At 44.7% G+C, this 123,455-nt stretch overlaps 3 protein-coding genes and 1 long non-coding RNA gene across 9 annotated transcripts; 3 read left to right on the top strand and 1 right to left on the bottom strand.

Annotated features, from left to right (window-relative positions):
* The first annotated feature begins 3,665 nt into the window (after window positions 1-3,665).
* Window positions 3,666-19,014, top strand: LOC116449032. The gene is made up of 5 exons (XR_004242204.1): window positions 3,666-3,866; window positions 6,922-7,166; window positions 8,162-8,284; window positions 17,782-17,958; window positions 18,258-19,014. It is a non-coding gene; the product is annotated as an uncharacterized LOC116449032 (long non-coding RNA).
* LOC116449031 (transcription cofactor HES-6-like) lies at window positions 7,833-11,777 on the bottom strand. 4 transcript variants are annotated; one of them, XM_032120164.1, is made up of 4 exons: window positions 10,193-11,777; window positions 9,699-9,794; window positions 9,475-9,553; window positions 7,833-9,067 (listed from the first exon to the last, which is right to left on the bottom strand). In XM_032120164.1, the coding sequence occupies exons 1-4, from the start codon at window positions 10,250-10,252 to the stop codon at window positions 8,622-8,624; spliced, it is 681 nt and encodes a 226-aa protein (XP_031976055.1). In that variant the 5' UTR covers window positions 10,253-11,777; the 3' UTR covers window positions 7,833-8,621. The 4 variants fall into 4 exon arrangements, with proteins under 4 accessions (XP_031976055.1, XP_031976056.1, XP_031976053.1 ...); XM_032120165.1 differs by having other exon boundaries at window positions 9,475-9,550; XM_032120162.1 differs by lacking the exon at window positions 10,193-11,777 and having other exon boundaries at window positions 9,699-10,177.
* Window positions 19,015-23,054: 4,040 nt separating the features above from the next.
* On the top strand, window positions 23,055-65,695 carry CAB39 (calcium binding protein 39). Of its 2 annotated transcripts, none has more exons than XM_032119674.1 (9): window positions 23,055-23,151; window positions 45,369-45,525; window positions 53,063-53,227; window positions 57,093-57,211; window positions 59,578-59,746; window positions 60,458-60,517; window positions 61,210-61,275; window positions 62,135-62,278; window positions 63,099-65,695. In XM_032119674.1, exons 2-9 carry the CDS (start codon window positions 45,412-45,414, stop codon window positions 63,285-63,287), a joined length of 1,026 nt encoding a protein of 341 aa, XP_031975565.1. In that variant the 5' UTR covers window positions 23,055-23,151; window positions 45,369-45,411; the 3' UTR covers window positions 63,288-65,695. The 2 variants fall into 2 exon arrangements, with proteins under 2 accessions (XP_031975565.1, XP_031975566.1); XM_032119675.1 differs by lacking the exon at window positions 23,055-23,151 and adding an exon at window positions 40,394-40,472.
* Window positions 65,696-87,005: 21,310 nt separating this feature from the next.
* Window positions 87,006-111,105, top strand: ITM2C (integral membrane protein 2C). 2 transcript variants are annotated; one of them, XM_032119429.1, is made up of 6 exons: window positions 87,006-87,200; window positions 101,351-101,488; window positions 103,427-103,615; window positions 103,914-104,024; window positions 107,380-107,530; window positions 108,770-111,105. In XM_032119429.1, exons 1-6 carry the CDS (start codon window positions 87,048-87,050, stop codon window positions 108,859-108,861), a joined length of 834 nt encoding a protein of 277 aa, XP_031975320.1. In that variant the 5' UTR covers window positions 87,006-87,047; the 3' UTR covers window positions 108,862-111,105. The 2 variants fall into 2 exon arrangements, with proteins under 2 accessions (XP_031975320.1, XP_031975321.1); XM_032119430.1 differs by having other exon boundaries at window positions 87,007-87,161.
* The last annotated feature ends 12,350 nt before the right edge of the window (window positions 111,106-123,455 follow it).

Here is a 123,455-nt window from a genome sequence, read left to right as displayed (position 1 = left end):
TTCGCATGTATTTGAAGGAATTTTAACAGATGGCAGCAGTGTAGCCATGGTGAGCACAGTCACCAGGTCAGTACCACGCAGTACTGCAGGTGTCTGGAACTCAGTGCAGCCACGGACATTTCATGGCTCTGAGGCAGCCAGGCTCCACTTCTCCTCAGCCTTTTACCTCCTTGCGAAGAGGTGACAAGATTGAAGAGAGTATTGTTGAAGCTATGAAGGACCTCTGGGACAAGGACATCTTGCCTTTGAGGAGGTGGTCATTGTCCACCTTGCTGTGGTTTCTGTCCCAGCTATGGGAGGACCTTTGGTTGGGAATGGCAGAGACACACTGGTGCTGGAGTGAACCTGCTCTTGTTCTAAAACACACAGCTTGTGTACCTGCTGTCCTGGTTGTTCATTTTACTCTCAGTATTTCCTCTTTGACTGATGAAAGCCACTAAAACCAGCATTTCCCACGTAAATGGAGAATTTTGTCCTCTCAAGCTGGCAGCAGTTGGTCTGTCTGAGGGGAAGCCCCTGGCCCATGTTGGCTCCTCTGCCACGGGAGTTTTCCTGATGTCTGCCTCAAGCTGCCCGTGCTCTCTCAGGCCGCACCCTGGCCACGCGAGCGGCTGTGGAGGTGTGCGGTGTGGAGCAGAAGCCCTGGTGGCGATGGGACCTGGCCAGCTGATGGCAGGTGGGCACTACCCAAAACCATCTCAAGATGGTTTTCCCAGTGGCCCTTCATGTGGAGGGGTGTGCCCCAGGCAGGCAGATCCCTTCCTGCTCAGACTTGCCTTCCAATCCTGAGGAATACTGCGGGCTGGCTCTCTGCACGCGGCTGGAGCGGTGCCCGCCCCGGGCTCAGGGAAGGAGAGCTGTCTGCACGCTGGGCGAGGCCCCTCTGATGTGCGTGCCAGGAGCTGGATACAGACACAGACAGCTGGATGAAAGGTGAAAGGTGTGTAAAATCCCCCCTGAGGGGCTAGGATTGAAGCTGTGAAACCAAAAGCTTATGGAAACACTTAAAGCTCCATCTGGGGTAGCCATATTTCCCTCCAAAACCAGTGGGAGCTGAGAGATCATAGGCTCTAACCCTACTGGTGTTTCATTTTGGAGTGGTCGTGTGGTTTTGAAGCAAATTTCCTAATTGTCCTCACTCTCTGTGAACTCTATGGGTTGGCAGTGCAGTTTTTTGCATACAAACTGGGTTCATTTTGGTGGAAACCAGATCAGAAGTTGTGCCTGAGCTTGCACCAGATGTTCTCCAGCTGTGGAGGAGGATGTGGTGGATGAAAGCAGCAACTGGTCCTCTGGGTGGCTGGGAATCACATGCATGTCTAGGGGCTTGGTCCAGGAGATTAAGCCTAGCTGGAAGTAACATCCTCAAGCAGCATGCGTGGTAGGTGTAGGAGCCTCAAAACCAACTGCTTCAGCCAACTGATGATCTCTATCACACACAATTATTTGCTCACGTAGGCACTGCCCTTGAGCTTATGTGACCTTGAGCCCTTGGTGAGTAGTGGCCTCAAGTGGCTGTTGAAGTTTAGCTCTCCAGGGACCACCCCTACAGCTGCAGTGTGGCCTGTGCTGAAGTGTTTGCAGGCTTTGCTCTGCCAGGGTGAGGGTCGAGTGTCCCCTCTCTGTGGCAGGGTCAGTGTGGGCCATCAGGAGAGCATTGGCTGCTGTTTTACACAGTGGTGTTTGAGAGAATAGCCAGAATGGTTTTCTTCCTCCACTTCTTTCTGAGACCTCCATCAGAGCAGATGCTGGGTATTCCCTGGGGTCCCTGTGATCTGGAAAGTAATTGCAGCCATCCTGGGACACCTTGGGAAGGCTTCTGCTGCCTTCTGCAGCTGTAAAAGCACCTCTGCTGGAGAAGATCGGAGTGTGGGAGGCAAAGGGCTGGTAGTTGGAGGTGTTTTGCTGGGAGGTGCAGAGCGGCAGCCACCTTGCTGCCAGCAGTACCGCTGGCTGCTGTGCCCTGGCTGTGCTGCAGCTGGGCTGAGCAGCCTGACCAGGAGCTGCACTGGGCCAGGGAAATACCCCCAGGAGCACTTCCAAGCTCACCACCTTCAGGCTCTGTCCTTCAGCTACCGCTGACCTGGGTACAGCAGCAGAACCACCTGGCGAGTGCTCAGAGCAGTGCCAGTTTCCCTGCAGCTGTCAGAGGAACAGCTGGAACAGAAAGCGGCTCTTTTCAGCCTCAATTCCAAAGTTTCCCGCTCCTTCTTGTCAGCCTGGGGTATATCTCAACCCACACGCTTCCTGCATGAATCACTGGTGCCTGGAGTGGCCAGGAACCGCCTCCAGCAGGAACAGGCAGAGCCTGCTACTCTGATAGGGACATCACCTCCCAGCCGGCTGATAAGGGGCCAGGATGGGAAAAAACTTCTCATGAAAGCAACAGAGGGTCACTTCTCAAAACAAGGCATCTCCCAGCCACAAACTAATCTTCCCAAGCACAGCTTCCTGCTTTGATGTTACCTTTGTGTTCGCTGTTGGAGGATAAGCAATGCCTGATCTGTGGGGCACATGCCCCTCATCGGTGGGGCGAGTTCAGAAAGGGCTGGTGCTGTGCACTGAGTGAGCTGGGCAGTTTGGGTCAGGTGGGAAGACCTGGGTTGACAGTACCATTGCCAACACAATGGCAGAATGGTAGGAGAGCAGTTGGGTGTCCCATGGCTGGTGGGGAATGTGACTTGGAGAAGGCTGAGAGCAGTGGGGAGGCTGGGCCAGGCACTGCCTGCCCTGGGGCAAAGGCTGCAGTGGTAGCAAGAGTACGTTTGCACGGAGGAACATGGCAGAGACAAGTGCTGGACTTGGGAAGGCAGTGGCACAGGGATTCATATGCCAGTTGGTTGGAGAGGTGCTTTTCAAGTCCTGCCTCATCTCTTTAATCTGTGTAATCCCTGGCATCTTGCTGGTGCTTTTCATCTGGAGATCTCCGAGATTAATACAATCATCACCCCCCAGCAGGAGACTGGAAAAATTCAGGTGCAGAGCAGGTGGAGGTGAGAGCTGGGACTAAAACAAGAGCATGCTTAGCATCTGCCCCACTCTGTGCTGCTGTAACTGCATCTGCTCTGGAGAACCACAGGGCTACTGACACCAGGTCCAAGGCTGTGGCTGAGGTCAACTGTGCTGGTAAACTCAGGGCTTTCCTCTGATGTCTTGGCTCTGTGGTGGAAAGTGCTCTCTGCTCATGGATTCTTATGGTTAAGGCAGGACAAAGCCCTGGACTCCTGCAGAGGTTTTCTAACAGGTGTGTTCATGAGGGCAGTGCCAAACCATGGGAAATGCCAGGAGCCACTGGTCTCCTTTTGCCCAGAGTATTTCAACAGCAACGTGTCTGGTTTGGAGAACCTGTCTGTCCAGATATTGCTTTCATTTTGTGTTCAGTGACCAGACTGTTCTTCTCTCACACCTATCTATCATAATATTATCTCAGCACTTTTGAGGAGTACATGAGGTGATGTGATTGCTATCCCATGTGGATTGCTTGTTCTCACAGCCTCTCCAGTGGGAAGGGTACTTATTTTAAAGTGCTTTGCTTTGTACTTTAATACCCACAATAGGCTAAGGAGGGTAGGGCAGGGGAAGGGCAGGGGACAGAGAGGTTTGAGGTTGTGTGGTTGCTCCTGAGTGGTTTCTTCCCACAGTCCCAGAGGGACCCAGGAAAGTCCCAGCTCCTACACAGGGTTACTCTGCCCTTGTTTTTGGAGCTGCTCTGTCCCAAGGAGCTCAGCCATGGCTCTCCTGCCTCATTTCACCATCCTGCCTAACATCTTCTCTTCTCACCTGTGTGGAAGAGAAACAGCTTGAGCAGTGGGAGATGGTGCGAACATGGGAAGATGCTTCTGGGGCTGCCAATTAGCCACTTTCAGGTTATGCCAATTTGAGTGAGAAGTTGTCCTACAGCAGACTCCTGCTGCTGTGAAGGAGGAGGAGGCTGGACAGGTGCAGCAGCAGAGAGGAGGGGGTTTGGAAGAACTCCTAGTAAAGGAAGGGCCAAATTGGTGTTGGTTTCTCCATCCTTCCTCTTGCTCCAGCAAGTCATTCCCTGCGGAGCAGCTTTCCAGTAGCCACTAAGCTTCTGTGCTGCCATTTCCCCATGCCTCCTTGGGAAGGGACCCTGGAGAGGTGGCATCATTCCTATTTCTCCTCAATGGCATTTTGCAGAGCAGAATGGACAGTCCTTCAGCCCTGAAGAAGAGCCCTTTGAGCTATTTCTAGAGGACCCAATCTCGTTGTGGCAGCAGGTGTGGGATTGATTGAAGAAGTCCATTTGCTTGGTGGACTTGTTGGAAACTTGTTCTAATATGCTTTTTAATTCCAAATATGTGGTAAGATTTATGCAATTTATGCTACCTAATGCAGGAGTCATAGGAGAGGCTCAGAGGAAAGCGTTCCCAGGTTCTGGTAGGTCCGTGGTGATGCCTCAAGCCACGTTCTCACCAGGACTTAGACTTATAGATGAAATATCTCAGCAGTGCAGAACAGATCCAGAGCTGACTTCAGCTTCTGCTGCATTATTCATGAGTATGTGAAAGCTGTGAAGAATGTGACAGACTTTGGGTTAGGTCCTTAGCACAGCTTTTCTTCTCATGAGATGAAATGTGAGCATGTCCCTCTTAAGGCAGGAATGCATACGCTGGAAGCTGTGGGATAATTGCATATATAAAGGGAAAGTGAAGTCTTTGGTGTTCTGCTGATGGTGGGTTTGTTTTCACTTTCCTCCCAAGAGGATCACTTCTGCCAGTGATCTGCAAGCACTCACAGCCATGGCAGTGTGGCTCGAATCAGTCTGAAAACAATGAATTGCTTTTGCATGGGGTTTTGCAAGGCCGCTTGCTTGGGAGTGCAGAGGATCAGGAGCCCCTCCAGGCCCACTGGAGAGGTCACCCTGGTGACACTGAATCTCCTTTTGGCCAAAGTGAGCACTCAGCAAAGAGGTCAACTGAAGATATAGCTCACGTTCCCTTTCAAGGTGCTGTGCTCAGCCCTCTCAAGTAGTGATGTGCAGGGGCTCAGCACCACTCCTAAATCCCTAAAGCATTTTGGCCTTGTTACTGAGAGTGGCTGTGGAACCCTCAGGGTGGGAGGAGGAGTAAGGGAAAAGGCAGAGATGCTCAGAGGCCCCAAGGGTTGTGCGTATCTGGGAGAAGACAGCATGGCAGGGCCCCAGGTTTTGTTACATACTGATGAAGCTCTCTACTTTCGTAGTGGGAAAGGATTTGGTCCTGTTTTCTGAGAAATAAGTGAGAGTTTTCCTCTTGGTTTCCATGAGAGCAGGTCTAGGAGTGAAGTTTATATAAAGGAAACTGTTGTGTATGTGGGTGTTTCATCCACCTGGGCTTCTATTGCTATAAAAATCAGTAATTGCTTTGTACTGAACGCATGTGAGGGTCCTGGGCCTCGGGTCCAGCCTTCCCCACATCTCTGTGTACACAGCAATTGATCTCTGCTTTTTAATTCTCCATTCACAAATACACGTCTGGAACAGCACTTTGGCAGGGGACAAAGCCCAGATCTGCTGCTGTCCCAGCCCTGCATGTGCTGGGGAGATGCGATGCATCTTGTGACCGCTTCCAGCAAACAGGTCTGTCTGGCCATGCCTGAGCCGAGGAATCTGGTCTGGGTGCTTGTGTTGGCTGTTTTCAGCCTGCACGTGAGGTGCAGCCTCCCTGCTGTCTGTGCCTCCAAACCCTGTCTGTGCCTTGGGAATGCAGTCCCAGCTGGGAATGGGGGTGCAGCCTGCAAGGTGCTCGTCTGGGTGCTGGGGGATCCATCCCCGAGCTGTGCTGTGGCACCTCTGGCAGTCCAGAGACACAGCCACTGGTGCTGTCTGCAGATGTGAAAGCAACATCTCTCTGGGCTCTGCTACTGTGTCCAGAGCCTGTGTGGGGGACAGCTTCATTCACCAGGTGATGAGGACTGTGCTCTCCACTCTGCATTGGCCAGCTGGCTGAGGGAGCTGCTCTATTCCTTTTCCTGGGGAGAAGATGGTAGCAGCTGGCAATGCTTTTTTGGGTTGTCAGTGGAGAGGTACTTATATTGAAGAGCAAAGTACTATTGCTCTTGTACAGTCCTGGCTTTGGTAAAACCAGATGGGTTTGAAATAAATATGGAGCTCCTTTGTCAAACATAATTAGAAGCTGAAATTCATGTGTTTGAAGTACTATGAGTAATCCTCTGCCTTTCTGCATAAACATTGGTTTTTTTACTGAAAACTAGTGACTTGCAATGGATTCCCACTGTACTGGTTGGATAAAGGACAAAGAGATCATAAAAAAAGTCACTCTTTGTTTGAAATGAAGGCAATGAAAAATGAGTGTCTTGTACTAAAACTGTTACTGGAGATTGTTGGCCAAGTATTGCAGTCTCACTTTCCTATTTTTAAAACTCTCTCACCAGCTGTGATGTGACCCTTCCCTCCACACCCACAACAGAAAAAAAGCCCTTACTGATTAGAAACAGGAAATTATAAAACTCACTAACGACAAAGTATTTTCAAAGACACAAAATAAACAAGCAGAGATAGTGGGAAATAGATCTTTCCTGCTGATCTCTTTTCAGCACAGTAACCATAGCTAATAATTACAGTCACTGGGGATTTACAGCTTTTAGAGGGAATGTATGTTTTTAAGATGATGCTGTCAAACTGTAGTAAAATATTTTCATCACAGTCTCTCCCAACATAACAGTAAGGTGGCCACGAGTGTCATGAGATGCATTACTGACACCATCTAGAAGTATAAGAACACTTCAGGCCCTATCTGGGGTAGGGAGCGGCTCTCCTTGCTGGTCACACTGGTGTGCAGTGGAGGTTCCTCTGGTGGGTGCAGCTGTGGGAGCTCATATGGGATGGGGTTTTTATTTGAACTCAGCAGTGTGTGTGATAGTAAACTGGGAAGATCTTTAATGTCTTTTCTCTCCCAGGATTTCGCAGTTTTCTTTGCCTGATTGGTTTCTCTATCCATGAGTTTTCTGTGTGCTTCACCGCCGTGGTTTTCTTGCGGTGGCCCCACTTCCCACCCTCCTCTGGATCTTTGCGGTGGGATGATGATGATGATGATGGTGATGATGATGATGTGTGTTTTCCACATTGGTGATCACTCCAAAGGGCCCCATCAGGAAAGTGGGAAGTCTTCATTTTCAAGCAGAAGGTGGAAACTGAGGTTGAGGTAAGATCTGTGGAATTCTGTCTTTACCTGACACCTGACCCCATGGCTGAAGAAACCTACCTTGCCTCCTTGCAGCCATGTGTAGGCCACTTGTTTCTCCTACCACCCCTATGCCACTGCTCCTAATGGCTATTCGAGAGGGCTGGATAAAAGGGAAAGCTTCACAGAAAAAGATGCTAAACCCAGAGGTGCTGGTTTTCACTCCTTCGGCACCTCGTCAAATAGATCTCGCTGCATAATGAGCCCCTCTGAACTGCGGGGCCATTCATTAGTATGCGTGGTGTTTGTTTAAGAGCTCCCTGCTCTTTTATTTCTGCTGTGAGGAACTTTTAACTGCCTTTGAGATGAAAAACGGGCACCAAATGTTGCCAGCAAGCGAGCAGATTTGTCTCAATCTCCTTGGTCCAATTTGCAGGGAATTTTACCTTCTGCCCTTTAGATGATCTTTGTGATTCAGTTATAAGTAAAAGCTAAAGCATCGACCCAGGCTGATAAACCCAACTCCCTGTTTCCTTCGTAACTTTTAAAGTGTTCCTGTGATCCAGGCAATGCTGTCTCTATGTGTGGTGCACACTGCTTTCCTACAAAGTGTCAGGGGCAAACCCCAAACCAGCTCTTTCAACTGCATTGAGGAAAAACTTTGTGAAAGAAGAAAACAAAAGCAGATGCTCAAACACTGTTTATTCAGAGCACATGGGACAAGGCTGGGAGAAATGTCAGTCGTTATCGTCAAAAGGTTTATTTAGAACTTTTAGTTGTGGAAACAAAAAAAGTCCCTAAATATAACTATATGTAACATACATATATATATATACACACACACACACACACACATACAAGTTTAAGAGCAATGTCAGGATATCTGGGAACAGCACAGCCAAAGTGGGCAACCCAGAGAGCATTTCTAAACAGCCTAAAAAGTCCAGACCAAGTCTCTCCCTTTCTCTCTCTCTCTCTTTTTTTTTTTTCTCCTAATCATTGCAGCATTTTTACAGGACTCAACACGGGAATCTCCTACACTGCACATGGATAATAATAAAAATAAAAAGCAGAAGAGACCAGTCGCTTACCCTTTTATCCAACAAAGGGATCTCAATGGCTTATGTGAGATCTGAAAGGTAAATTTGATGCCAGAGAGGGTTGCTGCTTGTTGTCTTGTATTTTTATTAATAGAAAGTTAATTATTTTAGAATGTAAGACAAGAAAACGATTTAATTATTATACACTAAAGAGCATGAGAAGATTCTATACAATAATTTAGATGTATTAAATAAATAAAAAATAATAGCAGCCTTCTACAATGCAGGCTACACATAGGTTTACTTCTGCTTGAAGTACCCTGGTCTTTAGTACACCTACAGGAACAGATTTGCTCCACAAGTGTTTTAAAGAAACATATCTATAAGATACATACTTAAGAGTGTCTAAGGTTAGGACAAAAATTGAAAACACACTTTACCATGGTCTCCACATATCTAATGACCCCATTCTAGGGTTGTTATGGGAAAAATTCGGCTGCAGAACCTGTCTGGGAGGTGCAGCATCAACCTGGTTGAAAACTGACAGCAAGGGCAGCTGGAAAGAATTTTTGGAAGCTTGCTTGTTCTCCGCAGGGTACAGGCGCTCCTGTGATGGGTTTGTCCCTCGAGTGCTGCCCTTAGGGCTCAGGGGACTTTTCTGTGTCAAGAGAGGCTGCTGAGCCGGGCTCAAAGACCTCAGTGCTGCTTTGCAGGTGTCTTCACCAGACCTGGGCAAGGATTTCAGCAGGTGGTTTAAGAGGCGTGCCCCGAGGGTCTTGTCCATCCACTCGCAGGTGAGCAGGAGGTTGTGCACCTCGTGCATGCACTGGATGTACCCAGTGCTGTACCTCTGCTGGGCTTCCAGACCCACTTTGGAGTCAGCTGCATAAGAGAGGAGACAAAGGGGAGCTGATGAGTGGATGAGAGCTGCCCGGGGTGTTCCTGCTGGGGGTCCCTGCTGAAGTCACTGGGCTTTACTAGAAGATGCTTCCTTTGCACGGGGAGGGTGAGCAGGGAGACCCCCTGCCCTACTGCCTGCCGCCGAGGCAAAACTGCACCATAAAGCAGAAATCGGCTCTGGAAAGAAAGAACACCTTCCGTGGATTAACCAGTGCCCAGCTCCATCTCCCCATCTAGTGGAGAAAGCCAAACCCCAGCAGCAGCCTGGGCCTCGGCCGGTTTGAAAGGTGCATGTGCCAGGCTGCCAGTGGAGCAAACCTGCTGGCACCGGCTAAGGGACTGGGAACAGGGTTAGGGACAGGGCACAGGGTACAGGAGCGGGCACTCACCCATCATCTTGCTGCTCTGGATGTTCTGGAGGTGCTTCACGGTCATTTCCAGGATGTCTGCTTTTTCCAGTTTAGACTGCTGATGAGGAAAGAGCACAGCAGCTAGAGGCAAAGACGGGTTTGCACCATGCCCAGTATCTCTAAAGATGAGGCATTTCCCTTTCCCCCGCAACCCAATTTCCCACCAGCAAAAGCACAAAAAGCCGCACAAAATGAGCACTTACATCCAGGTGAAATGCACCCACAACAGTCTCCTTTAGCTGGTCTAAGCAGTTATTAATCCTTTCCCTTCGCTTCCGCTCAATGAGGGGTTTCCTTAACTGGCAAAGAAAAGGAGCAGGAAAAATTGCAGTTGATGTTTTCATTTCCCTCATTTCCCTGCTGCAGTTCAGCAAGGCCAGAGACCCCTCCCCTGTGTGAAGCCAGGGCAGGGTGACACTGCTCAGCAGGGACAAGATGTGGTTGGAGTGTGTGCCAGCTCCAGCCACGGCCTGTCCCTGAGGTGGCATTACCTCTCTCCCACTTCCACTCCTTTCAAACAGAGTTCACCCCATCAAAACAGAGACAAGGCATAGAAAGGAAGCAGAAAAACACCTGCATGAGTTAAATTCAGAGAAAGCATCTTTCTAATATGAGAAAAAGCGTTGTCCCCTTTCTGTGTCCTGGAAGCAGTGGCCCGGCACCCCTCATTCACATGCCCAGGGCAGGGGACACCTACCTTCCTCTCCTCCTTGGTGCTGGCGACCTTGTGCGTGCCGGCGGTGGCCGCGGCCGTCATCCTAATGCAGGCAGCCGGCCCGGCTCCGGCAGGACAGGACGGGACGGGAAGGAGGCGCTCGGGCAGTGGCTCGCTCCCTTTCCAGATGGGCTCTTTGCTGCTCCGCTGCTCCTCGGCTGTATTTATAACCCCGAATTAGCATGTGAAAGGCAACTTTCCTTGGCGGGACTTCTTTTCCCACACGAGGGGTCGAGCCCGGAGGTTTGTGGCCATCAATCAAAGCTGACAGGTCACTGCTTCTTTTCAATGACCACGCCAGCCCCCCCAAACGGCGACAGATGTCCAGCCTCCGACGCTGGGCTTTGGAGGGATCTTTTGTTAGGGAAGAAGGGAAGGAAAATGGGCGCGCTCTGAGCAGCTTGCCCGGCTCCTCGTTCAATTTGCACAGATTCCCAGGGAGGGAGACAATAGCCGGGAAGCGGTTGAATTACACCTGGGAAAGTGCCTTCTACTCATCTTTTTCTCCTCTATCTCCTTGAAGTGATGCCTATTTCTACCTGCTAACCTGACCCCAGTCATTTCACATCATTGTAACAGCCTCTTAATTTAATAACCGAGTACTTCAGCTAGCTAGGACTTCCTGCTCCCAGGGATTATTTTACAAGGAAATGATGATCGATTAAAAACTGTTGACAGCAGACACCCGTAGGAAGGTTGTTTCCATCACAGAAATCCTCTAGGGAAAACATGGGAACTTTATTTACCTCGTGGGAACCTGAATTATCTGTTGCACCTGTGTGTATACAGGAAATATGTAACTCTTCTGGTTTTTGGCTGCTCTGTAGAATTTAATATTAAATTTACAGGGTATTGAAGGTGCAAACAAACCTAGAGGTGAGTTAGTCCTGTGGGAGCTTTACTTCTTTGATTTTTTCCCCCATGCTGAGAGCCTTGGGTGCCTTTGTGAGGAAGGGGGTTTGTCTGTTTGCTCCTCTGGAATGCTGGTGCAGGAGAAGAGGGGCCTTTTGAGGAGGCTTGGTGTGGGGTGAGAATGCACTTTTATACTTCCTCACTTCTGCCTGGTTTGGGGGAGAGTATGAAGGTGTTTTTCATGACCTTGCATTTGCTTTCTGACAGTTGCTTTGCTAATGAGCAGGATTTGGCAGTGTCCTGTTGAGTCGCACAGGTGAAGCCCTTTGGATTGGTGTCAAATGTGTCACCTTGCTGAAGTGGAGAGGAAGCAGCTGCAGCGGTTCAGAAGCACTGTAAGCCCTCCCAACGCACTGGTGGGATTTTCCATCTCCCGGGGTAGTGCCGTGGCTGCAGAGCCCTCTGCCCCTGCAGCTCTGGGTGAGGACGTACCCCAGCGATAACAGCGAAGACATCACTTTGTCCCTTGCTCAAGCACTATGTGGGTGTGAGTGTGTTTGCTTGTGTGTCAATGCAAACATACCTGAAGCATGTCTGCACGCCCTGCTGCCTGGGCTCATCACGAAAACATGTCCCCAGCCATGGGATCTGGCAGGCAGAGGCTGTTTGTCAGTCACATGCAGAGCTGGAGTGCACTCACTTGGTTTTATAAGTGCCCTACTTGGCAGTGGCCTGGGACGAGCTGGTGTGGTTGTGCTGGGAGAGGAGAGTTGGGAGGAGAAGGTTAATAACTTATCCTTTGTGCCAGGTTAAGGGATGGCATTCTTATCTCAGGTGTGTTGTCTTCAGAGCCAACAAAATGAGATCCCACCGCCCCATGCAAGAGGCCTTCACATCAGCCGGCCCGGGCTGCTCACCAGTGAAGACTCCTTTGGTTTTCTAAGCCTTTTCCAGTCCACCCAGGAAGTGGACTGTTGTTGGTATTGATAAAAGGTGTAGCTGAGGCTTCTGTATTGCCAAGTGATTCCAGCAGCTCGGCCTGGAGGAGGCAGTGGCTGGGCTGGGGCAGGGGGCACAGAGCACACCCCTGGCTCTGGGCAGTTTTCTGCCCAGGCTGGAAGTGCCTGCCCATCTTCCCCCACCAGCACCTTGTGCAGAGAGCGGCACCTTCCCAAGGGACTCATGGCAGCAGGGGCAAGCCTGAGATCACCTTAGCTCATGGCCCAGCTGAGCATGGCATGGGTGTCAGCACATTCAGAATTACCTAAAAACTCTGAGAAGCAAGTCCTGTGTCTGTTGGCACTGCTGCAGGGTGCAGTGTGTGCCCCCCATGTTAGTGGCCCTGAAGGCTGGCCAGCCCCCAGTGCCACCAGGAAAGGTCACTCAGGTATCTGTGATGGCAGCACCTCCTTCCTCACCCTCTCTCCCTTCCTTGACTTTCACTCGCGGCTTCTGCCTCACCCTCCCTACTGCCTCCTTTGTCCTGCGAGCCGCCACCGAGCTCCGGGGCGGCGGGGCTGTTCCACGAGACCGGGAAGCGAGGTGGTGGCAAGGCTGCGGGGCCCCGGGGACAGCCGGGTGCGAGGGGAGGCCAAGGGCAGCGTGGTGGCCCCGGGTGCCCAGCCACAGCCCGTGCCCAGCCCACGCCGGGCATCTGAGCCCCGGCCTCGGCAGGGCGAGCCCCCCGGCTTGCCCACGGGCATCTGCTCCGGGTGAGCTCATTTCAAGGTTCATTTGTAAGACAGCACCACAGTGAAAAAGAAGAGCAGCTTTTGCTGTAAACAGTTATTTTACACCTCTCAGTCACGGCAAAAGCCTTTATTTCGGAGGCGGGGGGTGCGGGCGGGAGAGCTGCCCTGGCTTTGGGGAAGGCTGACATCTGTGCCGGGGATTGTAGGAACCCAACAGCCCAATGCAAATGAGCATTACAGGAGCTTTCTGCAAATTCCCGCTTTCCTTTTGCGTTGCCACTGCCAGGTTTCACAGAAAAGGGGATTCTCCTTTGTAAACAAAGCCTCCCTTTTTTCCTGGTCTTTCCAAAAAAAAAAAAAAGGAAAGAGAAAGGAGTGAGCGCTGCTTAGAGTTTTCTTTTTTGCTATTTGTCTACATTTCACACCCCGGAGAAAGAAAACAACTTTTAACATCTGTTCCTGCAGTTTTTAAGAGGGAAAGAAAGGCTCTTGAAAAGGGGGAAAGTGTGGCAGATGTTGGCAGGTTCCCTCCGACGCAGATGTCTTGCTCCGAAGAAAACTTTCTTTGGGGACTGGCGGCCAGGGCTCCTCTCTGACTCGGGACACGCGACTGCCGAGCGAACGGGGGGACGTGGGAAAGCGCCGCCGAACAAAGGGGCTTATTCAAACAAACCTGAGAGCCGTGAACAATCTAATAACCAGCAGAGAAATGGTCAGCAGCCCCCGGCCCCACCAAGGAGGGCTTCGGGGCAGCCGGTGGCCACGGGACGAGGGAATTTGACCGTGTCCCCAGGGCTGCAAGCGGGAGTGTCCCTTCCTTGCCCCCTGCCTGCTCCCTCTGGGGCGTCCAACACGGTGCTTTGGCCGGGGACCATCCTTCTTGAGGTGCTGAGTGGTCTTGGCTGCTCTGCAGCCCTGGCTGTCCCACACAGCAGCACAGGAGATGGAAGGCAGGTACCTGCCGGGCAGCTGGGCTGGGCTGGGCTGGGCTGCGCTGTCCCACACACCGGACAAGGCAGCACCAGAGGAGGGACTGTGGAACAGCAGGGATATCTTTGATTAGGCTTTTAAAAGGAGCTTCTGTCAAGATAATAATAATTAAAAGCCTCCGTTCGTATTGATTACAACCAGTTGAAATAGCCTTGTGAAACTGACTTTAGTAGGAAAAAAAATTAATTTTAATGAAAGCAAAAAATTGTGAGAGAACCTTTCATTCCCCTTCTTTCTGGCTGATAAAATAATTAAAAATAAGATTTTGCCATGAAAGCTGGTAATGTTTCAGCTCAGGCACTTCATAGGAAGCAAGTGAGAAGCCCAGAGAAAAAGAAGCTGAGCCAAGAGAATTCACATAAGAAAGTAATTAATTCCAGTTAGATGTTAAAGCTGAGGAGCTCTGTGATTTTTTCTCTAATTCCTGCAATTTTCATCCTTCTTCATCTCTGTCCCAGTCCATTTTCTCTGAGTTCTGGGCAGGGCAGAACTGCTCCTGCCAGCAAGGCTGCCATGTGCCAGGACAGCTCTTCCACTTCCCTGCTCAGGGCTGGAGGGGAAAGCCAGGTGAGCTGAGCTGTGTTTCTTCTTTGGAGGCCAAGCACTGGGGAAAGGAGCCCAAAACCCTGCTGGGGGTGTCACCTGTGTTTCTCCTGACAGCAGAGCCCTTCCTGCGTGGCAGTTGGGAAGCAGGATGCATCTCAGCTGGACTGAGGAGCTCCACACTGCAGGAAGGATGCTGCGTGTCACCAGAGACCTGTGCACCCGCCCAGGCCGGTCCCTCCTGCCTCTTGCAGCTTGGGGTGATACTGTGGGCACCAACTCAGAACCTGCCAGGACTAACAAGGAGGCTACTTGTGCAGTACTGAGGCAGCCCCAGGTCCAACCTAGGCCCTGGCTGGTTAATGAATGGCCTCCCTAATGCAGCTCAGGCTTTTGCAGGCATGGATTTGCTGTAGGAGAGTGGGAGGAGAGCTGGGCAGGTGTTCCTGAGCACTGCTCAGTCTGCAGTGTGGGTCACAGAAGGAGTACTTGATCTGCCTTGTTTTCCAGACTGGGGCTCATCCAGGTTGGATTTGTCCCCAGTTAAGATTCTGCTTGCACCTGGTCTAAGGTATCCCTGCTGGCTGGACATGGGACTGGGGGTGCCTGGCCCCAGCAGAGATGGTGAGCGCTGTCAGAGGGAGGGAAAGGGGTCCAGCTCATCCATCACTCCCACATGTCTGTGGGTTTGCTGGGGCTGGTTTTATGACAGCAGCTCTGCCTTTGGCATGTGCAGTGACAGGGACTTTGGGAAGTGAGGACCAAAGCATAGGTCTGGCAGCGGGTAGGGTAATGTGGGGGCAGTGGCTGCTGCCAGCATGGGCAGTGGGTTGGCCACTGATGTGCAGCCATGGGGCACCCTCTGCACCCTGTGCTCCCTCCCTCGGGTTGGGCTCCAGGCCTGCCTTGCCATGAGCAAACACTCTCCAAGGAGAGGCTGTTTTACAGGGAATTTACTCACTCTGAATAAAGAGGGTTTGTCCAACTTTTTCAGAAGGTCGGTTCTGGCTCGAGGCTGAGGTTTTAAAATGCAGAGTAAAGCTCTCATTCAAAACATTTAAATCTGGATGTTTCTCAGCAACTATAAACCCCAAGCAGCCTGTCCTGAAGCCCTGCTTCACCAGGGCTGTTCTGCTGCTGAAATGTTACAGCAGGGGAGGAATGTGAGGAGCAGCAGGACGTGCCAGCGCGGTGACTGGACGCGCTGGGTCCGGAGGGTGCAGGCGGTGCCTGGGCAGGCAGGCTGGCTCCCGGTACACAGGCACCTCAACCACAGTCTCTCAGAGATTACTCACTGCTGGATGGCCCCGGGGGGACCAGGGCTATGTCTCCAGACCGGCCTCAGTTCAGGATGTTGTACCTGTCATGTCCCATCTCAGCCCAGTGCAGCAGTGTTTGCAGGAAGAACACATGTCCTGCAGCCTGTCCAGGACAGGATAGTGCTGAAAATGAGTTGGTCAGAAAAGCAAAGGATGATGTATCTGTTCTTGGGATGTGTGTGTGGGGGAAGCATTTGCAGTCATTTGCTGTGTTGAGGAGAATGGGCTGAGAGCACAGCCCCAGTGAGCAGACGCCACCCACAATGGGACATGGGCCCAAGAGCACCATCAGAGCTTGCAGTGAGGGAAGCCATGGCTGTGCTGGAGAAGGCTGCTCCAGACACCCTTTTTGTTGGAATCCTTGGGGATGGAGTGACACTGTGTGTACCAGGTCACCGTTTTTGGCAGAGGGCTGGGAGGCGATGGGGTTTGTGGCTGGGTGAGTATTGTGTGGCGAGTGGGGAAGAGTCACAGGGCATCTGGCAGATGAGTTTGATGTCTGTGGTGAGTGGTGGCCTATCAAAGCCTGTGAATTTACCATGATGTGGGCAGGATAGGAGTGCAGTTGGAAGTTCACCTGCTCCGCCTGCTACAGGTGGAGAGAAAGAGGTCATATACGGCATTGGACGGTGCCACATGAAGTATTTTCATCATAGAGAAAGTCCAGCTCCAAAAGTAGCCCTGAACATCTGGAAATTCTGTTGACATCCCTAAATCCATCTCCTGTACCGAGTGCACCAAACCTCTCTGGCCCCAGCTCAGCCTCTTGTGTACCAGCTGGCGCTACCATCTTTGGGAGTGAACTCCTGGGATAGGAAATAATTACAAGGCTGGTACCAGCTGAGTAATTCTCAGCTTTTCTTTCACACACCCCCATCCAGTCTTCATGTTAAGGATCAGCTGATGCTCTTGCCATTGCTCAAGCTGTCTCTTGCCTGGCAGGTTAGCAGCGCTCCAGGCCCCACAGGAAATCTTATCTGCTGCTTCTCAGCCCAAATGCTTGAAACACAGCTCCTGGGCCAAAAGCGCCTTATAGGAAGAAGAAAATCTGATAAGCTGTGTGGGTGGTGACAGGCTGTAAGGGTTAGCCCCTTGCCTGTGCTGAAGAGGTGGTACAAGGGAGAAGAGCCAAGCATCATGAGGAGAGCATAGGGGACTTTGAGGGACCATTCAAGGAGAATAGTTGAACTTTCTTTATGCAGCATGCTTTGAGTTATTTCATTCAGGAGGGCAGCGCTGGGTATTCTCACACTCTGTGTGTGTGAGATGTTACCAGATGCCACCTGATAACAAGCCCAATCTGTAATGTAGCAAGTGCTTGGTTTATTCAGTAAGCTTCACCTTCACAGCAACGTGGATGCCTGACTCCCCACACCTTGGAACCCCAGGCTCAGTACCCTGTACCCCAGCTCTGCACATCCCATATCGCAGTCCCTGCACTTCCTACACTGCCTGTTTCTTCTTAGCTGCTCGGTTCTTGAGACTGCAGAGTGATCTGGGTTAAGATTCATCTTTGTGAGAAAAATATCTCTTCTGTGAGTAAATGTGGCTTTTGTCCCAGCTTGGCCCCACACCAACGCTTGCTTTTTATAGTACGTGTGTATATGTGTACTGTCACCACATCCTGACCCCTTGACACAGAATACCTTGTCAGCATGAATGAAGCAACCAGGCCAGCCATGGGCCATGCTCTGCAGGAAGAGTGACCTGTGTGTTGTCCTGGGCCCCGGTGGTTGGGCTGCTGCAGGGGCAGCCAGACAGCCCACAGGGGTACTGGCCTTACCAGCAGCATTCCCAACCTGCTGCCCATTTCTGTTGCTGCAGGGCTGGGATTGCAGCACCTGAGGAAGTGGGGAAACACTCACTTGGGTGTTTTGCACTTTGTGGTTCTGTCTTGGCGCAGCCTGGCTGCTGCTGTGACAGTGGGAAACAGCAGGGTTTAGGAGGGGAAGGCATGAGCTGCAGGGTCTCTGGTCTGTGTGACCCAAGTCCGTCCTGGATTGTATATGAAATCTCAAAATGTTCTCTAAGTTTTTTTTTTTTAATCTGTATTTTTGTAACTAATTTTCTACCAATTAAATCAAAAGGCTTTATACTATTTTGTTTTTCTTTATGAATACTGTCTGGTTTAAACCAACTCTCCTCTTCAATTTCTTTACTTCTTTCCCCTCTTCAGGTGCATCTAGGAGACTGTCCTTTATGATAGGGATGAGCATTTCTTATTCCTGTGGAGGAACCAAAAGGGGTAGGAAGTCTTGCAAGCTCCTGGGGCACAGTCACTTTGGGGTAGGAAAACCATGGCCCTACATGGGGTAGGAAAACAAGATGAAGAGCAACCACGAGCTGTGAGAAGGTGGGTGATGCTCCATGGGCTGGTCTGGGAAGAAGAAAAGCAGAGTTTGTGCTTGTTTTGGCTTCTCCATAACGAGGCCATGTAAAATAATAACAAAACCCCCACTGTCACAGCCTTTTTTTTTTTCTTACTTGTTTATTTTAAACATGAGGAGCTGTGCTCTAGGTTTGCTCTGTCAAAAAGCAAGAGGCCACAAGACACATGAGTTCCCCGAGGAGTTTTCCAGAAGAATGCCTGTGATCAGCTGGGTGTCTTGTTGTGTTTCAAAAGTGATGTTTCATTCTGTCTCCCCATTCCAGATGTGTCCGTACAGACATGTGCCGACAGCGATGCACTCTCACACCTGCACACAGACAATTTTCAGAAGATACAATTTTGTAGCCCTTTTCCAAGGCAGTGCCTGACTTTGAAGGTTGGGACAGCAGAGGTCTGGAGTCCTCTCCTCATGGGGAGCCAGGGATCTCATCAGGAGAAGGAGGAGAGGCGCAGAAAAGCTTTAGGGAGTCTCAGGAAAGGTCCTATATGTATTTGCTGATGTTGTCAAACGATGTGACAAGGGCTCCTGTGCTACCTCAGCCCCCAGCAGCTGAGCCCGAATCCAGCTGAAGAGCAGCACTAAGCTGTGCCCGTCACAGGTTTCTGCTGTAAAAGCTAATTTATTAGTTTCTGCAAAGCCCTTTGAAGGGGTAAAGGGTTAAGCAAGTGCGTAGCAGCGTTATCCAGAGGCTGTGAGCTTCAGAGTTTAACAAGCACTATTCAAATATGAGCCGAGTCAGTAACCTTGTAATTTCTTTAAAATGTAAATGGACAGGGAAGCATCTAAAAAAAACCCCAAACCAACAGTCATTTTCAGCAGTGTTCACAGCCTTGTGTCCTTCTGCTTGATTTGGGATTCTTAGTGTACTTGCTTCCACTTCTACTGAATTAATGGATGTATTTGACTTTTTTTTTTTTTTTAGCTCAGGAAGTACATTCTATGACAGTGCTGTCTTGCTTTTTTTGTTTTTTGATTTCTGTTACTTCCTTTCATGTTTACCATGCTGATGGAAACCTGGTTTTGGCTTTAGTAGTAGATCCTTCCTGGAATGGATGCTGTGCTTTACAGATAACTTTCAATTGTTCCACAGTAATAAAAAGTTTATTAAAATGACTCGCTCTCCAGGAAAGGAATTTGCAACAGATTTTTTTCCTATGATTCTTCAGGTAATTGTTTTTTCTTTTCTGACAATATTTACATGCTAATCCTTAGTTCTTGTGATTTGCTATGATGTTTTTAAAATGTGTTCTCATTCTGGAATGGAACCTTGGATTAAAGATAAATCATGGAATCCCTATAAGGGAAAAAACCCCTAATTGATATGAAGGACAATTACATGTATTTGTGTTTTCTACCGTAATAGGGATTTGGGGGTCTGAGTCTGCTCATTATGTATTAATTGAATGAACTGAAAGGTAAAAAAATACTCATCCGCAGATGTTTCTTTGAGAAAAGCTTCAAGAGTCTGCAGTGAATGTCTCCAGGCAGTAACGGGTGAAATGCAGTTTTGGGAACTGTCACAGGCACTTGTGAAACCTGGTGATTAAATTCAGCCACTGCAGCTTGGTTCAAAGTCCATGGAAAGACTCAGGATTCTTCTTCTGCCAAACGTTAAACAGAAGAAATTCAGCATAACTGCAGCTGTCCCAACTTCTAATATTTCCTCCCCTTTACCCTGAAACACCTTGTCAGGAACCAGGCACACAGGCTCTGCTCTGTGAATCATACCAGTCCATGCCCATGCCCAGTTAAAACATTAAGTGGGTGTTGGTTGTGTTCTCCCCTCCTTGTGTGTTTGTCCAGACAGCTGGCAAGACGACCCAGAGCATTTCTTGAGGTGATCTGTGTCATGCCTATTCAGATGGCCATGGAGGTGGCAGAGCCCCTCCATCCCATCGCGTGGCAAGGGGTGACACAACTACAGCACGGGAGTTATTTCTGCACTCCCTGCCCTGCTCCTTCCACAGTTTGAGCTCTGTACAAATGGGGCTCCTGGTGGGGAGCTCTCACGTGTAACACTGCCAGTAAAACTTCGGGCTGTGGGCAGTGACATCCAAAAGTGCGTGGCCACCTGCAAGAGCTGGGGGGATGCTGTATGGGACATGATGAGAGGCACTTGGGGCCTGCTGCCACAGCAGGAGACTGGGGGAGGGGAGGAAGCACTCTACGAAGGGAAAGGGCACGTGTGTCCTGTGGAAAAGAAAGACAAAGCAGGCAATGGGTTACAGGGCCGTGTGGAGAACTGAAGGCGGGCAGCCCTGGAGAGCTGCCTTGGCATTCCAGGAGGACGCCTGCGTGAGGTAAGGTCTGAGGGAAGAAAAGAGGGGAGCAAAATGGAGCTGCTTGAAGGAGGATTAATTTTACAGGCTGACATACCGTTTTTCCCCAGTTTTGCTATTTTTCAATGTGGGATGGTGATGAGAGGCGTTAGAGCTGAGCTGTAGGCCTCCTGGGCCTCCCACCAGCAGCAGAAAGCCCCACGATCCCATTCAGCACTGTCCTTCCTAAGCAAAGCACCAGCATGCTTGCCTTTCTAAATACTTTTTTTCCCCCCAGTGAAGTAACTTGGATTTTTTTAATGTTTACTCACTTCCTAATTTGCAAGGATTAATTAATTCACAATGGATCTCTCAGTCATGGCTGTGAATTAGCGAATCATTAGTGTGCTAAGAGCTCTCTCACATGCTGTATTTAATCCCTGCTTCTAAGAGCTTAGAAAAATCATGCTCTCTCTGCTCAGGGATTTCTCTGCAATGTTCAGGGTTGGTGATTGCACTGAGCCCATTTCTGGCATGATCTCTTTTCCAGTGGTCATTTGTAAAGCAGTAGTGTCTATTCTCCAGGAGCTGGTATTGAATCCCTTTAACAGTGCTTGCCTTTAGCGCCATCTCCTCTCTTCTCAGTATCCTATTATTGTATGTTTAAACTTGAATGTTTTTAGCCTAAGTATGGGTTAACAATTAGAACTCAGACATACACATCCTTTCCATGTTGGCTTTGAAATCAACTATTCCCAGCTCACAAGTGGGATATACGAACTGCCAGCATTTTGCTGACTGCACGCCGTGGGTCCAGGTGACCATCGAGGTCCCGTCACCTTGCACAGGCACCATGACCCCACCTGCTTCAGGTCCAGTGCTGCTGCATCTCTTACATCTTTATATAACAGCAAGTATATATTTGAGGGATATTAGCAAGTATATATAAATCTATACTATGCATACACACACACACTTGTTTATCCCCCCACGTCCTGTCCCATGAGGTGCTGAGCATGGCAGGGTTGGCTGGGGTAGCCCCTCTGTGGTCCCAGCGTGTTGACAGGCTGGACCTGGAGCCCGTGGTACCTGTCCAGGGAAGTATCCCCATGGAACCAGTGCTGCTGCAGCTGCCCAGTCCCACTGCCCAGTGCCAGCCTCTCTGTGCTCCCGTGCTGTTGGATGCAGGGATGGCTGCAAGTGTGGTCAGGTTTGTTTTTCCATGTCTGAGCTGTAGCACACAGCTGATGAAGTAAATGGGTTAAGAAGACCCCCAAGAGGTCAAGAGGCAGCTCTGCCCACCGACGTGAAGTTCACCTGCAGGGAACTGTGACATGTGGAGTTCAGAGCAGCAACACGCTGCTGCAGGAAAACATTACAGCATCGAGAAGCCCAACCCAAACCGTCCCCAGCAATGAGATGAGGAAGTGCAGCAAGGGGATGTGGAGACATGTAATCAAAAAGAAGCTGAAGGTAGAAGCTGTCGGCTCACAAGAAGCTTACGGACATTTTGGGAAAGCATGGCTGCATATTGGTACTGCATCAGACCTCCTGGGGCAAGGTTTCACCTTGTGGCTTGTAAGAAATTCATGACTTGTTCCATTAAAAATGTATTTTCTGCTTTAAACATATTATACCACACTAATGGACAATATCAACTTGATCTATGCTGGGAGAGGTGTGGGCTTTTCTCCATCCAGGCTAATTTGCATTTATCATGGTGACAACAATAGATAAGTATTACTTACAGGGACAGAAAACCAGTCTGGAGTCTGTCCATGCCATGATGGAGACTGCAGAAAACCTCCAGACTGTAAATCACCAGCACCTGATGCATCAAGACAATCAGCCCATGTCCAAGGCATGATGCCAAGTTCCAACCCCACACTGAAGCCCTGAGGGTCACGGCATAGAAAAGTTTTGTGACACTACAGAGGGTGTAAAGGGTCTGCAGGAAGGCAGGGCAGAGGAGGGTAAAAATGATGAAAAGAATAGTAAGCACAAATAACAAACAAATAAATACCAATAAATAGAACTTAAATAATAATTACAAAGACTCTTAACTACTAATAAAGAATAAAGGAATAGGTTGCACCTCGAGTTCTGTGCACAGGTTTGGGCCCCTCACTTAAGAAAGGACATTGAGGTGCTGGAGTGTGTCCAGCAAAGGGCACCTAGAGTTGTGAGAGGCTTAGAAAACTTGTCTTACGAGGAGTGGCTGAGGGAACTGGGGTTGTTTAGTCTCCAGGAGCTCCGGAGGGACCTCCTTGCTCTGTACAACTCCCTGGCAGGAGGCTGTAGTGAGATGGGGCCAGCCTCTTCTGCCATGTCTGCAGTGAGAGGACCAGAGGAAATGGCTTTAAGCTGAGGCGGGAGATTCAGATTAAATATTAGAAACATATTTTTCCCTGCTTGGGAGGTCAGGCATCAGAACAGGTTGCCAGGGAGGTGGTGGAGTCCCCACTCCCGGAGGTGCTCAAGAGGCGTCTGGACCTGGTGCTGAGTGATGTGTTAGTGGCTCAGTGGTACAGTGGCAGTGCTGGGTGGATGGTTGGACCGGATGACCCGAAAGGTGTCTTCCACCCTTGGTGGCTCTGTGACTCTAATAATGATAAAAAGCACCGTGAACAATAAAACGAGGAAAGAACGAAAACGTGGGGAAGGCTCGGGGCCGCTAGGCGCGGGCGGCGCCCTTGGTCCTCCCCGCCGGCGGGGGGCGCTGTGGGGCAGGCGCGGGCGGAAGCGCGGGCGGGAGGGCCGGGCCGGGCCGGTGCGACGCCGCGGAGCGCGGGGCGGGGGGGACGGGCCGGGCGAGCCGGGGCCGCGCCGCCTCTGCCGCAGCCGCAGCGCCGGAGCTGAGAGCCGCCACCGGGCGGGCGGGGCCCGCCGGACGCACAGGTACTGGGGAGGCCGGGGTCGTGGGGGGCGAGAGCCGTGGGCATTGTCCGACGCGGGGCCGGGCCGTGCCCTGCGGGCCGCGGGTAGCGCGGCCCGGCCGGTGCCCGTCGCGCTCCGGGCCCGTTTCCCCGCTCGGCGCTGGCAGGGACCGGCCGAGTCCTGCCGGCCTGGGCAGAGGGCAGGTCCGGGGATCGCAGCCGCTGCTCCGGGGGTGCCGTGTGGCACGGCCGGGCAGCCCGAGGGGAAGGGCACGGCCAGGGCTGCGCTTCCCGTGCGGCAGCGCCCCGGTCCCCGAGCTCCTCAGACGCCGACCCCGGGGAACGATCAACGTAAAGCCGCGCACGGCTCGCCCCGGAGCGAACCGCAGCGTCCGGGCCGCTCCCGAGGAGGGCGGAGGGGCAGCGCCTGTCCCGGCAGAGCGGGGCAGGGCCGGGGGCGCTCCCGGCGACCACCGCTCTTTGTTACGGCCTTGGCTGCACGAAGTGGCCGGCGGTGTGGAGCCGGCACTGCCTTACGCGGCCTCTCGGGGTCCGGGTCTGAGGCCTCTTCCTACAATTGTTGTTCCTGGTGGTAGCCCCGATAGGCCTCCGCAGCAGTAGCTGTGCGTGAGGGCTGCTGAGAGCCTATTTTCTTTGCAGACTGCCCTACAGACAGCTAACAGAGCGTGATCTCTCTGTTCTATAGAGTAAGAAAAGTTTTGCCATTGTTTTTTTGCCTGCAAATCCGTGGAATGCTGCTGGTATTGAAACTAGGATGTATCCGGTTTGGTGTTTTTAAAATTTTTTAAATTTTAATTTTTGGTGAGGGATCATGTAGGTGCCGAGGATTTATTTAAAACCTATATGCTGTCTTGTGGGAATGGTGTGATTTAATTTGCATGATGAGTCAAAGATTAAATTACATGACCTAGGCTCTTCAGTTTCAGTGAGGCAAATAACAATGCGTGGAAGAACAGTTTCAGTGTAGGTCAGAAATGAAATTTAGTTAACATCAAAATGTTGTAAAGTTTTGCCTGCACGTGGGTTTTTTTTAAACTCACCTGTCAGAAACGGTTAATTCAAGACTCTTAGCAGTGTGGTTCATCAGGAAGTGTGTCTTCCTTTTTAACACCTACAGCTCATGTAGTCAGAGGAAATTTAACATCTTGAGCTTGCACCTTGGTATCAAAGCTTTTAAATAATAGATTTTTACTATTTGAAACACTGTGTACCTTTAATTAATAGCTATGACCTAACACCCGTTGATGTGGCACATGCCTTTAACTGCAGGGATAGAAAAAAGGCCAAGAAATATTTTGTGAAGTAGAATAAGCATGGTACCTGTTCTGGGCTCAGGAGTAACTTGATTTTTTGTTCTTTTCAGTTGTCCTGTAGAAATTGGCAGCTAATGTGATCTATAAGTGGCATGATGGTGTCTTGGTAGGTTTCTGTCTGCCATGGACTCGATGTTGTAAGAATATTGTATTTCACAGTTAGCTTCATGGTTTTCCTGTAGTGTGGGAAACTATTGGGTCAGCCAGCTAGGATGCACATGGCTTAAATTTATTTGTATTTAATGTGGATCTCATTTGTAGTGTAAAATACCTGTTGTTGGGGCTTTCATTGGTCACACAGAAGTACCTTGGGACAGGAGGGGATCGTGTCTGGTGGTGTTGGGACCAAGCAGCATAAAATCTTGGAATGTGAGTTTGTACATATGGACTAGCATGCTGCTGAATTTTTCTGAACACTGACAGCATTGATTTTTTTTCCCTTAAGTTTAATTACATTCTCTTCTTTATGTTGACACAGAGTTCTGAAATTTTGATGTGTTCTGTGTGCATTGAACGCATGGTTGTAGGTGGGGAATTACAAAACAGGATTAATACTTTTAAAAATATATGTATTTACAAATAAAGGAGACTAAATAAAAGCAGCAGTTGAGTAATACTTTGTGACAGTATGTCTTTGAGAGATAATTATGCTCTTTGGGTATTATCAAGCCCAGACAAATGTATATTCCCAGTGGGGTGTGATAATATTAAAACTGCACCTCTTGGAATTCCTTGATTGGTGTATTCAGGAGGGAATGGTATCTATTTTGCATTCTATCGTGGAAGCTAATGTAGCTCTTATTAATTAATGGCTGGTAGTTGAATGAGACTTGACTGTTACCCTGTACGTGCTACACTTGCTAAGGTTTTTTTATGGCATTTTGGTGAATATGAGGATTACTGGCCAGTGTCTTTCCTTCTGAATTATTTCTTTGTTGAGTTTTTGTGGATTTTTTACATGAATTTCTTGCAGCCTAATTTTTTGTGTAAAATATTTCTGAAAGCTGATAATCTCTGTACATGCTCTAGACGCTTGCTAAAATGATGGGTTTTTTTGGTAGAGTTTCAGAAAGGTACTCTAATAGCTGGTGCTGCTTTGAAGCAGGGGGCTTCTGGCCCTGCTTTTCTGTACTTGTGACGCTGTGTAATATGGTTTAATTACAAGAGCAGCTATTAAAGTATGATTATCTTTGTCTAATTGGAGGCATCTTGCAGTTACCTATCAAAAATAAGATTTGACTCATCTGTTCCTTCAAAATTAATAGTTCCACAACAGCCTGCAGCTATTTATGTAAATAATGTGCAAAGCAAAAATGTGAGTTGAATATTTTTCAAATACTATAATTTCTGCATTGTACAGTTGAAATTTTGTGTGTTTAGTTCTCTCTTTGCCCATGTTTTCTCTCAATACCATGCTTCTGGCACCACGAGGTGCAGAGGTGTGAGCCAAAAGGAAGCTGAATGTCTGCAGTGAGAAGGTGAAACTTTATGCTGAGATCCCTCCCCACCCCCCAAGTGCAAACACAAAGGTTAAATTAGAAGATGAGGCTGTCTTGAATTATTTTAAAGGACTTGAGCTGGGCTGTTAAATGCACGATCAGGAGTACCTAAGGCTTACACTGGTGTCATGTGAGTTTGGTCTTTCTTTAGCCTGAGCAGATTTATGTGCTTTCCTTATTGCACCTTGTGATAAAATAACACATTCATTTGCCCCTATTTAAATACTCCTTATAAAGGCTTGAATTCAGGATTGAACCAAACTAGAAGCAGACAAAATTCTGTGTGTTTACAGGAATAACTGCGGTCATTCCTCAACAGTCTTCATGGCCTCTTTTTTTCAGACAGTGTTAATTTAGGAAGTAAATTGCTTAGGTTTAAATAAACAACTGCAGTTTGCTTTCTAACTCCCGTGGTCTGAGTATTCTAGCTATGTTTGATATAATCAAAAGATCCTAAAAAAAGTTCCTGACTGTTGATTTCAAATTTGCTAAAAAAAAGCAAATATTAAGCCTATCCACAAGGGCATAAAATTCTGGGGGTATTACTGAATGTTGTAGCTAATCTTTCTGTTTATTGAAATTCTGCTACTTGTAGTTAAATTCCAAGATCCTTTCTAAAGATCCGTTTCCTCTGTAATCCTTCCCTCCCCTTCAAACACTCAGAGAATTCATCACCAAAAGGTTAAATATAGCAAGACAGTTCAAAAATTGGTGAGTTATAATTAGTAGAGAACTGTAGTATTAGTTTAAGATGTTTTTCTAGGTTCACAAACATCTTTAGATGAAGATATTTATGAGTTACTACTTAAATGTTAAAAACATTGGATGTTTTAAAACATTCAGGTATACTGCCAAGTGTGGGAAATGGCTGCATCAGTGAAAAATTGTTCTGCTGCTTTTGATCCTTGCCCTGTTGTGTATTTTTTTTTTTAGTCAGTATTGATAACAAATTGTTTTTTCTTACTAAGAGAATGTAACTATAAATTTAACTGGAAACCCTGCAAGATTTGAAACATGAAACTTAAAAATAGCTAAGATAGAACTTGGCTATAAATTAAATAGAATTAATTTGTCAGCTTTTCAGGGAGTTGAATGTGTGTGACTGTGAGAACAGTACTTATGTTCAGTCACTCGTATGAAATGCCTTATCTCCTGTGAAGTTTATCTGTGTTAAAACATAGAATGAAAAAAATGGGGAAGCATTTCCAGAAACGTGGAATGCGTGATCTTTTTCTGGCTGCTAGAGCTGCCCAGACAAAGAGCTTGACATCTGAAGAAATACCTTTCTGAAGAGTTTTCTTTGATTATTTACTGACTTTTGAGTAAAGCATGGCAGTGCATAGATTTGGGAGGAAAGGCACTTGCACAGAGAGTTGTAGAAGGTCCCTCTGACACCCCAGCCAGCTCTTGCAGCCAGTGTTGCTTCAACTGTGCAACTTTCTCTGTCATTTTCTCTTTACTTTCCTGGCCAAGAGTGCACCTGGGAAACTTCTCATGGATGGATATATTTTTCCAAATATTCATTCAGAGCCACAGCAGCTTCTCAGCTCATCTGCCGAGGAGCTTGCTTTGGGAAAAAGTCTGTAGACACTGAGTTATGAGTGATACCTTGTATGGAGTGGTAGATGTGTGTGCTGATCACACACATTCAGAGCATCCTGCTGCAGTGGAAGCTCTGAGCTCTTCCCCCGGGTAAGCAGTTTCAGGAGGTTTTGCTACACTTGTAGAAATGAGGCAAAAGTTATTTGTGTCATTATATTTTACTTTTGACTGTAACATGTGAAGTTACTGCTCTGGCAGATGATACTCCTTTTCATAGATGTCAGAAGATTTTTTTTTTCTTTGATGTATTGCAATCATTTATAAAATTACCACCACATAACATTATGACTTTATTGAATATCATGTATAGACAAAAAATAAGCAAAAGCAAAGTCTGTTCACAGAGGTGGAAAAATTTAGCAAAGAAAATGAGGGGGGTTTTATTGTAAAAGAGACCTTAGTGATGCAGACATGCACTGAGTGTAACACAGTGATGCCTGAGCAGTCTCTCCCACACAGTTTATGAATGTATGGTTCTTCTAACCCGTCACACCTGCTATTCAAGTCCTAAGTTTCTTCTGACTGGTGTTGGGTAGTGATAGAGAAACTTCTCAGGAGAATTTAAAGAGATATCTTGGAGGAGGTCACTTGAGGCACGATTCTTGATAAAGACTTTGTATATGCTTGGTGCTATATTAGACAAATGTTGAGAAAGCAAAGTTAATCTCTCAGAAATTAGCAAATATCCCAAACCTTGCTTCACTTATACTGATTTGGTACAAAAAGTTTATGCAATTGGTTCCAGGTTTGTTGAGCTCAGTGCACATACATCCTTTGAATGTACTTGTTTAGTTGCAGTGTATTTGGTCTTTTGCTTTACTGAGTAAAACTCAGTTCTCAGAAGACAGGAGGATCCAGGTCCTTGGGGGTTTTTCTTTGGTTCAGAGATACTAATGACAGTACATTTCACAGTGTTCTTCAGCAGCATGGTGCTTCTCCCCCCTTTTTTCAGGGAATGATGCTTAAGCACAGAGAATTTCCTCCTCTGAGTGTGTGATTGTTGTGTGTGTTGTCTGGTGGAGTACTTGAGAAACACGCACTTTCTAAACTTTTTTTCCAGTGACACTCATTTGTGATGTGAAATTCAGTTGCCTAAGCATAGATATCTAGTTTTATTTTAGATACTCCAAGGCACCTGCTCTAGAGGTTTGTGATTTTCCGAAAGGGCAGTTGGAGACCAGCTGTGCTGTTTTAGGGCATTCACAGTGGTGTTTGTCCATCAGGCACCTGAACTGCTGCTGTGATATTGGTTGTTAGTCTTGGAATCTCATTTTGGGCTTCCAGAAGAGGATGAACACTCAGCAGTGACCATGTTAGGCACCTGGGTTATGTGTTGCCTAATGAGAAAGGAAGATTTGGGATAGGATTCTGCTGCCTGAGGCAGTACTTGGGAGTCTTGTCTGAGGGACCTGGTTTTGCTGCCCTCTGCCTTGTTGCCTGCTTTCCAGCTTTTAAAAAAGGAAAAGTTCCTATGGAATTTTTCCTTTTTTGTAGTCTAGTATAGTTTGTCAGTGAAATGAATGAAGGCTTCTCTTAAAAAAATACAACTGGGGAAAACTCAAATAATTGAGATATTTGGAAAACCTTAAATCAAGTGTTGGCTGTTGGGTTTGAGGGTTCAAATATGAACTTGAGAAGTTCAGCTTTTCTTAAAATATGATCAAAAGCAAACACAAGCTCTACTCACCAGGGCAAATAGTCTTTTTCCATGAATTACAGAGGTAATGATTGACAGCAAAGACAGCTTCTTGAAAATAGTCTGTGTTGGCTAAACAAGTGCTGTTCTGGAGGTGATTATTTAGATTCGTAATCTCTAAGAAAAGCAGTAGATTGACTCATCAGAATTGACTAACATAGTTCCGTTTTATGTCTGTAATTGACATTGAGCAATATCCAAACTCTGCTAACTCTGTAATAGGGTGGAGCAGGAGTAAACAGTTTTTCACTTAGGAACTGCATCCATTCACAGAGCATTTTGGGCAGAGTCCTGGCATAGCTGTGCTGTCTGACTGGTGTTACCCTTAACTCATGAGTTGTGGTGATGGGTTTAACATCATTAGATCCAAAAGAGCCTCTTCATTACAGGGTTATGGAATATTTTCCCAAAAAGTCACAAAAACTTCAGGGCATTTGTGCATGCTGACAGACTTATGAGTGTATTTAAAGTTTTAAGTTCTGTGAGAGAATTGCATGTCTATTTTCTTCATTCTTTTAACCTGGAAAAACCAAACAGCCTGCAACTCCCCAACTTCTTAATTTGTGATCGTAGTTATTACTTCCTGCCATTATATACATTTTTTTTTTCCTCTCTGAAAGAGAAATAAACTCTGTTTAGTGAGTTTTCCTTCTTGTTTGGGAACTTATATGTGTGTGTAGATGTGTAAAAATAAAAAAATGTTAACAGCCATATGGGCCTGGATTTATAGTTTAGATCCAACAAAGATGGATTCGTATCTTGCTATGAGGCTGACCATGCAAGACTCTTTGCTTCCCTTAGGAACTGTATTGGGTAAGGTCTCAGAGTTGTTGGAGTGGAGTCTGAAGAGTAGTTCTGCTCTCCCTTTAGCACTGGCAGTCACTCCTCATGTTTATGCAGGTTGGGGACTTAACAGTATCAAATCTAGGAAGAAATGTCAAATCTGTGTTTCAGAAGTAGCTGTTCTTGAGCTCTTTAGTGAACAAGGAGAATGATTGTTGGCCAGAAATACAGAAGCTTTTCTCTCTAAATAGGCTATTTTTAACTTTCAGAATTACTAACAGGCATTGAGAAATGTTAGTAAGTACAGCAGAAGTTTCTACAGCTTGTCACTTGTATTCATTATGGTACTCTAACTTTCAGTGTTGTGGATTGATGCCTCTGAGATTTATACAAAACCTCAGAAAATCCAGATCTTGAGCAAGTCCCTAAATTAGATAGCCAAGCTAAACTAATTTCAAAATGACTGTGAAGGGAAAATTAAAATGTATATTTTAGGAGCTAAAAGGGATAGTTTGAAAATCCATAAATTACAGTGTCTCTCACATTGTTTATTTAAATCTTGTTTGGCTTAGTAGTGAAGAATTATTTTTACAGATTTCAAGACATCTGAATTCTGTGAAATCCCCTTATTTACCTCTGTTTCTAATGGATGGTTGGTCAGATGCCAAAATTGTCACTGCCTGCCTTTTTATTTTTGTAATTTTCAGGGAATGTAGAGGTTGCATTACAGTTTATGGGCTGCATCACAAGCAGTGAGGGCAGCAGGGCGAGGGAGGGGATTCTGCCCCTCTGCTCTCATGAGACCTCACCTGTAGCGCTGCATCCGGCTCTGAGGCCCCCAGTATAAGAAGGATGTGGACCTCCTGGAGAGTCCAGAGGAGGCCAGAGGATGGTCAGAGGGTGGAGCACCTCTGCAGTGGAGACAGGCTGAGAGAGCTGGGGATGTTCAGCTGTGGGTGCCCCGTCCCTGGTAGTGCTCAGGGCCAGGTTGGATGGGGCTCTGAGCAGCCTAGTCTAGTCCTTTCCAAGCCAAACCATTCTGTGATTCTTTTGTTATCTTAGAGTTCATAAGAGTCCATTTTGACTGCAGTCAAACCTTTAGCCTGTAGTTTTAAACCAGACTCTTAAAAGCATAACCTTACTTTCTTCTTAAATTTAGCATTTTCTTAATACATTGATTAGTTTTAGTGTTAAAAATGGAACTGCAATATAGACTTTTTTGGGAGAGTTATGGTTTCTTTTGACTCACCCTTGTAATTAGAAGAAGTCTTTCAGCGTAGAAAAGAGGTTTTTTTAAAAAAAACAGTTAAAGTTTTTTAATAACTGGAGTTTATTGAGGATGTGAATTTTGATTTCTTGACTGATTGTTTATAGAGCTCTTGTTTGATTGAAGCCTCTTAGTGATACAGAAACTGATGACATTGTACTGTTGTAAACTCCTATTTAAGTAATTTTTATAATCCCTAATTTAATAAAATTATGTGAATCTGTTGCACCAATTTATAATTTTGAGGGTTGTGGGGTGTTTGTTTTGTTCATCCACATAGCCCTAAGGATACTGACAGGATACTGACATAGCTGAAATAAGTAAAAATGCACAATGTTAGGAGTGTAGGTATCAGCTAAAATGCAAGTATTTCTACCTGAGCTTGGTGTCAGACCTTTAGAAGAATTACTGTCCTTCAGAATATTTTTTTCAGTCATTTCAGACATGATGTGTGATCATTCCTTGGGTAAACTTGTAGAGATGGAAACTTCTTTTGTAGTGTTCAAGTTTCTCTTGGTAGCATTGCACAGTAATTGCATTAGAGGAAAATTGGAAGCTCTTTATTTTAGTATTGTGAACCAATTTGATAGTTCCCTTTTCAGTCCAGCTCTTCTTAGCAGATTAATTAAGGGAACTGTCCCTCAGAGGTGCTTCCCACCATGTTAGTTGATCTAATATTAGTCACATTAGTCACTTCTTGTTCCAAACCTTGTTTTTCACTTGCTGTCTGTAGACAGGTAGCTCTCAGCCAGTTTTTCATTTGAGGGCCTGTCTGTGTGTTTCAGGAGAGGTGCTGACTCCTGTAATAGGGCATATCAACAGTGCTGGTTTCAGTTATATTTGTGAAGCCTCAGGGCTCTTCTGCCTTGGAGAGTCCTATCTACGGCAGCTACGGCGAGTTGCTTTGAAGTCAAATCAGTTGGGAAATCTTTCTTTTGGAAGGGTGTCCTTCTGCTGTGGTATTCCCTCCAGCCTCCTTTTTCTTTAAACGCAAACATGCTTTTTGAAACTTTTGGTCAAAAGCAAGCAGGAACCATAAGGTGTACTATCTTGTGAGTTTTGGCTGGAATAAATTTGAATGTTAAACTTTTTATGAAGACTTTCAGCCTGTGTTCCAAGGTGGTTACTTTCTTGTATTTGTTACTGTGATGGCAGCAGAGAAGTTTGCTTAGCGTAATATGGTCTACTTGGAAAGAGAACTCAAGTGTCCCCAAAAAGAGAAAGACAGATGAAAAGTAGTGTGTATCAGCATAGCTGATAGATCATCACAGACGTCTGACACATTGTTTATCTTCTGTTTTCATTAATATGCAATAACGTTGAGTAACTGAAACTCTCAGGTGGTGTCAGGAGGGGTAAGGATTTTGACCTGGGTTTTTCAGGAACAGCTGGATTTTCAGAGTGTGTATGCTGAAGTATCCTTCTGTAACATCAATCTTTGGACTGGTGTCTTGTGAGTCATCAGACGACTCTTAATTAGGTTGCCATGGCAAGAGCTTGAGCACATTTTGGGAGCAGTCTAGATCATTGCCCCTTTTTGATTCCTGTGCTGCCGAGCATTTCATAACATGGAGTTCATGGGTTAGCTGAAACTCTTCTCCCTCTACCTCAAAATCTACAAAAGGAAAATACAATGGCATCGTGTTAAATGTTATGACTCTCACTTCATCTCTCCTAAAGGTTTGTGACTTGCATAGTTCTCTTAATCCTGGGAGGCATCATCTCTGCTCTTAAAGGTATCTTTCTGTGCTCTGTGATCTGCCTTGCCCCAAAGGAACACACCTATCTTGGCAGTTGAGATGTGGTGTGGTTTATGTATCAGGAGTTGAATCCATTAGTTGACTTTGAAGATTTAGACCAAACATTTAAACCGGCAGAAGAAAGAGAGGTGCTTTAGGGGAACTGTGCAAAGTACACTTTTCTACCACCACTTAAGGTATATTGTGATGTTGAAATTATTTATGTGAAATTTCTGTATTGCAATGGCTGGCTCTTGGGAGAATGGAGTGAATTATCCTTTAAGGTCTAGTTTTTCTGCTTGCTTGTTTGTTATCTTGGCACAAAATCTGATCACCAATTCAGTAATGGTTTGTTGTTTAGTTGAAAAGGGACATAGTTTTATCATAGAATCATTGAATGGTTTGGATTGGGAAAGGACCGTAAAGACTGTCCAGCTCCAGCCCCCCTGCCTTGGGCAGGGACAGCTTTCACCAGACCAGATTGCTCAGAGCCCCATCCAGCCCGGCCTTGGACACTTGCAGGGATGGGGCATCCACAGCTTCCCTGGGCAACCTGTGCCAGGGCCTCAGCACCCTCACAGGGAAGAATTAATTCCTAATACCTAATCCAACCCTGACTACTTTCAGTTTGAAGCCATCCCCCCTTTTCAAAAGCCCTTCTGCAGCTCTCTTGTAGCCCCTTTGGGGACTGGAAGGTACTTTAAGGTCTCCCCAGAGCCTTCTCTTCTCCAGTCTGAACAACTGTGGCTCTCAGCCTGTCTCCACTGCAGAGTTGCTCCAGTCCTCTGATCATCTTTATGGCCTCCTCTGGACTCGCTTCAGCAGGTCCATGTTCCGTATAAGCTGGGGGCCTCAGAGCTGGGTGCAGCACTGCAGGTGGGGTCTCACCAGCATGGAGTAGAGGGACAGAATCCCCTCCCTTACCCTGCTGGCCACGTTGCTTGTGATGCAGCCCAGGACATGGATGGCTTTCTGGGCTACAGTGCACGTTGCCATGTCATGTTGAGCTTCTCATGAATCACCACCCCGAAGTCCTTCTGGGCAGGGATGCTCTCAATCCATTCTCTGCCCAGACTGTGTTTGTGCTCGGGATTGCCCTGTCCGACATACAGGATCTTGCAGTTGGCCTTGTTGAGCTTCATAAGGTTTGCATGAGCCCATGTCTCAAGCTTGTCCAGACCCTGTGGGTGGCATCCCTTCCCTCCAGCGTGCTGGCTGCACCACACAGCTTGATGTGATCAGCAACCCTTGCTGAGGGTGTGCTCAGTCCCACTGTCCATGTTGCTGACACACATCCGAACAGTGCCAGTCCAGTTGTGACCCCTGAGGAGCACCACTTCTTGTGGGGTATAATACATTATCAAAGTGTTATCTCTTTCCCGAACCCTGGATATCAGGCTGCATTTCAGCCAGCTGCTTCTCATGAGTTTATTTCTTGCAAACACTCTGGTGTCTTGATAGCGGTGAGATAGATGTGTGTCTGAATATCACTGATGTGCTGTGGCCTGTAATGCATTGAGTTGTTCTGTCTTTCAGGTGATGCCCAAAATTAATTCTTGGTCTTGAGTAGTTAGGGGAAAAATTTCTTCTGGCTACCCTCTGATTTTGCTGTTCTTAGTGATGTGTTCCCATTTGCCACATTGTCCTTGGTACAGCATACTTCAGAGGAAGCAGGGAATTTTGTCTGAGGATGAGCTGTGTGAGAGTTCTGTACTAAAAGGCACCTCCACACAGCTAACTTGGGAAAATTGGACACTTGATTGATGGTGTACTGATGCTGGCTGGCAGTGTGAAGGAAAGAGCACTCTTTATAAAAGTACTTAACCAGTAAAGCCCTAGCACAGTTGCAGTTATCATGGTCAGAGGTTGTGGTTTTTACTAATCTAAGCTGTATCTGCACTGGTAGGATTTGCCAGCAGAGCTGTGTCAGTAAACCCTTTGTATTGTCAGCAAAACTGTGTTTTAAGTGCTAGGGACCATGGCAAAAAAAAAAAAAAAAAAATAGTGTGACAGAAAGCAAATTTGTCAGATGGATAATGACCTGTGGATCAGCTCAGATACTGCCTGTACTTCAGCTCCTAGTGTAGTAGGTAAGAGATAATTTAAGGGAAAAAGCTGTGAACAACTATTTTCCTTTACTGAATGAGGATGTAATGAACTAGAGGGAAAAGAAACCCAGTAATGGTGGTGTCATGATTCTCAGTCGTTTATTGATTGCCCTCTCCTGCTTTCTCTGAGACTCAGTACGTAACTCCCATAGGTTATTTGTCAGGAACTCCCTTTTGTAGATAATGGTATACCCAATCTATCGTGTGTGTGCATTGCGGTGTGCATTTCGGATATTCCACCTGGATGTGGTGCACCTAAAGATCCTTGAAATAAATACCAAGGTAAAACCCCTTTTTCCCTTCTAACTGTGTTTCATTCTTGATTTTAAGACCAGGAAAAGGCATCATTGGATCATGCACCAAATTGTGCTGGTTTCATGTAGCGAGAGTCAGCTTGGATTAATGAGAATTGATCTCCCAATGATTTGCATTTTAATCTTTGTATCACACTACTGAGATCTCGCAGTAGAGGTAACAGTAGCAGAATTGAGGAGTCAGCTGTGGTCTCAGTCACCTCTGTGGAGTGTGACCAGGAGCGTGACCAGCTCTTTGCAGCACAGCTTGCTGTGCCTGTTGTGTTTCAGTTTCAGCCGTAGTTCTACCATGCTGATGCACAAAAGTGAACCCCGAGTAGTTGAGCTGTGCTTGATTGCGTGTCATCCCAGCTGATTTGTAAAGCCTAGGGAACTGAGGCGAACTCCACAGTAGTCTAACATAAAGAGTCTTTAATTGTGAACTCCCAAATGGATTATTTTGGAAGGGAAACCTTCACATGTAGAGTGTGTCAAAGCAGAGATGGATGGAGTTAATTCCATGCTGCCTATGGCAGGGGCCAGTAGTAATCACTATGGGAAGAGGGATACTCCTTTCTTCCCAGTTCCTAAGTCAATGTTTTTAGGATGTTCCTGAGCAATGTCAAGGTCACTGTTTTACTGCTCATAATCTTAATGCTTTAATATTGTTATTCTTTAAGTAATCTTACTCTTTTGTAGGTTATGTTTGTTAAAGATCTGTTGATCTTAAGGTAAATTAGATGAAGAGCTATGTTGTGTTGAACTTTGATAAACTTAGGTTGAGCATTAGCAATTTCTAGCAGGCCACAGAATATGGTCTCCAAAGAAAGTAAAGAAACCATGGGAAAAATATTGTTGAATTTCTTTAAAGTTAGTTTTAAAAGTGGCACACTTCTTACTGAAATTGTATTTGGCTAAATACTTTATTAATTTTGATTTTTTTTCCTAGCTTCATTATTTGTGCTACTAGAGAATGGCTTTACTGTGAGTGTAGGTTTTTGTTTGAGAGAATATTCTCTAAAGAAAATTGTGCCTTAGAGGATTGTGGCTGGAGCAGTCCCAGACCCGAGTATTCTTGCAGTTTTATTGTTCTCAACTTCTGTTCAAAACAAAATGCCCTGAAAGCGCACATGCACTTCCCTTGTGCTGGTACTTGGGATTCTCATCCTCCTTCCTTACATAACCAGCTTGCATTTGAAATGATCTGTTTTCCCCCTGCTCATTGCACCAGCTTTCTGGTTCAGGCTAAATGCTGATGTTCTGGTGCTGGTGGGGTTTCCTGTCCGTCACCTGGGTGGTTTCTCACACTCAGACAGCTGATTTGAGCTATTGGAATGTGTGAACTCTAGGCCATATTTCATGATGTGAAATAAATCAGAAATGTGTCCTTCTGCCTCCACTTTTGTCACTACTTCACTCTCAAAATTGACCCTTACATGTATATCAGAAATCTGGTACAGGGAGAACCTCTGGAAGGGAATGGGATTAATATATACAAAGAACTAGAAATAGTTACAAAGGAGACTCTTGCTTTGCATTTTTGCTTCCAGGGGTGGGTAGAATGGCACGTACAGAATTGCAGCATTTTTTGTCATGTAACAAGTATTCTGGGGTTTGTGATGATGCACTATGGGCAACTGAGCCAACAGGGGATTGACTGTAATACCAGGTTATGAGAAAATTATTTCGGCTTCTACCTGGGCAGAAGTGGGCATATTGTCTGACAACTTTTCTTGAAGCTTCAGGTAAGTTCTTTGGTTTTTGTGCACAGTGTGCTAGAGATAGTAGTTGCTTTTTGTGGTGAAATGTAATTAATTTTTAAATATGCTTACCAAGGAATGGGTGAGGCATTTACATGCCTGTCTGTATACTATATTGCAGTATAGCAGTAAGGTTTGTGGGGAAATGGATGGGTGGGGTAACTCTAAACAGTACACCAGGGAAAGAAGCTGAGTCATAAGATTTCCTTCAACATGGAGACAGGCTGGGATTTCAGATTCTAAGCATTAGTATTAACAAGCTTTTCTGCTTATGCTGGATCTCTGAAGCCCCTTAAAATCAGCAATACTATTTAAAAGCAGCTTCTACTTGATGTTTCTGTAGCTGTGTGTTAAACTGCAATGAATATAATAATGTACAAGTCAAAAAGTATAATGTAGTTTTAGGAGGCTGCAGTGAGCTAGTGGAGCCTAATGGCAGTAGCTGCCCTTGTCTTTGTCCAGCCTGGTGCAGGTGTCTGCTGGAGAAGTAGGCTCTTGAAGAGGCAGAAGGATCAGTGAATTAATTGAATGGCAGGAGAGAAGCCTGATTAATGAAAGGAATCAGTTGGCATTTGGTGCTAAAGAAACAAGCAGGGCTCTGAACTGCCAGGCATTTTTATTGCTTTGAAATTTTCAGAAAGTAAGAAGCTATGTCACATTATTAATTTCATTTCTATGTAGAAATTTGTTTTCCAATTTTACCCTTTTTTTCCCCTGAATCCATTGAATTAATTTTTTTTGTTCACTTCACGGTTCTTCTGTGTTACAGGAGGGAATTTTTTTCTTCATGATTTTCATTTTTCCCTGAATTAAGTTGCCATTTTTAAAGAGAGGAATTTTTTTCCATTTTAATCTTTAAGTGGGTCACACCACAAATAATTCTGTGATGCAGAGTTGTGAAACTGCTTTTGAGTCACATTAAAGCTTTTGTGTTCTGCAGACTTGATAGAACAAGTTAATAGTGAATTTTAAGAAAGATACTAGTGTTCAGTGGTGGGTGGGACATGCCAAGTATGAGGTGAACATGCCTGTCCTTCAAGAAAACTTGTATGTATGAATTATGTTCCTCACAAAATTATCACAACACATCCAAACAGATCATTGATTGCTTTAGCTATTCAGTTTGTCAGTAGTTTTACTTCTTACCTGAGAGACACTTGGTGTAATTCTTCTATTTGCATTTTAAAGTTACGTTGAAAGACATACTGAAAAGGTGTATGGAAGTATTTAGAGGATAGCAAAAATGCCTTAGACCTGGACTATACTCTTGAATTTTGCCAGTTGGTAGTGCCAGTAATTACCATTTACAACCACAGCCATTCTGGTAATGGCATGCTTTGCCATGGAAAGCCATGGTTATACTGAAGAGTTCATGCTGGGGCCCTGAAACACATTGAGGTGTGACTCCGGCTCTTTATTCATCTCATTTCCTTTGTGATAGGAAAGTTTTGCAGGTGAGCTTGTATTAATAAACTGTGCTACTTAAACACATATTTTGGATGAGAGGCTGTCGTGTTTCAATTTGTTTAACATATCAAAAAGAAAAGTAAAGAATTGCTTTGGTACAATACTGAAGCTCTGGAAATTTTTTTAATCTAGTGGGAAACCATATATCCAGAATGAGGATATTGAAAGATGTAGTAGAACACAGCATATGAAAAATGTGCAAGAATGTTTTAATGAGGAATGTGCGTACTCAATTTAAATAATACACTGAAGGAAATGATGGATGCTGCCCTCGGTCAACTACACTTGTGCAATTAGAAGTGGTAAGGCCTTTCAGGAAGCTGTGCTGTAGCCAGAAATTAGCAGTGATGAGCTGGCAGCAGTATTCCAGATGCTTCACAGTGGCACAGTGGCTGCTGTCCTGCCATGCTGCTGCTGTTGCACGTGTCTGGGGCAGGGCTGCTCTGCTCACAAACCGCACTTAGAAAAAGTACAGGCAGGAACTTAGGTCTGCCTAAATACTCTGATAAGTGGTGAAATTTCGTAATCTTGTACAAGAGGGTTGAATAGCTAATAAGGTGCCTGCTTCTGGCTTTGAAGTACTCAAATTTATTTATTTTTTCCCAAGGAGCATGGTAGCTTGCATAAAAATGGTTCGTGGATCAAAGGCATGGCTGTCAGTCTTCCTTTGGGATGCTGGGCATGTCTGAGAGTGAGACAGTGCTTTTAAAAATGCATAATTTCTCGATGTGTTTCTGGTTTTATCGCTCTAACCAGACTTCACAGTGGTGAATTCTAGCTGAGCTAACAGCTGCTTGTAGCAATTACACCTGAAGAAAACTGATTTATGTTATTGTTTTCTATACTGGTTTAATGATCCCTGTTAATCCAAGAAGCATACAGCAAAAGAGTGGGTTCTGAGGGAAATCAGGTCTATCAAGACAAACATGAACTCACTGCGTTGTATTTTTTTAATAATAACATGCCCCTTTTTAGCAAGATGCAGCATATTTTGTCAGTAATAGACTGATAAATTGTCAATTAAAAATCCACATACAGTGCAGCCCCGACTGTTTATTGTGAAACTAGGTATTTTGCCTTTGTAGACTCATTAGTTTATTTAAGTGTATTTGCTTAAGGCATTCTCCTGTGTGTTATTAGCACTGTGGAAGGTAATCGACACATGATATGGTTTCAGGATAGGGGTTGGCAGCTTCCCTCTACCTGGAGGAGGAGGCGAAGCGGGTGTGCCCTTCCCTCTTGACTGCCTCCGCCCTCTCCTCCTCCCTTCCGTGGGCTTGGTCTAGCTCACAGCTCAGGGTATTTTGTACTGGTTTGTCTTAAAAACTTTTCCGAAATTTTATTTTTATTTATTGTCTCTCGTGTTTGTTGGCTTTGTCTTCTGCCATTTTGGTTGGTTCAGTCAGCATACTGGGCACTCAGACAGATATTAGGCTCCTCAAAATAACTAATGGAAAAGCGACCTTGCCCCTCCAGTCTTGCTGTTGATTTGGCTCCAGCCTTACCATGAGGTGCTCTTATGGCAAGACTGGGAGATGAGGGAGCTGATTGACAACTACTTGGTGCTCAAAGGGGTGTTTTTTCTACATTCCCTACACTATTCATTGTTTATTTTCCTTTTACGTGTCAGTTTTCTGGTAGCTTCATGAGTGGCTCAGCTCATGGATGGGTCAGCTGGCCCCTGGCATAAAACAAGGGGAAGGAGTGTGGTGCTGGGAGCAGAGGGGGAATGGGACCTCCCCATCAGCAGTGGCCAGCTCCAGGGTTGACTCTTCTGCTGTGGAGAACCTTACTGGTAATTATTTGGCCTTACTAAAATTATGTTGGTTTTGTTTGATCTGTAGCAGTTTCTGTCTTATGTGCACATTAAATAGATGTTACATGGGCTTTCTCACTAGGCTTGGATTTTTTTAACATGTGCAGTTGCAGCCAGGAAATAGCTGAAGGGTTTTTTCCTTCTCTTTTCCTCATTAGGAGCTTGCAAAAGCAGTCATCTTAAACTCTTGGTGTGTAAACAAGGCAGCAAGATGCATCTGAGGACTTAATATAGTACAATTAAATGGTGAGGGCCATAATAGAATAAGGATTGAGTTCACTGCACCTGTTGTTTCACAAAATTGGGAAATGTAGCGGTTTTGTACATTAGTTAAGTAGCATTTTGCATGGGGATAGATGGTGGTTTTGCTTTCTGGAGCAGGAATATGTGTGAATACTTAAATGATGCTTTATTTATGGATTATACATAAATATATAGAGAAGAGAAAAAAAGTTTAAACTTCATGTTGTGGTAAATTCATGGTATGTCTAAAGTAGAAAGGTTTGAGTTCACCTTTGTGTCCTTGCTTATGCTGCTAGTATGCCTTTCAGTTCATTTAAATCTCTTTCCCTTCTTCCCTTTAAAAGTCTGTGCTGGTGAGACTGGTGCCAGTAATTCATTAGTCTGTGGAGTAACTCTACACGTGTTAGTACAGTCAGGAGTGTAATTGTATTATTTCTTGTACCAATATTGTTCTGAAAATAGCAATGCATACATCTCACACTAACAAACGCATACTTCCTACAACAGAAAAAAACACTTCTACTATTAAGTAATCAGGTTTTAAACAGTGGCACACACTTCTGTTATAGAGGTAGCATATTTTCTGACCCTTCAAATAAAAAAAGCTCAGCTACATGAGAGACCATAGTCTGGGCTAGTGTATCTATTCTTTAGAGAATGTAAATTAATTAAAGGAAAGGAATTTGTTTATCATGCTTCTGTATTCGTTCCTGTGGCTTTTTTTTTTTCTGCAGGAGGGTTGTCCTCACAGGGAAATGCTGTGTTTTTTTAACTCAGCAAACACTTTAAAATCTTACATATGGAATGCATTAGATTTCAATTGGACATTATTGGTTGTGTGGTCAATCCAGCAAATAAAAAAATACAAAGCCTTATAGATAAGGCAAACAGCATGGATGCATGGTGCATTGACAGAGCTGGAAGTTATATACTATCTGAAACAGTAGGGCTACTATCTCTGGTTATCACAAAAGCCCAAATGTCCCAGTGTGCCTGGTGTGTCAGTGGAACTTAAATCTCTGGGTGTTTGGCTGTGTGCCATATTGTTGTTTGATGGTCCATTGGGATTGATAACATTACTTCAGATTTCTAATTGTGGCTGTGACCCCAGTGCTTTGAGGGCCTTAAATTTTGTTACCTTTGGCATGCTGGAATACTGGTGAAATAAAATGCATGCCTGAGAAAGCCTGAGGTTTGTATAATACTGTTCATGGTCTCTTAACAAATGGATGAAGGTGAGGTCTCTGGGAAGGGAAGATAAAGCAAAGCAGCCCAGCAGAGCACAGAGCTGTCCATGTGCTTGTTGCAATTTAACTCTTCAGGAATCCTATGATCCTTTGTTTAGCCACAATCAATGTTTTATCCTGAATTTGCAAGGCAACCAGGTGCTAGTATTGTGAATCAGTTATCATTTGACATGACGTAAGGCCTATTCTTACTTGCAGAAAATGTCATTTGATGTTGTTCCCTTTTTTTTCTTGTGTTGCAGATGTGACTGGTGGCAGCTCTTTCCGATCCCACACAGATGTTGTCATTGTCTATTGTGCACAGAGGGCTGCTGGGGGTAGTTTTGCTGGGCTGAAAAAGGAACAGCCTATGTTCTCCTGCATGAAGTACAGCTTTGAGAGGCAAAGAACTGCTCCTGCCTTTTTTTTTTTTTTTTTTTTTTTTTTTTGGCAGGATGTGACACAGGTTTTTTAGTAACAGAATTTTGCTTCAGGGTTTGTGGGATCTTCAGTCTTGAGGCCCCAGATGATGTTCCCAGCAGTGCCATTGCATTCCTTCCAGTAATAAAACTGTAATGGCATAAATAGTGTATTTATTCCATTTTATATAATAAAAGAAGTACCTTGAAGCAAAATGTCACCTTCAGTAATCAAGGACGTAGATTTCCTTCTTAGTGGTGCTGACAGTCATTCCTGATTTTTCTAAATTGCTTTTGAGAGATTCATGCAGGAATTTACCTGGATTGGGAGAAAATGTTTAATATAAATGTATGGTAGTGAGCTGTTACTAATTGATTATTTTCTACTAGATGTGCTAGTACATAGAGTGAAGCTTGTGTATGACTTGAGTATGCGTGTATGTGGATCTGATTTACCTGGAAGGTCTCATGAATAAATCAAAGCTATAGACTATTGTTAATTTAAAAAAAAAATTGAGCACTGTTTAGAGGCAAATCAAGTTTTGCAAACCTAGATATTGGGCACACATGAGGACAGTGTTTATCATTATCCTGTGCTTCCATAGGTTGTGTGTTGTCCATGTAGTCTTTCAGACTTTAGCAGTAGCATAGTTCTGATCCAGAAAATGAGTGTGCAGAGCTGTTTTCTTTGGTTTGATTTATTTTCTTTGTATATTGCTGTCATACCAAATTTTGTGGTTCCATACATTTTTGTTCTCTTACCTGTTTTGATTCCTAGTGGATTTGCTTCTGTTTGAATGGATAATCCAAGGAATTAAGACTGGCAATTTCTTGAGCCAGCCCTTCTCTGTTATATGGGTGTAACAGTCTTCCAGAATGAATAGGCAGAGTAGTTGTTAAATACTATTATTATCAGTGATGATATGCAAACATGAAAGAATTCAGATTCGTTTTCAGGGCTCATCCTAATTTGGCAGAAGTAGTAATCAAAGGGAGAGATACAGAGAACATTTAAAATTGTTGCTGTGATGCTCGAGGTATGTCATGTATGTTGTGGGGAAATTGTGCTTATTTTCACACTGTCTAGGAAAAAAAATCCTGTGTGAAAATACCATAATTTCCCTTAAATATTGTTTTAAATGCCATTGTATTTTCATTAAATAACAGTAAGTACTGGTGCTTTTCTTAATTGTAGGTTTCTGTTCCATTAGATGTGATAAAGTTTGAGGCATAAAATTCTCCTGTCTAAGGAATGACCTGTGAGCACTTTTTGATCTCTTTTTATCTCCTGCATTTGTAATTTCAGTGTTACAGCCCCTTCTTTGTGCAGATTGTGAATGAGCAATTACTGTAATGACACATACTACAAAATAAATGCCACAGAAAGTCCTTGTGATCTGTTAAAGATTGGAAATGGCTAGTGGAAGGTCTTGTTTCAACCTTCCTGGTGATACTCTTATCTGAAAGGAATCTAATTAAAAACTACCTACCTTATGCTTTTTATCAGATGGGTTAAGTCAGTTGCAGGCATGAAACAGAGAACGTATGATTTCTGTAACTGATTACCTGAAATTTCTATTTATGGAAATTTACTTGGCTAAAAATCCAAGTTCTTCTGTTCTTACCCTCTAAATTGTTGCACTTGGGCCAGCCAAGCTTATTTGTTTTAAAAATAAAAATAACTCAAAAATAGCATTACATTGGGATTTTTAATCCCTGATTAAAACTCTATTGAATAAGATCAGGAGTAACGTTTTGGAGTTCCTGGTGGATGAGCTGGTATTTTAATCAAGGAGCAAAGTGCATCGTGTCAAATAAGAAACTTTAACGTACTGGTTATAGTTGACTTGTTACTAACTAGGCAGGCATTGCAGGGAGATAGAAATTCAACTTTCAGGGTAATACCCCTTCTTTGGAGTGACAGTGCAGGCTCTGCTCTGCTCTGCCAGCTTCAGCTGTCTTTTGTGTCTAGCAGCAGTAGCACTGTCAGCATTTTTAATGGAGGATTTCCTGTTCTTTTCTGTCTAGATTAGAGTTGTAGAAGTATGCTTTATGGAATTCACTTGTAAGAAGGTTTTATTATTGTTTAAATGTCAGTGTATGTGTTTAGTAACAAAAGCTTCAGTACACTCACTCATTCCATTAGTCCTTTTGTATTTTGTACACAGAAGAGAGTATATATCTGTGTATGTGTAAAAGTAAATACATGTAAATATACAGAAGAATAAATGTATTTGGATTCAAGAGACAGATTTAGGGAAGGGAAATTTTTCCTGTAAGACATGTTTTATCTTTTTAAGAAAGATACACATCAGGTGTTGGTTTTAATGCTTTCAAGTGCTGTGTATATCCCTGCTGGGTGACAAATTTTATTTCCCATAAAATGTGTGAGGGTGAGACTGTATTTCAGTATTACTACTGATGCAAAAATGCCAGGACATGCCAGGTGTTTTGACAGGAATAGGCTGCTGTCTGTAGCCTCGCCTGCTTCATGTTCGTAGTGCATGAAGGCGCAGACTTTGGGGTCTGCTTTGCATTTGCAAATTCATTATGGAATGAATCTGGGTAAAAGCACATACCTGGACAGTCTTTGCAGAGCCCCTGAGACATGAGGACCTGTGTGTCAAACACCTCATGTAAGACAGCATTTTGCTTGACAGTATTAATTGGAATAATTGATCCTTGTAAGTCTTGCCCATATGGGGCAAGTGTGCAGTATGTGGCTTTGGATGTAGTTAATGTACTCTTTAATTTGCTCCTGAAGCACAAGATGATGATCTTAATGTGAGTTCTTAGATTCTGTATCTTGTGTTTTAAAAGAATTAAAAATACAAGAATTTAAGTTTGTCATGGCAAGGTCTAGTTCAGCTGTCAAGGATCATTATTCCATGTATGAATACCTTTCCTGCTCTATCTTGATCTTTGTTTGTGGTGTTGTACAGAGCTCAAGTGTCTATTTTTGATGTACTTTCTTTCTTCTTTTCCAGGTGAAGCAGGAGCCATAGAAGGAATACCTTGTGGTTTGCAATCATGCCATTCCCCTTTGGCAAGTCCCACAAGTCTCCTGCAGACATAGTGAAAAACCTGAAGGAGAGCATGGCAGTTCTAGAAAAACAAGACATCTCTGACAAAAAGGCAGAAAAGGTACAGTTGTGATGTCCCAGTCGATAAACTGTATTTGAAAGTGGGGGGAAGGGGAATTTACAGCTGTTGAAACTGGATCAATTAGGAATTATTTTGGGGGTTTGTACCTTGATAAAGGGTAAGTTACGTACCTTTGAACAGCTGCGTGTCTTGTTGGTTGGTTGGCTTATGCCACTGGCAGCTGATAATGATATTTAAAATAATTTGATTTGGAACTGTAGGACATTGCATTCTTTTAATAGGCAGCTGTACAGTGTTCTGGTGCTTGTGACCACCACAGTGCCTTCACTACTGCACAAGTAGTTCTGTCTCTACTTGTCCATGCAAGTCTTTACAGAGCAGAGTGTCTCTTACTGAAGCTGGAGAACTTTGTGTCTTCATGGATGTCAGCAGAGAATATATTTTGGCTTTCTTGCGTCTTCCTCAGCCCACAGTAAGATGTGAAAAGTTCCTGTGCTAGTGCAGTTTCCTTTAGATGGATGTCTTGCTACTTCAGGATCTGTACCTGTCCGCAGTCATTGACTTCTCAACTGGCACTCTTGATTTTATAGCTTTACAGGAACTGACCTCAAAGTTCAGACTGTGTGCAGCTGCATCCCACCTAGTGAGTTGTGTGGCAGAGGTTTAGGTTAACACCCTCCTTGGAGCCTCTTCCGGCATTATTTAACTATTATTTATTTATTTATTTATTATTTATTTAACTAATATTTAACTATTTATTTAACTAATATTTATCTATTATTCTTGGCATCCACAGGATCCCATATGGGAGTTAGTCACAATCTTTTCATGATCACATATATTTTTAAGCAGAGTGGGGGCAGCTCCTCTACACTGTTTCACCTAGATTTGGCACTACTACTTCTAAGGGTCTTAATGAAATTGCCATCTTAGTTCTGATTTTCTTTAATAATTAGCATCTTCTACCCCATTGCCACCATGTGGTATGTTCCAGGTGTCTTGCAGAGTACCACAGTACTTTCCTCTGATGCTTTTTCTCTCCTACTGGAGAGAAAAATGTTACGGTCTTTTATGCAGGCTTGTGTGAAGGTTGGAAGGATTTTCATTTGCTGCTGCTTTTCTTCTTTCTCTAAAAGAGACTTCTGTCAGGAGAGGAGGGCTAGGTGCATTCTGTAGAGTCTCTGATGAGACTTGGCACTGCCTCCTTTATCTTGGCCTCATTATTAGTTCCTGGAAATGTGGCTTGATCTTAAAATCCGTGCTCTTTTGTGTCATCTCTTTTTGCTTAGACCCCAATGGGAACAGACCAGATCATCGCATTGTGTGTAGCTGTGTCCTGTAGCACATGCCTGTGTTCTTGATGCTGTAGCTGAAGGTTATGTACCATTTCTTCTTGCTGGCCTTCAGTCCCACACCTCCATCTTTTTGAAAGACCTCGTTTATGTGAGTCTGCTGCTCTGACAAGAAATAATATGCTAAGCCTGTGGAGTGGTTTTTCCTGTATCATACAGAAAGTAACACATTGGTGTTATGGTAGTGCTGTTCACTGTCATCCTTGCTGTTCACAGAGGCGACCAGCTGATGAATCTGAACATTCATAACACCAGTGTCCACAGCTCCATGCAGAGATTCATCCGGAATTGTTTGTTTCCATGGCAGGCCAAGACTTCAGGAAGGTGACTCCGGTTGTGACTGTTTAGCCCAGGTGGTTTGCTGGTTTGATAGAGAAAGGTCTTCAATATCTTATGGACCAGTCCATCAGATCTTTGAGGGCTCTGATTGGACACCCTGAATTCATGCCTTCTTCCTGTCCAGTCTGTAGAAATGACTGGAGTGAATTTGGAGTTAAAAGACAGCAGGGGTCTGAGCAGTAAGGGTCTTAGAAAAGAACAAACATTTCTTCATGCCCATATCTCAGTATTTAGGAATCTTTTACTCTTTCATTATCCCTTTTATTATGATGATCCTTTCTGCGGTGTAACTTTTCAGCGTACTTTGGAGAAGAATTCTGTGCTGGTGGCAGGGTGAGTTCTGTGGCTAGCAGTGGAACAGAAATAGAAAAACTCACTGTACATAAAGCACAAAAATTGCTGCCTGGTACTAAAAGGAGAGAAGGATGCAAAAGTTGTTCTTGTTTTCATTACTTGATTTTATTAGTGATTAGACTTGTATAATATGGTGTGTCTAATTTTGTCATTGTTGCTGTTTGATCCAGGGGTGTGCTTATGTAGCCTGTCACATATCTCAGTGCTTGGGCAGCATGCTACCTACTCAGTGTTGGTTACTGTTTGTGGTAAAGGTACCCATTGGGGTTAAGGGACTACCTACTTTTCTTACACTCTTGTTTCTTACAGTGCTGAGTTTGCTACTACATGGTGAATGCTCTTTAACAATTTTGTAGCACAGTTGGAAATACAGATTTATAAGAAAATTAGACAAGTTTTCCCTGGAAGTTATAAGTGTAATTAACTACCTTTGAACAGAATGCCTTTTTTTTTTTTTTTTTCAGTGCTTAAGCTGAAATTTAAAACTTTTAATGTTCTGTGAGAGGAAGCAAAAAATCAAAGGAGGTAATAAAGATTTTTAAATCTTGGACAGTGTGTGTTCCTGTCCATTCTTTATAATGAAAATGGAAGATATTCTTCAAAGTAAAAGATGTAAAACAATAGTAATGTCTTGTTCAATTATGAAACATTTTGTCCTGTCATACTGGAAAATTTGGTTTATAACCAAAAATCTGAAATTCAGGTGTATCCTAGTTACATGTTAATCTGCTTTTTGAGCTCTGTGATGAGTGGAGAAAAATTAACCAGGTAGTTCTCCAGGTCATTTGAAATGCCCTTTAAGCACGTGGTGCTTGTTTAGGAGCTGTGACCCAGAGCGGCTGTGGGAGCTGGGCTGTGGCTCATTGCTCCCATCTGCCTTATGTGCCACAGCTCTGGTGCTTGCTGGCTGCAGTGCTGTGCTTAGCACAGAGGTCCTGGCTTGCTGTCTGTCAGTATTTTGGAAGGGAAATGAGATGTCAAGTGCTTTGTAACTGAAAATGTGTTCATCATATATGCTGTTAGTTCTCCATTACTTGTGCTCTCTCAGAAAGGGGAGCTAAAGGGAAGGGGAAGGAAACCTCCTTTCCTGTAAGTGGGACCTACCCTTGATCCAGTCCATTAGTTAGTCTTTATTCACATCTCTTCCTCCTCTTTGGCTGATACCAGCGTTTTTTTCATACTACCAGTTCTCTTGGTGTGTGGCACACATTTATTGTCGTGCAGGTAAATATTTACTTGTGTAATCAAGTTGTTCTTTGCTACCCTCTGACCTTGGGTTAACCTGGTCACAGCAGCTCCCTTTGGGCTGTTGGGTGATTGTTGGAGCCCTGTTGTTATCCCAGGCAGATTGGCCCTTGCAGGTGTGGTTGGCCTCTCTCCTTTACATCACTGCTGCGTGTGATGGCAGCACACTGAGTAATGGGGCTGGACCATGAGCTGCTTTGGCTCAGTTGTCCCAGGGTGATGCTGTGCCATGTTGCCATAGGTCAGATTTCATTCAGGGAGTTAATGCTGTCATTTACAAAGCAGTAAAATCTTACATTTGTTATGCATGTGTGTACAATTAATCTGTGGTTGAAAGAAGGCTAAAGGTTAAGTAATCTGCCTGGCCTCCAGTGTGGGGCTGTTACTCAAGGGGTAAAGATGAGGCTTCTTCCAGAAGTAGCAGGTGAGAGGACATGCTGCTCCTCTAATTGAACTTGGCTCTTCTGTGCTGTCTCCATGCTAAATGTTTACTGGAAAATCATACAATCATTTTTGGCCTTTAAATGTACTACTGCACTGATGTAGTTACTAATACATTTATGGAATTGTCTGTTTTTGTAAGCATTTTGAAATCCGGCCAGTTTAAATAGTTATTAAAATGATGCTTTTTACTTGTGATAGATACTGCTCTGGACTAGTAAAATTATTCACCCAGTACAGGCTCAAAGCTATATCTGGTTTATCTTTTTGATGGATGTTTTCATTAATAGTGCAGTTTCTGTAATTGCATTATCCATGTGTAGAGAACCCTCAGCCATTGGAATTCCATAGGCCTGGAGACTGCCAAGCTCATTGGAAGTGTGTCAGGACTGGCCATGTGTTCTTTATCTTCTACTGTTCATAAACCCCAGATAATCCAGCTGTACAACTCTAGATAGAGTATTTGGGGTTTGCACTGCTTACCATTTAAGGAAATATTAAATTTTAGAGTATTTCACTGATATTTCCAGAGACTGGAATGAACCATAGCTGTAAAGATGTGCAGCTATTCTGGTGTAACAGTCATATGTGTGACTTCATGGTGTCTGCTTTTATTTTTAAATAGTATCTTCCTGTCTTTCATAAACATAGAGAAGTAAGTACTTTCTTTATTTTCCTTGCTTTACATTTAACTTTTATAGTGTGGCTTGTCCTCAGATGGTATTGATTTTCTGGCACCATTGAATTTCAAATATGACTTGCCATGAAATTTTTCTCTAAAATTCAGGTTGTTCCTTCTCAGTGTTGAGAGCATATAAATACAGATGTTAATACTTATAAATTTTAACATACAAAATATGTACCTAGAAACTATAAAACATAGAGAGAGTACAGACATTCTGTATATATAAAATACACCTTGGTCATATATTGTACTGGGCTGTATTGTATGTATGTATACATACGGTATCTGATTGTTCCACTTTTCATCATGGGTTTTTGGATGAACTTCACTGTGTATTTTGGTCTTTCTCTAGAGATTTTTTTCCCTTCCTAAAAGAAAGCAGTGCATTAGGCAATTATTTAGATTGCAGTATCCTAGAAAATCTTGCAAGTAATGCTATCCAACCTTCTCTTATCTTTCTTGATTTTATTTTTTTTTAGTAGCTTTTACTTGGCTCTTCACACCAATATTTAATGTAGCATTATATTTTTGAGGGTAACTATCTAAATCCCATTCTGCATCTGAAATGGCAAAAATAGGCCTGCACATCTTGTATTTGGAATATGTTTGAGAGTTCATGGAATATACAAGAGTAGGGAGGTTCTAGAAATTTGTAGAAGTTTGTTTCTAGTCCTTTTGACACTGAATTTTTGAGTAGAAGAAATACAAGGATGTTGTATTTCATGAAGGTGTGGTATATTGAAAGACCTTGGTTCTGATACAATAGTTGCAGAAAACCTCATACTTCTATTTACAGAAGATACCCAGAAATGGTAGCTGGAGTGATGCAAGGCAGACTCTTTGATGATACAGGTGGTCAGACACTGGTACAGGTTGCCTGGAGAGGTGGTGGAGTGTCCATCCATGGAACTGTTCGGAGCATGGCTGGCCATCAGCCTGGTCAGTTTGGCAAGACTGAGGCTGGCCCTGCCTCAAGCAGCTGGTTGCATCCTGATGGCCTCCTGAGGTACTAAGAAGCTGTTCTGCTTCTTAGGGATGTGGTTTAGTGGCAGACTTGAGCTTAAGGGTCTCTTCCAACCTCAATGATTCAGTGATTCCCACTGAAGCTTCATGCCATGCCAAGTTCCAGTGAAGCACATTCAGGTGGTCTTGCCAGTTTTGAAGAGCACTGAAGTCCTGCTGTCTGTTATTGAAGTTCCCGAGTTGTACGTTCATGTTGGGGTAGAAGGCTTTTTGGTTTTTTAAAGCCCTCAGTGTTTGGAAACACTGCATTGTTTTCTGCCTCATTTGCAAGCATTCCATTACTGGTTTGTGTCTTGGGCTGGTGGTGAGGGAGAGCCCTAAAGTGCAGTTATTAAAGTTTTGGGTTTAGGGGGCTCGTTCTGTTTCCTGGGGTTTTGGTATGAGAAATTCTCCACTCACATTTTTAATTACAGGCATGCCCTCGATACTGCCATCATTTTAGCTAAAATAGGCAGTTACTTAAACTTTTGCCTTTCTTCCTCTTTTCATCTTGCTTTCTACATTAGGGTGCAGGGACAGACTTTGCTTCCTCTTTCCTTGGTAGCCATGCATCAAACATATCTCTTCATATCTCCATGTCTGAGAGATGTTCCTGTTCTTCTCCTACTAAAGAGCTGTTTCTTCTGAATTTCAGAGAACAGTTGTGTGGTGTAATACTGCTCCAGTACGGTGAGCTGGTGTTCCCATTTCACGTTTTCAGGAGCTGGCGTGAATCTGAGTAGTCTTACTGAGCACCTGCTTCTTGCTGTCTTACTAACAGTGCACAGAAAATCCTTTGGAATTTCGATTGAGGAGGAGACAACTGGGACTAGGAACTGAAGTTAGCAGGAAGAGGGACGCAGCAGGGAGTGGAAAGTTGTGGAGGGGCTAAAAATGATATGGAGCCTCCTTAAAGGTCATGGAATTCTCCTTGCATACCTAGCAAAGCTGGAGTGGCTTTAGCTTGAATAGTGCATGGGTCATGCTGATCTTAAGCCTCTAGATAAAAAGCACAATGAGAAATCTTTTTGCATACCTTTTGTGAGACTGGCAATACCCAGAAAGAGATAATTTTTTCACTTTATTAATTTTCCGTGAGCTATCAATCATAAATACTTTGCATTAAAGTGTATGCATACTTTGTTGGCAGGTTCATCTAATTAGTAAAATCCAGTGCACTTACAAACCATTCAGACTTTTTAGGCATGTGAAGAACCATTATAATTAAACCAGCTATTTATGACGATCATTTTTAGCATTTTGCCCCCAAGCTCAGTAAACATATATATTGAAAGGAGTAGTTCTTTTTTTGGTCCAATACAACTATGTTTTAAGATTCAGAAGTGGGTGTTTAGAAGTATTCTTGTTGATTTATATTTTTTTAGTTTTACTTGTGAGATAACTGTGTTTCCACTGCTAAATGCTGCTCCAGCTCATCATGGCAACTTAGGAATTCCTCACAAGTAGACAAGTCAGACCTGTCTGTCTTCTGTAAGGTGGACTTCAAACAGGGAAGGATTTTAGATCTTTAGTAGTCTCCTGTGTCCTTTTGAGTGTACCTCTTTCTGGGTCTGTTGGCCAGGTTGTTCTTGTATACTGAGATAACCTGAAAAATGAAGTTGTTTCTCCTTGAGGTTTTGTTTGTTGGAAAGACTTCACCCACAGTAACCGGAATGGGAGCCTAGTATTTGGCAAAACCTGATGTGTGCAAAATCTACAGGAGGAATGCATTTGGTCTCTCTGAGCAGTTCACTAGGGACAGGCATGAGGCTCCATGTCACATTTTCCAGTCTGATCCTGTGTAACTGTTTTACAAAATGGAAATTTTATCAGGTTCTTTTAATTCTATTGCTGTTCTTTAGGGGATTTTTGAATGGGAAGTTAAAAGGCAGTAAAAAGGAAAAGATTTTTACCTTTGGTAACTAAATTGTGTATGTCTTGCCTCTGCTTTTTATTGTTTGGGTTTTTTTTTAAAATACCAGTCTCATAACAGTCTTATTTGCAGAAAGAATATCTATTGTTTTTTTTTTAACAGATTGTCATTTCCTGATTATCCCCCCCCCAATGGAAGTTTGCAGATGTTAAGAATAAAGGAGCGTGCAGTTAGAAAGACAAATGGCATTGTGCTCTAACTGTATTGTTTTCCCATTTTCTTTAGGCAACGGAGGAGGTCTCAAAAAACCTTGTTGCCATGAAAGAAATCTTGTATGGCACAAATGAAAAAGAACCCCAAACAGAAGCTGTGGCACAGCTTGCTCAGGAGCTGTACAACAGTGGTCTTCTTAGTACCCTAGTAGCTGACTTGCAGCTAATTGATTTTGAGGTAAGAAAGGAGGTTTGACATTTCTTACATTCTGTATGTTAAAATAAACACATGTGAATTCCTACCACTTTAATTGATTAAGATGTTTCAGTCTTCAGCTTTTATTTTGTGGTTATGACAAATCCATTAGAAAGAGAACTCACTGTTCCAAACTGCGTAGAAGATTGAGCAACTATAGAATATGAAATCTGTCAATTTAGGCATATAAACAACACAAATTTGAAGTAGATAAACCTCTAATCTGGTAGCACAGTTCTGTTAAAATTATGGAATAATTCTTAATTGTTGTGTACACAGAAGGGTTAATCTCTTAGTAGTAATACCTTAGTGAACACAAACCTTAATACTACAAGACGTATTTATATGTTCATATGGCTACATCAAATTACTAGGAAAAGTAATAGAATTATTGTAACATTTATGAAGAAGTTTAAATATATAATTTAAAGCTGTTAGTTTTATTAATAGTCCAGTATTTCTCTCTCTTTTTAGAAACAAGTGATGCAACCTTTTTGCTTTTCCTCATCTTTTTCTCTGTTTATTAAAAAAACAAACTGAAGTATTTATTGATCAATTCAAAATAGCTATACTTATTTATATTTAAAGGTATCTCTGTACAAGCCTCTGTGGCATTTGTCACCACATCACATGGAATAATTTACCTTCCCAGCACCATAGTGAAAAATCCTATTTAGTTACAAGATGCTGCAGTACAATTGGATTTTTCTCTTTTCCCTGAGGTCTCACAAGAAGCGTGTGGTTGTCTAGGAAAGGAGCCAAACCCCATGTATCTCACTCCACAGCCTCAACCATAAAGACCATTCCACTTAAGATTGCTTAAAAATGGGATTGTTCATAAACAAGTTGCTCACAATACAAACACAGCAGTTTAAAGTCCTATTGTAGTTTGACATTCCAAAAACAATGGCTTTCTTCCCTGTTCTTTCTTCTCTCCCTTCCACCCCACCCATAACTCCCTCTGACTTGTGTTTAATTGTAATACAGTGGTATTTTTTCCCTACCCGCACAACTGTTTATACCATACATAAAACATTCAGGTTGTTAAATAAGCAAGGAGACCTGGGAAAGCTGAGAGGGAATGCTGAAATGTGATGGCCTTTAATTGCTGAAGAAAGGAAATCACGAAACGTCATCTGGATTTTGCTGACCTCTAGATTGATATCAGCCTGGTGTTTACTCAGCCCAGTTATTAGCAAAGGAAACCTTATCTCCTGGCAATGAAGAATGATAACGATTTGCACAGGCTTGCTCTCGTTAAGGAGGGCTATGCTTTTTATTCTAAGGGGACGTGGAAAGATTGTGAGTTGTTTCCTGCCTGTGGCTCTTCTGCTGCTTTGTTTCATGAGGATGTGATGGTTCCTCTTGGAAAGAGAACAAGTCATTCACTGCTTTCTAGGCTGGACCACGTCTGCTTTTTATGGATGGGAGCTGGCAGACTGTCCAGCTATTGTTGCTATCTAGAATTAATGTCAACACACCTGTGCTCCAGATGTGCTCCAGCTTCCCAGCTGTTACAAAGCCAGTCAGATGTTGCCTTTGATATCCCAAATGTCTGTGCGAATTTACTGCATTTGAAATTATTTTTCCATTACTGATGGAAATTCATATTTGATTTTCTGGTGATCTTTAAACTTGAAGAGTGGGTCTAGAATTTTTTCTTTCTGGTGTCCCACCACAGCTGGAGGTTATTCAGTGACAAAGCTAAACTTTTTTTTCCTTTCAGTCTCACTTCTGAAGAAGGTTACCTTTTAGAACAGGAATAGACAGCTTGTTATTAGACAGGGACTGCTCATTGTGGCTCTTTATCTGTCTCAAATATACCTGAATCTGAAGTGCTATGGTAAAAACAACCCATAGAAAAGTAAGAAGTAAAAACTAGAAAAATAACAAATTTGATGTTTTAATGAAAAAAACTGCGATTGTCCAGCCCTTGCTATATGCCCAGGCCTGTTAAAAGTGTTGCCCTTCTCTGGAAGCTTGCTTTCCAGTAAAGCAGTCAACACAACCATCTCCTTACCAGTCTTAACACTTACCAGTTATCTCATTGCTGATTTGCACTGAAAGAGATGGCATCCCTGGTGAAATTAGGTTTTATGTTCTGTTGTTTTGGAATTTTTTAAATGAAGAATAAAAACTCCCCAAAACCAAAACTGCCTTTTGCCAAAGGAAGCTGCATCCTTCTGCTGAGAAGACAAGCACAGTGTCCCTCTCACCTCTGGCTGTCGTGACTGCTGGCACAGGGTCTGGGGCCTGTTTGCTGTTGTTAGGCCATGAGGTCACTTGGCAAGACACCCCTGTGACAAAACCTCGCTGTGGAATTGCTGTGTGCCACTGGCAGCTCAGTGATGGGCATTAGAAGGAAATGCTGTTCTTGCTGGGGGATCCAAGGCAAACGCCGCGATCCAGCGCAGAACTGGCAGCGTTGGTGAATGGGAGTTGATGACTATATTATGTGGAGCTTGGGTAAAGCAATTTCTGCAAACACTGCTCTACTCATTTCAGAACAAAGAGTTCTGGTATTGCTTTGGGCTGGCTTTCAATGGAATTGTAATTGAGAAAACAAGCATTTACAAACAATCCCTTATATCCTGAAAACAACACTCCAACAAAACTGTCTGTGGTAATTCACAAACATGCCATTTGTAAAACTACAGTCCTCCTACGTTTTCATAAACATTTTGTTTTTTTCTCATGCAGTCTTTTGTACACTGATCAGAAAATGGAAAGAATTTTAAATAATTGATGTTGTTTTTAAAATTCTTGCTCGTTAAATACACCCTGCATTTAACTCAAAAGCTTCCTGGTGTTACTCAGGAGATTTACAGTGCAGCTAGAGCTTGTCAAGAAACGTTATATATATATAGGTTTGGTGTATAATGTTCAGGGAACCTGTAGGTGGAGTTGCTTAACAGGCCTTTATTTGCAGGTCCAAGCTTAGTACAAGTTGGCCTCGTCTTTTTCTGGAATAGATCTGATAACATATAATCCTGAAGGTGTCTTTGTGCAGTCCAGAATGGACAGCTAATTGCAGAAATCTGGCTTTTAAATGGTGTATGTGAATGACAGTGAAAAGTGCTTATGTTTATAATCAGCTTTTTGTTAGATGTCTGTACCAGTTTGTCATCTTCAGCTATGGTCTGACAGAAGAAATAAATAGGAGATGTGTATTTATTCAAAAAAGAACATTTCCAGTTCCTTTTACACTGTCTGGTGCTATGCTTGTGCATTTTTTTTTGTGTACAATTTATGCTGAATTCCAGCATCCTGGTCTTACTTATACTTCTTTTGTGCATTGAAAAATGTGAGACTTCCGTTTTAGGTCAGTGGATGATTTCTGTTTGTACTATTCATTTATTTATTTATTCCACTTTCATAAGTTGCAGTTCTAAGTTGGATGTTAACTGCAGTTGGAAATGCTTTGCACACTCTTAATGGTGGCATTGTGTGTCCCTAGACAAGGGAGAGGATAATGGAATGTTGAAGAAACACACTTCCAGGCAAGAGCATGGTTAAAAACTGTTATGCTGTTAGCAAAAGCAAGTATCAAATAAGCCCAGGAGATTGATGCTACATAGAAATATGTGATGAAACATCAGCTGGCTTTACTGCTGAATGTAAATTACCCATGATCTGGCTGCAATGTGATGTAATGTTTTGAGTGCTTTGGCATATTTGAAATGGGCATAAAGAAACAGAATACTAAATCCGTTCAAGATCAGAGTATGGAGGCTGACTGAACTGCAGAGCTCCCCCAGTACGACTGCATGAGGTGATGATAATGTTTAATTGTTAACTTGCCTGTGGACTTCAATATTATGTGTTTAACTGCCGATGTTTTTGACAGGGCAAGAAAGATGTTGCGCAAATTTTCAACAACATTCTCAGAAGACAAATTGGTACAAGAACTCCCACAGTTGAATACATCTGCACTCAACAAAATATCTTATTCATGCTATTAAAAGGGTATGTGCACTGTGAAGCATAAGTATGCTTTTACATGAAGTAAGGGGTTTTTTAAATGCATGGAGAAGCATTTAAAAGAAACTGAGTTCTGACATTTTGTTCTTCCTTTGCAATATGCTTGATTTTATTTTCTTTTTCTTTGGTTTTGGGGTCTGTAATTCCCCTAAGTAAAGGAAAATTTCAGTAATAGAACACGAACCATTTACTTTTGCATGAAATATAACTGAAAATTGAGAACTGTTAGTAATCTAAAATGCTCTCACAGCGCTAGTAAGATGTTTTCCTTTCAGTATACTATTTGAGCCTATTTAAACTATTCTCTTGTGAACTTGCTCATCAAGAGTTGAAGACTGTTCTTTTTCCTTTTAACAACAATAATTTCCAGTTTGCTGGCCTATCTTAGTATGGTCTTAGACTTCTTATTCATACTGATTTATATTCCTGTATTGACACAAACACACCAATGCAAACCTGACCAGAAAAAGAACTATTTGTTGCATACTGTGCAGGCCAGAGAGCTGCTTCTTCCTCTCTTCTTGTAATAGCTGGTGTGCTGGATATTGAAGGGTCATGCCATACTGAGTATATGGCTGGGCATGTAGAGCTGCAGCTCTCAAACATGAAAGCAGAAAATAGTTGCTTGCATTTCTAATAATATTAATTAAGAAAGTTCTGAAAATTTCAATTTCACTGTCTTATTTTGGGACAGAAGAGCTCATCAAACATTAATAAACCATTTAAAAAAATACAGCCATTTATAGTTCTGGCTGCAGCTGCTGGGTAAGCTTGCTGTAGTTGAGGAGTACTTATTCCACCTACTGGGATACTAAAGGGTGTATGAAAGGGCCACTCCTCTCAGTGAGATACTTGCCTGTTGGTAGTAGCATTGAGATGGGGAGGATAATCAGGTGGGTTTTTAGCATATAAACAGGAAGCTTAAATGTGTTTTTCCTCTTACTTCATCCTAGTTCAGAGCAGTCATCAGAGGTGCCTGAGCTGCCAGTGCAGGGCACATTGGGCTATTTTATTTTAACATCTCCAGGTTTGCCTAATCCTGGCCATTTGCATATGCCACTGGAAAATGTATCATACAAGAAACTTTCTCTGTGGAGAAAGCAGGAGTCCCACATCTCTGTTTCGTGCTGACTCCAAAGTTTAGCACCAGAAGCAGTGTGGAATACTTACCTCAAATCATATGAGCATAAGTTCTACACTTGTCTGCCAGAGCAGCTGCTTTTCCCCCACTACATTACAGTCCTGAGTGACTGTAATTTCATTTAAATGGTAGAGGGACAAAAAAAAAAATATATTAATTGTGGCATAATGCAAAAGAAATTATTGGTGCAGTGCTTCTTCAAAATAGTTTACAAAAGAAGGCAAAGATATTTGAGGTGCAGAGAGATAAAATTGCTTTTTCAGCATGTTTTCATTGGTAAGTGCTTGAATGAGGGCTGCAACACAGTGGTGCTCACTTTTAGTCTGTGTTGTCACTCTTCAGAGAGCTGTATTCTCAAAGGGGTTATTGAAACTCATATTTATAAGTCAGGATGTTTGATATGGGCATTTAGCAACTTATGTGTTACACCTGGTATCCAACTGAGAGAAATTTATGTAAATTTACTCTGTTGCATGAATTGCAAAAAGTTCAGTAGATTTCAAATCTCCATGACAGGTTGAATGGGAGAGTATTGCAGGATTTAATAAAAATTATTTCATAAGGGAATGTTTTTGTTAGGTTAGTGTAGTTAATGCTCACTATGCACAATGATACTTTTCTCCTGAAATTTTGGGGAATTTCAATTAGCTTCCAGTGGTATAAGAGGGAGGATTCTGGAGGTGTGTGGCAGGAGGGCAAGTGAGAGACCGTGACTGCTCCAGAAGCTGGAACCCCATGATGTGCAGAGCAACCAATGATGCTGAAAAATGGTTTAATGAAAGAAGAGATCTGAATTTATGTCCAGTATTATTAACCCCTCATGCTCATATGTAAAGTTTTATGTAAATTGCTGTCATGTTTAAGTGAGCAGCTTTCAAGACAAAGCATTTACTGCTTTTCCAGATGTCTGCAATCCCAGAAATATGGAACAAGAAAACTGATGTTGAAAACAAAGAAAGTATTTTTATTTAGTCTTGTTTCCCAGTTCATGAAAACCATTTGAATTGGCTGTAATTGTAACTGGCAGCTGTTTCAATAGTATTTTGTAGAAATATTTAAAAATGTCGTTTAGTGCAGGAATGAGTACCTCTAATTTTTATGGGTTTGTTTACTTGATAGTACTGAACACTGTAATAGCAATGTGGTGCTGCAGTGCTAACTTGTGAAAGTTTATAAATTTATAAATAATCTTTGTTGGTTTTTTTAATAGGTACGAATCTCCGGAAATTGCTCTAAATTGTGGGATAATGCTTAGAGAATGCATCAGGCATGAACCACTAGCTAAAATCATCTTGTGGTCAGAACAATTCTACGATTTCTTCAGATACGTGGAAATGTCAACGTTTGACATTGCTTCGGATGCATTTGCCACATTCAAGGTAATTTCCTCACAACCTTGGAATTGTTACTTCTGTAGTTCTCTGCTTTGTGAACCCAATGTTGTGTGTGATGTTCTTGGCAAAACAAGCCTTGGGAGAGGGCAAGAAAATAGGTGTGATGCAGATGGGTAAGCTGGACACCGTTCTTCCTTATTTCTCAGAGTGTAAGACATACCTGTTAATACATATAGTATATCTGCTCCCCAAAATTTTGTTCTAGAGAGTAAGCTGTATCGTGCATTACCTGAATGCATGTGTCCTCCCATGCCAGGGGCTTTAAATATGTGTCTGCAACTCCTCCCGTGTTCCTCCTGAGGACGCTTGATGCTGTTGCTTTGTTTGGGGAAACTTTTGTGGCCCTAAACCAATCAGTTATACTGAGACAATAAGCATAATATTAATCAATATTAAACGGGGGGTCTTAGCCTTGGTTGTGTGTAGTTGTGTGCAGAGCATAGCCTTGATCCATAAGTAGCACTCTTCATTGAGAATTTCACAGGCTTTTTATCTGTGCATTAAAGTAATGCATCACAGGTCTTTCCTAAGTGATGCCAAGATCCTTAGCAGTGTCCAGGTAATTGAATTCATGTCCTAAATTAGTGTGTTTAATGAAATAGCAGAATTTTGGATTGCATGTCTTATGTGTATGAGAATGTCTACGTACTGTTTAAATCTTTTTAGTGACAATACTGGGTTTGTGCTTTTTTACAGGATTTGCTTACAAGACACAAGTTGTTAAGTGCAGAATTTTTGGAACAACATTACGATAGGGTGAGCAGACGCGTTTTCATATTTAGAGCTTTCTGGTGCTGTGTATCTTATTTGAAGAAATCGGTGATTTTATTCCTTGTTCAGCTCTGGTTTTGGGAATTTCCATGCAATAGTAAATCAACTGAGCTTAGGGTAGATCAGAGGAAGCGAAGGCAGCAGGAATGTGGTGCTGCGGGAGCCAGGCCTGGCTTCTCCGCCAGGGGGAGCCCGTGCCGTGCTTTCCAGGCTATCCCGGGAATCCGGGAATGGGGGAACAGTGCCCAGTGCAGGAGCTGGCACAGAACGGCCTGCTAGGGAGGCACCTTAAACATCCCCTCGCTCCAACCCCCCTGCCATGGGCACCGACACCACATTGCTCAGAGCTCCATCCAGCCTGGCCTTGCACACTTCCAGGGATGGGGCATCCACAGCTTCTCCGAGCAACCTATTTCTATTACAGTTTAAGAAATAATGAGGAAACGCCTTCCACTACACTGTAGTCTAAACATTAAAGGCTCTTAGAAGAGTACATATGTATTTTTTAAAGTGTATGCAGTGTTTATCAGTAGGGACTTCCAGGAATCTAAGGAGATTTCAGATTTCATTTGTTTTTGTTAGGGATTTGCATCTCCTCCACTTTGTTGCAATACTTTGGAAGAAGATGCCTATGACACTGGAAAAAGTCCTAACCCTTCTCTTTATTCTGTGTTTAGTTCTTCAGTGAATATGAGAAGTTACTTCATTCAGAAAATTACGTGACAAAGAGACAGTCACTTAAGGTAAGGCAATTTTATTATCTTCTTAAATGCAAAGCTAGAGATTCCCTTTAATTTCAAGGTGAGTTAACTTTATTTGAAATGGCTTCTATAAGAGCCTTGAATAGTGTTTATTTTAATTCTCCATACATTTTAATTCTTGAGATCAGCTACTTTTTTTTAGTCCAGTTCTTACATTATTTAGTGTCTAGCACAGACCAAGCTAATTTCTCTCCCTATGAAAAAATGGCTCCTCAAGTTTCTTAATTTTTGTTGTTTTTTCCTTCAACAAGTCTGGTTACATTTAAATAATCTAACAAAGATTCACATGGTGTGCCTAGAGCAATACTAATCTTACATTCGAGTAGGTAAGAAGTAGTGAACATAAATGTAATACAGAGCTTGCAGCAAAGGTGATCCTTGTGGGGAAAATCCTTTTAAACCCTTTAGGATAAAGAAGGTAGCAAAAGAAGTGCAGTGTTTCTCATTTGATGTGCTAACCTGTTTTTTTGGGGTTTTGTTTGCATTTTTTTTTAAGGCATTCTTTCTATGCTGAATAGCTTCTGTATAAATGAAAAAAATAATGAAGTCATGGGGGAAAAAATGAAAGACTTATCTTTCCAATTCATAACAAGGGGGAACAAGTGTGATTTTTTATTTTCTGAGGAAAAGGAGAAACTGTGTCATTGAAGTAAGGGGAAAATGCACCCTACACTTTGAAATTTGGGGCACTTAGTTCTGTTGTTACTCTGTTTACTGACCCCTGTTACTGTATTCACAGACCACCACACCATTTCAGGGGGTTGGAAAGCGTTTGTAAGTAAGCTGATTCTTATGTCCAGTGTTAGTAATTTTTTCATTTGGGCTTGTTTTCTGCTTTCAGCTTCTCGGTGAATTGTTACTGGACAGACACAACTTCACAATTATGACGAAGTACATCAGTAAACCTGAAAATCTCAAACTAATGATGAACCTTCTACGAGACAAGAGTCGTAACATTCAGTTTGAGGCCTTCCATGTGTTCAAGGTATGTTAAAAACCCCCACCATGAAACAGAAAGAATCCAACCAGAAGTTGTTTAATTGAGTAAACTACTTAGCTGAGCCTAAATGGAGCTTATCTTAATGTCTGCTAAGTGATTAAATAAAGGGAGCACTAATGTTTGCTTTATTATGATCCATCTTTACAGATATCTATCTTGGTTATCTTTTGAAAATAGTTTAGAAACCACTTAGGGATTTCCGTGTGATTGACAGAGTAATCTCCTTTAGAAAATTTTGGAATTAAATGCAGTAAGATAAGGAGGAATGCATGATTCTATATAGAATCATGGAGCATCCTGGAGTTTGAAAGTGGTTTTATCACACTGCATGATCTCTGAAGGATAGCAGTATTTTAGTCAGGTCACCTGAATTGTAATTTGAACATAACAGATGTCTTCTGACTTTGCAGCAGACAGGCAGCTAGGAGTTATAACCTGAGGTCTAAAACTTTGCAGTGAACTGTGAGATACCCATCAGATGCTGCATATGATATGAAAACATGCATTTGCTGTAGAATTTAACCATAAAGTGTCTTCAGTGGTTTCTGCAGAGGCTGTTGTGGCTGGTCACCTCCCACAGACTAAATTTACTTTGGTACTTAGGTTCAGCTTACGTCCTGATACCAAAAAAAACCCAAAACCAAAACAAAAACCTTGGATTTACTCCTTTATTTTTTTCTGCGGGATACTGGAATAATTAAAACATAATTTTAAGTTACCATCATCAGTATTTTCTTAGATAATGTTTTTTAACTTAACCTTCTGTTTCTCACAATTGTGCTCAATGCCTTTTATTTTCTTGCAGGTGTTTGTAGCCAATCCTAACAAGACACAGCCTATATTAGACATCCTTCTAAAGAACCAGACCAAACTTATTGAGTTCCTCAGCAAGTTTCAGAATGACAGGACCGAGGATGAACAATTTAATGATGAGAAGACCTATTTAGTTAAACAGATCAGGGATTTGAAGAGACCAGCACAGCAAGAAGCTTAAACTCCAATAAACCTTTAAAATATTAAACCCAAATTCAGCATTTGCTGTTAGATATTCAGCATCAGGCACTCTTATCGATTCATGAGGAACATTACTGCTAATCTGCTGTTCAGTGAACGGTTTTTGTTTTTCTCTTTTCATTTTTAGTCCAAGTTGAGAAACATAGCTGCTGCTTTCTTGCACAATGTGGACTTTCTTGATATTTGTGTCATTTCAGAATTCAAAGACACTGCTTGTTTTAGGAGTCCTGAAAAGAAAGATTCTAGGTTCGTGAAAGCAAACATATAGATACTAGTTTGGTCTAGGAAAGAAGGTATTAATGTAGTTAAGTAACAGGTTGCATGCTTGCAAATCTGAATAAATCTGTATGTTTGCACTTACCTTGTTTGAGATAATGAGCACAATGTGACCTGTGCATACCTGGCACCATAGTATAAGATTATATGCCTTGATTAAAAAAAAAAAAATGTGCAGTGCTTTATTTGTAATCAAAGGGGAAATGTATCTAAGATGTGAGCTTATTGGGATAAACAGTTGTCTTGCAAATAAACTGATATTGAAACTTAGCAACTTTTAAAAGAGTGAAATCTCAAGGTTCATAAGGAAAATGTATATATGCCTTTCACTGCTTTATAGAATTTTTTTTTGACATGATTTGATTTTTCTGAGACTTGACTTGTAAACTTGGAAATATGTTCTAAGGGGTTTTGTTAATTTTACTTTAAAGGTATTTCAGACAGTAGACCTAGCAGTGACATTTTGCATTTCATTTCAACAATGCTTGCTGGTTTCTTTTGTATATAACTCTTAGGCTGCTCATTTCTTTAAAATATGATTTAATTTGTACAGCAGAGGAATGTTATTGTATTAGTCTGTAACTATTACCTAATATTGAGTTTTGCAAAATGAATGCTCATGTAATTGAATACTTCAGATCACATGGAAATGCTGATTTAACAATCTTAAGTACTGCAGCATTTAAAAGGAAACAAAAACCCAAACCCAAACAAATTCTTTGTATTCACTTATCTAATGGGGTGCCATCAATTAGGGTAGGCTGAAACAGAGAGCTGGAACCCTTTCTACTACGTTCTTACCAGATAATATTGGCCTTATTTAATTAAACTAGCATTGTGCTCACCAGCTCTGCAAATGGCAAGGATTATGCTAAATTAATATCGATTCCTCTGACTTCTGGGGAGCCTGCAGTGCGTCATTTCTTACAGTAAATAACTCAGTACAATAGTTGTGTTAAGTGAATGATTTAATTCCCTCCAACCTCAAGAAACAATTTCATAGGTGTCCTAGGATAACAAAATGACTTAATTTTTTGTTGATTGTGTTCTTTAATGCTGCAAACTATCAGTATTTATAAAAAGAGAAAACCCAACTGATTTTGCACCATGTTTTTGTTACTGTGACCATACAAAAGGAATCTGCTAAATATAGCTAAATGATGTTATTGAAATTGTATCTATCCATCATATAGTAACGCTAAGATCACAGCCAAGCAAAATCTCATGGATTGGGGTCTGAAAGTTCCAATTCTGCATGACTGAATGATTGCGAATGCTACAGAAAATGTTTGTTGCTTCCTGTCCTCTTCCCATTTGAAATATTTCGCAATCAGTGACGTTTAAGCTGATTTGAAAGCCTTCACAAGGGAAGTCCGAGAGCTCCAGAAAATTGAGTGTTTTCACTCTGTTATTTAAAACTGCTCTTAACATTAGAATTGGTCTTTTAAAGGTTCTGAACATGTCCTTTGCAAACAGAATCATTTTGCTTACAGGAAAGAAAATAGCTTACACTTCCCAGAGATCCCAGGCAGAAGTGGCACTGAGGTGGTGTTGTAGTTCAGTACTAACAGTCTGTTATATTTTGGTTTATCATAGCTGAGTGGAGGAAAACGTTATTTGCCAAGTTACTCACCATAACAAGTAAGGCTTCCTCTTTAGAAAGACGTAGATGTGCTAAAGATTTCTATGTGTAAAGAAGTGAAAACATTTGGACTGGCATAGAGGTTACTCTATATTAGGCCTTGGAATCAATGGCTATGGTGACTTTTTTAATATGTGGAAACATTTAAATGTTGGCTTTCGAAAAGAAGTTGTATTTAAATTAAAGCTCCTTTGATGTGCTGTTCATATTAAAAAACTTGTTCTGGAAGTGGTTTCTTATCTGCTTGAAGGCTTAAGGGTGTTACTAAAACATATTTAAATGCAAGCGGTTTTTTGTTTGGCTTTTTTCTTTTTTTTTTTTCTTTTTTTTTTTTTTTAACTAAGAGATGTATACAATTGTAATTCTATTTCCATGGTAGCATTTCATTTCTCCTGAGGAAAATGCGTTTCGTATCCAAAAAAATCTGGCTGGCCCCATAATTTAAATTAAAATAAAATTTTGAAGAAAAATGTGTGTTCTTTACTGTGTTACTGAAGAGGATCAGTTTCTTGTGGATGTGTATCAGGTCTCCCTTATTGCCTTCGAGTGGTTCAGCTTTCTCCCTTTTAAATATGAAATCATTTTAAATCATGAAAAACTCTGGCTTGCACAAACATTTTTAAAGCATTAAGACAAAGCGCTGTATTAGAGCTGCAATCAATTTTAATTAATTGTTGGTAGCCTCCCTTGCCTCTTCGTATTATTATTGCTGATTGTATTTCTTTTTGGCATGACCAAGGGCAAAGAGAGGAGATGCTATTTCCTGCGTCATGGCTGGAGACAGGACCTGATAGGGTTAGTTGATAAATTTTTGGCCCTTCACTTCTCTCTAATTTTCAGGAGCTGAGAGTGTCTGTAATTGGTCACCCTTTCCTTAGGCTGTGCTGGTGTCTCCTCGCTGCCTCTGGAGCTGCTGTCATAGGTAACACCCCAGGTTATGCAGTGTGGCAAACATCAGGAGAGTGTTATGTTTTAAACAACGTTCAGGAGCTTTTGATGCAGATTCTGCAGATGGTTTTGTTCAGCAAAATTACTGAACAAAAAGTTTCCCTTCAGGAACATAATTACTTTGCAGACAGAAGTATTTGGTCTTTGATAACCCCCAGTAGAGACCACAGCTGTTTGACCCTCTGTGGAAAATGTTGGCATTTCTCTTCCTCACTGACAGGAAGATCACAGATTACAGGGGGAAGGAGTAATTTATATGGTGGTCAGACAAATGGCAAATTTTAATTGAGTGCACAAGTCAGGCACTTGACAAGGTGTTTGAAACACCCTTGTGGTAGGAAGCACACGAAATGCAAGGAGATATTGCCCTGACTTCTTAAAATTTGCTTTCCCCACAGAGCTGATCAGCAGGACCTGCCTTCTGAGCTGCCATCTCTAGGAACCCCAGCAGGAGTTGTCCTTGAAGTCGTGGGATCAGGTTGTGGACAAAGCTGCTTTCAGTAAGTCTCCCTCTGTTTGTGGCCTGCCAAGTCATTCCCAGCAGGCAACTTCATCAGATTTCATTTTGCTGCTTCCCTTTTTTTCCCCCCTATTTGTTTCAGACTTTTGCTGGCTGCTGTATTGAATTATTTCCCTGTCTGTGCTGCTTTTCTTCCTATGGCTGTTGATTGGTGCCATCTCTTTGGGTGCAGTGCGTTTATTTTCTGTCACCTTTGTGGTTATTTCTCATGGTACATCTGTATTCCTTTCTTCAGAGGTTTTGGCCTTTGTAAGGCAGTTTTAAGTGCTGTTTCTTTTAGCTTTCCAGCATATTGCAATTCCAGGTGATGGTTAGTATCATAGTGAGGAAAATGTTACCCTGTTCTTTTACGTGTTACCTCTTTAAATCAGAGTTCAGCTTAATCTGAGCACACTGAACTTGTGAAGAGTTGTTTCTGGTATATGACACCTACATTTACAAGTGTACCAGGGCAGATCCAGTTTAAATCCCATGTGACTAGAGGCAGGTCAAAACATCCAAAAAATCACAACATGGAAAAAAGTTAAAAGGAGGGAGCAGTGGTATGCATCAATAGATTGCATTATTTGAAGGAAATTGGCTGTTTCATAAGAGAAGAAAGATGGAGAGAGACTACTTGCAAGAGCATGAAGTGACAAGACAGAGGGGAATAGCTTTAAACTGAAAGAGAGCAGGTTTGGATTAGATAGTAGGAAGAAATTTTTTACTGTAAGGGTGGTGAGGCACTGGAACAGGTTGTCCAGAGAAGTTGTGGATACTCCATCCCTGGACGGAGCCCTGAGCAACCTGGACTAGTGGAAGGTGCCCCTGCCCATGTGGGGGGCTGGAAGGAGATGATCTTAAACGTCCCTTCCAACCCAAACCATTCTATGATCCTGTGTTCTGCTTCCTATTTTAAAATATCTGTTGATGCTCCTCTATTTAAAAAAAGCTAGCACAAAACACTAAGTTATACAGCCAACATAGATTTTTGGTGAGTGTATTGTGTTCACAACAAAAAATAAAGGCAAGCTCTGTTCTAGAGGGCTCCTACTGGAGCTTCTGATTTGCACAAGTAAGGATATTTTGTTTCCTTGCTCAGAAATGCCCTGGCCAGAACTGACACTTTCCATAAAGGGACCCTTCAGGCTAAAGGTTTTCCACTGCAGCAGAGTTTTCCAGCTGTGTTGGGGGGGCGGGGGGGGAGGGCTGTGTGATTCCAGTATGCAGGATTATATCCACCAAGGGAGAGTGTCACACGGCTGGAAGTGACACCACCTGGCTGGCATGGGCCTTAGGTGTTCCTGATGTTGGCAACACTACAGAATTTACCAAGAGGGCATGTTTGGAATGAAGGAAGATAAACAGTGTGCGGTAATATAAAGATACAATTTAGATATGTTTTAGTGGGAGAGGATCTGTTTGGAAAAAGCAAGGTAAATTACTGCAGTTGTCTGTTCTCCTTGCCTAAAATTAAAACATCAGTAGGTGTTTTTCCATTTCTTCCCTAGCAAATTCCTTGTACTGGGCTGTCATGGAGGATCCATTAGGAGTTGTTCTTTCTTCTTCTTGTGGCAGCCCTTGGGAATGTGCCTCACATCCCACCAAGGAGAAACTCAGGGTAATAAGAATGTGAGTGTTGCTTAACAAGGTTCTACTATTAAAAGATGTCGACCTGAATTTAATATGCTTAGTGTTATTCAGAGACTTGAAGGAAGGATTAAGTTTGCATTTATCTGAGCATAAAACAAGAATAAAAGCTCTATAGGTTTCTTAGGTCTGTTTTAAATTTAAGAATATTGTATATTGTAACATTAATAAATAAGCCTTTGTAACTATAATGCAGGGCATTTAAATAAGGCATGCAGTATGTGTTGAACGGTGTTTAAACAACTGAGGTGTGAGGCAGCCAAGCTTTTGGCCTCAGGTCTTTAACAGCATCTCCAGATTGTATGGAATGAAAAGTGTCAGTTTGAGAAATCAGACTGTAATTCAGGTTTCTGGGCATCTAGACACATTGAGAAACATAGTCTGGAGAGACTAAAAGGTGCACAGGTTCACCTGGCTATAAAACATCAGATTGCAGCTGCTGAATTTCCTCACTCTGGAATTACAGAGTGCTGGCTCATGCCAGCTAATATCCAAATTACATGGAAACAGCTTTTAAGGATTCAGAGTAATGCTACTTTTTTTAAAACATGCTTTTCCCTAGAAATTGCATCTTAAAGAAGTAGGAGAACAATCCTACTCTCACAAACCCAGTGTATGGGCAGAGCAGGGTTTTTATGTTCCTTCAGGCTGTTAGAGCAGCAGGGAAATCCTTTGCACTGAAGTTGGTCATGCTGCACATGCTGCATGTTTGAGGAGCCCTTACAACACGCAGAGCTGCAGGTTAGGGCTCAGTCTTGGCTATGAGTCATATCGGAGCGATGTTCTAGAAGGAAAAAAAGCACAGATAAAGCAAACATAGCAGGAATAGTTACAGACCAATGGAAGAGCGTGAGAGGAGTTCACTGGAGCTTGTGAATAGCTTGAAAATATTTATTGTGTAATTTAAAAGGTGATTTTTCTTGCCATACTAGGTTGTAGGCCATCAGAATGCAATATATGTAATATGCTACACACTATACAGACAGGCTTGGAATTTTGGCTTCGGTTTATCTAATATAAAAACCACGTACTTGACAAGGACCAAAGTGTGAAAAAGCTATGATGGGCAGATGCTGAAAGCGTTCTTGCTTCATGGTGTTATTTGGGAAGCAGGAACCCAGCTCTCACATTTCTAGTGCCAGTCTTTCTCTTGTGTGTTCACCAAGTTTGGGTGAAACCTGCAGGTAGAAGGTGAGAGACCTAGTGACAAAAATGAAAATATTAAAATACTACACAAGTCATTCTTTACTGCTGCTTTGCAATTTTAAAAGGTTTTCCCTTTATGTCTTTGATACAAGAATAACCTGAAAGCTATTATTGGTATACTTTAAATTTTTGTGCAGAAACTTTTAAGTGAACATTAAGTTATGAGTTATTCCTTTTAGCTGAGTTTCTTCTGAGCAATGCTTTTTCTTTCAGCCTTGACTGGTGTAAATTAAAAATTTCCCTTGACTGCACATGGCAGGTTGGTAATTAGTAACACATGACTGCAGTGCACAGTTGGTGTCACATTCATGGGGTGCTCTGGTGTAAGGTTCATATGGGAAAATTCGAGTAGGCTAAATTCATGCCTATGGTGACTTATTGTCAATTTTAGACATCCCAGTTTCAAAAATAAAGTCTTTCTTATTTTACTAATAAAGGTGTGCAAAACCTATGAATTGATAATGATGGCATTGGTATGTTGCCTGATGGTTCTTCATGATGAGCAGTAAACAGTAGTCTAGTTTTGAAAAATACCTGTCAGGCAGGCAGGTAACAGCCAAGGTGACACATTATTGTGTGGCCTGTGGTTTTGGTTCATTCCCACCAGCTGTGGAGGCTCTTTGCCAGCTCCCAGGAGGAGAATGTTGGCTCTGCTGCTGGTCCAGCTGCCCCTTGCTGGGGAGGCAGCTTTCTGCAGCCTCCTGGCTGACCTGATGGCTCTTGCCTCATCCTCAGACTTCTTCTACTTTAGCTTAAAGCCTTCAGGAAAAAGAGCATGAAGCAGGATAGGGCAGTGAAGCAAAGGTTCAGAAAAGATGCAGTTCTGCAGCAGAGCTGTCAGTGACACAGCAGTACAGTGAACAGCAGCTCTGTTACCTGTCTTTGACTCAGGTAACCGTGTGTGCTCAGCCTCATGAGCTGTTCCTACTCTGGGGATGTAAGATGGTTTAAATCCTCTTTATCTCTTTTTGTTGCTCCCACTCCTTACTTCTGAACTTCCAAGTCCATAAAGGATATTTTCTGCATTTCTGTTTTCTGTTAGCTAATCTCTCTCTTATTGAGTCTGATTCTACACTTTAAAAATCCCAATCCTCTTGGCAAATCATGTCTTTTACTCTTGCCTTTCCCCTCTGATTTCTGTCAGTTGCCTTTTCAGCTCATTTCCAAGGGGCTCTGTATTTTTGGGGAAATATTCTGTAATTGCATGTAAGAAGTGCAGTCATTTCTCTGATCATTTTTTTCTCCAGGTGTAGAGTTTATCATCGAGTATCACTGCTGCAGGTAATGTGATTTCCTATAGGAAATACTACTTGTATGTTATTAGAAAATAAGAGAATAGGCAGAGTGCGAGTAGGTCACAGGTACTGCACGTACGGGGCTCAGCACTGTGTCTGGCACATGAGGATGTTGCTGGGGATGCGGAGAGGGATGCGAGCAGCAGTAGCACAGTTTGGCCAGAGTGACCCTTGCTTTGAGAGGCTACAGGTTTGGTGTGTGTGGGTTGGTGGCCAGACATTGTTGGGAAGCCAGGTGCTCTCAACACCCACACACAGCTGTGTGGGGCATTCAGTACCTGGAGCTGATAACAGATTTATAAAGCAGCCAGTGCTTTAGAAACCTCTGCTTTCAAAATGCTGTTTGTGTGAACGTTTAGCTTTGAGTTTCTGGTGTCAGGGATGGGCTCTGTCAGTGAGTGAGATTTGCAATCTTTCCTGTTCCTTCTGGGCTGCAGGTGAAAGGTTGGGACAGTCTCCCCTTGATCTCAGGCTAGCTGGCAGGGTCAGACACTGCCAGTGTCACCCTGTGACTGCGCTGAATCCTCTGCATGCAGCAGAGGAGATCAGATCTTTGATTTCCTATTCTCTCAGTCCATTAGTTCTAAAAAGACTTTCTGCTGCAGCTGTTTGACGCGCTGTGCTGCCAGGAGTGACAGGTGTAAGAGTGACCTCTGCCCCTCGTTCCCCTGTTCAGACTGACCCTTGCCATTTCCATGCAGCACCAGTACATCAGCCACACCCTGCTTCCCTCCAGTGCTGTCTGCCTGATTGATTAACACTCTTAGGGAGAGAAAAGGCAATTGCAAATCCAGCAGTGTTGGAGTTGGTACAACAGAGGGACAAAATGAGCCCCAAAAGTTACCCAAACAACAGCTTCATGGCCTGACACAAAGCCTGTTCCCAGGACTGGCCTGCAGCCTCTCCTGGAGAGCACTGGGGGATGATAGCTGTGTCACTGTTGTCTGCTGCTTGATTGAAACTGGATTTTGTGCCAACACGTCCATACCTCTCCTGCCTTACCCTCTGGCACAGTTTAGAGCTGTCTGAAGGCTGCTGGAAATAAGTGCTGCCTGGAACATTCTGCTTCCTTCAGGTCCTTCCTGTAGCTGCCGAACTTCTGGACATGTGTGGTCTGATTCGGAGAGGTCTACAGGGTTACATTCATGGTACAGGGAGGTTTTGCTTTATTTGGAGGGGAATGAAGAAAGAAGAAAGTTCATAGATCAAGGGACAAAAGTCCAGTGACAGCCAGGAGAAGATTTTAATCTGAATGTCCTCATCTTACTGTATGGCCTTTAACTTCTGGAGGCAGAAGGTAAGTGAGGAGGTCTCTACCCAGACAGAGTACTGGTAGCTCTCATCTGAGGTTCTCCACACCTCAGAGAATGCTCCAAAGTGGGCAGTTTTCCATTCCTTTTTGCCTCTACAGCAGCAAAGTCACAGAACCAGATCTGGGCTGCACACTGGTTGTTCATGGTGACATCAGTTTCAGGTTTGGGATCTGGTTTCCTTGGTGTTTATCTGCATATTGTGGCCTGAGCCAGAGCCCATTGAAACAAAAGGAAAGATTACTGCTGGCTTGACAGTCCAGACACTCCAGATCTCAGGGCATTCCTGATCAGTACTGGGAGGGCAGAGAAGGGGCCTCCTTTTAGGCAAGTACAAGAGGCTGTGTGGTTTTATTTTTAAAACAAAAGAAACACAAATGAAAACCAAGCTTTAGGAGCATTTTCAGCTGTAGGAGGAACTTCTGCTCAATGAGCAAAGAACTGGAGAGCATCAATGGATTTGTCTTGCATTCATGTTCCTGGTGGGAAGCAGCATGGATGTGACCACTGGAACTCTACGTGTGTGATTGCCCAGCTTACTGGTGCCAGGCAGTTTGTGCCTCTGTGTGGCGTGAAGGCAGCCAGCCAAGGAAGTGGGATGGGGAGGAGGAGACAGCTCCAGTGATTCCCAGTGTCAGTGTGGAGCTGCTGGGGGACAGCAGCCAGCAGGTGTGTTACTCTGGAGTGGCAGTGGGGATATGAGGGGTGAAGGAACGAGAATGGGAGCTTACAGGGAATGGGGATGGAAGAGATGAGGATACTCTCCTGTGAAGTGGTAGAGGTGGCTCCAGCGGAGAGGAAAGGATATGGAGGTAGAAATGCTAGCTCAGAAAGTATCTGGGGATTACTGGGAAGTGCATCCTCCCTCACTGGAAAACCTGTGTCTTGCTGCTGGAGATCCCTGCATGGGGCTGCTGTAACCCTGCTCTATAACTGGGGGGATTATTGACCCCCACCCCTGCCCTGCCCAGGAGGCACCTGTGACACTTGTGGCTGTCAGAAATGAGCAGTCACACTGGGCCATCTGAAAATTGTAGTCACAGCTCTCGCTTTGTCTGAGACTGGGCTCTGGCTGGACTGCATCCATCAGAAAGTATCCAAATTGCAGATCATCTGGGGCATTGCGCAGTTTGGTTAGTCCAAGTCAATTCAAAATGAAATACTATCTTTTGATCCTCTTTACAAACAAACCTTTTCAAATTTTTTTTGGCAGAAACAACCTTTTTTTTTCCCCCTCATGGAAAATTCCTATTTTCTCAGAAACAGAAAATCCCCCCTATGGAAAATTTCCAGTGAGCTCCAATTCTAAACCTTGATGCCAGGAAACATGTAGCAGGCATTAGCAGAGGGTGACTCAGGGTGTAATGTATCATTTAATTCTGACTAGGGCAACATAGCCACAGGAATTTGAGAACACAAGCAGGCTCTCAGCATCCCTAATTCAATATTCAGTAGGCAATCCACCAAAACCACATATGCAGAACAGGGAAAAAGTGTTAAAATAACACTTCAGTTTTGAAAGCCCAGATCTACCCTGAGAAAGAAACTGGGAAAATGCCATCAGATGCACTGTCTCTGCTTCCTCTTGCTGACTTCCAAATCCAACGCGTTCATGTTAGAAGAAGATGCTTTTATTTTGTATTTTTATGTTTTTAGCAGATAGTTTCACCACCAACCAGTCTGAGAGAAGGTTTCCTGCTCTTACAAGCAGTGGAGAAAATTACCTGGCATTTTGCAGGTACAACAGACTTGAAGTTTGTTCTGTTGTTGCACAAGAAATAGTCTGCAGCCCTTCTCCAACAGCTCTGCTGCTGCTTTCCTACTCAGAAGAGACCGGCTGACTGAGAAAGTACCTTTCCCTTCAGCAGAACAAGGGTGTGAGATACAAGTCTGTCTCAAAAGGTAACTTAAAGCCTATTCATGGAAGCATCACCCAATTTAGCACAAGTCCTGGGGAAAAAAGGAGGCTTCTGGACAGGAAATGTGGCTTTGCAGTGCAAGATGGTGTCACCTCAGTAAGGGAAAAAAATGGAGAAAGGCAAGTAAAGTGCTTCAAGATGTGCCAGTGCTAAAGTGTTCTTCCACAGTGTGTTGGATGGGTCTCTCCTTGTTTTCATGTGGACCACACAGACTCATCTTTTAGAGCTGAGGTTACAGGCTTTGATTAAGTATCTCAAATTTGTGTCCTAAACATTGCCTTCAGTGTATGTTAATCCTTTCCAGACACTGGGTACTTCCCCTTCTCTATGTTGTGGGACCCTCTGGCTCCCTGCCTGCCTTTTAAGAGCTGAGCAAAAGGAGCTGGTTGGGGTTTGGGTACATGGGGTTATGGGTTAGCCCTTTGTCACTGGAGCAGCCCAGCAGTGCTCTGGCAGCACAGCTTAGGGGCAGAACTTCTGTTTTGAAATTGTTGTCAAAGGCAATGAAAAGGCATTTTATTTATCACTAATTTCACTTCGAGTATGAAGGACAGGTTTCTTCTGCTGAAACACAGCTGTGAATTTTTGGGGGCATGAAATTTGTTTTGAAAATTAAACCATTAGTAATTTAAAGATGCTAATTTTTTACTATTCCAAAAGTATTTGTTGCAGCTGAACTAAATTTGGTTTGGTTTTTGAATCTTCAAAGTTGTTGACTTCTATCTGCAACCTTAAGAATCCAATGCAAGGTGGGCACTAACCAAATGTCCTTACCAATGTACTTGATCCTGACTTGTGCATGTCTTTGATGCTGTTTGCCTCAGAGCCTTCTATTCAAGGCAAGACTTGAATTTTTAATGTAAAAGAGAAGCAGGAACCAAAAAAAATCCTTTTAGAATAAGAAAGAACTGCTGAAAAACCTCTTTCATGTCCTCTATGCGTTATAAAAAGGGAAGAAAAAAAGTAATCCAAAGGTTCCTTGCCCCCTGCCTTTGAAAGTCTCCTTTCATGATCTGTTCAAGCAGTTCTCTCCTGGTTTTTTGGGTTTTCTCTAGTGTGAGCCTTCCCCACAAAGAAACAGATGAATAACATTTGTCTTGTTTGTCATTATATAGAATATGAAGCTTTACATTACTGCCTCTCAGGTGCCGTCTTGAGCTGCTCTTTGCACTTTCCAACAACAGACAAAATCTTACTGCCTTTTCCTGCTGCAGTCTTGATTTTGAGAGTGATAAAAATGAAAGTCAAAATGGGATGACAACATTTAGGACCCATTTTGCTTCTCAGAGGCATGGAGTTGGAAACATTGAGCTTTCATTGCTCCTGCAGGAAAGACCAACAAGATGTTTTGTGAAGGAAGTTTTGTTTCTGCACAGTTGAGCATGGTTGCAATCTCCTAATGACAAGATTTCCACCTGAGCAGCTGTTGGCAGTTCTGCAATGTTCACTTAGCCTGCTATCTTTTCTAAATATATAAATAGGAATTTAGAAAGAAAAAAGGTAAGATGTAATAGGAAGTTATCATGCAGGATGATATGCAAGCTCAGTGTTCCTTGGTTATCTTGTATTTCTACACTGAGTGCACTATTGCATAATGTCACAAGGGCTGGATATTTTCTCGAGTGTAGTGATGCATTTTAATTAAATTCACTGCTTAAAGTGCAGTTACTCATTAGAGGTACCCAGTTGTCCTGAAAGGCATGCTGACCTTGGATATAACAATCCTCTGAAGAGGACTGTTAGGGATATGAACTAAATAAACATTATTTCACATAATTCACAGACAAAAAACATGGACAGTTTCTTGAGCAGTTGACTGCATCCATGTGTACTGTTCACCTTGCTAGTCCCTCTGAAAGCTTCCAGGTCACACCGTTCCCTGTCTGACATCAGTAAATCAAGGCAGGTCCTTCTCTCACAGAATCTGGACTTTGACTCTTGCACCAGGGCTGACCCTCAGCCCCCCACGCAGCTCCAGCCTCTCTAGGGACGGGGTGGGAGCCTTGGGCACTCCTGGTTAGTGGGTCACCTGTGAAGGGCATTTTCATAAGGAAAGCAAGCAGATACAAAAGCTCTGCAAAATTCAAGCTGCATTTGTCAACAACAAAGAATGTACAGTTCTCAGCTAACAATAAAACATTTATTCATTTCCATGCTCCTATTTTTTGTTTTTCACTGCTCAAGTATTCTCTGTGTTGAGGTTGAATCTTTCAGGCCCCAGTAGCCCTCTGCCAGTAGATGTCTTCCCTGGAACAGAGAGGCGCTGTTTTTCCCTAGAATTGCCCTTGTCTAGCCTCAGTGTAAAATATCCTTTGTTGTAGAAATGTGTTTCTTAGTTCTCTCATCTGCCCAAGGTTCCTTTCTTTCTGAAATTTTTTCTTTTATCTTCTCAGATCCAGCACTATGACTTTGATCTTGTTTTCTTCTGCTGGTGTTATCCCATCATCAGCCAGTGAGAGACAGATGAGAAAACTGGCTTTATCAGGAAGACAGTTATTCTTTTGTTCTCCAGGATTACAAAGGGCTCGGCTTCTAATGGTCTTTACTTAACCTGTGCATGGATAAGCAGGTAAAAGACACCACTGTCTTTACTGAGCACAAGGAACAGGGGGCAATAGGCAGTGAAAGATGGGCAAAAGATAAGGAAGCAAACAATTAACTTTCAAACAAATAAATTTGATTGAAGAAGCTTCCCCACCTCCTGAAGTGTCCATGAAGCTGTAACAGCTCATTCTACTTTGAAAATTTAAACTGCAGCCCAAAATCTGAGTGTGCTTCAATGATGGTAAAGGCTTGAAAAGGTATGACATGTTTTTTGGTTCTGCCAGGATAATGTAATCTCCTGCTGTCTAGGAAGTGGTGATGAAAGAAAGGCTGTCTTTGGGGGTTGCAAGTGTCTGCCAGGTAAGTAAAGTAAGTGATGTGTAAAGGTCAGAGCGCTCTGTTGATAAGGGGATGCACTGAAAGGGCAGAAGAACCACAGAGGACTTCTTGTGTCATTACAGCAGGTGCTGTATGAAGTTGAGAGAATAGCTGAACAAAGCAAACCACAAGGATGACAGGATATTTAAAGCAAAGTGGGGAAATAATGAGTCATCCCCATTTATCGAAGTGGAGGAAAAAAGATTTCTGTCTCAGTTAATTTCTCGATCGGATATAAAGGCAGCCTTTAACAAAAGGGGGAAAATCCAAATTCCATTTAATTTCCTTTAGTCCAAGCAACCAAAATCCCTTTAGACTACAGAAGCTACCAATTATGTAATGTTGTTACCAAAAAATCAGTATTTTCCAGGCGTCTGCAGTTGAATCTGTCCTTGTAATCAGAGGGATGTGTTGCTTGGTTGTAAACAAACACATCTGTACTCAGGAGTGTTCCTCAGATACCCAGAGTTAAACAGCATCAGTGAAACATGAGAGAAACATCCTCAGCCATGTGCAGAGCTGAGTGAGGGCACCTGGACCCTGGAGTTACATCACAGCACAATGGCCTCGTGCTGCTCTCCTGGTGTGCAGGGCTCGTGGCTCAGGGACTGAACACCTGCTTGAAAGGCCTTATTTGGAACAGATCATTCCCGTGGAATAGGTAAGGTATTGATTTGGGAATATACTGGATTGGGTGTTCCTTATTGAAAGTTTGGCTTCCCAAAAGGAATGGTTCCTTGGGGGAAGACCTTGCCAATGCCTCAAGGTATCTTCTCTGCTTTGTGTGAGTTTATGCTTCAGACCCTCTGGTATGTTAAGTGGACTCTTTGGCCACCAGGAGCTTTTCCAAAGAGCTTTCAGGCAAGTTGCTACTTATTATTCTGGTAGTAAATCAGGTTGCACATGTTGGTTGCCCCAAGTGCCCAGCACTTCCACAGGTGGTGCTGTTGGAAATAATCCTCCTTAGCAAGGCAGGCTGGTGCTGTGAGGAGAGCTCACTCCTCATGGAGACTGTCCATATGCTCTGTTACTGTCCATCTGTTGGTATGAAGAGAAACTTCCAAGAAATGGAAGTCTGATAATGTGCACAGTGTGAGGTTGTGTGTAGGGATAGGTTAATGTTGATATCATTGGTGCCTGGTCACCTAGGTGATGGATCTTGCTGCTATAGTAACCTGCAGGCTGCATTGCTCATCAAATAGGGATTTTTACAAATAGGATTGTTTTAAGGTGGTGTTGCCCTGTCTGTTGCCCTTTTAAAATTTTTACACGAGTTGTAAGATGAGACTTTGGAGTAGAGGTTTTATTATCTGTTTTTTCCTTGAAATTGTGTCCTGGAAAAGGCATGATGTTTATGCCCAAACACTGAACTTAGGATAGAGATGGTTGGAAAAAAAAATGCTGTTGCTTTTCACCTTCTGAAGTCTTGCCTCTTAGGCCCATCCTTCACTATGGAAGATGATGTTTTAGAGGAGTTGGAGCCAATTCAATATATATATCCTAGGCATCCATATGAACTTCTCACTTGTGCCCTCATGCAAACCTGCAGCCATGTGCTGTGCCAGGGTCGTGTCTGGAACATGGATATTCTGTGCATGGCTTGTGGTACATTGTGGGGCACTGTAACATCTCTGTCTTGACCCAGAAAAGAAAGAATTTTAATGCATACAGTGCCTTCAGCTCATGATTAGTGTAGTGTGTTCATCCAGGGATAAACCTGATATGCTGCTGGGTAGCAGATTTTCATGGGTTCACACAGCAGCACATTATGGGGTGTGTGATCACACACTAAGATCTGTGAAAGATGGGTCAGCAGTCATGAGGGCACAGAGTGGGAGAGCAGCTCATAAGAGTATGGATTTTTCTTTTTGATCACTATAGAAGAGCAGGCTGTGTGTTTTTAGGAGTCCCACACTGTTTTATCTTTTCCACTTGGACAATATTGGTAGTAGGAGATATTTTAATTCCTTTATGGTGGTACTTAGATCGAGAGATTTTTCAATTCCTCTTGGCAGAACAGGATGGGACAAGCGGGAGTATGTCATGATGACTTGTGGAGGGACAAACGGGCATATCCTTCACAATGTGACCTGACTGAACAGATTTTCTGCTTTCTGGAAAATTTTACAAGGCATAAATAAAAATCTGGAAAAACACTGATGAAATCAAACCCACAAGTGATTAAAAATGAGACTGCCAACTTTCTGTCTCACACAGGGCACTCCAGGTTTACCATGAAGGCAGAGTGAGCCAACATGTGCACCCCAGGACTACACGAAGACAAATACCAATATATATGGGGAACCATAACATACAGCAGCCCATTTCTTAGAAGTTAAGTCTGTGGAAATACCCCAAAGAGTAACCCCAGTCATGCTTGAAACGTTCAGGAGAGTGTTCTGGTGTCCCACCCTGCAGTACTGAAACTGCTTTGCCTGCCCTTGGCACAACCAACTGTGCAGCTGTTGATGCAGCTGTGTTGGGTGTTTTGAAAAAGCCTGAGAAGAATATATGTTCATGGCACTCCAGCTGTAATATAAACCTGAAAATATTGCCTCTGGGCATTGACAAGACTTTAACTGCTCTACAGATCAGCATCTTTGCTGACAGAATAGGCACTAGCTGTGTCCATGTGATCTGCCAGCTGATGGTTTCTCATGTTTGGGATTGAAGTAGAATACATGTTCCCAGGAACAGGGGTGGTTGGTGGGCAGGGATACAGTTTGGTAGGCCTTGAAGATAAAAACACAGGGGAATGGAAGCTGCCATTAAAGGATGCTCTGTGCATAAAGTCATCTGGATTTGCTATGTCTACACTCCAAAGAGAGGGTGGGTAGAGAAAGATTGTGGTGTAGTTTGGGCATTTACCGGTGAACTGGGGCATCTACTTCTGTTTGGATTGCCCTCATTCCTGGGCAGAAAGGTGTCAAGCAGTGTAGGGGACAAGAAGAGAGTGTAGAGAGCTTGTTTCAGTTGTGTGAATATTGGGCCCATGTAATTAGCTGCATTTGAACTAATCCAAGTATATTTTTCGTTGCTTGTCCATTGGCACTATTGACTCTTAAATGTGCTGGACTCCAGTTGACCCCACGAGCCTCTTCTAATCAATGGGCAGCTGTCCTCCATGTCATGTGCCAGTTTTCAAAGAAGCAACATCACTGAACATCATCATAGATGTCATCTTCATTCCCTTGTCCCTGGGACCTTCTGAACAGGAACATGGTAGTTACTGGATGTAGTTTAATTTGCTTCTTGGGCTTTTATTTCATTTGGGCTGCAAAGCAGAGGATACTTACATAGCAAGGTTAGATCAATTCTGCCAGCTGCTGACTCCAAGCTTGGTTGAATTTGTATAACATGGGCTGATGCTGTAAACAAGAGTGGTTCTGTCTCCCACTGAAAACTCTTCATCAGCTGTGCAATACTGAGATTTTGTTAGGTATTAACTGAGTTCTGGGTGTGACAGGATGTCTCATGTTGCTGAGGGGGATGGCAGGTTCCTTCCATGTGACCTGATTTGCAGCAGTTTTGGGTATGACAAACCAGGTCTCTGAACAAAAGGATTGTTCACTGGGTCACCCTCCCAAAGAAGTCAAAACTGAGGATGTCCAAGCAGGTATTTGCCTTGGGTCCTCAGTTGCACACTTCAGTCTGCACCTCTGTTTAACATGCTGGCTGTGGGTTTATTGTTGTTGTTTTTTCTCATCTTCTTGGTGTGTATTTTCAGGAGTGCATTCATGCAAGGCACTGAAGTACCAAATCTAAGGAACCAGGGCAAGCAGGAGGGTGCCTGCTGTGCAAATACTGACGGGGCATCACACAGAAATTTCAATAGTGACAGAAGAAGTGAAAGAGGGGAGAGGAGATTCAGGCTCTTCCTTTCTCAGTCCTGCACCTGGTTAACATGAAAGTCTCCATCTCCTAAGGATTATTAGTATTGTTACACTGTCCTGTGATACTTCATCCCTCTTGGGTTCAAGGTAATGATAGTTCTCTGAGATCATAACATAAAATCCTGAGGGGTTCATGGAGATATCCTAATTAGAAGAGACAGCAGACTCACTTAGAGGATGTGGCTGTCATGGAACACCACAATTACTGTATCTGAGCTTTCAAAGCTGTTCTTCAACAGTCAAACTGCTGGCAAGAGATGACACTTTCTTTCCTCCTTCCCTGCCTAAACTCTGCTGAAGAACTGGTGCTGGTTTTAAGTGTCATGTTCCTTTCTCTTCAGTGTGTTCTGCTCTTGCCAGAAAGCATTTTATTCAGGCTGAGTGTGGTCACTCACTCTTAACAAATCCTGAATCATAGGCTGGTGTGGGTTGGAAGGGACCTTAAACATCATCTTGTTCCAGCCCCCTGCTATGGCAGGGACACCTTCCACTGGACCAGAGCTTCATCCAACCTGGCCTTAAACACTTCCAGGGATGGGTCATCCAGAGTTCTCTGAGCAATCTGTTCCAGTCCCTTACCATCCTCACAGTAAAGCATTTTTTCCTGATACCTAGTCTAAACATGCCCTCTGTCCATTTGAAGCCATTCCCCCTTGTCCTGTCACTCCATAAACTTGTAAATAGAGGAAGAGGAATACTGAGAAATAAGAAAAAAGGTGGGACTTTGCTCACAGTAGGTTACTTGCATGATGGATGAGCATGAGCTGGTGAAAACTGGGGGCTGCTGGTGTAAGCTTAATACCTCCTCAAACTCCCTGGCTTTTCTGCAGATGACTAAAATATGCATTATGCTCAGAACTGTAATTGCAGGCACATTTTCTGGAGGCCAGGCACCCAACACCAGAGAAACTGGAGTCAGTGGTGCTTCACACCCCACATCTGAGGCTGGTACTGTGCTGCGTGTGCACTAAGTAGCCTGCCACGATGAGCCTGTTGGTTCAGACACTGCTCTGGCAGAGCTCATGGTGAGGGAACACTTGCCTGCACCTGCCAGAAGATGGGTTTTGCCAGACCTAATGACTTTGAGATAATATTCCTTATGGTGGGAGAAATACAAGCCAGCCTCCCCAAATCCCCTCCCACTCTTCTGGTCTGGAGGCCTCTGGCAGGCAGGAGGGGGGCTTTGTTTCAGTCTGTGGCTTTTCCACATCCTTTGGGCTCTTTCAACATCAAACAAGCAGAATATTCCAAGGTTGGTTCAGGTACAGCAAAAAGCCAAGTTCTTGAGTACAGAACTAGAAATGGTGACAGAAGGGAAAGGGCCAGGGAGAGCTGAGGTTACATCTTCTCTTGTTCCTGGGGCTCTGTCCCTCGCTGGGGCTCTCGGGGAATGGGGCAAGAATGCAGCTGAACCCCCTTGGGGCTGAGACTTCACACACACTTTCTCCAGCAACTACTTAAATGTAGCCCCAGCCTTTTATGCTAAACCAGCATCTCCCCTACATTCCCTTTCTCCCTTGTGCCTAAGTTGTATTTTAACACTTGAATTCGTAAGTAAAGGTAGGAAATAGGGCCCTTCCCACTTCCTGGGCTTTCCTGGCTTTTAGGCTTGTACCCCATTCTTTTCACTAGTGCTTCCCCACCAACTTGAATGCCCTCCCTGCTGGTTCCAGAAATTATATAAAGTCAAAGTATTTTGATTTGTGGAACCCCTAACATGTTTCCAGGTAAATTCTGGCTACTTCTAAGAAAATCTCCCCCTAAATCATAAAAAGCATAAACTGTACAACAGCTCTGGTAATTTTGCTGTCTTGGGTATGCTCCCTGCTTATCCCATGACATAAAAATCCAGCTTGGGTGTTTAGGGTACTGTCTCCAAGCCACATTTTCCCTTCCTGTTCTCACCATCCCTCCCCACTTTTTGGCACATCGTGTGAAGGAGTTTTGGTGCCACAACAGGCAACCAAACGTTAACAAGCCCCCTGGCTCTGGCTTTTCAGCAGTCCTGCCACCAGTGGGTTGTTCAGGTCAAAGCCATTGTGCATCTGGCCTCTGCATACCTTTTGAAATGTGAATACTTCTTTTCAGCTGCTAACTGAAGGATGCTAAATGTTCGCCTTTTATACACCAGAGCTTGTAAAAGAGAGAACACCAAGATACCTGGAGCTTGCTAGTTTCCAGGAAGGAGACTAATCCAGAATAATTTCTACTATTAGGAGAAAATTGCTCTCTTGTTATTTTTGACATACATAATGGTAATAGTTTTTCATTTACCCTCTTAGGTAGCCCAAGGCTTCTGCTGCTGCTGAACCATAAAGGTTTTTTTCAAGGAAAAGAGGGAGCAAAGGATGTGATCCCTGATAGCTGTGTCAGGGATTGACACATTGCCCTGGCTGGTGTGGCAGGTACCCAGGAATGACAAGAAATTCAGCTCAGTTCAGCTGCAGATGAAAGCTGTAACTTTTCATGGAGGCCACTGGATTGATTCTCTACTTTTGGCTACAGGTAATTGCTTTACCTCATGTAATTATGTGTGGTAATTAGAAGTAGATTGTATAAGGAATAGCAAAAACCATGAGTAAGTACATCCTCTGCATTTGTGGTCCGTTCCTTTAAGAGTGATTATGATTTTTTAACAGTTTCTTTTTTTTTAGCCTAGCCTGTCTCTTGCTTTCTGTTTAGTTGATCAGGCATAAGAAGGGAAAATAAAGGTATATTTTCAGCACATTACAGAGTTCTGTTCATTTTTACAGCACACTCTCTAATACAAGCCCTTACTGGAATTGCAGTGGAAAAGCAGAATGATTTTAAGGGCTCTAAAATTCTCATTTTCTTCCAGTCTGATACAGTGAGGGACAGCTAAGACACCAGGCAGACCTCAGAAATAGATGCAGCTCAATACATGACAAACACATTTTGGTTGGCTTGGAATATATTAAGGGAGTTATCCTGTGCTCTCCCTTTAACACTGGTTTGTTTGGGTTTTTTTTACATAAGTGCTTTTTTGAAAAGCGAGAAGTGGAAGGTAGAGGACAGTTTAATAAAGGTTTATAAAGGTCCCACTTCTTCATTACTTGAGAAGTGCTGTCATGCTGCTATTCTTAATGAAAGGTCAGTCAACTAAATTGTCCCTGGGATTCCACTTAATTACAGTCAAGAGATGGAAACTTTGTTGTCACAGACTAATAAACTAGCAGATGGCATAAGGAAGTCGGCAAGGTGGCAGTTTTAAATAGAAACCTGCTTGCTTAAAAATAGAAAAGACAGTAGATTTGAGCGAGATGTTCTGTAAGCAGCATTGTCACTTCTCCACTGCAGGGCAAGAGACACAGTTTTAAGCTGTGTTAGAAACGTTGAGTTCATTGTCAGTGTTTATCCTCTAAGCCTCTAACTGAAGGGCCTGTAGTGGAGGAGATTTCTTATTGAGAAATCTTTTAGTCTGAAACTCGGCCTATGATGACTTGGGTGGTTTTTCTTAATGCTTGCAAAGCCATTTATCCAGGGATGTAATTGAAATCCCAAGATGCCACAGAACGACATGGCTGTGACTGAGACCCAGTCTTGAAATGTTAAATAAGTAAAGAGTTAATGGTTTAGACCCTTAATGTTGACCCATTTTATAATTATTTTGATGTTTTCCTGTACTTGTTTTGGGTTCATTGTTATGCTGAGAATAACTTGCCTTCCTTGTCAGCCCTGCAATTTTTTTATGGTACAGTAGAAGTAATATTCCAGTACTTCAGCTATGCTCACAAATACTGCAAACTCTTAGCGTGCTTGAGGCACTTGTGCATATTACCATGTATAAAAGAAAAAATAAGTCTAAAGAAGCATTTTTTAAATGCATGTGAACATTGACAGCATCCTGCAGGTTTTGTGCCCTCCCCTGGAGCAGTTGTTACTCTGAGTGTCCTTCTGGGGACCAGTTCATGCTGTACAGGGTGCTGCAGTTCAAGCTGTGCTGGGCACGAGGTGCAGACCCAGCAGGGAGGGCTGCCAGGTGAGGCTTCCTGCTGGAGAACAGCCAGGCTGGCCCCAGCAGGCTGCCCCGAGCTGTGGACAGGGGACACCCCAACACCTGCACTCCGATGTCAGTCTCACATATTTGACCAATACTGCTTCCCCTTCAAACAGGAAATTAGCAGTGCTCTGGAGAAGACCCAGGCTGCTTCAACAGTTGACAGGCTAGCACCTGATGCAAGAAAGGGCAGAGCCACACTGTCACTGTTGCCTCGTGCTGTGCTGCTGGCTTGGCAATGGTGTGATGCTGCTTTTCCATTTGTTTGCCTCTGAGCAAATCAATAGACTAGTTCTGTCAGGAGCCCTGGTGAACATCAAGAGCCTTGTGCCTATTTCTCTCAGTATCTGTCACAAATGACCTAAATATTACAAGAGGATCTTTACTCTTCTGACTGCACACTTGTCCCACCAGTCCCACAGACTGACTGGGTGTGGGGGGTAGAGCCACGTTAGATATAAATGGAAAGAACAAACCCCAACTTTAACTTCTGCCTTTAAACTGAAGATTCTAGTGTCAAGCTTTCTCTGGTTTTATCAGATGTAAGACTTTGTAATCACTTTTCCTCAGCTGCATCCTGGCTTTAGGTTTCTTCTCTGTAACAAGAGCTGCCCAGTGGATCACTGGGCTGGAGGCAGAGGAGGTAATGCAGCATTTGTCATACAGAGGGCTGTCCCTGAGGAAGAGTGCAGCTAAACAACCTAAAAAAAGGGCAGGGCCCAGTCTGTGCCTGAGAGTGCTGAAGGGGTAGAAAGCAGGATGATCAGGTGGATTGAGAGGGCTGACACACAAGGACTTCTGCCCTGTTCTGGACATTTCCTTGCTCTAAGACTACTGTCATATAGGATAAATGTTATTAGAAGAGTTAGCATTTGCCTTACAGCTTTAGTCAGGGAAGACCCTGGTGGGCTGTCTCCCAGTTTGCATGTTGAGTGCGAGATGTTTGGATCTGGCTGTGAGCACTCCCATTTCCATAAACTCAGGACCATCTTGTCTCAATTTGAGCTTCTGAAATTAGAGGCTGTTGTGGAAATGCAGCCCCTTATCTCTGCGTGAGATAAAAGTTGCAATCCCCGTGCAACTTTTACCCACAGGGTGGGATGCTGGGAAGACCAAACAGGTCCAAATATTTAGCAACGCAAGTCAGCACTATGAGCAATTGTTGTGAGTCAATGTTGAATCCCTGCCAAAGATGCCTTTTACAAATAAAATTTAGCACTAATTTATCAATGGGTTAGTTCAAAACATGATGTAAAGCACTCAGTACATAATGAACCCTTCTGGATTGAAAGAAAATGCTCATAACAACTATATTATAAATAAATACTATATTTAAGTGGACCAAATCAATGTAAGGGTATTGCTGTTTATCCCCTGAGAATTTCCTACTTTCCTTATCACCTGTAGCTGGTAGAGAGGGTTTTGTTAATGGTTTTTTTTTCCATTTTGTTACCTTAACAAAACTGTCAACATGTGTTCTTTACTCCTTGCTGTGCTCCCTGCTGCTCCCCAGCAATCATCTGGTGGCACAAAAGCAACCCCCGCCCGCCCCCCCCTACCCCCCCCCCCAATTCTCTTTGCATGCCACACTCTGCTTCTGGCAGACAGGGCATTTTCTGAATTACAGTCCCTGTGATGAAGGTAATCCATCTGTCCTGCTGCCCAGAGCTGATCCTGGAGGAAAGGCCACCTGAGTGTTCTCTGTTCCTCCGCGGATTCTGTTCTGTGGCCTTGAAACGAACAGCAGCTGGGTTTTCCCAGCCTTCCCCAGAGTAACCCCTGCTCTCTGTGTACATCTGCTGCAGGCTGATGCATCTTCAGGCTTGGGTTGTTCAGTTTTGTTTTGTTTTGTTTTTTCCCCTTTGCTGACCCGATGCCAGCAGTGCCACGGGCAGTACTGACCATGCCGCACCCCCAGATCCCGGGAACGCCGCTGCACCCGCTCCGTGTCCCGCAGCCGCAGCCGGTCAAAGCGGGGACGGCCGGTGGCTGCCGGGGGCGCTGCGGGCAGCCAGGTCCCCGCGGGCGGCTCTGCGGCCCGAGGCTCGCCCGGCGCCCACGGCGGGCTCGGTGCGGCGGGGGCCGCGCGGGGGCCGGGGCGGGCGCGGCGCGGCCCCTCCCCGGGGCGGTGCCGGGGCCGGCGGCGGCGGAGCAGCGGGGCCATGGTGAAGATCGGCGTCCAGCAGCCGCCCGCGGCGCTCAAGCCGGACAAGGAGAAGGAGAAGGCGGCGGGGGGCGATGGGGCGGCGGGCGCTGTGCTGCTGCCCCCGGGCGCCGTGAGTGGGGCGGGGGCGAGGGGCGGCGGGAACCGAGGGGTGCGTGTGGTGTGGGGCTGCTTTGGACAGGCACCGGCAAAAGTGTCCGGCTTTACCCATGTCTCCGGAGGCTTCGTGGGCACCCGAAGTTTGGAGAAGTGGGGAGGGGAAGGGGCAGGGTAGTGGCGCCGTGGCGCGAGCAGCCGTCCCTGGGCACGGGAGTGAATGTCCAGCGCAGGCAGTGGCGGCAGAACTCATCCCTTTGGGTGGCTTAGCCTGCGGGAATGTAATTTGGGTTTGGTCATACATGGGTGGATTTCAAATCCTAACATCTCTGAAGTCTTAGGGTTGGCATAGGGAAGAGGCAAGAGGAGGAAAACAGATGGTGCTGGAGCAAGATGAGAAGCAAGGGGCTAAGAGCACACAGCTCGGTAGATGCTTTGCAGATGGGAGTTGACACGGTGATGTGGAGTTGCTCTGCTGGCTTCAGGTAATGGGTAGGAGAGGGGAACACAAGGGGAACGAAGGCACTGGAACATCCGTTAGCAGATGCAGAACATGGGCTGGGGATGGGATAGAGTTGTGTGGGTCGCTCCCGGACTGTGCGAGCCATGGCCAGGCGCTGTCGGGCAGTGCTGGGCATGTGCCAGGAGTGGTACGGCCACTGCCCCTATAGAGGACAAAGAGTGAACCGGGCACTGTTGTGTTTGGCAGGAGTTGGGTGTTTCTGAAGTCTCTGGTGCTGGAGAAGCCCACTTGGCAGCCCTGCTGCGAGGGTGGACCTGCCGGGTGAATACCACGCTGTGTAGTGTGAGTGTGTTGTCCTGAGGTGGGCCTGACCCACGGCATTGCCTTGCCTTGTTACAGCACTTCCATTTCAGAGGAGTCCTAAATGGCATTTCTGTATTCCTCATAAATCCTTAGGCTGTGCATGTGGTCTGACCATTTACTGAACCCTAATATCTCTCTGACTCAAAAAACAATGGGGGAGCTGTGGTTTTGCTCCATTCCTGCAGCAGTGCAGTGTTCCTCCTCATGTGCCTCACCAAACAAGTGGGAATTACCTGCCCTGGAGAACTGCTCTGCAGCAGGGGCTTCAGGAGACTGCTCTGTTCTGCGGAGTTCAGGGAGTCACACCGTGATGATCTCTCCCATCACACCATGTGCGCGCAGCTCTCGGCTGTGCTACCAGGGTCTGAGTGTGCTCAGTCTGTCACGATTGCATCTGTTAATCTCACACCAAGGAGCTCTACAGAGACCTGGGGGAAGGTGGCCAACTGTGACCTCTCGGTGGTTTCCTGACTGTATTTCCTAGTTACAAACTAAGGTGCTGGTTTTCTTCCTGCCTCTGATGTCTAACCCTGGAAAATGACTGTCACACTGGACTTCCAGCTCATCCTGCCATTAAACTAGCTTTCCACAGCCAGGAACTCAGTTCTGTTGATCCTGCATGAGTTCAGGCAGGATCCGTCTCTTTCTCATGAGCACTGTGAGAAAAGCAGTTTAAAAAGTAATAAAGTAACAGAAGCTTATTTCTGTCATTAGTGCTGCCAGATCCCAGCAATCAAAATTATTCTGATTCAGGTCCTGCCAGATATGTGAAATTGGCTTAAGTAGCAAATAATAAATTTTGGGTTTTTTACATTGCCTTGGGCCTCTCTCTGACTCCTGGGAGGCATGGTGGTGTTCTTTTAAGCCCACCTTTGTGAGCTACAAAGGAACTTAAAAACATGAATTTAGAACAAAGGCTCTTCAACAGTCTCTTGATTCCAGCAGACAGACATGTAAGAACATCAACGTAAGACCCATGAAATAAGGGCAGGAGTGGGTTACAGTGAGTCTGTGCAGCATGAGGATGTCCAGGGAGCAGCACATCGCTGACATCAGGTGGCCTTTTCCTGATGATGTTTTTCAGCCTATCTGTGACAGTGGATTCTTTGGTGTGCTTGGGCTTAGCTGGACCAAGGGGACGTGCTGCTTTGTAAAACATCCAGCTTGTGGCATTGGTCTTGCCGTAGCCAGGCTTTCTTGCCATGCTCCCGCTCCTGCTGCCAATAATTTCTGTCTGCGTGTGTCTTTCTCTAGCTGCCTTGCAGCAAAATGGCATTGGTGACATGCAAACAAGATGCTCTGCATTCTTCTCCTCTTTGATCTCATAACTTCAATCCCAGTGATAGGAGCCAGAGCTGGGAAATGATTCAGCGGCAGCTTCCGCAGCCTGTGAATTTTGGCAGGTGCTCGGTGAATGCAAAGATGCGGCAGGCAGGAAGATGTCTGTGATGCTAATGTGTCCTGAAAAGTAGTAGGTGAGGAGTCGTGACAGCAAGCTTGCATGTGCTGAACCTTGTTTCTCCCCTGCACAACTTGGCTTGAATTGGAAAGAATATGCATTTTAAACTCCTGTCAGAAAAATTCACATAATTTTGAGACTGTTGCAACATTTTAAGAGCTTAGAGAAGAAACAGTCTTGTCATTAGTAGGAACTGTGGGGCTTGTAGCAGCCTTGAGCAGAAGGCAATTTGAGGTTATGCAGCCAGTAAAATAATGTGTTGTGTTCATTGGAAAATAGTTTTTCAGATGCAAAATAGTATTCAGTGAGTTTTAATTGAACTCCATATTTGCAGTCTGAAATGGAAATAAATATATAGGCTGTGTCTTCAACTGCTCTGGGAAATACGCTCCTTATGATTGTGATGGATGTTGAAAACCACAGGAACCAAGTAAAACTGATGGCTGGAGCTCTCTAGTCAAAATGTAGGTTGGGTTTTTTGGGGGTTTTTTATGATCCCTTGTGCACCCCTCTAATACTAGCTCATTAGTTGGCAGAGACAGCGCAAGAGCCAGAGGTGAAGGGGTTTCATGAAAGTCTTCTGCCTCACCAGGTGTAGATGAAAGTACTGGAGGGCAGAGGCAGCTCTCAGCCCCTCTCTCTATCCATAGTGGACTTTGGCTGCCCCACTGCCCCAGCCAAGGGCTGTGCCCAACGTTCCATGCTTCTGGCTGGGGGGATTGTGCCTTACAGCCAGTGCTGCAGCACAGGCTGGTGTCCGAGGGGACGGGGTGGTTTGCAGGCAGGGGGAACACATCTGTGTGATCCAGGGACTGCTTTCACAGAAACCTGTTATCCTGCCTCTGGGAAAGGCTGTGCTGAAACAGCTTGTGCAGTCCTGTTTGTCGCTGGAAGGATGAGCATCGAAGGCAGGACAGTGTTTGCTCAGGTCTGGCTGGTGGGAGAGGAGGGCTTTACGGGCCAAGCAGGAGGACTGGGAGAGCTCTCTCCATACCCACAGGCATGGTGAGCCTGCTGGAAGCACCTTGGCAGTGGCTCATAGGCCCGGGGGCTGCGAGGGGCTTTCCAGGGCGCACACAAAGGTGTCTGTGCGGTGTGACTGATGTTTTGCTCTTGGTTGGTTGCGGTAATACTGGGCTTTGATTTTGTGCCTTTCATCCCATCTCCATTCCCAAAGTCTTGACAAGACTCGGTGGTCTTTGGATCACACCCTTCCTGGTTGTATGGAGAAGTTTCCCACAAGGAGCTGCTTGCTGCCTGGCACTGGATCCGTCCAACCCTTCTGTGTCCGTGTGGTCTCTTTGTAGCTGCACCTCAGGACTGCTGTCTGGTGGGTGTCTCAGCTCCTGGCTGATGGCTGAGCTGCCCCAGCCTCCTCCTTGTTGCCACAGCTCCCACACCCAGCATGGTTGCCCTGTGTGACAGAAATAGCAGGGCAAAGCCTGGAAACCCAAGGGGAGCACATTCCCTGAGGGGTATCTGCCCCTCTGGTGCCCCGGAAGCTCTGTTCCCTGTGACTGCCCTTGCACAGCTCCCCAGCGAGGAGCAGGTCTGCTCTAGGTGTGGAGCTCTTAGCAGGCAGATAGTGCCTCACTGCTGGGGCTGTTGCTGTGTCCCTGCTCCGCTGCCTTTCCTGATGCTCAGCTGGGCACAGTGAGCTGGGAATGCTTTGCATTTGCCTGAGCAAGCCCAAGAGGATTAGTGCTTCATGGTGGCAGCAGGACAGGCAGCAATGCCACTTCTGGCTTTCCCAGGGGTTTTGGTGTACCTTGAGCAGTGATGCTCCAGAACTGGGTTCCAGCTCAGGGGACAGGTAGAGGAGCAGTGGCTCTTTGGGCACATAAAGCAGAGTCATACCAGCCTGTGGACGGTGCTGTGCCAGTGCAACGTTGGGCTTTGTGAGCGACTTCTTTGCAGAATATTGTGAGGTGGGAGACAGATGGCAAGGGAAGAGGATGTGAGGAAAAGTCTTTTAAAGAGGCTTTTTCACAAAGCAAGCTATAAATTCGGGGGGGGGGTGGGGGGGAACTCGCTGGCAGCAGTGTGGATTGATTGTGCTCATTGACATGTTTGCAGGCTTGAGTCCAGGCTGGAGGCTCTCGAGCTGTGGGGGTTCTCACCGTGTTCAGCCTTAGGGAGCTGAATATGGTAGATCCTAATTTTAAGGAGCAGCCTCCTGTAGCAGAAGGTTATTCCTGGTCTTTGCCCCACCCTCCTATAACCACTTGGGCTGAAGTGATGACTTCTTTTTGTGGCCTGTACAGAGTTATCAGCTTAAAGAGAAGCATTGTCATTTGGTTTGGGGTCTCTGTGGTTTGGGGATGCCTTGGAAGCAGAGGAAAAAGTCTTGAGTTGGAAAAAAAAAAAAATGTCTCTGGACCCTTGCAGGATCTGCTATAGTGAAATACTAGACTTCAGTGTCTTACTGGACTCTGGACATGAATATTTGATATTCCAGCTGAGCATGACAAAAGATCTGGCTAAAACTGGTGGAGGGATTAGGACAGAGAATGTCTATTCCAAGCAGAAACATTATATATGCAACTGAATTTTGAAACATGTAGCTGTCTTTCACCAAAGAGATGTAGACTGTAGAGCTGGAGACAGAGGAACTGGAAATATCTGTCTAGAGGTATGTGTTCTCCCAAAGCTGGGGGAGAGCCGGAGCCAGCCTGGCTCTGCATGGAGGAGCTCTTCACGTGGGAAGAGCCTGTTGCATTTGCCCACTTTGGGCACAGCAGCTTTGGTGGGGTTTTTGTGGCAAAACACAGAAAACCAAGAAATACCTTTAAAAAGTAGAATTTCAAAGGGTACAAATGAACCAAAAGTAAGTATGGGGCAGAAGCTCTGCTGCACACCCTGCACGTGTGAGTGCTGCAGCGCTGCCCATCCCGTTGCAGGACAGGGGCCTGCCGTGCGCTGCTGGAGGAGCCCTGGGCTCTGCGGGGATGAGCAGAATGCTGCCTCACCCTGTTGCTCCATGCTGCTCACTGGCTGTCCAGGGAGGGTGGCCTGGCAGGTGTGTATGGCTGTCTAGAGAAGGGAGCTGCATCCAGCAGAGCACTGCAGCCAGGTCTGGAGAGATGGAGGATGAGGGGTCCTTATGCGCCGCTCTGCAATTCCTGATTTTGTGGTGCCAAATGTTTGCTTGTTACCAGGTTTACAGGAGAGGGAACAGGCATTTTCACTTGTAGACGGGTATTTTCTTCCCAAGTGATGTGCGAGAACCTAGGAATGTTTTGGGGTTTTTTAATGCCAGTGTTACCGTTTGAGGGAGGACTGTGTGAGGGTGCTGGGTTTTTTCACTCATCTCTCTGCACTTGCTTTTCAGAGTTGTCTTCCTTGGTGCCATGCCCTACCTTTGAAGTCAGTTTGAACAACAAAGAGAAGGGTAAATTTGCCTCCTCTCTCTTGCTGTTGTTAAACTAGACACCATTTATTTGTGGCGAATTTTCAAGTGTAGGATTGACTGTCAGAGTTTTCCTATGCTGTTGCTGGGAGAAGAGATAATTGCTGTCAGTGTTCCGAAAGGGAGCAGTGACTTCATTTTATGGTGTGACACTGTGTAAGTCCTGATTTTCAGGGAAGAAGCAAATGCTATAACCTGAAGTCTGGTTCCTTGAAGATGATTGAACTTGACCTCCAGGAGATGCTGGACTCTGCCCCTCTGCTCAGAGGGATCAGTGCAGGTTTCTGGCTGTGACTGCCCCTCTTGTCTGCAGAACCAGCAGAAGGCAGGCCCTTAGGTGTTCTTGGGCATCTTGGACATGGCTGTGTGCTTTCTTCCAGTTTTTGGGAATCCGTCACATCTAGAGGAGGAGTCAGGAGAGACAGTGCTGGCTTCATTGGCCACAGCCAGATCAGCAGGGCTTGGCTTGCTCTTGGTGAGATCCAGAATGGTTGATTTGACCATCTCTGCCTGCTTTGACTGTGGAAGTTCTGAGGTGGGTGCTGTGATTTTAAACTGTACACACCTAAAAGCTCTCCAGACATGGAGCTGTCTAGGAGAAGCAGTGTTAAGAGCCCAGTGGCAGTGTCCCAGTGAGTCCTGGGCCCAGCTGTTGCTCAGCTCTGGTGCTTCATTAGCATCCAGAGGCTATTCTTACCAGGCTCTGAGCATCATGTTGAACAGAGAGGCAGGCAAAGAGAAAATAAGCTAGAGGTGAAAAACTTCAGGTGAAATAATGTGAAACCCTTTGATGTGTCTTTTCGCTGTTACATTTTCTGCTTTCAAATGTGTTGATGCAGCACCCAGTTCTTCACACCTCTTGCAAAACCAGCCTCTGTCTCTCTTGGCTTGTGCCCAGGGCTGCCTGGGCCACTTGAATGTGTTGGTAGGTGGGTTTGTTTTACGTGGGAGCAATTGTATATAGTTGCAGTCTGGGAAAAGGGGTGTGTGTCCTGCTCCCATGCCAAGGGACAGCTCAGCACTTCGGTGGGGACTCAGGCTTGTGGCTTGCTTCTTCCAAGCCATGCATGATGGTAGAAGCAAACAGACTGGTTTTGGTAGCAGCTTCTCTTCCCTTCACCTGGGAGGAGAAGGAGGACTCAGTTATACCAAGAGCAAACTGAAAGCTGATGGCATTTCCTTACCTCAGTTTTGCAGTGTTCTTGAATATTTTTGGCATTTGTGAGAGGTCTTTCAAGGAGTCAGGTGTCTGCCCACCTGATAGGTCTTTACCTTTGAGTCAAGTCTCTCTTTAAATTTGCCAACCTCTCCGTTTAAGAGCTTCCCCTATTCCCAGAGCAGCTGCTCTGCTTCGCTCTTGCTTGAGCTGCCTTTTGCCTTTCATCACTCTAGAGAGGTTTTGAGACCTGATGCCAAAGCTTAACCTCCATTCTTCTCCTGGGGAAAATTCCCATTCTTTTAATGCCACCTCCCACTTCAGGGAGTCTTTTGTAAAAAAACCCTGAACAACCCATGGCCTTCATATGGCTGTGCTGGCTCCTTCCCTTTCCCAGGTGAGGTCTGCCCAGGTGCTCCAGAGCCTTTTAGCTGTGCTGTTGGAGCTGCTCCGTGGCAGGGACTGACTTTCCTCATCGTTGCAGTGAGTGGCTTGGAAATCAGGCTGTGTTTATCAGAATCAGTATTTTGGCAGTCAGGCTGTTAAAAGCCCAGGTCGGGACATTTTTTTGCCACTTTGTCACAGCTATTTATTTTCTCTTTGCCTGCCTCTCTGTTCAACATGATGCTCAGGGCTTCAGCTGTGAGCCTGGTAAGAATAGCCTTGTTTTTACAAGGGGCTTTGTTGGCTCTGCTAATGCTCTGAATGGTTGTACTCCTGGGAAAAAGGAGAGGGAGGCTGGAATCATTCCAGCTGGAAGTTGTTGTGCCTCTGCCAAAAAAACAAAATAAAAAAAATATGGAAATTAATTCCTCACCCCTGTGCAAAGAGGGAGGAGAAACAGCCCCTTAGTTCCAGAAAGGGATGAAAAAAGGATAAAAGAGGGGGATTTATATCTCTCTTGCTGATGAGGGAGAAGGAAAATATGATCACTGAGTGCTTAGGAGCTCCCACATGCTAGGCTGCATTTTTAACATCCTGCTGTCTTTGTCATACAGCAACAAAGCTGGGGGTTTTAATTAGCCAGTGGTTGTTTTTGATATTCTAATTTCTAGTGCTGTGAAGTGACTCCTGAGGCAGGTGGCTTTGTTGCTAGTCACGTGCTGTGGTGTCACTCAAAGGTGTGATTAGATTCATTTATTGCAACTTTTTTGCCTTCAGCTGTGATAGTGTCTTAATTACAGGCTTGCTTTTGGTTTTTCTTTTTTTTGCTTCCAGGCATCTTTGAGTCCAAAAGTCAGCAGTTGTGTTCTCTGTGGAAATGCTGTCGGGTGGCCGGTGCAAGCACTGCTCAAGGACTGTGAGCAGGGACTTTGGTTGCCTTGGAAACTGTGTGCCATATATATGTGTGTGTGTGTGTTCCTGTCTGTGTATGCATGCACATGTTCCCTTTTCTGACCTAGAGCATCAGAAATGCTCTTCAGCCTGGAAGGGCTCTCTTTCCATGTGTGGGTTCCCTGAGAGGCCTCTCATTGCTGGTGCAGAGCATTGACCCCTCAGCCAGGGAGGTTGCTCAGGCAGTCTTCCCCCATGGGCTCACCTGGTATTCTCCTCATTGTGCTTCCTCTCCTCTCTCCAAGCATAACTGCTCTTGAGGACAGGGCTCTTTTGTTTGTCTGGCACAGGAGCCTTCTTTGGAGTGTTCTGATGGATGCCAGGATGCCTTTGCTGTGGTATTTTACCTCTCTGTTCCTCTCCATTGTCTTGTCTTCCTTCATCTGCCTTTTTCCCTGTGTGTAGTGTCTCACCTCCCTTCTCCAGAGCTTGGCAGGTGCTCCAGTCTGGAGCCTGCATGGCCACCCCAGCTCGCTCTGGCCATCCCTGGGGACTCTCCACTTCTGAGCTCCCCTATGTTGGAATTCCTGAGTACAGACATGGTTGTCTTTGGGAGGCAGCTCTGGATTTCTTCACCTTACAGTTTATCCCACAAACTCTCCAGTGCTTTTCCTGGAGCAGGGGAGCAGCAGTAAGTGCTGGCAGTGCCCAGCACCTGCAGGTAGTAGGGGTGCTGGCAGTGGGGTGGGTGGATGAGAGGGCTTTGCTTCATGTGCAGAACAAGCAGGCTCTTGGTACAGGCATGGGGATCACTTTCCCAAGAGGTGACACTCAAAGCTAAGCCATCACATCAGAGGAGAGGTCAGTCCATTCCAGCTTACACCTACTGTGGCAGCACTGCAGTTTTCCAGCAATCAGCTGTGGGGTTTTTCCACTTGAAGTCAGTGGAGGTGCCACTATTGCAAGTCCTTATGTTTTGTAAGGCAGTAACTGATTTTGCTGTGAATATGGGACTTGATGTGCTGGAGGTAGAGACCTTGAACTGGTTTTTTTTTTTCTTTTCCCATAGTCCATATTGGCCTTTTGTTACCAGAAATGGATAAACAGCAGGGTAAGGTAGGTTGTTCTGATGAGGGTTTCTTGAGTTTGGAGCCTGCATCCTGTGAGGAAGCCATGGCAGTGTCTGAAGTTCTCAGTGCATCAAACGTTGAGAGCTCAGGCTGCTGCTCCCTTGAACAACGTCCCAGAGAGTGATGACATATTTTAGATGGCACTGCTCTCCAAACTGCATCCTTTTGCACTGCATTTCTCTCCTCACTTGTCAGTCATCAAAATCACATCTACTATTTTTAGTCACCCCATGCTTCTTTTCCTGTTGGGGGTGTATATTTAGACACCTGCCAATCTCTGTCCCCTGTTTGTCAGGTTCTGCTACAACCTAAAATGAAAAATTTCAAACCCGTGTGTTTCAGAAATGCAGGAAAAAGGGTTTGTGGAGGACCCAGAGCTGTTTCCGCAGCTGAAGAGGCAGAAAAGGGCCATGAGCTGAGCCCATCTCTGCTGAGGCAATGTGCGACTCAGGAAGGGATCAAGGCATTACCTGACACCTTTAATATTCTCACTTCTGTCATCTTCAGCAAGACATAGGTGATGAAGGAGCAGTAATGTCACATTTCTATTTTTATAACCTTCTACTGTATTAATGAGAAATTCTAAAGGCAGCATCTCACCAGGTATGGTTCTTGTGAACAGCTCCTCCAGTGTTGTGTCCAAAGGCTCGGTGCTGTGAAGTTGGAGGGGTGGCTCAGCTGTAGGTGCCTGGAAGGTTTCCTTGCTCTGACTCACTGTGGCTTTTGATTTCCAAACCTTGGACCAGACATCGTGCCCAGCCAGGCTTCTGTCCCCTACCCCCTTGTAGGAGAACTGTTCCTTAACCATTCAGTACCAAACAGGGATAACAGGACACCAGCCATTTTCATCATGTCCTAGGCAAGACCTGAAATTCCAAAGAAAATCCACAAAGACTGCATTAGGACTTTTCTCTCCCCCTCAGGCTACTTTCAAGCCTCCTCTACCCCAGGGTCTGTATCATCCTTCCATCTTTTCCCATTTGGGTATTTGCTGCCTGTGCTCTGTTCCTGTGCTGGCCTCATGAGCCAGCAGGGCACTGAGTCATAGTGAAGAGCCCGTTTTATCCAAGGAAAGGAACTCCTTTTTATATTCCAATATCCTGTCTGCTGCCAGGCACTGGCTTGAGTGTCTGAAAGCAATCGTGCTTGCAAACTGGAGCAGAATCAGCATGTCTGGTAGCTTAGGCTTGTGCGTGGAGCTGCCTCTGACTCTTCCCGGCGGAATGAAGGATTAGCAGGACAATGCCAGGCAAAAAACCAAGATGTGCAGGTGCTCTTTATGACAGGTGGGTGCTTTTTCCCCCACTGCCCATGCAGGGGAAGAAGAACTCTACCCACTGCCTCTTCTGAAATTGTCCACTGGAAAGGGAGCTGGCCCAGCTCTTTCTGTGGGGTCAGCAAAGTGGCAGTGCCAAGAAAAATGGAGCAAAGAAAGGATCACTACATGGAGTGTCAGTGTTTCCCTGGCCTGAAGTGGCAGTGGGGTACTCTGCAGAGCCAGGGATCTGTCTGTGCATCCTCCCCACATGCACATCTGTAGTGCCTGGAGCGTGGACATGCTGCCCTTCTGCCACTGCTGTTGCTTTTCCTTCTCTTCATTCATGGAGAAGCAAATGAATGTCCTCTGCACAGACCAGGGAGGGGAGGAAGGGCCTTATGTTCATTTTTGTGTAAAATATGTCCAGCTCTTGGAATATTGTGTTTAAAACAACGAAAAGCGGAAGGCCCCTTTACTCAGCTGCAATACCTGTCCCTGCCTTTGCCCAGGGATGGTTTTGACCCCAACCTTTGCCAGTCCTTTTGGTCAAAAAACCCCAGGCTTGATCAAGGCAGAAAATTAGTAAGATGGCTTGTTGCAAGCAATGTGTCTGATTAATGAATCATCTGGAATATTGTTAAACATCTGGTGAATGTACAGTGGTTTTGTGTGTTAATATTTTGATATTTGTCCTTTGGAAATGCACGTCTTGAAGGCTTGAACTGCACTTCCGGAATACTCTGCTGCTGAGTCTGATTCTCCCCTTGCTGGGGAGCAGCAAGAAGAGATGGAAGTCAGCTGTGATGGATTTCTGGTTTTTAGAGTATCCTGTTTGTAAATAATGCTACTGCAGGGAGGGGGGGTCCTGTGGGAAAGGAGGTGTGTAGCAGCATGAGCAGGGCAGCAGCCTGTGGAACAAGCTTCTTGGATTTTTCCAGGCTGGTGAAGATTGGTTATCCTGGGTGAAGAGCTGTTAGAGCAGAGTGTGCACTGCTCCACCCATGGGCTCTCAGTGCTGGGGATGCCTCCAGCCCAAAGCCGAGGTGCAGACTGGCATAGCTGCTTTTAAATTGTCGTTTATTCAGAGTGATAAAGGCTGGTGGCCTTTTCATCTGCTGGGCTGGGGGATGGAGACACACATTTCTAGTGAGGTTTTTCCAGGCGATTTTTATGCACTATTTTGCAGGACTGTGCTAACTGTTCCCCTTGGCCTGGTTGGCTGCATTTTTAACCTCACTTAAATTTCTGCTCCATCAGAATGGTTGCTGTTGATTTTTTTCTTCCCTCCCTCAGAATCTGAGGGTTTATTTGGGTTTTTTCCCCAAGTGTTTAATAACTTCTTCCAGAGCAAAGCTCTGCTTTGCTTCTCCCACCTTCTCCCAAAACGCAAAGCTCGGGCATTTTTCCTGAAGCCAGAAATGTTTTATAGGGAGCAGGACTCATCTTTGGCAGTGAGAAGTGGGATGTCTCCCAGTGTCTTTGGTCATGAAAAGAAGATGGAGCCACCCTAGCAAGTAGCAAACCATTGAGGGCTTATTTCCCCATCCCTACCATTCTTCAAACACAGCTTTTCTTTCAGTGGGAGTATTTTTTTTTTGCCCTTTGAGTTGCTGTGTCCTTATGAACCCTCTGTCCCAGCCCTGTATGGAGTTAGCACTCGCAGCCCGCCGTGGAAGTGAGCAGTGCATTAACCGTCACGGCAACCTGGCACCTTTTGCATATGGTTCACTTGCAGAGCATTAAACATTTTCTCAGCCTTGCTTCAGTGTCTGGACATCTTTTCCTTCCTCTTAACCCCCACTGTCTCCACTCTTTCTGTGATGACAAGTATCTGGGGAAAGCTGTTTCTGTGAAACACTTGACATCCAGCATTACTTTCCTGTCCTAGCGGTTCATGTCAGAGAGCCTTTAAACTTCTTCTAGTAATGTGATTTCTTTGTTTCTTTTTTTCTGTTCTTTGTGGTTTGTCAGAATTGCTGCCCATTGCCTGCCGAAGGAGAGGGAAAATGTGATATTTTTCAGCTTGCTCATCCCTTTATTTGCTGGAGGAGCAGTGGCAAACTGATTACAGTGATCCTTCAGTGCAGAGAGCTGGTGGTGAATAGAGGTGCTGTGGATCTTTCAGCAGCTGGGAAGAAGGAGAAATAAATGTAGATTAATTTCTCCTGGAGGTGTGCTGGAATTGTAGCTCCCCCAATGCAATTTGGTCTTGGCAGTTATCAGGCTGAATGTGGCTAGGAGTAAAAAAGTCAGTATCTGGAGGAGCCCATTGGCTGGGAGTGGAGCAGGTAGGAGAGGGGCTGCGGGCTCCTGGCTCTGCCCCTGTTCTGCATCTCAGTGGACCTTAGGTGCAGGGGGGGAGGAGCAGGGAATCCCTACCTGCCAGGGTCCCCACAAGTGCCTCCGTCATGCTGGGGTGTCCCAGCCTGGGACAGGAATGATGCCTCCAAGCCTGGCATTGAACTGCTGCTCTTGCGAGGGCTGCTCCAAGGTAGGGAAAGGGGAGAGAGGTGTTTGCTACCAGCTCAGCTGGGCAGAGCTGGTCTCATGCTACCAGGCAGGGACCCAGGGACCTCTCCCGTTGGGGCTTCAGCACTGGCACCACCCCGTGGGTCTTGGCTGTGTTATTCTGGAGAAACATCTCTTCCTTTAAGAAGTGATGAACCTTAGAAATGAGAGGTTGATGTTTGCTTTTCACTCTGTTCCTCCCGTTTGTACCAGTCTCGCAGTAGCTGTGGGGAGAGTGTCTGTCTAGTCAAACACATCAGATCACAAACTGCACAGAGGGAGTTAATCTGCAAGAGCCCTCCCTGGTGCCTCTCTCCCCTGCCTGCCTGCTCAGCTGAGGGCAGCTTTCAGCTCTTCTGTGTGGAAACTGGGGCATCTCTGAACCAGCTTCTTTCATCTGCTTCTGAAAGGCCTTACATCCTCCTGCCTAACATTTTGAAGGGTTATTTTGGTAGTAAAAACAAGAGCATCATAGGTTGGGATGAGCTGTTTCCAGGAGGTGACCCTGCCTTTGCACTGCCCTCTGTTTTCAGCGCTGTGACAAGGTGAGCTGGCTACTGTCTATATAGATTGGGCAGCACTCTGAAAAGGACAGGTATGTTTTCTTTTGATGTTCTGTCCATATTCCTGGGAGCTGGAATGTGCTTGAAAATGAAGTTGAGATCAGCCCATCTGTTTGTGTCAGCTCACCCCAGCAGGGCCGGGAGGTGCCTCTCTGGGACCAGTAATTCCCACCACAAAAATTTCCAATGAGAAGTTCTGCCAAGAGTGGCAGCATTTCAAAAGTGTTTGACTATAAGTACATAAATGCTGTTACATTCAGTAGCCAGGAACTCTTAGTTCCTGATTTTTTTTTTTTTTTTGGTCAATCTTTATCACCCTCTGAAACAAAGCTTGTCTTTGTTCTGAACAATTGGTGGGAAGCTGATTATACATCTGTGTATGTTCACACACACACATGCTTTTTTTTTCAATACATACAAATATATATGTATATAATGAATCTATTTTATATATATGTGTATCTGGGGTAAGGAAGGCAAAATGCTCAAGTGTTTTACTGTTGTGAGATGTGAAGTAGCTTTTCAGGGTTCATTGCACAGCATGAAGCCTTTGGATGAAACAGCAGATTGCCTGGTGCCCGGGGGCAGCAGCTGACGGGTGCTGTCATTCCTGTCTCGCAGGAGGAGCCGGCCCCCATGGCGCAGGGCCGCAGGTCATCGCTCAGCGGGGTGTGCTACCTGACCATGGGCCTCCTCGTGCTGCTGCTGGGCCTGGTCTTTGCATCGATGTACGTGTACAGATACTTCTTCATCACCCAGGTAGGAGTGTCTTGGGGAGCACTTCTGGCTCATCAGCCCGAGCAGCCAGACCACCTCTGAAAGAGGTGGTGCTGGTTTTTGTTGCCCTGCACTGTGGTAACTCAGGAGCCACGTTGCTGGGCACTGCAGATGAGGCATTTCTTAAGTAGTAGGCTCAGGCTGATCTCCATCCCCAATGCCAGGAAGGGCCTTCCAGAAACCCTCCCCTTCCCTTATGGTTTTGGTTTGCTTGCTTTCTAACTCCATAAAAATATCCTGCCAGTTGTACCTTTTTAACCCCCCGTCACTGCTGTCCAGGGTACGGCAGTCTGAGAGCATGGCTTGTGAGAGGGGAACAAGCCTGGAGAGAACGGGGTGGGTACAGGCAAGGGAACAGCTTTTTGCAGTAGGTTTTGTAGGCTCTAGCACAGAAAAACTCTGTAGGTGTAACAAAAATAGGTGCTGCTATTAATAAAGCAAGCAGAGAAGTAAAAAGTAAGTGGGAGATCATATAGAACGTAAGCCCTCAAGCCTCCATTAAATTCAGCACCTTTTCTTCCACATAGTCTTTGCAAAGCCTGGCTTGGCCTGGCTGAGGCACTGGGCTGGCAGCACTGTGGAGGGTCAGAACACAGGGAATGAGACAGGGCAAAGCTGCTTTTTGAGGAGGAAACTGCTGAGCTCTGGCTTGCTGAGTGTTTAGCCAAGAAACCCCAGAGCATTGATTTGCACCAGAGCCCTCGCTGTTCCGTGGAGTGGCTATTAGTGAATGAGTTCTCCCAGGACCACTGCTGCCTTCATCTCTGCAGCCAGCACGTACCCACTCAGCAGAAGAGTCTTTGTATCTACTAGTTTTCTCCATAAATTTCCTTGCTGTCAAGTTAATTTGCAGTCTTTGTTTCAAGAATCATCAGTGCTTTATTACCTGTTCTCATTTACACCTGATCTGGAAACACTGTGACAGCCCCAGGGCTGCTCCCCCCTCACACACACCCCTGTCCCAGTGTGAGGGTACCTGTCACAGGGCTTTTGGTGGAGGCACTTCCCTAGAAGCAGCCCTGGCCCTAAGGGAAAGGTATCGGCCTGGCTGTGGACAGTGTTCAGTCCATCACCCAGTCAATAACCTGCTCTTGGCACATGCCAAATGGCTCTGAGAAATGTCTTCTGGTCCATTTGGGGCCACCTGGTGTCACCCCAACTGCTGCCTGTGATACCACGTGGCAGCTTATATCCCGTCACACGGTCAGAGATGCTATGAGGAGCATGGCAGTGGGACCTTCGTATCTCAGTCTGCCATGGCTGCAGTTCATCCCTATGATCCTCATGCTCTAACCTGATTGCTCACTCTGCATTAGCTTTTTTGCCCATACGTTGTGCTTCTGGAGAATCACGGAGTCATAGAATTGCTTGGGTTGAAAGTGACCTCAAAGATCATCTCCTTCCAACTGCCCTTTCATGGGCAGGGACTCTTTCCAGGTTGCTCAGAGAGCAGCAGCTCCTGTTTTGCTGTGAGGTGAATCCACTTTGTTTTGCTGCATTTGCCACTCCAAGATACAAGAGCCTCTGGAAATGATGCTCTGCTCAGCTCAAGTTTCTATGCTTCCTGTAGAAAAATGCAGTTACTGGAAGCCATGGCTATGGAGAGACGTGAACAGCCTGGTTAGGAAATTTAAGAGCTTGCAGACAGTCAGTTTGACTTTCTGAATTACTCCTTGTGAAATCCCACAGGGAATTCTTTATTCCTTTTGGACCTGGCTAGCATGAAGTGGGATGGGGTCATTTCACAAGAGTAGTTTGCACTAGGTTCATCAAGAATGTTTTCTGGTAAAAAGATTGATCTTGAAATACCTTAAAGCATCTGATGAATGTTTTACCCACTATGGGTAGGCTCCTTGCCATGTTTGCTGTAGCTGCTGGGGGAGGGGTGTTTTGTACCTCTGCCTGGATGTGTCCCCACAGCTGCCCCGTGAGAGCGTGTTCCACTGCGGTGTCCTGTACGAAGACTCGCTGTACTCACCCTTCAAAGGGCAGCTGGAGCTGCACGAAGATGTCAAGATTTACATTGAGGAGAACTACGAGCAGATCAACGTCCCAGTGCCCCAGTTTGGAGGGAGCGACCCTGCAGACATCATCCACGATTTCCAGCGAGTAAGGAGCTCCTGAGGCCTTTGGGGGCACAGCATGGGGCTGAGCTGGGTGCACCCGCTCTGTGTTCGTGGCCTAGCACTGTCACTGTTGTCATATACATCCATGATGGTCTTATTACTGAGCTGTCCTCCTGCCCAAGACCCTCTCTGAGTTTTTCCAACCCATTCTACTTGCTTGGTAGGGAGGTTTGTTTAACACAGTTTCCTGTCTTCCCTGAATTCCCTCTTTTCACCCATTTTCACAGTCGCATTTCATTGCAGAGGGGTTCAGTTGTGTAATTTCTGTGCTTGGAATGCAGGGTCTGACAGCGTATCACGACATTACGCTGGATAAGTGCTACGTCATCGAGCTGAACACCACCATCGTGATGCCCCCTCGCAACCTGTGGGAGCTGCTGGTCAACGTGAAGGTACAGCTGCAGTCCTGCTTGTTCTGCGTGCTTTCCTTGAGTTGGCTCCTGGGTGCCAGCTGGCAGCTCCTGGGAAATCAAAACTGCTGTGTCTGGGGAAGTAAGCCTTGCCCCTGAGTCTTCATGTAGAGTGAAGGCTTCAGCAGGTTTAGCTGAAATACTGATTTTGCAGACAGCACAGTAGCACTGGCATGATGATCAACCTGACCAGGGAGCATGGAGAAGCAGGAGATTCCTTCCCTGTGGTGTTTACTGATTGTAGGAATCAAGGGAAAAAAGAAAAAATTCCTGCCTTTCACTCTTGCCATGGTTTCTACTGTGGCTTGCCACTTGCAGAGCTCTCAGTGTCCCTTGGGGAGGAACAGGCCTTCAGCATTCACCTTTTTGGGGGAGAATCTGTGCTGCCCTCCCTGCTGTGCTGCAGCACCAGGCTTTGGCTCATGCAGTTTTGCTCACAGCCAGCATTAATTGGGTTTAGTACCAGCGATTTTGTTCAGTTCAGAAGCCTGTGCTGCTGAAAGCAGCCATCTTAAAATAGAATACTCTTTAATCTTCACAGCAGGAAAAAAGCATACCATTTTTCAGATTGCAAAAGGTACATATTTGTCTCAGTCTTCTGCAGGTAAATCAAGGCACTGAGCCTGGGTCTTTTATCACTCCTATGAGGGTTTGTTTAAAAGAAAGGGGGAAAAAAAGACAATCTAATTTTTACTCTTTCTTAAATTCTCTTTGCTTGCTTTCTGCTGTGTGCAGTGTGGTGAACTTTGCAGCAGTTAAGCTCAGAGGCAAGCAGTTATGCCTGGAGAGATGCCTGATCTCCAGTCCCTGTCAAACTCCCAGTTTGCTTCCTAGCAGTCCTCACAATTTCATGCACTGTGACTGTCTGGCAAATGTGCTGAGAACCCTGCTGGGGTGCAATACACATTTACTTACAACTTGCTCCAGACATGTCACAGCTTCTGACCGTGGCAGGTGACCAGTCCCTGGGGCAGAGGGAAATGGAAAAGGCAGGATTACACAGGCTGAGAGAGAACAACTGAGAGATTGGGAATGCTGGTCACATCCTAAAATAACAGATAAAAACTCATGGTCAGTGAAAATGATGCATTGTCATTGAATTTAAAAAGGGGATAACAATACAATTAAAGTGGTCTTATGTGCTTGAAGAGCCCAAAGCAGGTGTGGGTTTAAATAACCTCCTAATTATTGAGATGGGTGTCCAGTAGTGTCCAGTCTGCCTGACGAGGCTTTAACCTGTACCTTAGAGACATTTTTCTAAAGTGGTTAGCTTGGTTTTGGGCTCAGAGAAAGCTTTTCACCATGAGGAGGACAGTGAAGCAGTGGAACAGGGTGCCCAGGGAGGTTATGCTGCCTCCTTGAAATTCTTGAAGGTTTTCAAGACCAGATGGGATAAAGCTCTGAGGTCCCTCCCCAGCTGAATTAGTTGTGATCCCGTGGGCCTGTAATCTTCATGGCCACATGTGGGGGGCGCTTTGCTGGTCAGGCAGAGAGCTCAAGTTTCTTCCTGCTGCAGGGAGGATCTTTATGACCTTATGACTTGCCCCACTGCTCAAAAGTGCTGCTTTTTGAATGCTGGGTGAGCTTTGTTGGTCCTTTGACTTGGAGATTTTTGCCTTCTCTGTGTCTCTGAATGCAGTCAAGTCCCAAATGAATGAGACTAATTTCCAGCAGAAAGTTTGGTTCTGGAGCTGTTTGGTGACTGCAGTCCTGTTTCTAGAATCAAATCACAGTCTAGCAATTAACACCAGTGGTTTGCTCCAGCAGACTGGGGTAGCACGGGGAGTTGGTGAGCCTCCTTTGCTCTTTCCTTCCGGCCAGCGTGGTGCCAGGGTGCCCCTTTGCAGAGTGGCTGCCACATGCCCTGTGCCTGCTTCTTTCAGGCTTTATTCTGTACAGGTATGACAGTTCAGTGAATGGGCCTGCGTCAGAACAGGCCTTCTCCTGTGATGGAGGAGCGGTGATTCCCCCTTCACCTGCCACAGATATTTAAATCTGAGACAGTGAAGAAACTGGATTGTGTGCTCTTGGCTGTTACCCTGAAGGCCCCTGCCAGTAACTGCATGTATCTCATGGCCTTCCCTGCATTCTCCCCCAGAGAATCAATAATGGGATTTCTTGCAGAGCTGTTGTGTTAGTGCAGTACAAACTGGCACTAATTGTCTAATCCTGCAGCGTTAGAGGATGGCCTTATTGATCCACCTGGCTGTGCCAGCCCAGCAACACAGCGCTCAGTTAAGCTAGTGTGTTTCCAGATATGTCTCTGTGGAGATAACCAGTCCTGGGAAACAGAAGAGGTGGTATTTGAAATGGTGCTGCTATTGCTTGCTTTTCACCTTGATTATGCTTACCTTGGCCCCAGAGTCTGACAGTTCTTTTATTTCTTTGACTCTTAATGAAAAAGGACCAGAGGTGACTCTTTGCTTCATGATCTAGTTAGCATCTACTCGCAAGTGCCCCCTGACCCAAGCTGCACTTGTTACACAGCTGTTTGTTGCTACAGCAATGTCCAAACCTGAAAGATGCCCTGAGCACCTGGGAATGAGCTTGCAGAGAGTCTCCAGTGCTGAGCTGATCTCTTTCCTGCAGTGAAAGATGTGACCTCCATTCCTGGGGTGCATGTAGAAACCCCATTTTTTCCATCCCCTGGTAGCTTTCTGCCATGACACCCCTCTCATCACCCTGCTCTTCCTAGTGGCCTCTACCCCAACAGCAGGGATGTCACTGCCCCAGACATTCCTGGGGCAGTGAAAGTGTGTGGAGAGCTCAGTTCTTCTCTGAATGTGGTGCCCATGGCCCATCTCTAGTCCCCGTTCCTGTGGGCAGTAAGGGCAGGACATCATTGTGGCCGTGCTGAATGGACCAGAGAGGAGGGGGGAGTGTTGGAATCTGAGCTCGGCTGGTGGTTGTAGGTTTTGCCTTTTGAAGTAAATGTAAAATGCACATTTCAGTGGAGTTTCTGGAATTTTGGTTAAGCTTTTATTCCTCTCCAGATGGGTTTCTTGTACTCTCAGAGTTACAGTTTTGGGCATCCTGCTCTAAAATTTGGGTCAGTTTATAACAGGGTTGATCCTACACTGACTTCATCCCCCATGTGAACATTCCATTTTTGGATCTAATCTGTTTTGTGTGCACCGTGCTAGCTTCAAGGGACAGTTTCCTGCAAGGACAAGGACACATGTTAACTGGCCTCAGTAAGTGGAGCCTGAGCCTTCCAACAGTGAATGAATTTTCTGCAGTTTGGTTGTCCATGGTGCTCTGCATGAAACAGTTGCATCCAGGGAGGAGATTATAGCGGTGTTTGTGCCTTATTTTGGTGGAAACCGTGTCGTTTCAGAAGGGGACATACCTGCCTCAGACGTACATAATCCAGGAGGAGATGATCGCCACGGAGCACGTCAGTGACATGGAGCAGCTGGGCTCCTTCATCTACCGCCTGTGCAGCGGCAAGGAGACGTACCGGCTGCGGCGGCGCGGCGCGCGCAGACGTGAGAGCCCTGCCTTGTCCTGCCTCACCCCACATCACAGCCCCCTTTGGCTGCTTCAGCCATGCTGGCCTCTTCATGGCCAGAGGGGGGGTTTCCCTGTGGGTGTTTCCCTTGAGGTGTTCCCCATCCAGTTAATCTAAACTCAACTGCTGCAAGTGGGTGCTGACTGCAGTGTTTCTGTCATCCATCAGCCTGATAGAAACTTTGCAAAAATGGCTGCAGGAGCCAGCAATTCATTTACACATGGGCTCCTGGGGCTGAACTAATAGCAGTGCTGTTGGGAACTGTTTGGAAAATTTCCCTAATGAAGGCACCCGATTCAGTGGTAGCTATTCAGAGCAGATTAGATCTGCAAATTGTCTTTAATTAATTAAGTTCCTAATCGTATGGAAAACATTGTGGAGAGGGAACATTGGACTGTGTAAAAATGATTTCATAGAAGTCAGCAATATGTACCTTATATTCAAATGGTAACATTGCTCCAAAATACTCTTTAATACCAGTATTTGTATTAATTTGCTTTTAAGGTATACTTAAAGGCTCACCTGAAACATGGACCTATAGTCAGTTGGGTTTGGATCTCTGGGGAAGCTTCAGGGTGCCGAGGTCACCATGGCTGTAGCTGACGGTGCTTTCCCAATGGGAGCTGCACTGACATGGAGGAACTGCTGGCACACACTGGTTGTTGCTCCCATGGAGCCCTGGCACGGTCCTGCTTGTCATTGGGGCACCACAGGTTTGCTGTAAGGGGGGGAGGAGCTGCCTCACAGAGCTGCCCAGAGCTGAGGACCTGCCTTTGAAGGGCGTGGGGAAGCATTACCCAAGGCCGGGGCCATAGCAGGATCAGGCACGCAGGGATACAAACAGCTGGAGAGGAAGTGGCTATTTTAAGCACTTCTTGGCTGCATCCAGGGCTGTGGTCTGTACCAGCCTGTGACTTCTGCTGATTTCTTGAGGCTTTCTGGTCTCTGAGATAACACTGAGATGCTGTCAGCTGAAACCAGCTGTTTCCAGATGACTCCTTCAGCCTATGACAGCTCTTACTGGAGGACTATATCCTAGAGAAGATTGTTATTCTTCCAAAGACCAGAAAATGCTGCTTTCCATATGGGCTGTGTTGTTCCTGCATTTCAGTGTTCAGAAGTTGCATCTCATCTGCTTTCCTTGCCCTCCTTGCTTTGTTTCTTACGGATTATCATTCGTTGATTCACCTCTCTCCTTTCTTTAAATCCCTTCTAGGTATCAGTCGACGTGAGGCTGGAAACTGTCATCGTATTCGTCATTTTGAAAACACTTTTGTGGTCGAAACTGTTATCTGCCAAAAGTCATGAAGCCACTCTCCAGATGTAACCTTCCTTGGCTTTGCTTGCACACACATGCACACACATGCTCTCAGCCCTCTCTTTAGACATGGTAATCTGGCTACTTTTTATACTCCCCCCAGCTTGTGCAGCTCTAGCCTCTGGGGTCCTTTGTGGCCCTTCCTTCCCTGCTACCTACCCAAGACATTTGCTGGGCTTAAATTTACACAGTGGTCAAAGATAACCTGGGGGTAGATGCAGCTTCTTCCACACCACAGGATGGAAATCTCTTTTGGGAGCAGGTTTAGGTAGAAGGGATGGCTGAGAAATAGGAATGCTGGGAATAGGTGCTCTTTTCCTGGCTGAGCAGTTTCAGGCTGGGATATTGCTCTGATGCTGCCTTGGCACTGGGAAAGAGGGTGTATGCACAAGAGGAGGATTTCCATTTTGGTGCTGATGTCATGACCTAAACCAGGTGCACTGAGGAAAGGTAAAGTTGTGAGGCTACAGACAGGGCAATTTGGAGAGCTCAGCAGAGGGAAGGTTTCTGCCCAAACCATGCTGTGGTGGTCCCATTTTGCTGTGTGTTGTCCCCTTGAAGACCAGATTTTCAAACATTGAAAGCAACTCCTGTGTGCTGTTTTTGTGACCTGCTCCTCCTGAATGTGACATGGCTCAGCTGAAAGTGCAGGGGGTCCTGGGGGGTGTCCAGGGCAGGCAGGAGGACAGGGCAAGGGGCAATGAGGTGGGTGGGGGACGACATGAATGACACAGCATGTCTCTGCTCTCCAGCCACAAAGCAGAGGGTGAAGTGCATGGCTCTGTAGCCCTTTCTCTAACACACAGTTGCAGCTGCTATGGATCCTGGGCAGATTTGCTGTCACACTGCCTGAGTAAATAGAGGTGTGTCTTTAATGCAAGATTCTAATGCCCCACTGATACACACCATCTGTAGTCTGTGGCTGCAGGTGGAGCCTCATGTCTGTCCTGGCCAGCTCTGCTTGCTTGGGAGGATGAGTTGTTTTCACATGGATCCATCTTCCTGAGTTGTGTGTGGATGGGGTGCCATGCCTGCACACCAAGTGGTGTCAGCAGCAGAACTGATAGTTACTGGCAAGTGAAGAAGGAGATTTTTGAAGTCTTTTAACAGTGTGTATTCTTGTGTGACTCCTCCAGTGGAAGCTGTTTTGATAGTAATCACTGTAATCCAGCTGTGTATCGCATTATCTGCAGGCACCATTGTGGTACAGATATTGATACAAGGCAAGATTCAGCTGATCAATATACTGCAGAGAGATTGTTTGAACAAAACTGCATTTCTATTGATCATTAGAAGAATTGCAGAGTAATTAAATATTCTTCCCTCTGTTCCATATAGTTAAAACTAATTAGGTTCTTGAAATGCAGGCAGTTTTTTGGCTTGAAAGAATGGGGTGAGTTTCCACTTGGCACATTCTTGTTAATTGGTTTCCAGCAAATCTGGACTTGTTCACCATCTGTTGAAATGAGTTTGTTGTTTTGGAAGAGGAAGGATAAAGTAAATGCAAGTACAGTCATTAACTCAGCAGAACCAAAACACAAAATTAATATATTTTAAACTTTTGAGTGTTAATTCTATGAGTTAATTACGTGAAAACAAAACAGGATATCACGATGGCCATCTAATGCAGTAGGAATTAGTATGTCCTTAGAGGCTGAGTATTTATTATTTTATACAAACATAGCTATAAACATTAATTTCTATCAAGTAGAGGAGGACACTTTGGTTTCATTCTGCTTTAAGCTTGATGTAAAATGAAGAATTACCAGGGGTTGATATGGAAAGTTTCCCACTGCCAGATGGGTATTTAGTTTTCTAGCATTGTGTTTTCCCAGCAATAACTTGCTGCTAGCCCCAGCCTTTAATTGCCAAGAGGATGACAAGAAGTGGGTCAGAGAATTGGTTCACTTAATGGAAGTAACTGGTAAATTTAAGCCCTGCGTTTCTCTTCATTTCTAGAAGCCTAAGCCTGCACTCAGGTGAGCATACAGGCCTCTTCCCCTCCCCTCTGGTTCTGCATGATTTAACTGGTCATTGGATATGCTAACTGTGCAATCCCCCAGCTGTAAGGACAAACCTTGGTTCTTTAGGATGAACTAATGTGGTCACTGTTCCATAGGATGAGAAGGCAGTTGTCTAGAAAGAAAACGTAAGATGCTTTGTATATTTTGTCTGGTGGGAATCTTACTTCTTAGAAAAAACCCATGGGATAATAAAATCTTTTACCTCTGATATGTAAAGTGTGTGTTTGTTTGGAATGAGGAGAACATGCCCTCCACAAAGCTGTTGCTCATGGGAGGCAGCAGCTGGAGGGTCCAGCCCAGTGGGATCGAGGAGCTGGGCAGTGGCAGGATGCTGCAGTGGGGAGGCCCTTCCCCACAGTGATGGGAGAGCTGTGTGGGGATGTGGCTGACCTGCTGGGGAGCTGCCCATGCCTGCAGCTCTGTAGGGCTCTTCCCCTCTCCTTGCACATCCCTGGGAGACCCAAGGGTAGCCTGTGTGGGGAAGTCGCCCAACTAAGGTCTGTGAAGCAGGCAGATACCTCTGCTGCTTGGGTGGCTAGTGGGCATTGGATCTTTGTGCTCAGCCTTGCTTCTCCAGCTGCTGGATTTCTACACAGAAATGTGTACAGTGTGACCTAAGCCTGCAGTCTGCAGGGCTGGCCTTTGGGGGGCTTTCTTCTCCTCACTGCACACAGCAATGGGAGTCCCTTAGTGCCCTCCTGGGCTTTCTCCCCATTTCATCCTTCTGGTAGGGAAGTGTCAGAATATTTTCCCTGGACTTGACTGTTCCTCTTTCCACAATTAGTCTCTGGTCAGTCAGGGAGGAAGTGCACGTTTCACTTGTTACAGTCATTTTTGCTGCATTTCGCATTTAACTCTTCAGTATATGGGTGCTCTTTCCCATCATTGGGGTTCTGAAGGGAGCTGCATCTTACAGTAGCTGTGTTTGCCAAAGCCTCTTCTCCCAGGCTGGCCCAGCCAGCTCTGCCTGACAGGCCTCTTCTTCCATCAGCTCTGGGCTGAGGAAGCAACTCTGCACCACTCTGTGGGAAACCTGAACCTTTCAGAGATGCCTTTTGAAGGCTGAAATGCTGATATTAAGAATGTGATTGATGCATTCCAGTAAATCTAGTTAGCAGTGAGTCAGCCAACTGAGACTTGTCCACTACAAAGAAAACCAGCTTGTGTTGTGAAACTTTGCATTTCAAGATTTCCCTCATGGTTCAGTTTTTCAATTTTCTGAGGTTGTATTTGTTGCCCGGTGCTCTTAGGAGAACTTAAAAGAAGTCAGTTCTACTTCCTAATCTCGCTCACACTGTGGCAGAAGGCTGCTTTATTTGATTGAACAGTAGCACGTATAAAAGCTTGGCAATAAAACCTGCTTTAGGAAGACTGGCAGAGATGCAGTTGAAACCCTAAAATATGGGTCACTGTGATAATGGTTGGCATCTAATATAATTTACTTTCTAATACTTGCATATTGCAGCATGGCTCAGGCAGTTGTTTAGCTCTGCCAGACAGTACACAGTAAGTCAGAGTTGGTCTAACTCTAACAGCATCCACTTCTGAGCTCTGGGTTTTTGCTCTTTTTTAAAAAGAAGTGCTATTAACTTAGCAGTCGAGGGGAGGTACCTCAGTGTCTGCTCTAAAACATGAATTTTTTATTTGTTACAAGCTCTCTGCAGGTGCATTTACATTCCAGTTGCATCCCATGATGTGCAGCCCTTTGGGATCTCTGCAGCCTTGGGATGAGGAGTGTTCAGGCCATGACGGACCACGTAGGTGCTCCAGAAAGGAGAATGAAGGACCTGGTTTTCCACCAGCATGATGGGGAGCCCATTTTTGGTGGGGAGTGGCTGCATCCTGTTCATGTGTCACACATGCGTCTGGGTAGGCAGCAAGTTCCAGATGTCCCTGCTGGGAATTGACTCCAGCCCAACATGAACAGCTCTCTGCTATATTATAATGATGCCAAGCTAATGAAAGCATCTTCTCTCTCCTGTACATACTTATGTATGTGCCTTAGGATGTGCAAGTTGTTCCCAAAGCATTTTGCTGCTGTCGTTCTGAATTCCACCCGGAATGTTATAAGAACAAGTACTGTGGATGCTGTCACTGCTTCCCAGAGAAAAAAAAAGCATGTTTGGACAGCTATGTGATGAACAAAAATAGCTTCCCGGGTCTCAGGTAAATGCCTGTTTCTTGCTCTTTTGGCAAGTACAATTCCTGATGTCCCAGTGAAATTATTGAGGTGCTGCAGCTCCATCGCAGGGAATGTTTTCTGGATTAAATGAACAAAAAGCAGTGTGAGGGAACAGAGTCTCTAATACATATGGGTTGAGCTTTAGTGAGTATTTCCAGCTAAAAAAAAAAAAAAATACAGCATGAAAAGGAGTGGAAGCAGCTAAACTTCATAATGTTAAGCTAAAGCATTTGTTTTAACATTTTAGTAATTAAATTATTATTTCTTCTTTCAAAACAATTTTAATCCAAAAATGCTGAATTAAAATGGTAATGTAAATAAATGAAACACTGTTCATTTTGTGTTAAAAGAAACATTTATGTTGACCAAAATGTCTACAAAACAGTGTCCAGCCTTGTTACTTGCCAGCAGGGCCCTATGAGACTGAGAAGGGAGCTGGAGCTTGAAGCAATGTTTGGACCATCCAATTTGTCATACTTAATTTAGGAGTCTTTGTTTCTGGAGGGTAAGGACATCTCTAGAGGATGCCTTTGACTGCTCAGTTTAGGAGTTCCTGCATACCTGAGTCTCTTTAGTTAGACAGTGTGAACACCCTTGTGTGTCAGATACTTTTAATGAGTGGCATTTTTTAACACAATACTGACTTTAGGACAGGGTGACACTGGCTGTTGCTTTTCCTGGCTGCTGTGTACACAACCCCTTGTGCTTTTCTGCCTGAGGACTAGACCTGCTTCCTCAGGAGCACAGCTGGCTCTGACTTGCTGTGTCTGCAGGTAAGGAGGTGAGTGGTGAGCAGAAATGGGTGTCTGTGTATGGCTGCTGCTTTTGGTCTCTATTATATGAAAGGAAAATCTCTTGATTTAGGTTGGAGTTACCTCCACAACAGTTTCAGCTGATCACTGTGACCTTCCCCATTGTCTCCTTTCATATATTTTTCCCTTTTCTATGGGGTTGTCAGAGCTCACAGGTGGGTCTCACATGGCAGAGCTTTCCCTACAGGCCCCAGTTCAGGGGAAGATCTGAAGCAGACCTCAGTGGTGCAGCACATCCCAGAGCCTCAGCCCCTGCCCTGAGCCCATCTGTCACTGGCTGTGACTAATGTCCTGCTGGAGGCAGCAGGAGGATGCTGCAGAGGTGATACAATGTGCAAGGCAGCTTTGGCACTGGGTCTGAGTGTACAGGCTTGGGCACCTCTTGTGTTGCAGGTCACATCAGAGGATGGGCTGGAGCTGGCGCATCGGGCAGGAAGAGCACAGAGGCTGCTCATCGATTACCAGTACTTTAACTCTTTCTCTCTTATTAAAATCTTAGAAGTGGGTGGGCTGAAGAATCAAGAATCAGCTGTTTCCTTAAGTTTGCTGAGAAAATTTGCTCTGGGAATATTATTATTCATGCTGAATATGGAAGGTGTTTGTGCCAGCTCTAATTAACTGTTCTCAGTAGCACAAAGATGTTCTCCAGTGAAAGCCAATGTGTTACTCTATTCATTTGGATTAATTAATGTGAAAAGGCCAAGTATGTAATTTTGTACTTGAACTTTTAGATCTGTATTTGAATTGAAATCACGTTATGCAATGATTGAATATTCTCCTGGTCTGACTGGGGAAAGAAGTTTCCAAAAAGAAGACAACTTTGTGTTGAAGAAAACCTCTGAAATTAAGATTTGTCTTCTTTTCAAGAGATTTCTCTAGAATGTCAGTCTGTTCCCCCAATTGTTATTCATGGAGTAACTTGTTCTCCGTGAAGTAACAGGAAAGGCTTTGGATCAGGCCCCATCTCATTTCTCCCCCTTTTCAGATGGTCATTATGTGGTTGCCACTGTTAGAACGACAGTCAATCCCCTAAGTCATTCTCCCTTCTCCAAAAATTTTTGAAAGTAAAAGTCAAAGAAGCAGCTATAAGCTGACTTGCTCACGTACTGTGGATACCCAGAGCTGCAGTCTGAAAATGCCCCAGTGTCAGCAGTGTTGTCAGAGCAATACTTTCTGCAGAGGTTTTGGGAGGTGCAGCCTGTCCCTGGCCCTTGGGTACCTTCTCCTGCAGTGTGGATGGGTCTGATGGAACTGAGGAGGCCTGGGAAGAACCTGTGGGCAAGTGGGCAGTGGCTTTGCAATGCACATCACAAAGAAATTTAGCAAGCTGGATTTGAGAAACGAAGGATTTACAGCTCAGTGGTTTTGAATGTACAGGAGCCTTTGTGGCAATTAAACCGGCAGCACCATGTTAATGGTCTCTGTGGGGGTGTGTAGGAAAATACAAGCCAATGGAGTTATCCTTTAGAGAAAGGCTTGGACCTGACACAGCTGTGGGTTTGGATTTTAAGGGCTGAAAGTAGTAACTTGAAGCAGCATTTTATGACTTGTCTGAGTTCAGTTTGGTCTCCAAATGGACTGATCATTTTGTAGGTCAAATATTTGGGAGCAGCCTAGTAAACTGTTGTATTGTTGTTATACAAGCTAAGAATAAACACTGGAGGTCATAAACATCAAAAAAAAAAAAAAAAAAAAAAAAAAAAAAAAAAAAAACAAACCCCAGGATGGAATAAACCATGCAGCGACACCCACATCTACAGGCTGGATTTGCACGGCCATCTGCAGCCCCAGCTCCTAGGGAGGGAAGCAGGGGAGGCTGTGTGGGTTGGCAGCCCCATGTTCCTGTCACAGGTTGTGCAGCTGATTGGTTTTGGTTTTGTAATGACTTTAGCAAGACCTTGGAGTGAGATAGGGCTGTCAGACCAGCTGTGGGGACAGGGAGCAGGAGGGAGGCTCATTGTACTGGGCTGGATGCTGACTCCAAACTTCAGAAAGCACTCCCCATCCTTGGTCTTCCCCAGCGTACTGAAGACTCCCTGGACTGTAAGGAGCTTTATACATATCCCTGATGGCCCTTTGGCTGTGGCACAGTCTGCACAAACCCTGAAGGGTTGCAGCATGGCACCACACGCAGCACCTGTGGTGTGAATGTGACAGACAATGAATGGCAGGCAATGAATGTGGCTGGGAACAGCAAACAAGTGATTTCCCACCCCACCGCTGGCAGGAACTGTTTAAACGTGCTGTGTTTCCCTTTGTGGGCAGGGTAGTTGTGAAACTGTCCCCCAGGTCAGGCTCTGGGTCAAGGTAAGTGTGGTTAGTCCCCGGCAGGGACCTGTTTGGATGGCCAGGAGAATGGCAGCCGTTTTGGGTCAGACTGTCGCATTTGTCTCTGTCATGCTGGATGGCGATTGTTGGGAATGAGCACTGAGCCCCATCCCAAACCCTTGGGCCTTGGCTGTCTCTGTGCTACCTCCCTGTCATGCCAGCTGCAGAGATGCCCTTAAGTAGGTCCTTATCAAGCACTTAGTTGTATTTTAGGACAGCTGCCTGTTTGAAGGGTCACAACTGTCAGTCTCACCTCGGCTTGAGCCCAGGACTTGGGAAGGAAATGAGGGTCAATTAAGCATATTCTGTCTCCTGCCCTATTTTGGTCTCAGTTCTCCTTTCAGTTGAAGGCATCCAGGTCTCCGGCACTGCAAGGAGGGGCTCTTCTCTTGGCAGCAGCAGGCTGGGGAAAAAGAATTGCCTGATCAAAGTGCTTTGAGAAGCATTTTGCTGTATTTGGAAAGGAGGTGCTTAGAACTGACACTGATCTCCCTCTCCAAGAAAAATGAATGCTGCAGAAGTACAGACACTTGCAACGTAGCTTGAGCTCTTCTGAAGCATGAAGCAGGTTTGCAATAAGCCTTTTGGACCATTTCTTTCTGTGCTTTATAACAGCTTTAAAGAGAAGTTTCAATTAAGATGTCATGGATAGAAATCCTCGCTTTTTCTCCCTGACCCAGTGTTTTAGTGTTAGCCCATGAAATGCGTGAGCCAACAACAAGCAAACTCAAATCGAGTTGGCACCAAATATCAAATGGCTGGTTGAAATATTAAATGGGGAGAGGAAAGCATGACAATTCTCTAATAAGGTTTGCAAAGGAAATGCATTTTGCTTTCATTCAGTGTTTTTGATGAAGTCGCCTAATTGCACTAAAAGGTAAATATTTGGTATTAATCTCCTTGACAACTTGAGTTCATCTGGTGTTGCTGTTCTTGCAGCACTGCCTCTGCCAGAGCAGTGCGTTGTGCTCGCCCATACAGGGACGTGATGGGGCTTTACATCTTAAGTTTGCCTCTTTCCCTGGATTTTTCATTAACAGCCACTGTTTTTACGCTCTGACTGCTGGAAGGGCACCACTGTGCAGGGCTGTTTGCAGGAGCTGTAAAGCTGATTAAGGCCTTCTGATATTTGCACATCTCAGTGTGTTCAGTCGTGTGCTGTGATACCTGTGGGCAGGGTAACCTTAGCCCCATGCAGCTGTAGTGGGGTATCCTGGCCACTGCTTACATCTATCGGTGTGGCCAAAAAGAGTGGTTTTCCAGGTGAGAAGGTTCTGTGTCTGCTGCCTGCACCGGAGGCCTTGGTGACTGCCGCCATCATGGCTCCAGGCCCAGCAGCCAGTGGGGCCAAGGGCTGCCTAGCACCTGTGCCAGAGAGAGTGTGGTGTTCCTGCTGGAATTATCATGTTGTTATCTCATCAATGGACCCCCTCACTCTGCAGGTTTCCTGGCCATGCTGCTGCTGCTCACCCCAGCCGGGCAATGGAGGTGCTGACTGGTGGCTGAGGGTGGCAACGCTGAGGGGAGGCGGGAGCAGCAGCAAGGACTTGCACGCCCTCCCTCCCCGTCACACGGGGGCTTGCTCTCACTTGTGGCCATGTCCTGGCACTCACCCACACACAGAGTAAGTGTCAAAAGCTTAAACTAATATTTTAATGTCCAAACCCATGTTTTTCCCTCACAGAGATGAGGCCCCAGAGGCAGCACTTTGTCTGTGGAGCTGTGAGTGTTTCCATGCAAAATCCTCCTTGGGCACCAGGAGTGTTTAAAAGTAACACTGCTTTTCTGACCAAAACTGTTCTGAGTTTGGCAAATGGCTTTGAGGAGAAAGAAGTTAAATATCCTTTGCTGTCCATATTTAAAATAAACTCTCGTGCTGCTGCATTGAGGCACAGTGTGCCAGCAGCTGAGAGTACCCTCACAGTCCCCTGGGCTCCTGGATCGTTGCAAAACAGGACCCTGGGACACCTTGTGGAGGTGGAATCCTGAATGTGGTGGTGTATTTAGGAAAGTATTTGAGGGTGGTGTTTTGTTTTGGTATTTTTAAATTTTGTTTTGTTTTTCAAACCAAACAAGCCAGCTGTGTGTGATGACCCACCCTTAAGGGGAAGGAGGCACCTTAAGGGCGCGTTGTCACACCATGGTGGTAGGAGGGGGAGGAGAAAGAGCTGAGGCAGCAGATTTCACTCAGGGATATGTGGCACCATGAAGGGTGGTGTTGTCATTCCTTTGTCATGTCAAAAAATGTGGTAAAAGTGACTGACACGGTTGGAGTCAAACACTGGGCAGCAGTGAGCACTTCACGATCGTGGTGTTGGATGTGATGTACTCTTGGTGTGCTCTGGTGTCAGTGGAGCAAGAAAACAACAACAACAAACCTAACCAACAAGCAAACAACAGAAAAAAAGGTGTCTTCTGTCACCCGGGGTTAGCATGGAAAAATTTGCAAAGCAATACATGATTTATCACGATTTATTCAAAGAACTATCAGTGTATATACATTTTCCTGACACTTTCTCTCTGTGACAATTGAAGACTGGAGTTTACCCCAGGGATGTAGCGGTGCTGCAGGTGTCACCCCTTGCGGTCCCACTGCTTGTCAGTTCTCTGTGCCTGTGCCAGGGGGCTCCCTTAGCCCTCCCTTGTCTCCCACCACCCCTTTCCTGGCACTCGCTCACCTTGGGCCCAGGGTGCTGCTGCCAAGATCTTCCAAAGGAGCCCCTTTCACAGCCAGCACCTGCCAAGAAGAGCTGCTGGCATTGCCACCGTTCTGCTTTTTATGACATTTTTCTTTCATCCTTTTTTTAAATTCTTTCTTTGTCCGTCAGAAGTTTGGTAACAGATGTTGAAATTTGTTCCCATCTGAGGGTGTGAATAGGACCTAGGTGACAAAAACAAAGTTTAAGCAAATTGGACACTTGCTTTTGGTTGCATCTATCAACTCCCACCTAGAGATGCAAAGGCAAATACAAAAAAGCTCTGAAATCTTGTTTATAGTTTTAGGAGCAGCTGATACCTCCTAAAAACCTTCAGACCATAAGGATTCTGTTGCTTTGTCTGACTTTTCTTTACTTCTCCTTCATTGTTCTTCCTAGTGAATGCTATTTGCATGAAAATGGGACCTTTTGTTTCTGAAGAGCTGATCCATCCCTGTTACTTATTCCTCATTTGGACACTGACCATTGGAGTCTGAGTCTGTCCAGAGAGTGCAATTAACTTGGATCCTCCAGACTCCAATCCTCTGGGATACTGGGCTCATTTGCACAGCATCTGACTGTGATATATAAAAGGGTTTCAGGTGGATTAAGTATGCAGCAGAGGCTGAGCAAACGTGGTTGTAATGGAGAGTGGGTGCAGTAATACCCCAAATGTAAGTTATATCATGGGAAGTTATACCCTTCTGACAGGAATTTCCCCAGAGTCCTCCAAGGGGCAAATGTAGCTGTTACAGAAATGAAATTTTCATGTGTTGTTTCCAGCTGTGTTTGAAACCCCACTTTTCCCCTGGGGGCTGAGAATCCTGGAGCTGCAGGCGCCTGATCTGCTGCCCCTTTGTTCCAGAGGGCCGCCTGCAATGCGGCTCCATGGCTGGTTTGTCACTTGCAATCGGCTTGTGGTGCTGCTGCTTCATCTTGTTTGATTTGAGAAACTTGCCCGATGGTTCTTTGTGCTGTCTCCATTAACACTCAAAACATCACAAGACTTCCAGATGTCCTTGTGCTGACCAGCAAAGTCCTTCCTTCCTCTTGGCTCCCTGGCAGAATGTCATTCAAGCTTTGCTGGTTTGATGTTTTGTATATAACCAAGAAAACAATATTTTGTAGCCTGAGCAGTTTTGCCAAAACTTTGATAAGAGAGATTGTGACCTATATGGTTCTCTTTGCATCTGTGTTTAAAGGACATGAGGTGGGAGCTGTAATGTGACTGGGGAGAATGTTAGGAATAAGATTCTTGGACGCATGCAGTGGAGTTCTGGAAAAACAAATGCTTCATCTAATGCAAACAAAGTAGTTTTCAGTAAGGGAGTCTGGCTGCTGTATTGTTCAAGTTAAACAATCTGATAGCCTGAAAGTTAGAATGGGTGTATTTACGCACAGGATTGGATTTTTGATTGGCAAAAAGTGGGAGAGAGATTTGGGACATCTTCTAAAGATGTTTTGTGACAGGTGTATGTGGGCATCACCAGGCAAGTGACACAGGCTAATTTGAGAGAGCAATAACCCATAATAGCATAGAGCATAAAAATTATTTGAATGGTGTGATTATGTCCAGAAATGAAATCTGGGATAAGACTCAGGGATACTGCCTGGTTTCTGCCCTGCTGTTCCAAACCAAGGTAGCATATTAGTCTATCCTCAGTATTTTGTGTTGCAAAGGAGAGGGCCATTAAAGGTCTCGCTATTGCTGCTGAGTGTCGTGTTGAGTTTTTTCTTACCATTATAGCATGGAGTGGGTTACAAATGCAAATGTGTCCAGCCCATTGCTTTACCTCCTCCCACTCCTGATAGCCTACATGTGTTTTTTCTGAGGAATCATAAGGCAATGTATGTTGGGCTGTGGGTTTGAATTAGGTGTAATCTGGCTCCTTTTGTATGATTTTTGCTGTGAGAGATGGGCAGAAGTGAGATGGACCAGGAATAGCCCATCTCTGCTCAATTCCACATTGGAGGCTGGGTGGGATGCCTCAGGGCATCTCAAAAGGAAACAAACGCCCCTTGTCACACAGCAGGGTCCCACCCCAAGGTCTTTGTGCAGTTGCAGGTGGGAGCAGCAGCAAGAGTTGAGCTCTGAGTGAAACAGTGTTTTACACCTCAGGTTTCCTTCTGTCTTCTCACTGCTCAAACAAAAAGGTCTAAATAGCATGTTTGTTATTAATACCAAGTTATTTTGCTCTGCATGAGGGAAACAAGCCTGCCTGCAGGGTTTTTACTGCTATGCCAAGCTGGGTCTGGCAAAAGTCACAGTCCTTTTTTTCCTGCCCCCTTCCAGCTGCACCTTTTTCAACCCACACCACTTCCTATCAGTATGAATGAAGTCAGTCAGGTCTCTGCTGTCTGCAACTTCTTGTGTTTTCTTTCCTAAGCTCCTCTTTAAACTGATAAAAGCTGTGTCAGACAGTGTCCTTCACTGTCTCAGTAGTGATGGCAGGCCAAGCAGACCCAGGTTAAATGCTGGGCTCTGGGAGGTGGCTTTACTTGTAGTCACAAAGTTAATACTTACCCAGGAATGGTTGGGATTCTTGTGGTGTACTCTGAAGTGTAATCTAAACTGGATTTCCTGGGTTTGTAATGCTTAGTTTTGGATTAACAATTGCCCACCACTGTTTATAGCTCTAAACTGCTGATGCTTGCTCTCAAACATAGTCCCAGTCTAACGCCCTTTTTGTCTTGGAATAGAGATAAGGATTAATAGGAATCTGTAGCCTACAGCAGATGTGAGGTTTTACATCGTTTGATGTCTGCAAATGGCACTGATTCAGCTCTTCTTCCTGGGAAACATTTCTGGTTCCTCATAGATTTTTCATTTTAACAGTGTCCCACAGCAACTTTTTTATCACATTAGAAAATGTGGTAAATGCCATTCTTATGAAGTCACAGTGTATAAAATCAGAATAATAAGAATAAACAAAATGAAGGAGGTTGTAGGCGTCCTTTGCATTTCCCAGTAACTAGAGACACTGATTCATTAGTTTGTTGCTATGGTAGACCTTTCTCAGTAGCAAGAAACCCAATGGAGGGAGAACTCTCAGCTTTGCTAAAGGATTCAGTGCCTCCAAAAAGCTGAAGGCAGAGGGTCGTGAAAGGGAAGGAAGGATGAGGACAGGGATGAGTAAGGCAAGCTGGAGCACCTGACTGAATTGTAGCTTTGCACTGGCCAGTTGCAAATCTAGGAGCAAATGGCACAGGTCGGGTGTGAGATCAGTGTCCTCTCTCCAAAACGGGACCCACACAGGGCTCTGCGTGTCCCTGTCACACCAAGGTCAGCCAGGGGCATTCTCCACCACTTTGTGGTCCCACTTAGGACAATTTTACTTCTTTGTGAGACTTCCACCAGTAAATGCTGCAGATGGAAAGAGCATGCAAATAGCTTTGCACTGTGGGGAAATAGCTGTGAAGGGAGCTGGGGTGTGATTTCTGCCTCTGCCTATCTGTAGAGCTTCACTTTCACAGCAAAATTAACTATTTCACTTCTCAGAGGGCTTTGGCCTAGGATCTACAGTGCTGCAAATTCCTCTTCGACCATGTTGCTGTCCTTCTTCAGAGAGAACAAAGGGCAATTTTAACTGATTTTAGCAGCAGTAAAAATGCTAAAACATTTTGAGAGAAATGAGGCAAAAAAAAATCTCTATAAAACCCTTTTTATTTCTGTTGAGACTTACTTTCCTGAAGTTTTTTCTCATTACCACTGATCACAGATGTGATATTGTTCATGGTAAATACTTTTTTCCATTTGTTGTATGTGAACATCTTTCATAAAATATATAAAGTGAATTTTTTTTTTTTTACTTTTTTGTTTTTTATTACTAAAATAGTGAACACTCTGTAGAATTTTCTGCATGCCGGGTAGCTGTGTTGATTCTTTCTATTTGGGAGATGAATGCTTTGGCTGGGATTTCCCTGGTTATTTGTAAATATCATCAGTGATGTTTTCTTTTAACCTTTTATTCTCTCCGAAGCCAAACAGATACTTCCTGAGCCTGACAAATAAGATAATAGTTGTACTAGAAGACAAGAAATTTGGAAAGCGAAGGACAGATGTGCAGAGTTAATCTAAGTCTGAGCTTCACTGCTTTCCCAGGTGAGTGAGGCTGCAGGGAATAGAGCATTTGCTGCTGAAGGACATGCCCGGTCTCTCAGTGAAGCCTGCAAATAAGTGAGTGGGAAAATTGCTTATGTAAACAGGATACAGGCTTGAATGTCTGCAAAACCAGCCACTTGGTAAGAAATCTGCCAGCCTCAGGGTGCATTTTTGAAAGGCCTCTCAAATGAAATGCCTTGGTTGGCCCAAAGGGTGAAGTTCCCCAGCAAAGAAGCTTCATCAACTGCCATGACCCACTGAGATCTCTGGGTTTTCTTTCTTTTTTGTTCATATGATTTTCAGGTTTTCAGATTTTTTTCTCCTTTTATTTTTTAGCACTCTATGTCTTTAATATTCTCTTGGTGAAACCTTGTGTCATGATTTAGATATAAATGCCTGCCAATGAGCAAGCTGCTGCAGTTACCCACCTGAGCAAAGAA

This window comes from Corvus moneduloides, chromosome 10, assembly GCF_009650955.1.
Source record: "Corvus moneduloides isolate bCorMon1 chromosome 10, bCorMon1.pri, whole genome shotgun sequence".
Taxonomy (NCBI): Eukaryota; Metazoa; Chordata; class Aves; order Passeriformes; family Corvidae; genus Corvus; species Corvus moneduloides.
The sequence above is the reverse complement of the archived record's forward strand: the minus strand, read 5'-3'. Positions and strand labels throughout refer to the sequence as shown.

What these genes read in the sequence shown, in the direction of transcription:
- CAB39 (XM_032119674.1), top strand. Translation starts at nt 45,412, where the DNA reads ATGCCATTCCCCTTTGGCAAGTCCCACAAGTCTCCTGCAGACATAGTG. An exon ending in CAAAGAGACAGTCACTTAAG is followed by an intron (nt 61,276 to 62,134) that starts GTAAGGCAATTT and finishes TTCTGCTTTCAG; the next exon opens with CTTCTCGGTGAATTGTTACT. An exon ending in AGGCCTTCCATGTGTTCAAG is followed by an intron (nt 62,279 to 63,098) that starts GTATGTTAAAAA and finishes ATTTTCTTGCAG; the next exon opens with GTGTTTGTAGCCAATCCTAA.
- LOC116449031 (XM_032120162.1), bottom strand. Translation starts at nt 9,983, where the DNA reads ATGCCACCTCAGGGACAGGCCGTGGCTGGAGCTGGCACACACTCCAAC. An exon ending in TGGGTGCATTTCACCTGGAT is followed by an intron (nt 9,554 to 9,698) that starts GTAAGTGCTCAT and finishes TTTCCTCATCAG; the next exon opens with CAGTCTAAACTGGAAAAAGC. An exon ending in CCAGAGCAGCAAGATGATGG is followed by an intron (nt 9,068 to 9,474) that starts GTGAGTGCCCGC and finishes TCTCTTATGCAG; the next exon opens with CTGACTCCAAAGTGGGTCTG.
- ITM2C (XM_032119429.1), top strand. Translation starts at nt 87,048, where the DNA reads ATGGTGAAGATCGGCGTCCAGCAGCCGCCCGCGGCGCTCAAGCCGGAC. An exon ending in GGGGCGGCGGGAACCGAGGG is followed by an intron (nt 87,201 to 101,350) that starts GTGCGTGTGGTG and finishes CCTGTCTCGCAG; the next exon opens with GAGGAGCCGGCCCCCATGGC. An exon ending in GATACTTCTTCATCACCCAG is followed by an intron (nt 101,489 to 103,426) that starts GTAGGAGTGTCT and finishes GTGTCCCCACAG; the next exon opens with CTGCCCCGTGAGAGCGTGTT.